General features: G+C 42.7%; 3 protein-coding genes and 1 long non-coding RNA gene across 6 annotated transcripts in view; 2 read left to right on the top strand and 2 right to left on the bottom strand.

Moving 5' to 3' along the window:
- The window catches only part of aatf (apoptosis antagonizing transcription factor), a 2,420-nt gene extending 220 nt beyond the window's left edge, over positions 1–2,200 (top strand). Inside the window, exons 1-2 of one of the 2 annotated variants that reach the window (XM_034180322.1) lie at positions 1–130; positions 176–2,200. The exon at positions 1–130 is cut by the window's left edge and continues 220 nt beyond it. In XM_034180322.1, coding sequence (XP_034036213.1) covers positions 1–130; positions 176–1,447 — 1,402 coding nt within the window. In that variant the 3' untranslated portion in view covers positions 1,448–2,200. The other variant, XM_034180324.1, reaches the window with a different exon arrangement.
- Positions 2,201–4,902: 2,702 nt separating this feature from the next.
- On the bottom strand, positions 4,903–12,487 carry uck2a (uridine-cytidine kinase 2a). 2 transcript variants are annotated; one of them, XM_034180850.1, is made up of 7 exons: positions 12,283–12,487; positions 9,530–9,689; positions 7,194–7,290; positions 6,188–6,333; positions 6,009–6,106; positions 5,862–5,910; positions 4,903–5,158 (listed from the first exon to the last, which is right to left on the bottom strand). In XM_034180850.1, the coding sequence occupies exons 1-7, from the start codon at positions 12,382–12,384 to the stop codon at positions 5,025–5,027; spliced, it is 786 nt and encodes a 261-aa protein (XP_034036741.1). In that variant the 5' UTR covers positions 12,385–12,487; the 3' UTR covers positions 4,903–5,024. The 2 variants fall into 2 exon arrangements, with proteins under 2 accessions (XP_034036741.1, XP_034036742.1); XM_034180851.1 differs by having other exon boundaries at positions 4,905–5,158; positions 6,188–6,330.
- Positions 12,488–26,592: 14,105 nt separating this feature from the next.
- LOC117519022 (cystinosin-like) lies at positions 26,593–131,964 on the bottom strand. The gene is given in 11 exon segments (XM_034180320.1): positions 26,593–26,688; positions 26,690–26,792; positions 40,530–40,647; positions 40,867–41,037; positions 94,469–94,588; positions 101,929–102,028; positions 110,395–110,529; positions 124,754–124,857; positions 125,066–125,153; positions 130,080–130,158; positions 131,868–131,964. Coding segments are annotated over 11 exon segments (1,134 nt in total). The 5' UTR covers positions 131,941–131,964; the 3' UTR covers positions 26,593–26,645.
- On the top strand, positions 29,936–37,886 carry LOC117519023. The gene is made up of 3 exons (XR_004563141.1): positions 29,936–30,690; positions 37,477–37,557; positions 37,783–37,886. It is a non-coding gene; the product is annotated as an uncharacterized LOC117519023 (long non-coding RNA).
- Positions 131,965–144,179: the final 12,215 nt, after the last annotated feature.

Raw genomic sequence — 144,179 nt, 5'->3', positions numbered from 1 at the left:
GAGCAGCATGCTGCTGCTGTCTGACACCGACCACGTGTACGCTGGCAAGACTGTCTCCAGAAAACAGCTGAGGGTGGAAGCTGAAGGGTCTGGTGAGGAGGAAGAAGATGATGATGAGGAGGAGGAAGAAGAAGATGATGATGGTGGTGGTGAGGAGCAGGGAGTGGAAGAAGATGATGGTGGTGAGGAGGAGGATGATTCTGGAGCTGATGAAGAGTCAGATGAAGAGCTGCTGTCTGAAGCAAAGCGCGCTGATGTTCCCGTTACTGAGTCGGTGGACTTCCGAGAGCTGGCAGAGGGCATGGACGATTTGGGAGTGAGTGAAGATGAAGACAGCGAGGACAGTGATGAAGATGAGGACTTGGAGAGTGAGGAGATGGAAGACGGTGACGAGGATGACGGCGGCGTGCGCACATTTTCTCAAGACAAAGTGGACGAGGAGGTTGAGAGAGGGAAGGCCGTCAGGAACCAGCTGGCATTGTGGGATGAGCTGCTTGAAGGACGTATTAAAGTCCAAAAGGCTGTGGTGATGGCCAACCAGCTGCCACAGCCGGCAACTTTCCCAGAGTTCAAGAGGAGAGGCGGGGCAGAGCTGGCGGGAGCTTTGAAAAACAGCCACAAGGCTTTGAAGGCGCTTCAAAGGTCCCTGCTGGAGCTGCACGACCAACTGCTTTATCGGCACGCCGACACAAGGCGAGTCGCCACCGGGAAAACAGCTGCAGAGATTGAAGACGAGGAGATAAACAGCGATGAGGACGACGTGCCTATGACGACGAGTGGTGCACCCAAAAGGAAACTAGACATGGCAGAGTACCCGGAATTTATGGGGAAGCGCTTCGCTGCTTTCCAGCCTTATCGTGACGCCACCTTGCAGAAATGGCACGACAAAACCAGACTGACCACGGGGAAGAGCGGGAAGGGCTTCGGGGCGTTCGACAGGAGCATCCTGACCCAGGTGGAGCAGGTGCTGATGGACCCCCAGAGGCTGGTGCGGCGCACGCAGAACCGACGGTCAGAGTACAGAGTCCTGGGGAGGCAAGAGGACGCCACTGAGGTCATCTCTGCGGAGGGCGAGGATGCAGAGCCGCGGCTGAAAGCAAACGCTCATCTGAAGGATCTGGACGAGGACATATTTGACGATGACGACTTCTATCACCAGCTCCTGAGGGAGCTCATCGAGCGCAAGACGAGCGCAGCCGATCCCAATGACCAGGTGGCGATGGGGCGTCAGTGGCTGGCCATCCAGAAATTGCGCAGCAAGATCAAAAAGAAGGTGGATACCAAAGCGAGCAAAGGACGCAAAGTCCGCTTCCACGTCCACAGCAAGCTGGTCAACTTCATGGCACCCGTAGATCACAACTCCATGAGCGATGAGGCCATGAGCGAGCTTTATCGAGGCCTCTTCGGGGAAAAGCTCAGCCTGTCAGTGACGCCCCAAAATAAGTGACAAGAAACAAACGGTGAGGACTGAGGTGGAAGCAGCATGTCTTTGTGTCCCTGTCTGCCACAAGGACGAACGTGGACTCGGACCGAGCTTCGTTTGCAACTTTTAATGTTCACAGTTTGTGTAATGATAAGTCTGTCGTTCACGTATAAAATAATTTTCACCACCGTGTCACTGACTGGAGGGGAAGATGTCGTTTATCTACTGTTGTATGGTGTTAATTTAATAATAATTAACAGTCACCGTCTTTAACCAGGATCTGTGGTTGGTCATCGCAGAGCGGAAAGCAGAATCAGAGCTGAGGAGAACCTCATGGAACTGGGATTTTTATTTTTTAAATTGGGCATTTGTTGTCAGAATGAATTTAAGTTTATTGCATTCCAGATCTTGTTACTTTTTCATCATAGCTGCGAAGTAGTTACTCTAATCTTTAGAGTCTAAAGATTAGATGCTCAGATTGTTCCAAGTAAAGGCCGTATAATCTGTATTTATTTCGTGTTTTTGTTACCTCCACCAATTCGCCAATGAAGTTGGAGGTTATGTTTTTGTCCCTGTTTGTGGACACCCTGTAGCTCACAATTTTTCATATCATTATGAAATTTATACTGAAGATTCATATCCTGATAGGCAAGAAGTGATTCAGTTTTCAAGGTCAAAGGACAAAGTCAGGAAATCTCTTGGAAAAAATTCCTATCATTAATATTGAATGAATTTTCAAAAAGTCACAACTGTCAAAAAAGATGAAATTTCTTTTGTATTTGAGAGCGTTATGTAGGATAGTATCCTTTATCGACTGACGGTTTGATCCGGATCTGATCCAGGTCACAGATTTTGTGGCCATTTAACATTGAAAACATCACTTAATGTATATTTTACATTATATCTTAAACAAACCTGCCACAATCACACTTGAAAGTGAGATGCAGACTGGCACTCACTATCACCTGACAGTTTGTTCCAGATGCGATCCGAATTGTGGATTTTGTGGACATTTGAATTTAATATTGAAAAGCTCATTTGATGTACATTTTGCATTATATCTCAAACAGAAGTGCCTCAGTCTCTCTAATTTGTTACAATGAGGTGCAAACTGGCACTCACTGAATAGACTGTTTGATCCGTATTGCAGATTGTGGACTTTGTAGCCATTTAAATTGAACATAGAAAACCCCATTTACTGTATATTTTGCATTAAATCTTAATCAAGCGTGCCCCAATCACTTTCATTTGAAAGTGAGGTGCAGACTGGCACTCACTATCGTCTGATAAAGTTTGATCTGGATCTGATCCGGACTGGATTTTGTGGCTATTTAACATTGAAAATCCCTCTTAATGTTTGTTTTTTGCATTATATTTAATCAAAAGAGCCTCAGTCACTCATTTCTGACAATGATGTTCAAACTGCCACTCTCAATGAGTAGACTAAGTTTGACCTGTATTGTGGATTTAGTGGATATTTGATTTTAACATTGAAAATCCCTTTTATTTTGTTTTTTTGCATTATATTTTAATCAAAACAGCCTCAATCACTCATTTGTGACAATGATGTGCAAACTGCCACTCTCAATGAATAGACTAAGTTTGACCTGTATTGTGGATTTAGTGGATATTTGATTTTAACATTGAAAATCCCTTTTGTTTTTTTTGTTTGTTTTTTGCATTATATTTTAATCAAAACAGCCTCAATCACTCATTTGTGACAGTGATGTGCAAACTGCCACTCTCAATGAGTAGACTAAGTTTGACCTGTATTGTGGATTTAGTGGATATTTGATTTTAACATTGAAAAGCCCTTTTGTTCTATATTTTTATAATATTTTAGCTTATGAAAGTCACATCTAACAAGCTTTTTAATTATGGAATTTTTTTCCAAGGTAAAAATTTGTGAAATTGGAAATTCAGTGCTCTGGTTAAGTTACATTTGTGGTGTCCAGCAGCTGCATCAAAAGGGGGAAAAAAAAAGCATCATCAATACAGACACACAAACATGCACACAGGTGTGTGTGTGTGTGCGTGTTATAGCTGATCGAGTGCAACTAATGTAGTTAATGGAAACTGCTACTAATTAGCCATAGTGGCGAACAGTTTTAAACCCCAGAGATCCCTGCACCACCACCATAGGGCTGATATGAAAAAGTGCTCATAGTGTTGATTTTTATCTTTACTTCAAGGCCTTTCAAAATATGACAAAAGTCCAAATATGCAGTTTCTCCAGTCACAGCCATGTAAGCCTATAAATCATTAAAAATTGCCTTGGTGGCTTCCCTCACTTGTTTCCTTCTTGCATGGTAACTCAGGTTTCGAGAAATCTTCAGCACTGACCGATTTACTCTGGTGTTTGTATTTCTCCATGATGGAAATTGAGACACATTTGTCTAGCATCCCCGGACATCTCTAAAGAAAACTGGATGTAAGAGATTTGCATTTAAAATAAACCTTATATATCTCTTATCAAGTGACTTTTGAAATGGGAAGGACTGTTTCATAATGGCAGTAATTCCTAACTGACTCAAGTTTTTGGTAAACCCCTGAATTAAAACCGAAAGCCTACAATACAAGCACATTGTGTCATGTACAGAAGTAAAATTAGGAAAACTGTCTTCAGCCTTGAGCCTGACCCAGAAAACGTAGGGCGTGTTCCCCAGATTATGCATTCTGAGAATCCAACATTTCTCAAGAATGTAAAGTTTTGACTCACTGAGTGCAATGTTGGTTTGTCAGAATGCAAAAGATGGAGAACCATGCCCAAATTTTTCTGGGTCAGGCCTAAAACTTCTCAATAAACCCCTCGTACATATGGATCCCTCTGTGTGACGGCACACTGCATTAAAAAAGGCAACAGACATAACGGCAGCAATACTTTTTTCATGACATGAGTATTTACAAATGACACATAAGATGAAGATTACCTGAGAACTTTATCCAATGTACAGAAGGTACCAAAAGACATTTACAGAATGTACATAGTGACATTTTACAGTCAACTGCATTTAGCAACTTTTAAATCAAACTTGCATAAATGTGTGTCTTGAGTAATAATATCTCCGTTCAGGCTGAAGACAAATCAAATACTCTGCAGTAATTTCATAAATACTGGGTTATTGTTTTTCCATCAAGCTGTCCTTGTATGTTACAGTAATGCCAATACTTAGTTTGGCCACTGAACGGGACAGAAATGTCTTTGGTGATGTTACAGCTGATCTGATTTGGAAATCAGACATTTAATTTCACCACTTGCGGTTTAAATTTACAGAAGAGAAGTGAATTCTGCTTGGGGGTAACGTGTGCAGGAGAGTCCAAGTCCTTACTACTGTAATATCAATATACATTATACTGGCTGGAAAGAAAAATAACAGCAAATTTAGTAGTTTGTCTATTTCAGCTTTGTGAGAGAAGAAAAACAAGTAGCAGGTTTGAGTCGATTAAAAATGAGTAATTTTGCATTTCTTCTGCATTTGTTCTTAAAAAAAAAAATGCTTTAATCCAGCTCCACAAACAGATTATTTTCTTCAACAGAATCTCATCTGGAGTTGATGATGTCTTATCGATGATGCCTCCTCTCCTTGGGGAAGCATTACGCTCAGTGAGGCTGACTGCTGGACTCCACACTTTGCTTCTTGGTTGTTCCACAACCATTAAAACACCCGCTGGGCCATTTGGTTAAACCGCCGCTGAGGATATCCTGGATGTGTTGAACGATGAGATTTATGGCAACTATAATAACAAAGATGATGTGGTCAGTATCTTCACTGAAGATGTTCAGAGTCAACATTTTGGAAGAAGTTCATGTTTTTAACCTACAACCTTTTTCAGGATTAAAAACTAATGAACTGTTTATGTTTATATATATTTTCTTAAGAATTCACACCCTTGGGACTTTACATATTTTAATTTCTTTGTAATTCAGGCTTGTATGTATTAAAAATCCTAAAAAGGTGTCCTTAAATTCACAATGAAACATCTCCACAACTTGATATACATTAAATATTAGGCAAAATGATGAGATGGCACTTCACTTTTTCCACATTACGTTACAGCCTTATTCCAAAATAGATTACATTCATTTTTTCCTCAAAATTCTACACACAACACCCCATAATGACAATGTGACAAAGATTTGAGGGGCTTTTTTTAGATTCAAGAGAAATTCATGCAATTTCTTGCATAACTGGCACTTGATGCAGGTGTTCTCTGTGAGTGCTGCTCTACTTATGGCGTCCGATGATTTCAGGTCTTTTTCCCTCAGTTTGTCTTCCCACTTCTAGAAGGTTTTAGTCCTTTAGTTTTGAGAGAATAATTCTCAGCTCAGAGTGCAAAGCAAACACATCTGTGTCCTTCATGATAACAGTGCTGAGACTGATTGTCTCTTGGGTTGTTTTCGTGAAGAACCTCTGAGGCCAAAAAAGTAAATACTCACCAAGGTTATCAGCTCCCCTGGGAATGATCACATCAGCATATTTCTTTGTCTAAATAGCATTAATAAAAGAAAGTGTTTGACTGTGAATACATGTCAGGGGGACACTATAACAATAAACCGTATTACTGCATGTGAAACAGCACTCACTGGAAGGCAGAACTCCTCAAACGCAGGCTTGACAAAATTGATGTACTGGACCAGAACACTTTCCAAATCCCGTCCACGTTCATTTATGTCACGGAGCACTGAAAGACAAGTTACCTTTGTTTTGGAATCTCTCATCAACTGTGTGATTGGAATTTACCGATTCTGGAGGCACATCTCACTTCTACGCGACAGCCGAGTGTCTGCATCGGTGTCCACAAACAGTTTCATTTGGAAGAAGTCTCGAATCTCCTGAGAGTAGAACATCAGGATTCCCTCGAACAGCACCACATCAGCAGGGTACACCGTCACAGTCTCTTCCTTCCTGCTATTCATCAGACCCACATTAAATATCACCAAACCCAAAAAAAAAAAGACAGTTTAATATTTAAATCAGTCAAAGTGCAATGAGATGATTGCATTTTAGGGCCACATTTTTTTTAGACTTTGAGAATAAAGTTGTATTTATACGAGAAGCGATAACACTGCAGATTGCCAGTTCCATCTCCTCCTCCATGAAAGAGGTGATTTCGGGAGCTAGTAATCGCCGGAACTACAGGTGAAGTCCGTATGGTTCCTCCTCCGAAATAGACATTTTCTTGCATATTCTTTTCAAAGTTCTGATACTAATGATAATGTGGTGCAGATGGGCCAAAAGATGAATTATTTCCTTATTTGTAAAACCTATACTGAAGTTCAACTTGAAGAGCTCCACAGATCTCATTTTGAGATGCAGAGTTTTTCTCTTGTAAAATTACATCCTTATTCTCAAAGTCTGAAAAAAAAAACAAAAAAAAAAACAAAACCTCAATGCAGCCCTAAAACACCATTGTACAATGACGTATATGGAGAAAGACAAAAAAAAGAAGTTTTAACCAGATGATCATACCGGTGTGTTTGTATGTAAAAAATAAATTGCATTATATAGCATGTGGTATCTGTTTTTCCAACACATTGAAGTTGTTCATTTTGCAGATATATTTCCTTCAGGCTCTGGTTCCTAAAAGTTCCTTTACAAAATACAATACACTGAGGTGGTATCAAATAAATAATCCATCAGTGTTTTTACTGTTAAACCTGCTGCACACTAATGTATTATAGGCAATATTATTCCCTATTAAAGGGGCTTAAACATGCAGACACACCACTGGGGCCTTTAGGTATTTTCTCTGGTGTGGATGTTTGTACCTGGAATGTGTAACAAAGTCATAAACTGGGATCTGCACCGTTTTGCCCTTCTTGATCTCCCACAGCGTAGCAAACACGAGGTCATTGTCAAATGCATCTAAAATACACAGAACAGCAAAAGAGAGATAAACATCTCATCTCTAAATATTTAACAAGCTTAACCAATCTTCCTGGTTGGAGGTGACATTTCCAACACTTCTTCCTCATGTTGGACACATTAAGCAGCCTTCTGTCCTTTGACTTTGTAGACCTCAATCACTCATCTCCATTTCTGAGTGAACATATTACATCGTGTTCACACCAAACGCCACGCGAGCGACAGCGGCGAGAGGTTGCCATGTAATCCCTATGGAAGGGCATGTTGTGGCGCCACAAAAGTCAAGCCACGCAATGCAACACAATGGAGACGAATAAAGCGATTTTGAGTGATTGGCGCGATATCGCATTGCATCGTGTCGCCCTCTTCCCCAAGTTGAAAAATCTGAACTTTTTCGTCTTGTCGCGCCGCGATGACCAATCAGGCATTGGATATGTAGTGACGTGGAGATGTCTGGAGTTTATACTTGATGTCAACATGTCCTGTCTCTGGCAATCAGCCTGTGAGCAGGACTTATGTCCCTTTTGTCCTTTATTTAACAATTATGACAGAGTTGGAGAGGAGAGTGATGAACTGCAGCAGCAGCCATTTTTTTTTTTCACATATGCATGCGTGAACAAATCATCCGTTAAGATAATTAATTAACTACACAGATGTATAATAAAAACAAATGGTGACTGGTTTATAACACAATTATGACAGAGTTGAAGGGGAGCGCGATGAACTGCAGCAGCAGCCAGTTTTTTTTGTTGTTGTTTGTTCACATGTGCACACGCGAACGGGACAGGAGGTCCTCAAATAAGGCGGCTGTCATCCAGATGCAGCTCCTGCAGCAAATGATGAATTTGTGGCGTCTGGTGTGAACACAGCTCAAGCAGGGCACTAGAGCTCAGGGACCCCAAACACTGCACAATTTCCACCACTGCTCACAGCTAAATTAATTAGCTCTGCCATGAAGGTCATTTTTCCACTTGCAATAACTGGTTTCTTCATTTGATGTGAGGCGGTTTACTTAAAATGTTCCAGCCAGACGCCATGGAATGACCAGCCTGATCAGTTATCAAGAGGAAGAACATGGTTTTGGTGTTGACTGGGATCAACATGTGGATTCTGCAACTATTCATTACAATAACACTGGCATTCCAGTCAATTTCTCAAACATTTTGAAGAAACATCTCACTAATACACATTATACCATGACACATAATCCATTGGTGTCAACCTGACTCCAGAAAGGGCAAAGAGGGTGCAGGTTTCTGTGTAACCACCAACTCCACCAGGTGATTTCACTGATGAACTCGTCCTGTCTGCCCTTTCTGACACCTGTGCATAAAATCAAGTGACAAAGCACATTTGGATATATCTTTTTCTCTTACCCCGTCAGGGTTTTTTGGAAACACTGGAGCCCAGTTCAGTTGATATTTATAGTGGACACCAGTATATCCCACAGCTAAGACCAACAACCAGTCTCACATTCACACAATGAGCCCCGTCTTACACCTGGCTCAAAGCAGCACACAGCGCGGCACAAGTGCCATTGCTCATTTCCAACAGATACAACTGTAGTTTTCACACCCAGCATCCACAATGTTTAAATATCAGGGACGCTTGTGTTCATGGGTGAGCTGGTCGTAAATGGAGTTGTAGTCAGGTACAGAGTTGGTGAAAATTCCCATCATTAGGCAGCTGGAAGCAAGGGTGCCACAGACGACCAAAAACCTGGTCCGAGTTTGAGGTTTTTTCTGTGTAATACATCTACCTCATGTAGGCATTTTCTTGGCACCCCTACACACAAGAATGCACATTAGACATCATACTACAATTAAAATTTTTTAAATGAAATAAAAGTGAAGACTAATAGACAAAAAGTATAACAAAAAAAACATTAATATCTGTAGCATGTACCTAAGCCCCAAACTCTTGCCATCTGAAACGAGGCAAAAATCAGAAATGGATCCAGAATACACAAGATAAAATACTTTATTAATCCCTCAGAGGGAATCTGAATGGTACCAGCAGTACAGGTGGGTGAAAAGTACTACAGTGTATTAAAACAGAACATCAACGTAGTAATTAAATGCTGACATTTCCACATCACTCACTCATCTTCAACCGCTTACTTAAGGGTCTCGGGGGGGAGTTTTGTGATGAACTGGTTTCTGTTTAAAGTTAAAAATGAGTAAATGTTTATAAATACGAGGCAAAAGCATAATATCATTAGTGGCAAGTGTCTACGTACCTGGGTGGTCAAAGTTGAACTGCCCCTTGAGGGCCTTGTCCTTCTGTTCCGGTGTGAGAACCCTGTAGAAGCTGTCCTGGCTGAGGATGGCCACCTGCCGCTGGTGGTGGTCGATCTCATTCTGCCCCAGCAGCTCCAAGATCTTACTGCACACAGATGACTAGCCAGAAGACAGGCCCAGGAGAGCAAATTCAGCTGATTATCGACTGCTGCACTGACGCAATAATCATGAAATACTTTGAGAGATGGCAAATGAGACACATCAAGGTCTCCATCCCTGCTGATCTGGACTGGAATCCCAACTCCTCCGTGAGGATACCTTATGTACTATACTGCCATCCTTAACACTGGCACCCCCCAGGGTTGTGTTCTCAGTCCACTCTTATACTCACTTTTCACACAAGGCTGTTCCATTCATAGCACAAATTACATTTTCATGTTTGCAGATGACACAGCCGTAGTGGGGATATTAACCAACAACAACGAGACAGCCTACAGAGAGGTTTTTTTTTTTTTTTTTTGACACACGCAAGGGGTGCAAATTTCATTGGGTTATTTTTGTTGTTCAGACAATTAAAAAAAACACACACACAATCCTAGCCACATGGGGTGCACAGCTACTGCATCCTGAAGGGTGGTCTGCTGTAGTGACCCCTAATGGAGCAGCTGAAGGAAGAAAAAGAACTTCAAAAATCAAAGTAGCCCATAGATTCCTGAAAATGGGCATTTTGTAGGATGAACCAGCTCAGTCTTTTTGAAACATTTGTGCTAGCAAATCATAGTTTAAGACACCTGGTGAGGTATTGCTTGCAAATGAATAGTATAATATCACTCACTCATCTTCAACCGCTTGATCCTACCCCAATTAAGGGCCATGGGGGGGTGGAGCCCATCCAGCAGTCTGAAGATTATAATATGATCCATTTAAATTATAAATCAGCCACCATTTATGGGCTGCACGGTGACTTAGTGGTTAGCAGGGTTGCCTCCAGGCAAGATGGTTGTGGGTTCGCTCCCCACCTGGGGCCTTTCTGTGTGGAGTTTGCATGTTCTCCTTGTGTTCCCGTGAGTTCCCTCTGGGTGTTCTGGCTCCCCCCCCCCCACATCCAAAAGCCATCCAAGTTAGGTGAACTGGAAACTTTAAATTGACCGACCCTGGGTGTGAATGTATTTGTCTACATGTGGCCCTGTGATAGACTGGCGTCCTGTCCAGGGTGAACCCTGCCTCATGCCCCGTGATTGCTGAGGTTCCAGCCTCTCTCAGAATGCACACATGCCAACTTGTATTTAAAATTCATGTCTGTCTGCCCAACAAACAAGTTCAGATTACATTTTTCCTCAAAAAAAAAAAAAAAAAAATTATATATATATATATATATATATATATATATATATATATATATATATATATATATATATATATATATATATATATATATATATATATATATATATATATACACACACACACACACATTTCCAATCAAAACTTTGTGTATCTGGGTCAGGATGGTGTTTGGAATCACCAGTATCAGTCAAACCCTACCTAGAATGTCAACAACCAGCCTGGCACAAATACAGTCCCACACAGAAACACAAAACACAAGACTGCATTCACACGAGACACGTGTAGAAGAACAGGTGGCTCTATGAGCAGTTACCAAGAGGAAAGAAAAAAGTGGCATAAATATCAGGAAGTCAAACCCACAAACTGCTGAACCACAACACGTGGAATTCAATCAGCAACCGTTATTGCATTTATAATGACATAAAAGACCAAGAAAGACTGATAACTTGATCCATAGCACACCAACCAAAACATAATGGGATCTTTTACTCATTGAACCTACGTAATTCATTTTTCTAATTGGTTCACAACTTTGTGTCATCAGGCCAAAACAAATAAGATTTTTTTTTTTTGGGGGGGGGGGGGGGGTAGACACAGCTGCACTGAACTATATATCCAATTCAGTTTGACAGCAGCATTTCAAAAAGTACAAATGGGGTGCATTTTGTGACGGGGGAACTGGGGGAGTTATTTATGGTTAGGGTAGACACACTATGGTTAGGAGAAGTGGAAGGATTATAAATAGGAAATTTTTTTAAAAAGTGTGAGAACTTGTGCATTAGGTTTGAGTTCTGAAGTTTGTATGTTTTTTTTTTTTTTTTTTTATAAATAATAACAAAAAAGTGGACATGCATTTTAACAGTCAACAAGACTTACCCATGTGCCTAAAAATACTTTTTAAAAAATGATCAATCTTGCTCTAAAATTGCATGGAATTTTAAATAACTACATAGTTGCCCCCAGGTGTCCTTAGTGGGTCAGTCAGGGTCATATCAGCCGATTCAGCCCAAAGAAAGTCTGGGACCAAATAAATAAACCATGAAAGATATTTCCCATGAAGGTGTCTGATTCTGTTGTTTACAACTTGGTGGGTTTGACAAATCACCATGTGTTGGATTCTGACCGCACAGCTGATGCAACTGAATCATCTTTGTACTCTTTAAACATTTTGGTTTAAATTATGAAACCATTCACAAAATGCCGTTTCTAAATAATTAACCATTTGGATCTGTCTAAAACACCGACGCTTAGTGAATAAAATGAAGACAGACACTGTTTTATAAAACACATGTAGGTATCCACCAAACCCTTTGTGACGTTCTCACACAGGTCGTTTAAAACGAGTGTTAAAATGTGTCCAAAAAAATAATAATAATACCGAGACTTCTGTGGTTTAAATGCCGACCTTGCCGCTTGCAGTTCCTCCAGCGACGCCAATGAGGAAAGGCTGCCGGTGTCGCTCCTGTTCGGCTCGGTCAGCCGTCTTTGTCTCTCTGTCTCCTGCCATCCTTCAGCTGCAGCGCGATGCGGCCTTCTGACGCACGGGGGAGCCACTGCACACAGCGCCCCGCCCACTTTACGGAGCAACTGTCTCACACACACACACACATACACACACACACACACACACACACACACACACACACACACACACACACACACACACACACACACACACCGAACAACTTATTCTTGTTTATTTGTTCAAAAGCCTGGAGCTCGTGCTGCGTTCAGGACCAAACTGGAGGTGGGAATTTCTCCACTCCAAATTTGTATCTATTGGGTACATCATTATCTATTCTAGACACCATCACAAGTAAATAAATCTAATGTCAGACTGAAGTTCTTGTGTAGGCAGAACAGAATTTAATTTGGATGTGTTTCAACTTTAATTCAGTTTCATTGCGATTACGCCAGTGCTGTTTGGTATTCTGGGTTTATCAAGAGAAATCAAAATCATCTGCAGTCAACCCACCACACAGTAGTAAGGTTTCTTTTAATTGTCCCTCCTCGGACTCACTTATGTTCTGAAGAATTTGGACAGGTTAGGATGTTACCACCAGTGGGCGTCCAAGTTAAACAACTTCTGCAACCTAGTTGTTGTTGGCCTTTCAGCTGCTCTTCCTGACAACTCCAGTTTGACCAGAGGATGAGGAAACACACTCAGCCACTTGTCTATGGAAGAGTTCTGGTGTACTAACCAGGACCCACTCTGTAGAATCAGGCTTACACACAGCAGACTGTCTACGTAACTCCAATTCAGTCATACGCAAATAATTTGTGGCAATGCTCCCCAGTACTTAACTTCATTTTTATTAAATCCATCTCAATGGAATACTCACTCAGGTCCACTTAGCCGTGTCCTCTCTTCTGTTATGCAGTTGTATGTAAAAGTTTGGGCACCTCTGATGATTTCCATAATTTTCCTTTATAAATCATTGGTTGTTTGGATCAGCAATTTCAGTTAAATATATCATATAGCAGACAAACAGTGATATTTGAGAAGTGAAATGAAGTTTATAGGTTTTACAGAAAGTGTGCAATAATTCTTTAAACTAAATTAGGCAGGTGCATAAATTTGGGCACCCCCCCAAAAAAATGTTTAGTAGATCATCCTTTTGCAGAAATAACAGCCTCTAAATGCTTCATATAGCTTCCAGTGAGAGTCTGGATTCTGATTGAAGGTATTTTGGACCATTCTTCTTATCTCAGGTTTGTTGGTTTCCAAGCATGGACAGCCCACTAAAAAAAAGAAAAAAAAAGAAAAAAAAAGACACCACAGATTTTCAAGAATATCCAGGTCTGGGGACTGAGATGGCCATTCCAGAATGTTGTACTTGTTTCTCTGCATGAATGCCTTAGTAGATTTTGAGCAGTGTTTAGGGTCGTCTTGTTGAAAGATCCAGCCTCAATGCAACTTCAACTTTGTCACTGATTCATGGACATTGTTCTCAAGAATCTGCTGATATTGACTGGAATCCATGTGACCCTCAACTTTAACAAGATTCCCAGTACCTGCACTGGCCACACAGCCCCACAGCATGATGGAACCACCTCCAAATTTTACTGTAGATACAACCCCTGGCAAAAATTATGGAATCATCGGCCTCTGAGGATGTTCATTCAGTTGTTTAATTTTGTAGAAAAAAAGCAGATCACAGACATGACACAAAACTAAAGTCATTTCAAATGACAACTTTCTGGCTTTAAGAAACACTATAAGAAATCAAGAAAAAAAGATTGTGGCAGTCAGTAATGGTTACTTTTTTAGACCAAGCAGAGGGAAAAAATATGGACTCACTCAATTCTGAGGAATAAATTATGGAATCACCCTGTAAATTTTCATCCCCAAAACTAACACCTGCATCAAATCAGATCTGCTCGTTAGTCTGCATCTAAAAAGGAGTGATCACACCTTGGAGAGCTGTTGCACCAAGTGGACTGACATGAATCATGGCTCCAACACGAGAGATGTCAATTGAAACAAAGGAGAGGATTGTCAAACTCTTAAAAGAGGGTAAATCATCACGCAATGTTGCAAAAGATGTTGGTTGTTCACAGTCAGCTGTGTCTAAACTGTGGACCAAATACAAACAACATGGGAAGGTTGTTAAAGGCAAACATACTGGTAGACCAAGGAAGACATCAAAGCGTCAAGACAGAAAACTTAAAGCAATATATCTCAAAAATCGAAAATGCACAACAAAACAAATGAGGAACGAATGGGAGGAAACTGGAGTCAAGGTCTGTGACCGAACTGTAAGAAAACGCCTAAAGGAAATGGGATTTACATACAGAAAAGCTAAACGAAAGCCATCATTAACACCTAAACAGAAAAAAACAAGGTTACAGTGGGCTAAGGAAAAGCAATCGTGGACTGTGGATGACTGGATGAAAGTCATATTCAGTGATGAATCTCTGATCTGCATTGGGCAAGGTGATGATGCTGGAACTTTTGTTTGGTGCCGTTCCAATGAGATTTATAAAGATGATTGCCTGAAGAGAACATGTAAATTTCCACAGTCATTGATGATATGGGGCTGCATGTCAGGTAAAGGCACTGGGGAGATGGCTGTCATTACATCATCAATAAATGCACAAGTTTACGTTGATATTTTGGACACTTTTCTTATCCCATCAATTGAAAGGATGTTTGGGGATGATGAAATCATTTTTCAAGATGATAATGCATCTTGCCATAGAGCAAAAACTGTGAAAACATTCCTTGCAAAAAGACACACGTGCCATTAATCGTAACGTGTGGTAACAGGTTGCAGCAGTTCCTGAGGACACCTGACACCTGAGAATTGTGTTGTTGCGCGCTGTTGAGTGAGCTGCAGCAGATCTTAACCGCCTTCACGGCTCGGTTAGATTTAGTGACCGAGCAGAATGTTCTCCTTAACCGGAGGGTGGAGGCTCTCACCGCCAGGGTGGAAGCGCGCGATCAGGGTGCTGCTGCAGCCACTCCTCTGGCTGGTCCTGGGCCTGTAACAGACGTTCCACTGGTCGTTCAACGACCCCCCCCACCGTCCCCTGAAGCATACATAAGCCCTCCGGAACCGTACGGGGGCTGTGTTGAGACGTACGCAGACTTCCTCATGCAGTGTTCGCTCGTCTTTTCACAGCGCCCTGTCATGTACGCGTCAGACGCCAGCCGGGTGGCTTATGTTATTAATCTGCTTCGAGGAGAGGCACGCGCCTGGGCTACGGCGCTTTGGGAGCAGAATTCACGGCTCCTAACGTCTTATACTGGGTTTGTACGGGGAGTTCAAACAAGTGTTTGACCATCCCAACAGAGGCGAGACCGCTTCGAGCGTGCTGCTGTCAATGAGACAGGGGCGCCGTAGCGCAGCCGAGTATGCAGTCGACTTCCGCATCGCGGCAGCGAGGTCCGGCTGGAATAACGTTGCGCTCCGCGCCGCCTTCGTAAATGGACTGTCTCCGGTCCTGAAGGAGCACCTACTGGCTAAGGAGGAACCGCGGGATTTTGACGGGCTTGTCGATTTAGTTATACGCTTAGACAACCATTTAAACGAGCATCGTCGGGAGCAGGCCGGGGGGCGTGACCGGGCACGAGCCGTCCCTCCCCCTTCCGGTTCCGAAAAGGTGACGTCGTCCCCACGCTTCACTGCCAGAGAGCTCCGTGTGGCTACAGCTCCCCCTGCTGAGGAGGCTATGGACACGAGCAGGGCCAAAGTGAAAACAAACATCAGACAAAGGAGGCTGGCCCGCGGGGAGTGTTTTATCTGCGGCTCTTGTGAGCACCGGCAGAAGGACTGCCCCAAACGGTCAAACTACAAAGCCCGTCCATAGAAACTGGGCTAAGGGTGGGCCATAACACGCACGCGGGGAAACCCCGCAAATCTGCACGAATCCCAGTAATGATCCTTTGTGGGGATTTAACCCTTCACGCCCCAGCACTGGTAGACACGGGGTCGGAAGGGAATCTGCTGGATAGCAGATGGGCAAAGGAAGTAGGGCTCCCCCTGGTGGCTCTGCCGGCACCATTGCAGGTGCGAGCACTAGATGGCACCCTGCTTCCATTAATCACACATCAGACACAGCCAGTGACCTTGGTTGTGTCTGGGAATCACAGCGAGGAGATCGTGTTCCATGTAACACCTTCTACCTCCCGAGTGATTTTGGGATTTCCATGGATGGTGAAGCACAATCCCCGGATAGATTGGCCATCCGGGGTTGTGACGCAGTGGAGCAAAACCTGCCACCGGGAGTGTTTAGGATCCTCGGTTCCTCCCGGCACGACGGCTAATGAGGAGGTTAAAGCCCCCCCCAGTCTATCGGCGGTGCGAAAGGAGTACCATGATCTTGTGGACGTTTTCAGCAAAGATCTGGTGCTCACTCTTCCCCCGCACCGACCGTACGATTGTGCCATCGATTTGGTCCCGGGCGCTGAGTACCCGTCCAGTAGGTTGTACAACCTCTCACGTCCGGAACGCGAATCAATGGAGACCTACATCCGGGACTCTTTAGCTGCCGGGCTGATCCGGAACTCCACCTCCCCGATGGGTGCTGGTTTCTTTTTTGTGGGCAAAAAGGACGGCGGACTCCGTCCATGCATTGATTACAGAGGGCTGAACGAGATCACGGTTCGCAACCGATACCCGTTACCTCTGTTGGATTCAGTGTTCACGCCCCTGCATGGAGCCCAAATTTTCACTAAATTGGATCTTAGAAACGCGTACCACCTGGTTCGGATCCGGAAGGGAGACGAATGGAAGACGGCATTCAACACCCCGTTAGGTCACTTTGAGTACCTGGTCATGCCGTTCGGCCTCACTAACGCCCCCGCGACGTTCCAAGCTTTGGTAAATGACGTCTTGCGGGACTTCCTGCATCGGTTCGTCTTCATATATCTGGACGATATACTCATCTTTTCCCCGGACCCTGAGACCCATGTCCAGCATGTACGTCAGGTCCTACAGCGGTTGTTGGAGAACCGGCTGTTTGTGAAGGGCGAGAAGTGCGAGTTCCACCACACTTCTTTGTCCTTCCTGGGGTTCATCATCTCCTCCAACTCCGTCGCCCCTGATCCGGCCAAGGTTGCGGCGGTGAGAGATTGGCCCCAACCAACAAGCCGCAGGAAATTGCAGCAGTTCCTCGGCTTTGCAAATTTCTACAGGAGGTTCATTAAAGGTTACAGTCAGGTTGTTAGCCCCCTGACTGCCCTGACCTCCACCAAGGTCCCCTTCACCTGGTCGGATCGGTGCGAAGCCGCGTTCCAGGAGTTGAAACGCCGGTTCTCGACTGCACCAGTTCTGGTGCAGCCTGATCCTGATCGCCAGTACATAGTGGAAGTTGACGCCTCTGACTCAGGGATAGGAGCCGTGCTGTCCCAGAGCGTGGAGGCTGATAAGGTTCTCCATCCTTGTGCCTATTTTTCCCGCAGGTTGACCCCAGCTGAACGGAACTATGACGTCGGCAATCGGGAGCTCCTCGCGGTGAAGGAGGCTCTTGAAGAGTGGAGACACCTGCTGGAGGGGGCATCGTTGCCTTTCACGGTTTTCACGGACCATCGGAACCTGGAGTACATCCGGACCGCCAAGCGGCTGAACCCCAGGCAAGCCCACTGGTCTCTGTTCTTCGGGCGCTTTGACTTCCGGATCACGTACCGCCCCGGGACCAAAACCAAAAATCAGATGCATTGTCCCGGGTGCACGAAGAAGAAGCCAAAGCGGGGCTGTCGAACCCCACCGAGACCATCATCCCCGAGTCCACTGTCGTGGCCTCCCTCACCTGGGACGTGGAGAAGACCGTCCGGGAGGCCTTGGCAAGGAGCCCGGACCCGGGGGACCGGCCCCAAGAACAGAATGTACGTCCCACCAGAGGCAAGAGCTGCCGTATTGGACTTCTGTCACGGGTCCAAACTGTCCTGTCATCCCAGAGTGCGTAGGACCGTGGCAGTAGTCCAGCAGCGCTTCTGGTGGGCGTCCCTGGAAACCGACGTCCGGGACTACGTCCAGGCCTGTACCATCTGCGCCAGGGGCAAGGCAGACCATCGGAGGACCTCGGGACTCCTCCAACCCCTGCCGGTGCCTCATCGCCCCTGGTCTCACATCGGCCTGGACTTCATCACGGGCCTCCCGCCGTCCCAGGGCAACACCGTTATTCTCACGATAGTGGACCGGTTCTCCAAGGCGGCCCACTTCGTGGCCCTCCCGAAGCTCCCGACGGCCCAGGAGACGGCAGACCTCCTGGTCCACCACGTCATGCGGCTGCATGGGATACCATCGGACATTGTTTCAGATCGTGGTCCCCAGTTCTCTTCGCAGGTGTGGAAGAGTTTCTGTAAGGAGCTGGGGGCCACCGTGAGTCTCTCGTCCGGGTACCACCCCCAGACAAACGGCCAGGCAGAGAGGGCTAACCAGGAGCTGGAGCAGGCCCTTCGCTGCGTCACCTCCGCGCACCCGGCGGCCTGGAGTCACCATCTGGCCTGGATCGAGTATGCCCATAACAGCCAAGTCTCGTCTGCTACCGGCCTCTCCCCTTTTGAGGCATGTTTGGGGTACCAGCCCCCATTGTTCCTGCTGGTGGAGGGAGAGGTCGGTGTGCCCTCGGTCCAGGCCCGCCGGGTGTGGCGGACCGCCCGCTCTGCCCTGTTAAAGGCCCGGACGAGGGCCAAGGCCCATGCGGACCGCCGGCGTTCCCCGGCCCCCACATACCAGCCCGGGCAGGAGGTGTGGCTCTCGACCAAGGACATCCCTCTTTGTGTTGACTCCCCGAAACTGAAAGACAGGTTCATTGGTCCGTTTCGTGTCCTCAAGATCATCAACCCGGCCGCAGTGAAGCTCCAACTCCCGGCTTCACTGCGGATTCACCCTGTTTTTCATGTTTCCCGTCTGAAGCCACACCACACCTCGCCCCTCTGTGCTCCGGGACCTACGCCGCCTCCTGCCCGGCTCATTGACGGGGAGCCTGCCTGGACAGTCCGCAGGCTCCTGGACGTCCGTCGTAAGGGCGGGGGTTCCAATATCTGGTGGACTGGGAGGGGTATGGACCTGAAGAACGCTCCTGGGTGAAGAGGAGCTTCATCCTGGACCCGGCCCTCCTGGCCGATTTCTACACGAGACATCCGGACAAGCCTGGTCGGACGCCAGGAGGCGCCCATTGAGGGGGGGGGGTCCTGTTATGTGGGCCGCTGAAGAGGAGGTACTGCTGGCCCACCACCACCAGAGGGCGCCCTGTTTGGAGTGTGGGCTCCAAGCACGAGAGGGTGCCAGACCCAGAAGAAGTGACAGCTGTCATTCATCCTCTGCACCAGCTGTCACTCGTTCATCATCATCATCATCACCATAAAGGCCGGACTGCAACTCCACCTCCTCGCCGAGAAATCGCGACTACTGAAGAGGTAATTTCTCTGCTGACACATACGTTGTGTAATAATCTGAACTTCTGTTGCAGCCGTTTTCCTGGTGGTTTTCCTTGTCTGTGGGATTGGCGTTTGGTGTGACAGCGACGGCTTCGCCTCACACTCCAAACCAGATAAGTGGTTAACCAGGAGTTGCACGAGTGTGTGATTGGAGGTGGAGGTGGTCCCTCCTAACTGTGTACAGACTGTGGATTACTGAGTGTGCGGACTCACACTCATTCATCTTGTCTCTGCTTTCTGCCAGCAGTACCAGGGTCGACAGCCGAAGACAGAGGCCACCTGGGGACTCGGGACTTGGCGGCTCCGGTGTTCTTCAGACCGTTGGTGGTGGAAGCCGTGTGGGACGCGGCTTCTCTCTCGTCGGGGTCTCTATCTTCGAGCCTGCCCACACGTCACCTGGTGTCAACTGACTTTGCTATTTCTGAGTATTTAGTTGTGTATTATCACAACATTAAATTGTTACTTTTTGGCTTATTCATTGTCCGTTCTTTAGCGCCCCCTGTTGTGGATCCGTGCTACGACACCTTCCCAACATTTTTTCTACAAAATTAAACAACTGAATGAACATCCTCCGAGGCCGGTGATTCCATAATTTTTGCCAGGGGTTGTATTGCCTGAACACACCATTTATGTCTTTTGCTGAGGTCACCAGAGAGTTACCTTGTTTAATGGCAGGAATAGTATTTGAAAAATCCTCCTTTTTAACTTGTCTTGCCAATACGTTCCCCGTTTTTTCCCCTCCCTCATAAAATGTAGTTTTCTTGTCCCCTGAAAAACCTAATATGTGAGTGCACCCAGCCAAAATAAAGCAAAACAAATAGAAAAAGGAACATTTCCATTATATAAACCGTCCAAACAGTTTTAACAAAAGATCTACCTTAGAGCTGCCTAATGCAGCCTAGGAAAAAAAAGGCAAACCTAAAAACAACCTTATCAGGTCCGTAGGATGCTGCTCCTCTTCTCTCCCTCCAGAATGACAGGTGGCGAGGTCCACCCCCTCTCCGACAATCAAACACCAGGTGTCTCCTGCAGGCTCCTTACAGTGACGTCATTCAGTCGTATTAGAGATCCCCTCTCACTGCTGCTCGAGCTCCTCCTGCTCATCATAATCAATGAAAAACGTTTCCGCTGCCTTTGGCGAGTCGAAGCTTACGTTTTTCCCTTTCCACTTAACGCGCAGTGTAGCCGGGAAAGCCAGGGTGTATTTGACGTTGCACTCCTGTAGCTTTCGCTTCATGGCTGCGAAAGCCTTCCTTTTCTCCGCCAGCTCTTTAGTGATATCAGGAAACGCAGACAATCGGCATCCTCCACAATCAAACCCGCATTTCTCCTTAGCTGCCATAAAAACTTTATCCCTCGCTGACTGCCTCAGGAAGCATATGAGCACTGGCCTCGGGGGTCGGTTTGGATCTGGAAGCGGGGTGGGGGCACGGTGCTCAATCTCAAACTCGGCATCATCATGCACGCCAAGCCCCTCAACCAACATCTTTCAAACACAGCTCAACAGTGTCCCGTCAGCACCAACCGTCTCTTTTAACCCAATAACTCTCACATTGTTCCTCTTACTGTGATTTTCGAGGGCCTGGATGAGGTTCCACATATCGTCCACCTGTTTCCTCCTCTCACCGTCTGCAGTGTGTAGCCGCTCCGGGGTGTCCTCTAGGCAGGAAATGTGCGTCTCAGTCTCCATTAACCTCTCCTGCATCACCACCACTGTTGTATTTCAGTTCATTTGTCGTCTGCTTTATTGTAGAAACATCAGTAGCGACACTCTGCAGCGTATTACTCATTTTGACAACTTCAGCAAACAACTTAGCCAAGTTAGGAGGAGAGGACGCTTCATCACCTTCTTCCTCATGTGGAGGACTGTTGCGGGTGGCCACGCGGCCCGAACTCTTAAGTTGCTTCGAGGCGGCCATTGCGGGATTAAATATCTTAATTTTCTTTAAAAGAACGACAACTGCTCTTACACAGCACAGCAGAGGAAGAGTGGCATTAGGTGGAAGACTGGACCACAAAAGAATCACTCAAAAAACAAGCCGGAGAGCGGAGGGTTTCTAACCAGCTGCAATCTTGTTCGCCGTGCCCACGTGACTCCCCCCGCCCTTTCACTTTTAATTTCATGCAGCCATCACGGAATGTATTAGAATGAATTCGTGCTGCCGTGACAAAAATGAAGCGCTTGTCGTCACAATATCACGAACAAATAGATTAATGTATACGAGGTCTGTTAGAAAAGTATCTGACCTTTTCATTTTTTTCAAAAACCTGATGGATTTGAGCCAAGATTTAGACGGCTTTCGGTGGCTTTTCAGTTGTGTGACTATCCGAGAAATTGTGAAAGAGCTGGGCATGTTACAGCATGTCCTGTGAGGCTTCAACACGGTGGCACTTTTGCTGCACCATCAGCTTCGTGCCAAAGCCATCGGCATGAATTTCGCTGCAACTCTTTTCATGGCAAAATCTTCTGTCGCAATGGAATGTGCCAAAAAAGTGCTGATGACCACCTCTTCCACAATTTCTCAGATAGTCACACGACGGTCCCGCATCACCACAGAGTTCACTTTGGAAATGATCCGGTCATTTCAGCATGTTGATGGCCGCCCAGAGCGCGGCTCTCTCTCCACCATTGTGCGGCCGTCTTTAAACCAGTTGTACCGCTCCTTAATCTGTGTGATGCCCATAGGATCGTCACCGAAAGCCATCTGAATAATCCGAATGGTTTCCACCTGGCTGTCGCCCAGTTTCTGGCAAAATTTGATGCAGTCACGCTGCTCCAGTCGTTCTGCCATTTCCTTGCAAAGAAAAAACGATGAGAGACTCCACCCATCCTCACACAAAGGCTGCTTACAAGCGACGCAATCGACAGGCGTGAAAAAACTCACGCATGCGCACGAAAGTTCAAGGTTGGCTCATGCAAGCACACGTGATTCAAATCCATCAGGTTTTTGAAAAAATAAAAAGGTCGGATACTTTTCTAACAGACCTCGTATTTCGTGCTGCTGAATCACGACTTGCCGTGAGACCAGGTTGACCTAGATGGTATCATACAACTTTCACTGAAGTTGTACAGTGTGCGCAGTAAGACGAAGAAAGACGAATATTACAGCACAGATGTGGAAATGGGGTTATGCATACACCATATTGGGGTAAATGCTGGTCCCTGCAAACATCAGGCTACAGTAGTCAAGAGGTTCAAGGTAGCAACTCTGAACATTATACCAGTCAGTTCACCTGGACATAGGCATTCACTGTACAAAATGGCCACTGGCAAAGATTGAGAAATAATACTAGCAGTGTCACTGTGGCTCACGTTGGGCAGAATGATGACTCCCTTATTTCTGAAGAATTTCTATCAGCAGTAATGCCCCCAGTCACTTCACCTGGTGCTGTCTCTTCAGCAACCACATCAACAACAGCCACTCATCTCAACAATCTCCAACTCACAAAAAGCAGCCTTGAACTTCAACAGAAACTGCAAAACCAGTTTGATGGTTCCTCAGCAGTACACAGAGATGGGAGACCATACCTAGTTATCATACCCTTGATTCTGGCTCTGAGGTTCAAGAGGTCAAAGTAAATTTGATGGCATTCAGCAACTTATTGATGAGTAAAGTTCAAAATGATCCAGAGACATCACAGCAACTGAAGACAGACTCAGCTCTGATTTCAGCATTCCACACATTCTGCAAATATTCTTTTGCAGCCAGTGCCACTAGCAGGAACAGCAAATCCAGGTTGTCCAGTTTGAAAAGAACAGGTGTACGATGTCTGTTAGAAAAGGACCTTTTTATTTTTTGCAAAAACTATATGGATTTGAATCATGTGCGCTTGCATCAGCCAAGCTTGAACATTCGTGCGCATGCGTGAGTTTTTTCATGCCTGTCGGTTGCGTCATTCGCCTGTGGGCAGGCTTTGAGTGAGCACTGATCCACCCCTCTCATCAGATTTTCATTGTCAGGAAAATGTCTGAACGGCTGGAGCAGCGCTGCATCAAATTTTTCAAGAACCTGTGTGAGATAGCCAGGTGGAAACCATTCGTAAAATTCAGATGGCTTTCGGTGAAAATCCTATGGGCATCACACAGATTAAGGAGCATTAACGACGGCCCACAGCGGCTGAGGGTGTGCCGCGCTTCGAGCGGCCATCGACAGGCTGAAATGGCCCGATCATTTCCAAAGTGAAGGCTGTGTTGATCCAGGACATCGTGTGACTACCAGAGAAATGGCAGAAAAAGCCATTTTTTGTCAGATTCCACTGTTACAGGAGATTTTGTAATGAAAGACATGCGGAGGCATTCGCCCGTCGTGACGAAGCCGCAATAGCGTTAGGTCTTCCACCATTCAGAAGATTCAGATGGCTTTCGGTGGCTTTTTAGTCGAGTGAGTATCCGAGAAATTGTGGAGAGCTGGGCATGTCACAACATGTCCCATGAGACTTCCAACACAGACTTGCTTTTGTTCTCCGCCATTGCGGCTTCGTCCCGATGCGCGAATGCCTCCGCACGTCTTTCATTACAAATTCTTCTGTAACAGTAGAATCTGACAAAAAATGGCTGATGTCCACCTTTTCTGCCATTTCTCTGGTAGTCACACGACATCCCGGATCAACACAGCCTTCACTTTGGAAATGATCTCGTCATTTCAGCCTGTCGATGGCCGCTCAAAGCGCGGTGCACCCTCAGCCACTATGGGCCGTCTTTAATTCATTTGTAATGCTCCTTAATCTGTGTGATGCCCATAGGATTTTCACCGAAAGCCATCTGAATTTTCCGAATGGTTTCCACCTGGCTGTCTCACACAGTTTCTTGAAAAATTTGATGCAGCGCTGCTCCAGCCGTTCAGACATTTTCCTGACAATGAAAATCCGACGAGAGGGGTGGACCAGTGCTCACTCAAAGCCTGCCCACAGGCAAATGATGCAACCGACAGGCTTGAAAAAATCACGCATGCGCACGAAGGTTCAAGCTTGGCTGATGCAAGCGCACATGATTCAAATATAGTTTTTGCAAAAAATAAAAAGGTCCAATACTTTTCTAACAGACCTCGTACAATTAACTGCTGTAGCACGCCAAAAGAAGGCTGCACTCAGAGGTCGTAAGTGCCTGTCCAGTGGAAAGCGGGCAAAAGCATCCTTGGTAGAGGATCACAGCTACCACAAGGCAACTCTCTTAAGGATACCTAAACAACCTAAACAACAGGTTACACAGTATTTCCACCTGAAGGACTCTCAGACCATGAGAAACAAAATTCTCTGGTCTGATGAGACAAAGAATGAACTCTTTGGTGTGAATGCCAGGCGTCGTGTTTGGAGGAAACCAGGCACCATCCGTACAGCGAAGCATGGTGGTGGCTGCATCATGCTGTGGGGATGTTTTTCAGCAGCAGGAACTGGGAGACTAGTCAGGATTGAGGGAAAGATGAATGCAGCGATGTACAGAGACATCCTGGATAAAAACCTGCTCCAGAGCACTCTTGATCTCAGACTGGGGCGACAGTTCATCTTTCAGCAAGATAATGATCCTAAGCACACAGCCAAGATATCAATGGAGTGGCATCAGGACAACTCTGTGAATGTCCTTGAGTGGCCCAGCCAGAGCCCAGACCTGAATCTGACTTTACATCTCTGGAGAGATCTGAAAATGGCTGTGCACCGACACTCCCCATCCAACCTGATGGAGCTTGAGAGGTGCTGCAAAGAGGAATGTACAAAACAAGCTTGTGGCATCATATTCAAAAAGACTTGAGGCTGTAATTGCTGCCAAAGGTGCATCAACAAAGTATTGAGCAAAGAGTGAAATACTTATGTACAAGTGATTTCTTAGCTTTTTATTTGTAATAAATATGCAAAAAAAAAAATTGTCATTATGGGGTGTTGAGAGTGGAATTTTGAGGGAAAAAATAAATTTACTCCATTTTGGAATAAGGCTGTAACACACACTGGAAAAAAAAAAAACATAAACACAACACTTTTGCTTTTACTCCCATTTTTTCATGAGCTAAACACAAAGATCTAAAACATTTTCTATATACACAAAAGACATTTCTCTCAAATATTGTTCACAAATCTGTCTAAATCTGTGTTAGTGAGCACTTCTCCTTTGCTGAGATAAGCCTAAGGCACACCTGTGCAATAATCATGCTGTCTAATCAGCATCTCGATATGCCACACCTGTGAGGTGGGATGGAGTGCTCACCAACACTGAAAATACAATATTTCTTTAGTATTTTACATTAACACTTAACCTTATTTATGGTTGAGGTGCTTATTATATCATTTTATTCATTTAATGTGTGCACTGCTAAGGAGATGCATTAAATTTCAGAGTACAGCTGTGCAATAACAAATGCATTCCATTGTATTTCAGTAAACATACTGCATTGCAACATGCTTGTAACAGCCAAATGTTCTGCTTAAGTATGTCCCCAAACAGTTGTCACACAGTCCCAAGCTTTTTCTTACAGTTAGACGGCACTAAAGACTGGAATTGAACACCAAGATGAAAGTAGCCAAAACACAAGAGGCAAGGGTGAAAAATAATAGTTATTTAATAGTTCCAAAACTGACAATGAAACAAGAATACAAAAGTGTCCAAAATCCAAAAAACACAGCCAGGGTGATGAACAGCAATAACCAAAACCAACTGTCAAAAAGTGAGAGTGAGATGTAAAACAAAATTCTTCTAAGAGGCAAATCCAACATACAGTAAAAACTGGAAAGGTGAAAATCACAAATTACCAAAAACAACAGTCAAAAAGTGACAGTGAGACAAAATCTTCAAATGATAAAATCTCAAAACAGTGCACAGGTAGACAATGTGAGAAAAACAGCCCTGATGGTTGTGTGTTTTTAGATTTTGTCCACACCATACTGTGTTGACATTAGTTGTCCTCTTGGTCTGAAATTGTCTTATAAACCTGTTTGTCTGTAGAGACAGTAGTGCTGAGTTATGAAGAGAAGGTCAAACACCACAGACAACAAACCCAAACCAAACTTTGTAGGGTTCCCAAATATCAACCTCCACTCATCTGAAGAGAAAAACAGACACCAACAATAAATCACAGTTTAGTCATCACATACACAATATACTGCTGTTTGTATGATGGTAAATGTTAATTTATTTCAATGACTCCAATGAGGAAAATACTTTTCACGACATTTGACTAATAACCACCTCCAGTGATTCGGATTGAAGCTGCACTTCAGTTTTAAAGGATGCAACATACTTTAGACAGCTGGCCATACTGCAGAAGGTCTGCCTCAATGCCAAATTTGGAAGTTCAATCTTCAAAAGATGAGACAGAAGCATCACGTAGGAGTAGTAGTAGAAGATCATGTTAAGTGATTTGTTTTGTGGGAAAAATTACTGTCATCCCACCCTCGAGTACAGACATTAAACATGTACACGCCTTTCCAACCTGGACTGATGTGCCATCACCACCTACTGAAGCATGCTGTAGAATTTAAAACTTCAACAGTAGAGTGTTTCTGATATAAACTCTTTCAGTAGCTCCAGTTAAAGTCATTCAGATTCTGGGCTCTTTTTGTATTTCCCCCAAACAGAAATGGGCCTTTAGTGTGCCGCGGCCTCCAACGGCAGTCTGCCACCTGCCGTCTCCTGCCCTGCTTTTAATGCAACACTTAATCTTTGCTCACTTAGGGGGTCACACACAGCAAGGGAAATGAATTATAATACTACTGTGGGGTTGGTAGGTAGCGTGAGTGTGGCATGTGGGGTTGGCCCCGAATGGCTGTGGCTGTCTGGGGCTCTGGGGTGGGGGTCTACCTTGCCGGTTTTGCTGTGGTCCCCGGGCCATACTCTGGGGCTGTGGGGCCCAGTGTCCCACGGGCCGTGGGGAAGTGGGTGGTGATGGGGCGTGGGGGATGTGCTGGAGGAGCAAGGGTTCCTGGGGCGTTGGGAGCCGTGGTCTCCGTGGGATGGTGCCCTGCTCTCACTCAGACAGTCTCCTGGTCTTGAGCTTTGGTGTTTGGGGTGGGTGGCACCAGTTTTAAACAGAGGAATTACTTTGGCTATTTTCATTTGAGAAGGAAATTTACCAGTACTTAGTGACATATTGTCACTAAGTACTGGTAAATAACTACAGAGTATAAAACTACAGAGTCTGACAAACAATGTCGGACTCTGTAGTTTTCTCTGGGCCCCTCCCCAATCGGACCGGGAGTGACATGTTTAGCCGCATGTTCTTCTTGAATTGCTGGCTGTCTGAGTGGTGTCCAAAAAATGAGGTGGGCTTCATAGATAATTGGCAAAGCTTCTGGGAAAAACCTGGTCTTGTTAGGAGATACGGCGTCCATCCCACTTTGGATGGAGCAGCTCTCATTTCTAGAAATCTGGCCAATTTTATTAAATCCATCCCCTCATTACCCCATCCCCGTAGAGACGGTGCCTGCTCCCAGACCACCAATAACCAGCAAAAATCTATTTAAGCATAAAAATTCAAAAAGAAAAAATAATATAGCACCTTCAACTGCACCACAGACTAAAACAGTTAAATGTGGTCTATTAAACATTAGGTCTCTCTCTTCTAAGTCCCTGTTAGTAAATTATATAATAATTGATCAACATATTGATTGATTCTGCCTTACAGAGGCCTGGTTACAGCAGGATGAATATGTTAGTTTAAATGAGTCAACACCCCCGAGTCACACTAACTGCCAGAACGCTCGTAGCACGGGCCGAGGCGGAGGATTAGCAGCAATCTTCCATTCCAGCTTATTAATTAATCAAAAACCCAGACAGAGCTTTAATTCATTTGAAAGCTTGACTCTTAGTCTTGTCCATCCAAATTGGAAGTCCCAAAAACCAGTTTTATTTGTTATCTATCGTCCACCTGGTCGTTACTGTGAGTTTCTCTTAACAGACTTAACAGTATTCCCTGAAAACTCCCTTCTGTCTGATCATTTCTTAATAACATTTACATTTACTCTAATGGACTACCCAGCAGTGGGGAATAAGTTTCATTACACTAGAAGTCTTTCAGAAAGCGCTGTAACTAGGTTTAAGGATATGATTCCTTCTTTATGTTCTCTAATGCCATATACCAACACAGGGCAGAGTAGCTACCTAAACTCTGTAAGTGAGATAGAGTATCTCGTCAATAGTTTTACATCCTCATTGAAGACAACTTTGGATGCTGTAGCTCCTCTGAAAAAGAGAGCTTTAAATCAGAAGTGCCTGACTCCGTGGTATAACTCACAAACTCGCAGCTTAAAGCAGATAACCCGTAAGTTGGAGAGGAAATAGCGTCTCACTAATTTATAAGAGCTTCTCTTAGCCTGGAAAAAGAGTCTGTTGCTCTATAAAAAAAAGCCTTCCGTAAAGCTAGGACATCTTACTACTCATTACTAATTGAAGAAAATAAGAACAACCCCAGGTTTCTTTTCAGCACTGTAGCCAGGCTGACAAAGAGTCAGAGCTCTATTGAGCCGAGTATTCCTTTAACTTTAACTAGTAATGACTTCATGACTTTCTTTGCTAATAAAATTTTAACTATTAGAGAAAAAATTACTCATAACCATCCCAAAGACATATCGTTATCTTTGGATGCTTTCAGTGATGCCGGTATTTGGTTAGACTCTTTCTCTCCGATTGTTCTGTCTGAGTTATTTTCATTAGTTACTTCCTCCAAACCATCAACATGTCTATTAGACCCCATTCCTACCAGGCTGCTCAAGGAAGCCCTACCATTAATTAATGCTTCGATCTTAAATATAATCAATCTATCTTTATTAGTTGGCTATGTACCACAGGCTTTTAAGGTGGCAGTAATTAAACCATTACTTAAAAAGCCATCACTTGACCCAGCTATCTTAGCTAATTATAGGCCAATCTCCAACCTTCCTTTTCTCTCAAAAATTCTTGAAAGGGTAGTTGTAAAACAGCTAACTGATCATCTGCAGAGGAATGGTGTATTTGAAGAGTTTCAGTCAGGTTTTAGAATTAATCATAGTACAGAAACAGCATTAGTGAAGGTTACAAATGATCTTCTTATGGCCTCAGACAGTGGACTCATCTCTGTGCTTGTTCTGTTAGACCTCAGTGCTGCTTTTGATACTGTAAATGGCGGTTAATTTCGTTTATGGCGAATGATGAAGTTCTGACACGCTACAGCTTGGTGCTTTATTTTGAAGACCATCGTTTTCTTCTTCTTCTACTTCCTGTGCTGCCGACGTTAGACATTACGCTCCTGTCTTGTCGCAACGACATGTTCACGTCACGCACGAGCTGGTAAAACGTGTACAAATTAATTACTTATCGTGTTATGTATTAAAACCTAAGAAAGGTATTTATTGTTGTTTGCTCTGTGTTCTGCATCGTTTATGTTGCATGTAAGGACTGTCCCTGTGAGATGTGTGTGGAAGATAGGCTGCTAGCAAACGGAGCTCAAACTTAGCGCCCTTGGAAGCAGAAGGAGGTAGGAGGGGATGATTTATCCATAAAAATGAGGGATTTGTTTTATTTATTGTTCTTATTTCAACAAGAGCTGTAACTCTGGTTTGAAGGGTTAATTTCTTGTGAAATGCATTATTTCAGTTTATTAAAGGACTGGTGTTAAGGCTAAAATGTGAATATAATTCTATGCAATATTTGTGAAATATGGTGCTATGAAAATTTAGGTATTTTTGTGTCCATTTCATAGTTTTCACGGTGTCAAATGTCAGTCAGTCAAAAGGGGAGGAGAGAAATTAAAGCTGCACCAGTCGAAGCTCTCTGCATCTTGCTTTATTATTCCAAGCGGGTCGCTACAGTGAAAACTCCTTTCCGGCTACGAGAGACCTGCCATCCCTGCAGAGAAGCTGATGCCACCTCACCTGAGATCCAGCTACCAAACGGATACCAGCCTGCTGATTCCGCTCACGTCGATATCCTGCACAGGCAAAATCAAAAAGGACGGCACACTGAAGGTACAACTACGGATGCTAAAGGGACTTTGAGTGCCAAGGAGCAAAGAGGATGATTTACATACGCACGCACAAGCTTAAAGCATAACTGAAATGCCTTATATCGTTTCGAGGTCGAAATTAATTTGAGAGTTGATTTCTAAGATATAACAGTGCTGAGGTGATGAATATTTCAGGACAAATGGAATGTGTTTAGGGATAATAATTCATGATATTTCTGTTTATGAGTGAAGCTCTTTGCTATTAATACCAGCAACACTCATTTACAACACTTGTTACTGTTTCATGCTAAGAATCCCTTTGAATGTCCATCATCTGTGAATGCTTGATTATAGATATTACTCTGTGGTAAAGGATAGCTACAGCTCATAGGTGTGAATTCAGGCATAGGACAATCAAAGCCACGTCAGACTTGAAACAGTCGCACAAACAAACAAGATGTCACTCCCACCAGAAGAAACAGACAATCCCACAGACACACCATTCAGGTCTAGCTCACGTGAGAGGAAGCTAACAGAGAAAGGCCAAGAAATGCGTAACCAAGACTCCTAAAAACGTGAGAAAATATTCAACAAGGCCTATGACTCTTGGAAGCTAGTAGCAAGAGAAACTAGGACAAGATTAAAAACCCTCTGCTCATTAGGAGACCTCAATAAGCTACAGGACGATATTCAAGCAAAGTACAATGCTGTAAAACTACAGTATGAACCTATTCTGCGTAACAGTAGCACCACGCCAGAAGTTGTCAAAAAAATGGATGCGTGTGTTATGTTGACAAAGGAAATTTGTGATCTCATAAGCAACCGTCAAGAGACTATTGATGAAGATTATAACGATCAACTTGAAAAGGAAAGAGTAAGAGAAACATTAAACAAAATTGAATATGGATCTGTCTTTGGCTTATCTAAAACTGAAACTGTAAGTTCATCAGAGTCGTCAGAGAAATCAAGCAAACGCTCCGGCTCAGTCAGTGCCTACGGCAACAGAGTAGATGCAGAAGCAGAGCTTGCTGCTAAGCTGGAGCAATTAAAAGCCAGAGAAGAAATTCAAGCACAACGAGCACATCTTCACAAGTTAGAAAGTGAATGGAGACTTAATGAGGCAAAAATGTTGTCAGAAATGAAGCAAAGAGAGGTGGAGATGCAACGACAGTTGGAACAAGAGAGAGCAAAACTGCAGCAGTTACAAGCAACAAAGGAAGTTGCTATAGCAGCAGCTCGTGTGAGAGCATACGATAGTTTTGAAGGTTTTGAGAACCAAAATGAAATTAACGACACAACTAGCTCAGCTCACTATAAGATAAAAACAGAGCCTCTGCTGAATCCAGACGCTGCTTCGTTCCAACCTCGCCAAGCAATTCCTGAAATGACAGTGACCCAGGAGTCTGTCAGTTTAGCACAAGCAATTGCTAGCTCATTGAGTATGAACCGCTTGCCAGTCCCTGAACCCACCACATTTAGTGGTGACCCTTTACAGTTTACAGATTGGAAGATGTCATTCATGACTCTGATTGACAGAAAACCACTTCCAGCGAGCGAGAAAATGTTTTATCTCAAAAATTATCTTGTTGGAGAGGCGCGTAAAGCTGTTGAAGGTTTCTTTTATCGAAATTCAGAGAATGCATACAATGGAGCATGGAAAGTTTTACAGGACAGATATGGGAACCCATTCATCATACAGAAAGCTTTCCGCGAAAAGCTCATGAAATGGCCAAGGATCAGCACAAATGACGCACTAGCACTACGGGAGTTTGCTGACTTCCTACAAAGCTGCAAGGAGGCAATTCCACATATAAAAGGATTAGCTATCCTTAATGACTGTGAAGAAAACCACAAGTTGCTCAAAAAACTGCCGGAATGGATCGTACGAAAGTGGAGTCGAATTGTTGTGGATGAACTTGACACATCTGACAGCTATCCAGATTTTGCATGCTTCACAGAGTTCCTCAGCAGAGAGGCACGGATAGCTTGCAACCCAATTGCTTCTCCACTCTCGATAAATTTCAAACCTGTAGATGACAGGATCCCAAAGAGAGCCAGAGCTTTCAACACAAGCACACAATCAAAGAGTGTAGTTCAAGAGAAAGAAAAAACGAACAACAGTAAAACGAAATTACCTTGCTCTGTCTGTAAAAGTGAAACTCATGGCATCCCTAGGTGTCCCACTTTCACAACAAAAAGTGCTGAAGATAAAAAGGCATTCATTCATGAAAATCGACTCTGCTTTGGATGCTTAAGAAAGGGTCACATGACTAAAGATTGTAAGAGACGACACACATGCGACATATGCATCCGTCGTCACCCAACCTGCTTGCACGAAGACAGGAACCAAAGACCTGTGGAAGCAATACTGAACGGCTCCACTTCCACAGAAGAAGGTGCAAGCCAAGAAGTGCAGAAGGTCATATCCCATACATCAACACAACGCGCTTCTGCTACTTCAAGTATTGTCCCAGTCTTTGTTTCTTCATTGCGAGAGCCACACAGAGAAATACTTACGTATGCAATATTAGACACACAGAGTGACTCAACATTTGTCTTAGAAGATGTACTTGATAAGCTGAATGTGAATGCACAGTCAGTAAAGCTGAAACTCAGTACCATGACAGCCATCGACACAATCGTATCGAGCAAGAGTGTTCGTGGTCTACAAGTCCGTGGACTTGACTCTGAGAGTCGCATTCAACTACAACAGGCCTACAGCCGTGACTTCATCCCAGTGGATAAGTCTTACATTCCAACAAAGGAAACAGCATTACTGTGGCCTCATCTCAGAAACTTGGCAGACAAGTTGCCACCCCTTCAGGACTGTGATGTAGGACTCCTGATAGGATATGACTGTCCTTCAGCGCTGGCTCCTCTTGAAGTTATCTTAGGTGACAAAAATCAACCGTTCGCACAGAGATCAGAACTAGGATGGAGTATAATAGGCTTGTCAAACCCCCACCTAGACAGGCAAGGAAGTCAAAGCTTCGTACATCGGCTAACAGTAAGAGAACTGCCAGTTCCATCAGCAACAGATGTTCTGAAGACTTTGGAATCAGACTTCATTGAGAGAACTTATGAGGATAAATATGTCTCACAAGATGATGTTCATTTCATTCAGTTCCTCAGTGACCACATCACACAGAAGGAGGACGGGCATTATGAGATGCCTCTCCCTTTCAAAGGCAACAGTCCACCCAACTTACCAAACAACAAGAGGCTAGCCACAGTTCGCCTACAGTGTCTTAAGAAAAAATTAAAGGCCAACAAACAATACTACGAGCAGTACAAAACATTCATGGAGGCAACCATTAACAAGGGTGATGCAGAGCTTGCCCCTGCAACATCTGAGAGAGCGACAGAGTGGTACATTCCACATCACGGTGTCTACCACCCCAAAAAACCAAATAAGCTAAGAGTCGTTTTTGACTGTTCAGCCAAATTCCATGGTATTTCTCTAAACGACACCCTGCTAACTGGACCTGATCTGATCAATCCTCTGGTAGGAGTGCTTTGTCGATTTAGAAAAGAAGCTGTAGCCATTATCTGTGATGTTGAACAAATGTTTTATCAGTTTTCTGTCACTCCTGAATCCAGGAATTATCTGAAGTTCCTCTGGTGGAAAGGCGGAGATCTGGAGAAGGAACCACAGGAGTACAGGATGGCCGTTCATCTATTCGGAGCTGCTTCGTCTCCAGGATGTGCCAATTTTGGCTTAAAGCATCTAGCAAGACAACACAAAGCTAACTACCCCCTGGCATCAGCATTTGTGGAGAGAAATTTTTATGTTGATGACGGATTAGTCAGCATCCCGTCAGTTGACGAAGCTAAAAAACTGATCACTGAATCACAAGAGTTGTGCAAAAGAGGAGGCCTGCGCCTCCACAAATTCAACTCAAATAAAGAAGCTGCATTGTCTTGCTTAGACCCATCTGAAAGAGCAGCAAGCGTCAAGCCTCTAGAGTTTGATCCAACGCCATCAGAACGTGCTCTCGGCATCCAGTGGCTGATAAAGGATGACATGTTCAGCTTTAACATCAGCTTGAAGGATCAGCCTTCAACCCGTCGTGGTTGTTTGTCTGTCATCGCCTCTCTTTACGATCCACTCGGGTTCATTGCTCCATTCAGCCTAAGTGGAAAACGTATCCTTCAAGAGCTTTGTCACAGAGGCATCGGATGGGATGATCCACTTCCGGAAGATATAAAGCTACGGTGGGATGAATGGACTTCTTAAGCTGAAAGAGGTCTCGATCCCAAGATGTTACCACCCACATGACTTTCATAACATTGTCAGAGTAGAATTACACCATTTTTCAGATGCCAGCTGCGTAGGATATGGTGCATGTTCTTACCTCAGGTACAAAAATGACAAGGATGAAGTCCATTGCAGTCTCGTAATGGCAAAAGCAAGGGTAGCTCCCTCGAAGGTCACAAGTATTCCAAGGCTGGAACTTGCAGCAGCAGTGGTTTCTGCAAAAGTCAGCGTCATGTTAAAGGGTGAGCTTAACATGAAAATCGATCAAGAATTTTTCTGGACGGATTCGCAAATTGTGCTTGGGTACATCAGCAATGATGCCCGTAGGTTCCACATATTTGTCGCAAACCGTGTTCAACTGATTAGAGACAATAGTGATCCTGATCAGTGGCATTATGTGGATTCCTCAGAAAACCCGGCCGATCACGCATCCCGAGGTCTCCATGTTTCAGACATTCACTCAACGAACTGGCTGCAAGGTCCGAAATTTCTCTGGGAGCGTGAATTGCATCTAACACCCAGCAGTCCAGCAGACTTACTCGTCGGTGATCCCGAAGTCAAGACAATTCAAGTACTTGCAACCGAAACCAATAACTGCAATGACATCCTCAAGCGTCTGAGTCAGTTTTCCTCATGGACAACACTTGTAAAGGTGGTTGCAAGGATCAAGAGACTGAGGTCTACACAAAAACAACATAGTGAACATGTGACTGTTGAAGAGAGGGAGAAGGCCGCTGAGACAGTGATCAAGATTGTACAGCAGCAAGCCTTTCCCCATGAGATAAAGCTGCTTCAAGGTGGAAAAGACCTTCCAAAATCTAGTTCCCTCTTTAGTCTTGATCCCATCTGGTCTGAAGAACTTCTCTGTGTTGGTGGGAGATTAGAACAGTCATCTCTCTGTCACAAAGTCAAGCACCCAATTATCTTACCGAACGATAGTCATGTAACTAAGCTTATAGTGTCTCACTACCACGCTAAGACATGCCACCAGGGTCGAAGCCAGACACAAATGGAGCTTAGAGTCAATGGATTCTGGGTCATTGGTGGAAGCAAGCTGGTCGCTAAGTTGATACACACCTGTGTGCTTTGTAGGAAACTTCGACGGCCGACAGAGAACCAACGAATGGCTGAACTCCCTAAAGAACGTCTTGAAGCCTCAGCACCTTTCACGTATAGTGGCATGGATTGTTTTGGACCATTTATTGTAAAGAAAGCTCGTAAAGAGTACAAAAGGTATGGACTCATTTTCACATGTCTGTATTCCAGAGCTGTTCATATCGAGATGCTCGAAGATTTGTCGACAGACTCGTTCATCAATGCATTAAGATGCTTCATCAGTCTCAGAGGAGCTGTCCGACAACTTTATTGTGACCAGGGCTCTAATTTTGTTGGAGCCAAAAATGAGTTTAAGGAAGCACTTAAACAATGTGACACCAAACCATTGGAAATCTTCCTGACTGAAAGGCAGTGCGAATTTGTCTTCAATGCCCCCTCTGCTAGCCATGCAGGCGGTGTCTGGGAACGGCAAATCAGAACTATAAGAAATGTGCTAAATGCTACCTTCGCACAGTGCCCAGGTCGATTGGATGACGCTTCTCTCAGAACACTGTTATATGAGGCCATGGCTATCGTTAATAGTCGCCCATTGACAGTGGATGGAATAAATGATCCTCAAGCGATGGAACCTTTAACACCGAACCACCTCATCATGATGAAATCTAAGGTTGCTCTTCCTCCCCCTGGAGTATTTGGGAAAGAGGATTTGTATGCTACAAAGAGATGGAGGAGAGTTCAGTATCTCATTGAACAATTCTGGGGTCGTTGGAAAAGAGAGTATCTACTCAACATATCCACAAGACAGAAATGGCACCTACCTCAGCGCAACCTCAGAGTCAATGACATTGTCATTATTAAAGATGACAACCTTCCTAGAAATCATTGGCAATTAGGACGAGTGGTGGAGACTGTTCAGGACAGTGATGGTTTGGTCCGTCGAGTCAAAGTCCAAGTAGGAGAGCGAAAGCCTCATAGAAAACAAGATTCCCCCTCTAAGCCTTCAGTTATTGAGAGGCCAGTCCAAAAATTAGTACTTCTTCTTGAGAATTAATTGGAACAAACAGGCTGTTTGTGTACATGCTATTTTATTGTGTATGATGTTGTACAGTTCAACTGTATAACTCTGATAGTTAAAGGTTATAGGTCAAGAAATCCTGTACAATTCATTTAGCTTTTGTATATTTGTTCATTCATTGTAGCAGGATTTGGTGGGAGTGTAAATGGCGGTTAATTTCGTTTATGGCGAATGATGAAGTTCTGACACGCTACAGCTTGGTGCTTTATTTTGAAGACCACCGTTTTCTTCTTCTTCTACTTCCTGTGCTGCCGATGTTAGACATTACGCTCCTGTCTTGTCGCAACGACATGGTCACGTCACGCACGAGCTGGTAAAACGTGTACAAATTAATTACTTATCGTGTTATGTATTAAAACCTAAGAAAGGTATTTATTGTTGTTTGCTCTGTGTTCTGCATCGTTTATGTTGCATGTAAGGACTGTCCCTGTGAGATGTGTGTGGAAGATAGGCTGCTAGCAAACGGAGCTCAAACTTAGCGCCCTTGGAAGCAGAAGGAGGTAGGAGGGGATGATTTATCCATAAAAATGAGGGATTTGTTTTATTTATTGTTCTTATTTCAACAAGAGCTGTAACTCTGGTTTGAAGGGTTAATTTCTTGTGAAATGCATTATTTCAGTTTATTAAAGGACTGGTGTTAAGGCTAAAATGTGAATATAATTCTATGCAATATTTGTGAAATATGGTGCTATGAAAATTTAGGTATTTTTGTGTCCATTTCATAGTTTTCACGGTGTCAAATGTCAGTCAGTCAAAAGGGGAGGAGAGAAATTAAAGCTGCACCAGTCGAAGCTCTCTGCATCTTGCTTTATTATTCCAAGCGGGTCGCTACAAATACTGTTGACCATAAAATTTTATTACAGAGATTAGAGCATGCCATAGGTATTAAAGGCACTGCGCTGCGGTGGTTTGAATCATATTTATCTAATAGATTACAATTTGTTCATGTAAATGGGGAATCTTATTCACAGACTAAGGTTAATTATGGAGTTCCACAAGGTTCTGTGCTAGGAACAATTTTATTCACTTTATACATGTTTCCCTTAGGCAGTATTATTAGACGGCATTGCTTAAATTTTCATTGTTACGCAGATGATACCCAGCTTTATCTATCCATGAAGCCAGAGGACACACACCAATTAGCTAAACTGCAGGATTGTCTTACAGACATAAAGACATGGATGACCTCTATTTTCCTGCTTTTAACTCAGATAAAACTGAAGTTATTGTACTTGGCCCCACAAATCTTAGAAACATGGTGTCTAACCAGATCCTTACTCTGGATGGCATTACCTGACCTCCAGTAATACTGTGAGAAATCTTGGAGTCATTTTTGATTAGGATATGTCATTCAATGTGTATATTAAACAAATATGTAGGACTGCTTTTTTGCATTTGCGCAATATCTCTAAAATTAGAAAGGTCTTGTCTCAGAGTGATGCTGAAAAACTAATTCATGCTTTTATTTCCTCTAGGCTGGACTATTGTAATTCATTATTATCAGGTTGTCCTAAAAGTTCCCTGAAAAGCCTTCAGTTAATTCAAAATGCTGCAGCTAGAGTACTAACAGGGACTAGAAGGAGAGAGCATATCTCACCCATATTGGCCTCTCTTCATTGGCTTCCTGTTAATTCTAGAATAGAATTTAAAATTCTTCTTCTTACTTATAAGGTTTTGAATAATCAGGTCCCATCTTATCTTAGGGACCTCATAGTACCATATCACCCCAATAGAGCGCTTCGCTCTCAGACTGCAGGCTTACTTGTAGTTCCTAGGGTTTGTAAGAGTAGAATGGGAGGCAGAGCCTTCAGCTTTCAGGCTCCTCTCCTGTGGAACCAGCTCCCAATTCAGATCAGGGAGACAGACACCCTCTCTACTTTTAAGATTAGGCTTAAAACGTTCCTTTTTGCTAAAGCTTATAGTTAGGGCTGGATCAGGTGACCCTGAACCATCCCTTAGTTATGCTGCTATAGACTTAGACTGCTGGGGGGTTCCCATGATGCACTGAGTGTTTCTTTCTCTTTTTGCTCTGTATGCACCACTCTGCATTTAATCATTAGTGATTGATCTCTGCTCCCAACCACAGCATGTCTTTTTCCTGGTTCTCTCCCTCAGCCCCAACCAGTCCCAACAGAAGACTGCCCCTCCCTGAGCCTGGTTCTGCTGGAGGTTTCTTCCTGTTAAAAGGGAGTTTTTCCTTCCCACTGTCGTCAAGTGCTTGCTCACAGGGGGTCGTTTTGACCGTTGGGGTTTTTCCGTAATTATTGTATGGCCTTGCCTTACAATATAAAGCGCCTTGGGGCAACTGTTTGTTGTGATCTGGCGCTATATAAATAAAATTGATTTGATTTGATTTAATCAGCAACAAGTCCAAAGGTCATGGTATGGGTTTGTGTGAGTGCACTTGGAAAAAGTAATTAACACTTCTGTGATGCAGCATTAATGCAGAAATCTACACTGTGATTTTAGTGTAACATATGCTGCTTTCAAGATGACATCTCTTCCAGGGGAATCTATGCATTTTTAGGGCCCCTTCACACATAACATTAAAGACGCAGAAACCGGATTCAGTTAGCGGATTATAGGTTATCAAAGCTAACCTTTTGGTTAGCTGTGCCCACCACTGATTAACACTGTCTGCAATTAAAAACAACTCATTGTAAAAAATCCCTGGTTTTTTTTTTTGTTTGTTTGTTTGTTTGTTTTCATTCTCCACACCATTCTGAATTCTGAATGGTGAAAGCCATCAAAAGCCAACTGGATTTTAACAAATGGTTATCAACACGGAGGTGTTTTTCCTGTGCTGCGAGCCGACGCTGCAATCCACCCGCACGTCTTTCATTAAAAAAATCTCCTTTAACAGTGGAATATCCGGATAAAATGCTGAAACCGACTTCTTCTGAAACTTCTCTGTTCTCTCACAACGTCCTGGATCAACAGAGCCTGAAATGTGGAGGTTTTAAGCTTGAAACAGGCTGATGACGCTGCCTGAGAGCGCTGCGCGACGTCTCGCACCGTGAAAAGTCCTTAAAGCGACAGAATCACCTCAAAATCTCTCATCAGCTGTTAAAATTTTCACTGAAAACCAGCTTAATTTTTCGAACCATGTCCACTTCGATGTGTCTCACAGGTTTAGAAAAAATTTGATCAAACAAAGCGCCAGTCTCTCAGCAACTTCTCAGACAAAGGAATTCCGACGATGGGCTGGACGACTCCTCCCACAAGGAGTGCTCACAGGCGAATGACGTCACCGACAGGCATGGAAAAACTCACGCATGCGCACGAGGGTTCAAGCATGTCTGACGTAAAAACATATGAATGAAATCCATATAGTTTTTGAAAAAAATAAAAAGGACCTATACTTTACGGACAGCCCTCGTATATGTGCATTAGTGACTTTTTGTGTGTTCTTTTTTTTAAGTGTAATAATACCTTTAAGCATTACAAATGAGGAATGGTACTGTGTGGTTACCATTATTATGAGACTCTAAGACCATCTGTAGACTACTGAGAATTCCACCAATTAAGTCCAGTAACACGGTGCCAATACTCCATCCTTTAGTACTCTGTCTTTGGTAGTTCATATATGCCTGGAAATGCACACACGCGCACACACAGACACACAAAACAACTTTAAAATGCTTGAGTAAAGCAGTAAATACTAAGTTTTGTTGAACAGCATTTAAAAATATACAAATAAAATACAATATGATACAAATAAATACAAAATGAAGCTGCTTTTACGTGATGTTGCTCAGATTTTTGTTTTTTTTTCTTCTGGCCCCTCGCTCCGTTTATGTCTCACTTACCTGGGGCACATACTTCACAAGAGTGACTCCAAGTTTAATGTAGGAGAAATAGTAAAGGTAGTCCAACCAGGTAATCTGTTTGGCAACAGCTACAAACAAGGTGACCAAAGCAAAAAGCCAGCCAACAAGCAACAAGAACCGGGCTGTCCAGGACACACTCTGACCCCCTCTCTGCAAGAGAAGATGGAGCAAGAGTTCACACATTTTCAATAACTTCAGTAATTTAAAAATGTAAATGTAGATTGCTGCATCTTTTTCGGCTGTTCTGTTGGGGGTCGGCACAGCAGATCATCAGTTTCAACCAGAACCTGTCCTCAGCAACTTCTTCTGTCACACCAGCCACCTGCATGTCCTCCTTCAACACATCCATAAACCTCTTCTTTGGCCTCCCTTCTCCTGCATTCACTCTCTCTCATTTTCTTCATTGTTCAGCGCCTCAAAATATTCTCTCCACCTTCTCAGCACTCTCTCCTCGCTTCTCAGCACATTACCATCTGCGTTCTTTATCACTCTAACCTGGTGCACAATCTTTTCAGCTCAATCTCTTTGTCTGGCCATTTGATACATGTGTTTTTATGCTTGTTAAGTGTTAAACTTCATGTACATCTTGCTATACGCCCTTGACACCCAGTACCTTCCTGGCTGCCTCTCTCACCACATCTGCATTATGTTTCCACTTGTCCAAAATCACTTAACATCTACCCAGTGCCTGTGTCACCTCCTCCCTGAATTTCACACAAGTCTTCCTCCGTCAGCTTCCACCATCTGATCCTTAGTTCAGCTCTCACTTTCTTCCTCTTCTTCACCTCAAGTCATCCTATAAATCACCATCTGATGCTGTCTGGCTTTCATATATGTAACTCTATGAGCTACACTTTCCCTTGCCACCACCTTACAGAGTTACTTTAGATAGATACCAATACACTCATATACTCATAGCTTCTGTTTCTATAATAAAATACCAGATTTATAGCTTAGACTACTAACTATATTTAATTTTACTACTAGTCTACATAACAGCTGTTAAATCTATCATTATCTTCTCCTGTGATGTCTTATGTTTCTTATGTCTTATTACTTATTATATTATATATACTTTTTTTTCTTGAGCCGCTTGGGTGGGTAGGGACAGTTCCCATGGGATAAAAAAGCTTTTCAACCTACCATCCCTGGTTCTCAAGACCAGGCACCTAAGTGGCTCTACTCTACTCTTTTCTACTCTCCTATTTTACTCTTCCTTTTTAGATATTTAGATATACTTTTATATACTAGCATAGTTCCACCTTAGAATTGGAATATAATATATAAGCTATGCTATACCTTACTGAATTTTCATGTAGCTACTTAACTTCCAGTTCTGTGCTTGGTGGTTTCATTACCCCGGCAGACTGGTTTAGGTTGTTTTGATATGACACATTTATTCGTGCCTGGTAATCTTCATATATGTTCCATATACTGTTTGTATATTATATACTTATTCCTAGCTATTCTTACTTTTTTTTTTTAGCTATTAAGAATTTTCTATTCTTTTCTGATATTATGATAACTACGTATAATAATAGTCCTACATAATAATACAATATAGTTTTACCCTGTCCCTAATACATAAGTTACTATATATGATAGCTACTTTTAATATAGGGCGGTCACCTGCCCTAAATACCAAGGTGATGGACTCTTACCCTAGTCCCTTAAACAAGGGTTTAAATATCATGATGGCTACGTATAAGAGGGGGCGGTCACTAGCCCGGCAAACCAAGGTGATGGACTCATACCCTAGTCCCTTAAAGAAGGGTATACCTCCTATTTCCAACTTGTCCTGTAATTATGATGTTACATCCCCAAACCCTGCCTTGGTAGGAAGAGATGTGATTGATGCTATACAGGACACTAGAGTTAGTAAATGTGGTAGTAGTAAATGTAAAACTTGCAAATACATAGTAGAAGGAAATAACTTCAGGAGTAACACCACAGGTAGACAATACAAGGTTAGCTCACATGAAACAAAAATGACATGCAACACAAAAAATATAATTTACTTGATTAGCTGTAAAAAATGTGGTATCCAATACGTAGGAGAAACTAGCCAAACCCTTAGGAGTAGAATGAATAACCATAGACAGAGGCTGAATAAAATGTGTAATTTATTTTTATACCAACACTTTTGCTCATATGGTCATAATGTAGATGACATAGAGGTTATGCCTATAGAGGAAGTATTTTTGGAAGAGGGTGAATGCTTTAGTTTAGTTTCTAAACAATTACAAATTACAAATTACACCTGAATACCCGTTCCAAATAATCCATATGGATTTTATTGAATTGAACCAATGTGAAGGGAAAAAATATTGCCTAGTATTGATTGATGCATAGAGCAAATGGGTAGAGGTGTTCCCTGTTAAACATGCAGATGCTCTAACAGTTGCAAAGATACTTTGTAGAGACATAATTCCAAGACATGGACTTCCTGAAACAATGTACAGTGATAATGGTACATTTTGTAAATAAAATCATCCAACATTTAATAGAACATTTGAAAATAAATGCAAAAACACATTGTGCTTATCATCCTCAAAGTGCAGGTTTAGCGGAAAGAACAAATGGAACAATTAAAAGTAAGCTCAGAAAATGTATGGAAGAAACAGGAAAAAACTGGGTTTATTGTTTGGATTTAGTGAAACTGTACATGCATATAACACCCAACTCAGAAACTGGCCTTACACCATTCGAAATTTTGTATGGCAAGCCCTATAGAATACCAGATTTACAGAAAATAGCTGAGCCTGATAGTGAGGATGAGGGATTAGTTGATTATATGAGACGTGTATTATCCCATAAGAATGTCATACACGCTAACAAGATACCAGACTCTCCTATTTCTGTGCAGGACCCTGAGAATCAGATTCAGATTGGTGACTGGGTGCTGATAAAGACCATTAAGAGAAAGAACTGGTCATCTCCGAGGTGGGAAGGTCCATTCCAAGTGCTGCTAACCACCCCCACTGCAGTGAAAATTGCAGAGAGGTCATCTTGGGTGCATCTATCCCACTGCAAAAGCCAAAGATACCTGAAAGATCCCAAACAAGATAAGGGGAGCAACGTGCAAAGGTGTCGGCTGATGGCCTACAGGCCCAGCAACGGCTAGAAACGCATCATAACAGAGACAGAGAGTGACCAGGAGTGAACAAAGACACAGACCAAAGGTTGAAGCAGATACCAGAGTCCTGAAGCAGACGAGTAACCAGCTGTGACAAAGGAGAGGCCTGTCAACTTGAACCAGGATCAGAAGCAGACGTACTACATCTTTGAGAATGGGAGACCAGACAATCCTGTTCTATTCCTGTGCACCTGTGTTTAAAGAAAACATCAAAACCAGTGCTTAATTTGTAAAGTGGGAGGTCCCGGAGCCCAGAGGACGGGTGGCTCCGGTGCAGAAAAAAAAAGAAGGGGGGGGACGGGGCTTGCACACAACTCTGTGCGCCACACCGAAAATAAACTGTGCATGTATTGTAGGCCTAATGCCGCGTTCACACCGGGGCGAGCGACTGCAGCCACAGGTTGCCATGTAATCCCTATGTAATAAGGACGCATTTTGGTGCCAAACCGCACAGCGCGACGCGAGTGAAGAGATTTTGAGCGTTTTGCGCGTTTGTGGCATGATATTGCGTCGCGTCACGTCGTGTTGCCCTCCTCCCCAAGTTGAAAAAAATTAACTTTTTCCTCTCGTCACCCCACAATGAGCAATCAGGGACTGAATATGTAGTGACGTGGAGATGTCTGGAGTTTGACTGAAGATGTGAACACGTCCTGTCTCTGGTAGCAGCCTGTGAGCAGGACTTATGTCTCTTTTGTCCTTTATTTCACAATCATGACAGAGTTTTTGGAGCGAGCAGCAGCCCCACAGCAGCGGGAGCGGAGTTTCTTTTTTTTTTTACATGCGCACGCGAGGGAATCACCATGGAGATTATTTTACTTATTAACTACACAGATGTATAATAAAGCAAATGGTGACTGGTTTATAAACACAATTATGACAGAGTTTTTTTGGGAAAGAGCGAGGAGCAGCAAGCAGCGGAGTTTCGTTCTTTCTTTTTTTTGTTTGTTATGTGCGCGCGCAAGCGAATCGTCTGTGTGGAGACTATTTTATTAATTAACTACACAGATGTATAATAAAACAAATGGTGACTGGTTTGGAGGCGCGTCCGTCGCCACACGACCCTCGCGAATTTGTAGCGTCTGATCGCGCCTGGTGTGAACGTGGCGGAAATCCGCGAAGCAGCGCTATTTTTTACACTTATTATAGATGTTTTAAGGCTGTAAAACCCCTCACTACACACTTTTGTCAAACAGGCATTAACATTTTCTCACTTTTCTCTCCTGTGTAAACACTCTCTTTTTTCTTCTGTGTGAGAAGATTATAAACAGACACATGCAGAACACAATGCGTGGCTCTCCCTTCACTCACTGCCTCCGGGGGTACGGATGTGGGACCTGCAAAGAATCCAAGTCCTCTCTCGGTGGCCACGGAGCTCTGCGGCTACGGTCAACATCCGGATCAAAACAGCGAGCGTAGCCTCTGGACCTGTTGCCAGATTTGGCGCAATTCTGCACAGCAGACAGGAAGGCGGCGGTGTGATTGGCAGTGAGAGCAATCACGGTGATTTTTTTTTGTTGTTTATATTTTGTTAGTCAAGAGAGGTGGCAGATCACGGATCCAGTATAAATAGCTGGCGGAGCCAACGTCAGAGGTTCCGGAGCGCGCTCCGGCTTGCTCCCCCTCAAATTAAGCCCTGGTCAAAACACAGAGAAAAGTAACATTTGTTGGTGAATGAATTTGCAGATTGTTTTGCTAAAGCTATGTTTTTGTCAAGCACAGATTAATATTTCGGCCTTGAGCAGAGAATAACACAGCCTATACACTAGTTTGAGGCGCTGTAATGTTTCAATTTGAAGAACAATTACTATCTGTCTGAGCAAGACTGCAGGGTGCCTTCCAGGTGCGAAGTGATACAAAATGAATTGACTGAAGAAACACAGCTGTGCCTTGTATATTGTTCTATAATATGTCTGTGTGTTAATAAATTCAGGAGCAAAGTGGGCAGGCCCTTCAGAGCTGACTGACGGACAGTGACGAGGGGTCACGCTGGCTCTCCCTGATCAGGAAATGAAATTCAGTCTCTGGCGTGATCATTCTTTGTATTTAGTGAACTGAGTTGCTTTTTACAGATTTCAACTCTGACATCTTGGTCCTTCGAGGCGGATGCCAACAGACCGGAATGGTGGTCAGCCTGTGGCGGAGGAGCCCGTCGGAAGACCGTGGCCATGGCCGGGACTAGTTCCCACAGACCCTTTTCCGGGGGGACGGGTCTCCTCCCTAGCAGGTCGGCGCCTAACGGGGTGAAGGCATACGGACTTCAGCGGTGGTGACAGAGTGTGATCACGGGTGAGACTGCTTTTTTTATGTGCACGTGTGTGCGTGTGGCCGGGACCACCGCAAGAAAAACCCCGTAATGTCTTTTTGATTTGTCTCTTGGCTTAAACACCGTAAGGTGTGAGGCTAAAGCCTTGGTCCCACCGAGTGAAGAAGGAGCCACGCACCCTGTTTTTTTTTGTTTCGTGAGCTATCGTGGCATTATAGTGGCTCTGAGTGGCTCTTAGAGGCATTATCTTCAGTTCACGAGGCTCCTCTCTGAGCGTGGCACTAATTTCAAGATGTTCAAAATTTAGCAACAACAGCGTGGTGCAGTTTGTGTTCGAGTTACTGCAACGGCTTAGAGGCATTTGCGTGGTGCTTACGAGTCTACTAAAAGTCCATTATCCGTGCGCCTGGCACCTTCGCAGGACCTGAGAGACTATTTTTGGAGCGGCTCCTCCTCTTGCGCACACAATTGCACCTGCTCTGTGCGCTGGACTCTATATATTTTGTAGTGGATTAATCATTTTCTGCCAAACCTTGGATGTTGAAAACACTTCTAATCACTTCTGGCATCACAGAGGCCTGTTTCATCTGGACACTTTTTTTCCTCTCTTTCCTGCTCCATGTGGGATGTATTTTGAGCAGCTTAAGGTAATTATTTTTAATGTTTTTTATAGCTTGATAAAACAGTTCCTTGCTATAAAAGTATGTTTGTATGTTGATGTCTGTTGTATGTAAAAGTATGTTGTTACGCCTGGCTGTAAAGCATTAAATTTTACTCTCTGAGAGAAAAAGAGAAAAGTCAGGTGGCGCAGTGGTTAAAGACCATCTGTTACAGAGCCCCGTGCACGCGCTGCATTTCCCGCTGTGTCAGACACCTGATGTGGCTGTTGGCTCCAGACTGAGCCGGCAGTGGTTACAATTGGCAATTAAAAGACGCAAGAGACAATTAAAAGACCACTTTCGGGTCCGGAACAGTGCGTAAAAAACTGTACAGTGTTAGGTCGGTGAAACCTTCGGTGGGCGAGCCGTAAAATTCTGATATAATATAGAAATATATTATATAAATTCTGATATAAAGACCGGTTGGAGCAGAAGCGTGATAACAGCGGAGCTAAAACGTGATAACAGCTGAAGCGCAGCGGTGTGAATGTGTTTGTGTTTTTATGACTGAGAACGTACACAACTGAATCGCAGGGGGCCTGTCACCAGTTTTAACCCACTGGCAGAAATGAAGCCCTGTCTGTGAAGTAGGTTGTAAGCGTTCTATACACACCACACCTGTTTGTGAACCTACGAGTCTGGAAAGAAGCCATAATCAAGGTCACCCACCTCTCAGAGGTCGAAGTGGTGACACTTTTCAGACTGATCGGTGACCAAACAGTGAAAAAAGAACAACAGCCTGTTCGTTTAGATCTCCCTATGAGATAACCCCACGAACAGCCAAAATGGGTAACTGCTGTTGTTCTCACAGTAAACATGACACACAACCACAGTCTAATGATTTTAGGTATATGGAGGTTAAATTTCCCGTGTCACCTAAACATTTAAGCATGTGGCAAAAACAGTTCAATTTCTCAGGGAAATTACAAAAACAGTTCAATTTCTCAGGGAAATTACAGCCAGAAACAACAACAGAATTAGTGGATAATATAAAGAGGAAAGTTAAGGACTCTGCAAAAAAGCAAAAAAAAAAAGAAAAAAAAGTGCGGGTTAGAAAATGCACTAAAGTGGAAAAGTGAAGCCTACAGGCGGCATGATGCTGAGAATAAAGTCAAAACAAACTGAAGCAGGGACAAGACAATCTTAAGAGTGTCTTTTATAATAAAAATGAAATTGATAACAAGACACCAGGAGGGAGCCAGAGGCCCCCTCCGCAGAATGTAGGCGCAGCCCTTTACCCAGCTACAGATAATACTGAAGCTACAGCAAGTGCACCTCCTCCACCTCCCTACACTCACCAGACCACAGACGATGACCAAAGATCCAGCATCACCTGAACACTTAAAAATGTGGCGAGAGACAGTTAACTTCTTGGGAAAATTACAGTTAAACTCCACAACAAATCAATTGATACCATAAAAGAGAACACCAGTGATTTTACAAAAAGGCAAGAGAGATGTGGAGTGAAAAATACTAGACCATGCTTTTGCACCAAAACAGCAGTTTTTAAACCTGCCGGAGCAGTCATAATGATGTGTGAGGAAGAAGTGTATTTTCTAGGAAAGGGCAAAGGTCAGCACCGCAGAGGTAAAGCCCGTGGGCGTGAGATAAAGAGGAAATTGACATGTTGGAAGTGTGGGAAGAATGGACACTTTGCTGCGAGTGAATGTACACACTCGCAAAGATAAGGAGTTCTCTGTTTTCAACATGAATTTTATGTACATATAAGGTTGTAGTTCTTTCTTTTCTAGAAGATTATACTTGTTATCAATGTTTCCTTACTTTTATTCTGCTGTCGCTATATAGACAGATTGTGTGTAATTATTGTGAATTGTTTTAGATAAAACTGTCAAGGTCACAGTTGCTGGCTCCTCAAACTTTTTAAAGTGTGGAGATACTGAGAAATAAGTGCACATTAATCAATTTTGTACGTGTATATGAGTGTGAGTTGTTGTCCAGGGTAAAAGATAGAGTATTTTGAGGGAGAATTCTGAAATAGATCTGTTGATGAAATAAAACTTTTCAGCTTGTTAAGATGATAACTCAAAGACAATAAATACTATCATCTTCCTACTTTCCATATTGAATGATCATATAACTGGAATGAAGTGGTTAAAATATAGTTGATTTTTGTACACTGGATAAGGTGTAAAAGTTGGTTAGTTTCAGATTGTTAGTTAAGATGGTTAGTTAAGATTATATTTCAGTAGAGTGATTAATGATTGGATTTATTGTTGTGTGATATATTTTTGTGTGGTGCTGGTTTGAAATTTGTGTGGGTTGATTCTTTTCTGTTTGGGGGAAAAGAAGAAAATTCAGATTGACTGCTTCAATTGAACATTGCAGCATTTGGCCAATCTTGCCTCAGTAATCATGAATGAGCTACTGTGGAACGGACCACTTAGGTGTGGAATGGGGTGTGAAATGTTTAGTTATTCCTCGGCCTCTTTTAGCAGTAATGGTACTTGTAATAAGTGTAGCTTATTCGTAGCTTTGGAGGCCAGGCTGGGTGAACTGGAGACTCGGCTCCGCACCTTGGAAAATCCTACAGCTAGCCAGGCCCCTGTAGTCGGTGCGGACCAAGGTAGATTAGCTGCCGTTAGTTCCCCTCCGGCAGATCCCGAGCAGTCGGGAAAGCAGGCCGACTGGGTGACTGTGAGGAGGAAGCGTAGTTCTAAACAGAAGCCCCGTGTACACCGCCAACCTGTTCACATCTCTAACCGTTTTTCCCCACTCTGCGACACTCCCGCCGAGGAATAAACTCTGGTTATTGGCGACTCTGTTTTGAGAAATGTGAAGTTAGCGACACCAGCAACCATAGTCAATTGTCTTCCCGGGGACCAGAGCAGGCGACTTTGAAGGAAATTTGGAACTGCTGGCTAAGGCTAAGCGTAAATTCGGTAAGACTGTAATTCACGTCGGCAGTAATGACACCCGGTTACGCCAATTGGAGGTCACTAAAATTAACATTGAATCGTGTGTAACTTTGCAAAAACAATGTCGGACTCTGTAGTTTTCTCTGGGCCCCTCCCCAATCGGACCGGGAGTGACATGTTTAGCCGCATGTTCTCCTTGAATTGCTGGCTGTCTGAGTGGTGTCCAAAAAATGAGGTGGGCTTCATAGATAATTGGCAAAGTTTCTGGGGAAAACCTGGTCTTGTTAGGAGAGACGGCATCCACCCCACTTTGGATGGAGCAGCTCTCATTTCTAGAAATCTGGCCAATTTTATTAAACCCTCCAAACCATGACTATCCAGGGTTGGGACCAGGAAGCAGAGTTGTAGTCTTACACACCTCTCTGCAGCTTCTCTCCCCCTGCCATCCCCTCATTACCCCATCCCCGTAGAGACGGTGCCTGCTCCCCAGACCACCAATAACCAGCAAAAATCTATTTAAGCAAAAAAATTCAAAAAGAAAAAATAATATAGCACCTTCAACTGCACCACAGACTAAAACAGTTAAATGTGGTCTATTAAACATTAGATCTCTCTCTTCTAAGTCCCTGTTAGTAAATGATATAATAATTGATCAACATATTGATTTATTCTGCCTTACAGAAACCTGGTTACAGCAGGATGAATATGTTAGTTTAAATGAGTCAACACCCCCGAGTCACACTAACTGCCAGAATGCTCGTAGCACGGGCCGAGGCGGAGGATTAGCAGCAATCTTCCACTCCAGCTTATTAATTAATCAAAAACCCAGACAGAGCTTTAATTCATTTGAAAGCTTGTCTCTTAGTCTTGTCCATCCAAATTGGAAGTCCCAAAAACCAGTTTTATTTGTTGTTATCTATCGTCCACCTGGTCGTTACTGTGAGTTTCTCTGAATTTTCAGACCTTTTGTCTGACTTAGTGCTTAGCTCAGATAAGATAATTATAGTGGGCGATTTTAACATCCACACAGATGCTGAGAATGACAGCCTCAACACTGCATTTAATCTATTGTTAGACTCGATTGGCTTTGCTCAAAATGTAAATGAGTCCACCCACCACTTTAATCATACCTTAGTTCTTGTTCTGACTTATGGTATGAAACTGAAGACTTAACAGTATTCCCTGAAAACTCCCTTCTGTCTGATCATTTCTTAATAACATTTACATTTACTCTGATGGACTACCCAGCAGTGGGGAATAAGTTTCATTACAGTAGAAGTCTTTCAGAAAGCGCTGTAACTAGGTTTAAGGATATGATTCCTTCTTTATGTTCTCCAATGCCATATAACAACACAGGGCAGAGTAGCTACCTAAACTCTGTGAGTGAGATAGATTATCTCGTCAATAGTTTTATATCCTCATTGAGGACAACTTTGGATGCTGTAGCTCCTCTGAAAAAGAGAGCCTTAAATCAGAAGTGCCTGACTCCGTGGTATAACTCACAAACTCACATCTTAAAGCAGATAACCCGTAAGATGGAGAGGAAATGGCGTCTCACTAATTTAGATCTTCACTTAGCCTGGAAAAAGAGTCTGTTGCTCTATAAAAAAGCCCTCCGTAAAGCTAGGACATCTTACTACTCATCACTAATTGAAGAAAATAAGAACAACCCCAGGTTTCTTTCAGCACTGTAGCCAGGCTGACAAAGAGTCAGAGCTCTATTGAGCCGAGTATTCCTTTAACTTTAACTAGTAATGACTTCATGACTTTCTTTGCTAATAAAATTTTAACTATTAGAGAAAAAATTACTCATAACCATCCCAAAGACATATCGTTATCTTTGGCTGCTTTCAGTGATGCCGGTATTTGGTTAGACTCTTTCTCTCCGATTGTTCTGTCTGAGTTATTTTTGTTAGTTATTTCCTCCAAACCATAAACATGTCTATTAGACCCCATTCCTACGAGGCTGCTCAAGGAAGCCCTACCATTAATTAATGCTTCGATCTTAAATATGATCAATCTGTCTTTATTAGTTGGCTATGTACCACAGGCTTTTAAGGTGGCAGTAATTAAACCATTACTTAAAAAGCCATCACTTGACCCAGCTATCCTAGCTAATTATAGGCCAATCTCCAACCTTCCTTTTCTCTCAAAAATTCTTGAAAGGGTAGTTGTAAACAGCTAACTGATCATCTGCAGAGGAATGGTCTATTTGAAGAGTTTCAGTCAGGGTTTAGAATTCATCATAGTACAGAAACAGGCATTAGTGAAGGTTACAAATGATCTTCTTATGTCCTCGGACAGTGGACTCATCTCTGTGCTTGTTCTGTTAGACCTCAGTGCTGCTTTTGATACTGTTGACCATAAAATTTTATTACAGAGATTAGAGCATGCCATAGGTATTAAAGGCACTGCGCTGCGGTGGTTTGAATCATATTTGTCTAATAGATTACAATTTGTTCATGTAAATGGGGAATCTTCTTCACAGACTAAGGTTAATTATGGAGTTCCACAAAGTTCTGTAAAGACATGGATGACTTCTAATTTCCTGCTTTTAAACTCAGATAAAACCGAAGTTATTGTACTTGGCCCCACAAATCTTAGAAACATGGTGTCTAACCAGATCCTTACTCTGGATGGCATTACCCTGACCTCTAGTAATACTGTGAGAAATCTTGGAGTCATTTTTGATCAGGATATGTCATTCAATGCGCATATTAAACAAATATGTAGGACTGCTTTTTGCATTTGCACAATATCTCTAAAATTAGAAAGGTCTTGCCTCAGAGTGATGCTGAAAAATTAATTCATGCATTTATTTCCTCTAGGCTGGACTATTGTAATTCATTATTATCAGGTTGTCCTAAAAGTTCCCTGAAAAGCCTTCAGTTAATTCAAAATGCTGCAGCTAGAGTACTGACAGGGACTAGAAGGGGAGAGCATATCTCACCCATATTGGCCTCTCTTCATTGGCTTCCTGTTAATTCTAGAATAGAATTTAAAATTATTCTTCTTACTTATAAGGTTTTGAATAATCAGGTCCCATCTTATCTTAGGGACCTCATAGTACCATATCACCCCAATAGAGCGCTTCGCTCTCAGACTGCAGGCTTACTTGTAGTTCCTAGGGTTTGTAAGAGTAGAATGTGAGGCAGAGCCTTCAGCTTTCAGGCTCCTCTCCTGTGGAACCAGCTCCCAATTCGGATCAGGGAGACAGACACCCTCTCTACTTTTAAGATTAGGCTTAAAACTTTCCTTTTTGCTAAAGCTTATAGTTAGGGCTGGATCAGGTGGCCCTGAACCATCCCTTAGTTATGCTGCTATAGACTTAGACTGCTGGGGGTTCCCATGATGCACTGAGTGTTTCCTTCTCTTTTTGCTCTGTATGCACCACTCTGCATTTAATCATTAGTGATTGATCTCTGCTCCCAACCACAGCATGTATTTTTCCTGGTTCTCTCCCTCAGCCCCAACCAGTCCCAGCAGAAGACTGCCCCTCCCTGAGCCTGGTTCTGCTGGAGGTTTCTTCCTGTAAAAGGGAGTTTTTCCTTCCCACTGTCGCCAAGTGCTTGCTCACAGGGGTTCGTTTTGACCATTGGGGTTTTTCGTAATTATTGTATGGCTTTGCCTTACAATATAAAGCGCCTTGGGCAACTGTTTGTTGTGATTTGGCGCTATATAAATAAAATTGATTTGATTTGAATTGATTTGATTTAGATCAATGAGTTCCAGCGGGTATTCATGAACTTGCTGGAAACAGGCTCATCTAGGCAATGAAGACTTTGGGTTATAAAACATTTCTATGAATCAGTTCCCCAGTATACATATAAATATTGCTAAAAGATTGAAAAATTGTCGATTGACTGATCCACTAATTATTTTTGATGACATAATAGACAGAAGGCAGCAGTGGTCGTGGTAGATTCTCTGAGGACTATTTTTTTTAAAAAAGGGCTTTTGACACAATCAATCACAACATATTATTTCAAAGGATGGAGCTTTATGCGATCAGAGAAGTGGCTTTGAATTGGATTAAAAGCTATTTACAAAACCGGAAACAGTTTGTTAACTTTGGGACTGCTGTTCTTCATATCTGGACATCGTTTGTGGAGTTCCTCCAGGGTTCTGTGTTGGCACCGAAGTTATTCATATTGTATATCAATGATTTATGTAAAGTCTCGGATCTGTTTACAGCAGTCCTCTTTGCAGATGTTACAAACTTATTTTGTTCAGGTGATAATTTGCAACAATTACTAGATGATCTGGGATCAGAAATGATAAAGTTGAAAAGATGGATCGATATGAACAAACTGTCACTAATTGGTCTAAAAACTAAAATAATGTTATTGGAAACCATAAAAAAGATGTACGAATACAGATAAACATACAGGGGGTAATATGGAACCTGTCAAAGAGAACAAGTCGCAGGTGTGGTCATCGATGTCAGGATCAACTGGACTGGAAAGTACATATTCAACATAGTCAAACGAAAGTATCAAAAGGTATGGCAATATTAAGCAGGGCAAAGCACATTCTTGATGATAAATCACTACATACTCTGTATTGCACACTGATTGCACCTTACTTGACTTGGTGTAAGTATGGGGCAATACCTACAAAACTACAGTACAACCATTATTCAACCTTCACAAAAGGGCATTAAGATAATTCATAATGCGGTTATCAGGATCATACCAATCCCTGTTTATCACATCACAGATTTTAAAACTTCATGACATGATTTCATTTAAGACTGTTTGACTGACGTATAAAAGAAAAAAAAAATTAAGCAAGTACCTCTCAGAATTCAAGGATATTGTTATGCAACAAGAAGGAATATATAAGGGGTTATATCGTTTTAAAAAATTTGGGTGCAAGGATGACCAGGAAATGCTTCTGTGTCTCTATTTGTGGCCAAAAAAATTGGAATAAGCTACCTGAGAAGCTCCAACGATGTCCAAATATCAATCAGTTTAAATATTTATACAATAAATGGTGTTCGACGAATGTGTATATGGATGGAAAACGTTGAATTGTGTTGTATGATGAATGTGCTTCCTTTAAATTCTTACTATTGAATGTTCTGGGTAACTAAATTACAAGTATTGTGATTTGTCCTCTTGCGTAATCAGTGGCTCACGGATGATTTCCACCACAGTTACTGGCTTATTACTGGCCTGTTACTATAGTGCGTTATTGCGAGTGGTGCTGAAATCATGTCACCCCATCTAAACGGGGCAAAATGATGGTTAAGTACACTGTTTGTAAGTTTATTTATCAGGGTGGAAAGGCAGGACAGGTCGGACAAATGCACGACGCAGGTTCACAGCTCTGTGGAGGAAAACCGTTTACTGAATTAGCAGGCTTAGGTCCGGTACACGATAGGCAGTCCAACAAAACACAGGATCCATAACATCAGGCAAAAAACATGTCTAGGGCAACAGGTAGTCATAAACCAAAGAGGCACAATAAGCAAGGCAGGAACACAGAACAAGCTGGTAAGAAGGCACAAGGCACATCGAACTGCCAAAGGACAGATTCAAACCGAGCGGCTAATAAAGCACCCAAGTGATTAAATGAAACACAGAACATGTTGTGTAGGGTGACACCAGAACCGGGGCGGTGGCCAGACAAGCGGAGACACCCACCACCAAGACTGAGAGAAAAAGACAAGAGATAACAGGAACAGGTAAACCCAAGCAGAAAAGGAGACAGACCAAGCCCCAAAACCAGACCCCACGACCCTGACAGACCCCCCAAGGGCCGCCCGCGAGGCCCCGAGCAGAAGGGTGAGAAGCATGAAAGGCGCGAACAAGACCGGGATCCAAAATAAGTGGGAGGGAACCCAAGACTGCTCCTCGGGGCCATAACCCTCCCAGTCCACCAAATACTGCAGACCACGACCGCGCCACCGGCAACCCAGAAGGCGATGCACAGAGAAGACGGGACCCCCACCCACAAACCGGGCGGCCGGGGGGAACGGCCGGTGGGAACACAGCGGACTGGATCAAATTGGTTTGACCTGGCTGGCGTGAAACGTGGGATGGACCCTCATAGACCGGGGAAGCGACAGACGAACAGAGACAGGATTGATGACCTTAGCAATCGAAAGGGACCAATGAACCTGGGAGCCAACTTACGAGGAACACCCCGTATGGGCAGATGACGCGTGGACAACCAAACCCATTGACCAGGAGAGTAAGGAGGCGCAACGGACCATTTGCGGTCCGCCGCTGCTTTATAGCGGACGGAGGACCGCAACAGGGCCCTCCGGACCCGGTTCCAGGTTCGCTGGCACCGCATCACCAGACTGAGTGCAGAAGGAACAGGAGAACGGAAATCCGTGGAAGAAAAAAGAGAAGGTTGATGACCATAGATAACATGAAATGGAGAGAAGCCGGAGGAGGCCGACGGCAAACAGTTGTGAGCGAGTTCAATCCAGGGCAGCTGGGTGGACCAGGAGGCGGGAAATTGAGATGACAAGATCCGCAGGCCCTTCTCCAATTCCTGATTAAGGCGCTCTGCCTGACCATTGGCCTGGGGGTGGTAACCAGAAGTGAGACTTGACGTGACCCCGAGGAGCCGACAGAATTCCCTCCAGAAATGAGATACAAACTGAGGGCCCCGGTCTGAGACTATATCATGAGGCAACCCATGCAACTTGAACACATACTGTAACAAGACCTCAGCCGTTTCCTTGGCAGATGGACATTTGGGCAGTGGCACAAAGTGAACCATTTAGACAACCGATCAACAACTGTCATGATTACGGTATGGCGCTTAGAGGGGACCCAGTTACAAAGTCCACAAAATATGAGTCCAAGGCTTAACCGAATTGACAAAGGCAACAGAGTGCCTGCAGGTGGACGTGTTGAGGTCTTGGCATGGCACAAACAGAACAGGCATTTACATACTCCTTGATGTCAGCTAACATCTTTGGCCACCAGAACCGCTGTGAAAGCAAATACCTTGTTCTCATAGCACTAGGGTGACACGAAAAACGGCTATCATGCCCCCACTGAATGACCTCCCCCTGTAGCGTGGCCAGAACAAACAACTTGCCGGTAGGACACTCTGGGGGGACAGGAGTATTACCAAGGGCAGACCTAACCTTAGCTTCGATGCTCCAAGTCAGTGCCGACACAAAACATTTGCCCGGCGGAATCGGCTCGGGGGTAGAAGTAGAGGTGACCAGGAGAGCGCGTCAGGTTTGCTGTTTTTAGATCCAGGACGTACGATAAAACAAAATTGAAATGGCTGAAAAAGATGGCCCACCTAGCCTGGCGCGCATTTAGACGTTTAGCGGAGCGGAGATATGCTAGATTCTTATGATCTGTCCAGACTAAAAAAGGCAACTGTGCCCCCTCCAACCAGTGTCGCCACTCCTCCAAGGCCACTTTTACCGCCAGCAGTTTGCGATCGCCGTGCCGTAATTGCACTCAGCGGCAGTGAGTTTCTTTGACAAGAAGGCGCATGGGTGTAACCTATTATCTTGGGGCCCTGTTTGAAAAAGTACTGCTCCGATGCCGGCATCTGACGCATCGACCTCAACCACAAACTGCCGGGCGGGGTCAGGGAGGAGTAACACGGGGGCCATTGTGAAACGATTCTTAAGGGTCCGGAACGCCTTGTCGCACTCCGGAGTCCATACAAACGGACGAAGCGAGGAGGTGACGTTATGTAAGGAGCTGCGATTGCACTGAAATTACGAATAAACTTACAATAAAAGTTAGCAAAGCCCAAAAACCATTGAACAGCCTTACGATCTGTTGGGACCAACCAATCGTGAACTGCGGCAACCTTCGGGTCCATCTGTATGAGCCCTTCTGAAATCACAAAACCGAGAATGACACAGTGGTGCAATGGAATTCACATTTCTCTGCCTTGACGTAGAGGTTATTCTGTAACAAGGTCGATAGGACGGACCTTACTTGTCGGACATGCGTTTCTAGATCCGGGGAATAAATTAATATATCGTCAAGATAAACAAAGACGCACCTATTTAGGAATTCACGTAATACGTCATTCACCAAACTTTGAAATACCGCAGGAGCATTAGTGAGACCAAAGGGCATGACAAGATACTCATAGTGACCCGTGGGAGTGTTGAAGGCAGTTTTCCATTCATCCCCGGCACGAATGCAAACTAAATGATATGCATTCCGCAAGTCCAACTTTGTGAAGATTTTGGCTCCCTCCAGGAGCTCGAAGGCTGTTGAGATCAGCGGTAAGGGGTATCAGTTCTTGACAGTGATCATTAAGGCCTCGATAGTCAATACATGGACGGAGTGTTTTGTCCTTCTTTTCTACAAAGAAGAATCCAGCCCCAGCAGGCGAAGACGACGGACATATTAGGCCTGCAGCTAGTGATTCTTGGATATAAGTGTTCATGGCCTCGCGTTCGGGAGCTGAGAGTGAAAATAACTTTCCCCGGGGGGGTATAGCCCCTGGGAGAAGATCTATCGCACAATCGTACGTACGATGAGGAGGTAATGATTTAGCTTTTGACTTGCTAAACACCTCAGTGAGATCATGGTAACATGTAGGAACTCCCGCCAAATCAGAGTTATGTACAACAGAGGTTTTAACAGGTTTGGATAAACAGACATTAGTACAAGCTGGTCCCCAGGACTCTATCCTCCCGAGCAACCAGTCCAGGCGGGGTTTGTGGCGCTGCAGCCAGGGATGCCCCAGGATCACCGGGTGAGTCATTTTATCGAAGATGCTTTCGGAATGGTTATTTGGTATGGTCATATGAACTGACTGTGTCCGGAAAATTATTTGGCCCGCGAGCTGCCATCCACAGCATGGACCATCAAAGGCCGTGAGAGCCTGTACCACTTAAGATGTAGGGACCTGGCAAGAGAAGATTGCATGAGATTAGAATCAGCACCAGAATCGATAAATACAAGGCAGATTAAGGAGGACGAATCAGACTTAAATTCAGCATTTAACATGTTCTGAAATGAGGGGAGAATTGAGCTCTGACTCACCCACACTACCATTCTTGGCCGCACCGGGGCACCCCTGACTGGGCAATGAACAAGTAAATGACCGGGTTGACCACAGTAATAGCACAGTCCCTCCATGCGGCGGCGCTCCTTCTCTTCGCTGGTGAGTCGGGCTCTTCCCACCTGCATGGGTTCTTCAGCGGAAGTGGAAGGGAGGGCACTCGAGAGACCGGAAGTGGACGGCCGGTCCGTCATGGTCCCGAGATGATGGGGGTCTCTGTGAGGTTGTTCCGACAGACGGCGATCGGTGCAGATGGCTAAGGCAATTAGGTTGTCCAAGTCCTCCGGCAAGTCTGTTGTGATGAGCTGGCTCCTGATGTTATCATTTAACCCCTGGAAAAACACATCTTGGAGAGCGGCGGGGTTCCACTCGCTCTTTGCGGCCAGAATGCGGTCGATTGCATAGTCAGCCGCACGGCGATGGCCTTGCTTCAGCCTCAACAGTTCCCGTGCTGCCTCGCGTCCTGGAGAGGAGCGCTGAAAAACCTGCTGCAGGGATGTGATAAAGGCTGCCAAGGAGGAGCAGGATGGCGAGTCCCAGCTCCATTCAGCCGTAGCCCACGCTGCTGCCCAACCAGTGAGGTGAGTGATGACGAATGCTATCTTCGACCGATCAGTCGGAAACATTGGTGCCATCAACTCAAAGTGTAATTCACATTGTGTGATAAAGGGTTTTACATCCCCTGACTCACCAGAAAAAACGTTCCGGTCGCGACAGTTGATTGCAGACCTCTGGTACAGAAACAGGAGCCGGTGGGACAGCTGTCGCTGCGGGAGTTGTTCGGGTTGTTGCCTGATGTTTTACAGCAATTAGCAGCTGCTCCATCTGAGCACTTACTGAGTCCATGAATGTATCTTGTCTCTTCGCTAATGCAGTGAGACCAGAATTCAAAGCAGCGAGTTGATCCTCCTGTTGTGCTAATTGTTGGCTGTGGTGATGTACCGCCCGCTGGAACGGATCTGCGTCTGCTGTGTCCATCGATGGCCAGTTCGATCTATCGGGGTGGAAAGGCAGGACAGGCCAGACACAAATGCACGACGCAGGTACACAGCTCTGTGGAGGAAAACCGTTTAGTGAATTAGCAGGCTTAGGTCGGTACACGGATAGGCAGTCCAAACAAAACAACAGGATCCAGAACATCAGGCAAAAAATGTGGTCGTAGGGCAAGCAGGTAGTCATAAACTGAAGAGGCACAATAAGCAAGGCAAGGAAACAAGAACAGAGCTGGTAAGAAGGCACAAGGCACATCGAACTGCCAAAGGACAGATTTAAACCGAGCGGCTAATAAAGCACCCAAGTGATTAAACGAAACACAGAACAGGTGTGTAGGGTGACACCAGAACCGGGGAAGAGCCAGAAAGCGGAGACACCCACCACCAAGAACTAAGAGAAAAAGACAAGAGATAACAGGACAGAGTAAACCCAAGCAGAAAGGAGACAGACCAAGCCCCAAAACCAACCCCACGACCCTGACATTATTGATGTTTCTACAGTGATAATGTTGAGAATGTAGACATTAAATTTGATAAACAGGGGGGAATAATGATAGAGTTTTCTATATATTGTCAATATTATTATCAAATATTAATGTCTTTGTCTTTACTTTGATGCCTTTACTTTGATGAACTGTCTTTCATCTTGTTTTGATTCTGTTCTGTTTTCCATATATACATATATGCATGTGTAAGAGTTCATGCACCATTATTCTTCTAAATAATCACTCATTGTTAAAACAGTAATACAAACTGAACTGTTGAAGTAACATTTGTTCTTTTGCTTAATGAATACGCAGATTGTTTTGCTAAAGCTATGTTTTTGCTGAACACAGAGAAAAGTAACATTTGTTGGTGAATGAATTTGCAGATTGTTTTGCTAAAGCTATGTTTTTGTCGAGCACAGATTAATATTTCGGCCTTGAGCAGAGAATAACACAGCCTATACACTAGTTCGAGGCTGGCGCTGTAATGTTTCAATTTGAAGAACAATTACTATCTGTCTGAGCAAGACTGCAGGGCGCCTTCCAGGTGCGAAGTGATACAAAATGAATTGACTGAAGAAACACAGCTGTGCCTTTTATATTGTTCTGTAATATGTCTGTGTGTTAATAAATTCAGGCGCAAAGTGGTCGGGCCCTTCAGAGCTGACTGACGGACAGTGACGAAGGGTCATGCTGGCTCTCCCTGATCAGGAAATGAAATTCAGTCTATGGTGTGATCATTCTTTGTGTTTAGTTAACTGAGTTGCTTTTTACAGATTTCAACTCTGACACATAGAGGTTATGCCTATAGAGGAAGTATTTTGGAAGAGGGTGAATGCTTTAGTTTAGTTTCTAAACAATTACAAAGGGAGGAATACTGGTACAAAGAACTAGCCACAATTTATCCGTATGGGCTTAATGACAATGTCAAAAAACTAGGTAATGTTTATAAAACGATATGGAAAATATTGTCATATGGACATATTTTAACAAAAAACATAAGTTCAAAAAATGATCAGGTAAGTGCAACAGACAACATGCAACTACAAAGATAGATTTAGAACTTAGATTAAAATAACTAGTTAACAATTACAATAGACCTGGGTTAGTACTTGGACTTATCACATTATTTTTTTCGGTTCTACAACAAAAACTTGGCATCCTAATAGCTTTAGCAAATATTATACTTTCAGAACAAAAATTACCTAATTATATTCCACTTGTCATAAAAGATTTAGCTAAGTTTAAAAAACTACAATAACCAAAGATAATAATAAATCTTTCTTGAAAATTCCTTTTCACAACAAAGGCACTGAATTGATCAAGCTATCACAGATTCTACCTAGCAAACCAATCCAAAAAACTCTACCAAATTTCATCAGTGATACACCCCCCCAACCACCTGTTATTAGCTATTCATATACTAAATCTATAGCTGCTAAAGTTTTTAATTTCAAACAAAGCATAAAAAATTTAGACTTTGAATTAGGTACTACAAACCTTAGCTGTGATTGCGACTCGTCTAATTTCAAATACGAGCCAACAGGCCATATAATAACTGGTAATCTCAGAATAATTGAGAACAGGAAGCTTAGAAAATTACTTAGTAAAGGACCATCATTTAGAGAACAAATTAATATTAACTGGGACACAACCTCATAATAGTTAAAAAAAAAAAAAAGCCATTAAGGATTACAAAAATGTTGGGCTAAAAAAAAAAAGATACTAGAACACTGGACGAATGGAAAGGTCGAGTATTAGAAACAGTTCAAATTAAGATAGACAGACTTAGGAAAAAAGGAAAAATCCATATAAAAAAAAAACGTACTGTCAGACAAGGTTTGCCTAGAATACCTAAATAACTTTCAAAGACATTTTGTTTTGGTACCAGCAGATAAAGCCAGCAACAATATCCTAATAGTTTGCAAAAAATATTACTTAGATGTAGTTTTAAAGGAACTCAACACTAGTGATGGGACTAACCCACAAACATATATGTCTTATAATAGTCACATAGAAATATTGTTACAAAACACCAACAATTTATGACTAAATATAACATTAAAATGACTAACGATATGAAACAATTACCATCCTTCTACTGGCTTCTAAAATGCATAAAAATCCAATAGGTAGTAGATTTATAGCAACCTCTAATGCATGTACTACTAAACCATTATCCCAACTACTAACCTCTAGCCTTAAATTAGTTACAAAACATTTCAAATACTCCTTAAATTAGTTACATTTCAAACAATACTGCGAAGGCATAGCTCGTAACACTGGAGTTAATTGTTTTGGATTATCGATAATGCTACAGAGGTTTTAAATAAACTAAAAAAGTTAAACAAAACTAAAGTAGCTACACATTTTGATAGTTTTGATTTTTCCACCCTGTATACTAACATCCGACATGACCAACTTATATATAGTATCAGTGAACTAGTCAGGGAAGCTTTTAGAATTAGAGGTTCTAAATATATCGTTATTACAAATGACACAACATATTGGTCTAACACTACATCAACACGTTATCATAATATAACTAAGGAAAATATGATTGAGCAAATAGAATTCCTTCTAGACAATATCTATATAGAGGTTGGCAATAGAATTTTCAAACAAACAATAGGGATACCTGTGGGAACAGATTGTGCTCCACTTTTAGCTAACCTTTTCCTTTTTATTATGAATATAAATTTATGAAAGATAAACTTAAAACTAATAGCAAGTCAGCAAAAACCTTTAATAATACCTTCCGTTACATTGATGACCTACTTAAGCCTATTAGCTATTAATTATCTAATAACCTGCCTCACATATATATACATATCTACATATACATATATTACATACATATACATATACATACAATCATACTCAACAAAAAATAAACGCAACACTTTTGGTTTTGCTCCCATTTTGTATGAGATGAACTCAAAGATCTAAAACTTTTTCCACATACACAATATCACCATTTCCCTCAAATATTGTTCACAAACCAGTGGAAATCTGTGATAGTGAGCACTTCTCCTTTGCTGAGATAATCCATCCCACCTCACAGGTGTGCCATACCAAGATGCTGATTAGACACCATGATTAGTGCACAGGTGTGCCTTAGACTGCCCACAATAAAAGGCCACTCTGAAAGGTGCAGTTTTGTTTTATTGGGGGGGGATACCAGTCAGTATCTGTGTGACCACCATTTGCCTCATGCAGTGCAACACATCTCCTTCGCATCATCCGTGAAGAGAACACCTCACCAACGTGCCAAACGGCAGCGAATGTGAGCATTTGCCCACTCAAATCGGTTACGACGACGAACTGGAGTCAGGTCGAGACCCCGATGAGGACGACGAGCATGCAGATGAGCTTCCCTGAGACGGTTTCTGACAGTTTGTGCAGAAATTCTTTGGTTATGCAAACCCATTGTTTTAGCAGCTGTCCGAGTGGCTGGTCTGAGACGATCTTGGAGGTGAACATGCTGGATGTGGAGGTCCTGGGCTGGTGTGGTTACACGTGGTCTGCGGTTGTGAGGCTGGTTGATGTAGTGCCAAATTCTCTGAAACGCCTTTGGAGATGGCTTATGGTAGAGAAATGAACATTCAATACACGAGCAACAGCTCTGGTTGACATTCCTGCTGTCAGCATGCCAATTGCACGCTCCCTCAAATCTTGCGACATCTGTGGCATTGTGCTGTGTGATAAAACTGCATCTTTCAGAGTGGCCTTTTATTGTGGACAGTCTAAGGCACACTTGTGCACTAATCATGGTGTCTAATCAGCACTGATATGGCACACCTGTGAGGTGGGATGGATTATCTCAGCAAAGGAGAAGTGCTCACTATCACAGATTTAGACTGGTTTGTGAACAATATTTGAGAGAAATGGTGATATTGTGTATGTGGAAAAAGTTTTAGATCTTTGAGTTCATCGCATACAAAATGGGAGCAAAACCAAAAGTGTTGCGTTTATATTTTGTTGAGTGTATATATACATATATATATATATATATTATATATATATATATATATATATATGCCAGTTTAATGTTTAACTCTTTAAGTGGTTACTGGGAAGATCACCTGTAATTACATGTGTTCCTGCACGTTTGGTGATTAAAACAGCCGCCGTTTTTCTCTTTTGCAAATATATGTACTTATGTCTCCATATACATTTCTACACGCTTTATTTTTTCTTGGTCCCCCCCCCCCCTTTTTAGTATTATTATATTTAAGTAAATATTGGAGGAGTGGGGCACAATTACTGTAGTTATATCTAACAGCTAACGTTAGCTTATCTAGCCGCTTGTAGCAACATTCATTGTAGCTTACAAAATAGTTGGTTCTTTTGTGTTTGATAACCCACATTAATTCATACTTTTGTCCACATTTATTTCATATGTATTTGTTAATACCGTTACTGTAGATTTAACTGCGCTATTATACTTTATACACTAATTACCGTTTTTGTTTATCGTGTTAGCTTGCTGGGTACGGTTGGCTTATTAACGGCTAATTTAGCTCTTCTACTATAACTAGCTTATTTTCATTATTTACAATTTCATTTTACATGGTGTAGATTTTTAATAATTCATCAGTTTATGTGTTCTTTTAAAGATATCAACATATAGTACCTAGGTTCTTAGGTTTCCATTTGATAGCATAATGATTATACCCTTTATTTTCCTATAGTATGCTAACAGAGTTACTTTATATAGATACCAATACACTCATAGCTTCTGTTTCTATAATAAAATACCAGATTTATAGCTTAGCCTACTAACTATATTTAATTTTACTACTAGTCTACATACCAGCTGTTAAATCTATCATAATCTTCTCCTGTGATGTCTTATCTTTCTTATGTCTTATTACTTATTTTTTATTTTTATTTTTATTTTTCTTGAGCCGCTTGGGTGGGTTGGGAGAGTTCCCATGGGATAAAAAAGCTTTTCAACCTATCATCCCTGGTTCTCAAGACCAAGCACCTAAGTGGCTCTACTCTACTCTTTTCTACTCTCCTATTTTACTCTTCCTTTTTAGATATTTAGATGTATCTTTATATACTAGCATAGTTCCACCTTAGAATTGTTCTATAGTTTGTTTGTGAAAAAAAAAAAAATGAAATGTTGGGGATGGAATTGACCAGGGGTCACATTCTGGTAGTTATGTGACCAAGAGGGAATATCACTGTATGTCTTGCAATTTTCTCAATGTTTCAAATAAAACCCTTAATTTTCAAACAATTTTGAAGAAAATAAATATTGAATTAAATCCTACATAATAGGGAAAATGATGATAATTTGGGTTTTAAAGGGGGGTAAATTTTCATGACTCAGAGCCTGATGACCCAGAGATGAACTCTTCAAGTGTGGTGATTTACCATGAAGTGGTCTCATCACACCTGTATCAATGATGTCATTAATAATTGTTTTGATTGGTGTAAGATTTGTTAAAGTTTGGAAAGGCCACCCACTTTGGGTGGAGACAATGACACCTGAAATATATAAAAATGATTGTCACCAATTGTCCTTCGAGGCTGTGCAGGGTGATTCTGAAGACTGTGGAACGCTTCCTTTGATGGCAAATAAACTGCTGTTCTGACACTCCGAAGTTTCTCTGACTCTTTGAAAAATTTTAAGGTGAAGTTCTGAACATTTGAGAGCATCTAAAATACTCAGACAGTTTACCTGGTGTCCAAAGGCACTGTCTGACAATTTTCTGCAACAGAGCTTATACACTCACTCAGTAAGTAAAACTGACATATGGCAAAAATGCAACAAGCACCCCAAGAAAGCATGACGAGCAGCAAGTCAAGATTGAGTAAATGTATTACTTAGATTTAAATAAGTTCCCTTGTGTAGTTTGTTTTTTATTTTCTTATTTATTTAATACTTTCTGTACTGTGAACAATCAATGCTGAATGCAAACTGCTGTTTAATTTCATTAACTTATTTAATTCTTTATGTACAACTACGCAAAACTTTAATCAGGATCAAAAGAAACAAGATCAAGGGGCAGCTACTGACCTTTTATATTATCACTGAACTTAGATCCTGATTGATTTGATTCTGTAAACAGGATTTAGATCAAAGGAATATAGACCAAAGATCAAAGGCAGGATATGACCAATGATAAGGATAAAATGATACAAAATTTAATCAGTCTTCACTGACCTAAAGCCAATCGATCCCTCAAATTTTCTTGAAATCTCCTTTTGAGATATCTTGCTAACTATGAATTAGACAAACATACAGGCAAGCAGACCTTCCTTACTGCACTAAAAGCCAAGATGGACACCTCTCTTGTCTGAATATGGTCCAAATTTTTAGATTTTTTTTCCTAGAATGACCCAATGTTCCAAATACATACCTCATATATAGCAACCTGGATAGCATAGAGCAAACTGATCACAAACGCATGGAGACTGAAGAAGATGTCATTAGCACTGACAGGGATAATTCCATTTGGGTATTTCTTCAAAAACTCCTCCTGCAAGGAAGAAACACAACACCAAGATAGGAAAACACTAAAAATGAAACACTTGAGAAAATTTCAAATGTAAACACAAACCCATACACAAAACACAGTTCAATATTTTTTATCAGATATTCCAGAAAGCAAACTTTTAAGCCTCGGATCAACCAAGTAATAAGCCATGAATAATGAGCCACGCATAGGTGTGTCAGCGGATATTTGAAAAATGTCCACATTTTAAGCTATCACATATCCGCTACTAAGGCGCCTCTAAGTACCTCACATGTGCCAGGTGTCAGCCTCTAGTGAGCCACGACCAACCTGTCATTTGAGCCCTGTCGAGCCTCGAATGGCTCTAGTCGCCGCATAGGATCCACCTCAAGCCACATATGATCCATGTAACGCACCATGTAATGCGCCATGTAATGCGATGTTGGTGCACATTTAGGCATGGGTTTGGTCCAAACCTCCACCCTCCCACACCTGGTCCCTTTAAAGTGTGGGTTTTCAATTCACAGCATCCATTCAAGATGTCACATTTTTTAAATGCAGTCCAAAAAAAAAAAAAAAAAAAAAGGCGCTGTGCTGAGTGAGTGTACACGCCCACGCCAGAGGATACAAATTCTGATGGGGATAAGGAGTTGGCACAACACCAGCTGGTGTGCGCCAGGCTGCTGTTCACCTGTGTTCCAGAGTCAGTAAATGCAGCAGTTCTGTGTGTACACGCAGCTCTCTGTAACCCAAACAAAACCACACCACAGAGTGGCCGCTTTAATTATATACATCCGTTGCTGCAACTGTGTGGATCACTTCCAAAAAAAAAAACATCCATAACCAGACCAGCTAGAACCGAACCATGCGTTCCTGGACAGTAGCCTCTGTGCTTCTTGTCACTGGCTTTATTTCTTCCACTGCTTAGTCACCGCAATCCAACTTTTAACTTTGTGTTCGTCCGTTACTGACTGCAGAATCACTTTTGCGAGCTGGTGCTTTGTGTAAATGCTCATCTTGAGTGCACACAGCAGAGCTCCTCACACAGCGGAACTCCTCTGATCCATTAACAAGATGTTAAATCTATCATAAACATACTTTTACAGCTTGGAATGAACATGCAACTGTTTTACCAAGGTATTAAAACATAAATGTTACCTTTAAGCTGTTCCAAATAAGTTCAGAAGAAACAGTCTTCTGTGATTCCAGCAGTGGTGGGCACACTTCCGATAATCCAATAACAGATAATTGTCGAAGATAATGTTTTCATTATCAGATTATCTTTTTAGATAACTTTAAAAACCATTATCGGACTAATTATCTTCCGATAACTTTTAGACTGATAATGTAGTAAACCAAGCTGAAAAGCAGCAAACATTTTTAAATTTTAAAATCAGTTGAGCACCTACCTGTTGAAAGTTTCCTAAGAGATGTATAGTTCTACCCTCTGCAAACAGAAGCAAGCTAGTTTCAAGAGAAACCACTCTACCCTCAGGCAAAGAAGAAATGGTCACAAAAAAAATAATTTTCTTTAACACCATAGTGATACACTGGCAATATCACCCAAGTCATCCAGAGGCATACATTTTTAACTTATGGTTCAAATTTTAACCAAACTAATTTTGGACAAGTTATTTAAAATTACTGTCACATCTGAAGTTTTCTAAAGTGAAAATATCATATATACGTTTTAGTTTTAAAGTAATGTGCTAATTTTTTTTAAGGTTTTGTGAGCACATGCTGTGCCCAGCAGTGCATTATGGGTAATCTCAATACGTTCACGACAGGACAAATGCATTTCAGACACTCTGTTCAGGCTCCATGGACAGCAGCATTAAACTCTAGTGCCTAAAACTCTCGTGAATATATTCTCTGGGTTTATAGACATTGTATTTGTTTGTTAAATTCCACGCATCTTAAATGTAGCAGACACGGATTATCTGGAATTTTGTTTTGGCAAGTTTTCAATGCCTCTACTGCCATCTACTGGCCAGTAGTGTTCATGGCAGTATTCGCCCTAAGTACTAAGCATCTGGGCACCAGAAGATGGCAGTGTTTATTATTTATTTGGACCCCGGTTATATCAGATGGTTGTCAAATCAACTTTTTGGCTTTGCAAATGGCTTTTTTTTTTTTTTTTACAAATTAAGTTTAAAAAAAAAAAACAACAACAACAAAAAAAAACATTACAAGACAGCTCTGCGGTGTTTGCACATGCACAGTGTGAGCGGTTGGACGCTTGTAGCCCCTCAGCAGCAGGATAACCTCACGACGGCCAACCACAATAATATCAAACAGGTTTGATTTTCATTCAACCATACGATCAGCGATCAGGAGGTGGTCGTGAAAATTTAAACGCAGCTTGTTACTCCATGTACACTACATGATGCAGGACTCGCGATTAACCTGAAACTTGGTCCAAAAATTTCTCACATGAATGAAAAATCATCTGAAAAAGGGCCAAAACTCGCACAGTGTAAAGCCAACATTTATGTGTCAACACAATATTGAGTGCACATTTTACAACAGCATAAAACATGTGCACATCATAAAACGTGCACACGGCACTAATAAATGTGCGCACATTCTCTCCACATGCAAAACAATTTGCGATGACACTTCCAGCTCCATAAAAATGTCTGTTTTTACAAATTAAAAATGGAATATTTTACAAAAAAAGCACATTTATCTGTAAACACCAACACACGACACACGTCACATTAACGTGTTGGTTTACATAATGAATGACTGAACCAATCAGTGTTTAGCAGAGACAGTTTTAAACAGAATCCTTTGCGATCTGTCTGTGTTTGTTACAAAACCTCAGAATTAGTGCATTATTCAACATTAAAAGATATGTTATATCTTAACTTTGAACAAATGACATAATTGACATTAATGGAGTTATTCTATCAGTATTCACACAAAACCATAAGTCAGGATGCCTTTATTTTTCAAGACATCCACCTGACCGGAGCATTGTGATTGGTAGAGAGCTGGCTTTGTGGCTGCTCTCACAGTGCTTCAGTGCTATAGCCTCATTGTTGGGTCTTTGTCTCTTTTTATGCTTCCAAAAGCGATTGTGGTGTTTAAACTCAAATTCAGCTTGTTAGCAGTTGTAAATGTACCAGAGACAATACTGGAATTTATCAGTTATCTGTAACTTCCAATACATTTTTGGGTGGTTCATCGGTTTATCTTTATCGAAGATAACTTTTCACTTATCTGATTATCTGTTATCGAAGTTAATTTTTGGTTATCTGTGCACACCACTGGATTCCAGAAGCGATTAGAGGTGTTTTCAACATCCAAGCTCTGACAGAAAATGATTTAATCCCCTACAAAATAATTATTTTATTACAGCGTCCGGCGCACACAGGTGGGATTCTAGTGCGCAAGAGGGCTGAGCCGCTCCAAAAAAGCCTCTCCAGTCCTAGTAGCCGCCAGGTGCTCGGATAATGGGCTTTTAACAGCCTCGTCCTCACTACAGACATGACTCTAAAATCCTCGTTTGTCCTCGTAGAAACTCGTACACAAAGTGCCCCACACTGTTGCTGCTAAATTTTGAATTTCTTGAAATTAGCGCTACGCTCAGAGATGAGCATCGCTATCCGAATATATTGCCTCTAAGAGCCTCTCAGAGCCACTATTCTCCCACGATTGTTGAATACCCCCAAACCCTGCCTTGGTAGGAAGAGATGTGATTGATGCTATACAGGACACTAGAGTTAGTAAATGTAGTAGTAAATGTAAAACTTGCAAATACATAGAAGGAAATAACTTCAGGAGTAACACCACAGGTAGACAATACAAGGTTAGCTCACATGAAACAAAAATGACATGCAACACAAAAAATATAATTTACTTGATTAGCTGTAAAAAATGTGGTATCCAATACGTAGGAGAAACTAGCCAAACCCTTAGGAGTAGAATGAATAACCATAGACAGAGGCTGAATAAAATGTGTAATTTATTTTTATACCAACACTTTTGCTCATATGGTCATAATGTAGATGACATAGAGGTTATGCCTATAGAGGAAGTATTTTTGGAAGAGGGTGAATGCTTTAGTTTAGTTTCTAAACAATTACAAATTACAAATTACACCTGAATACCCGTTCCAAATAATCCATATGGATTTTATTGAATTGAACCAATGTGAAGGGAAAAAATATTGCCTAGTATTGATTGATGCATAGAGCAAATGGGTAGAGGTGTTCCCTGTTAAACATGCAGATGCTCTAACAGTTGCAAAGATACTTTGTAGAGACATAATTCCAAGACATGGACTTCCTGAAACAATGTACAGTGATAATGGTACATTTTGTAAATAAAATCATCCAACATTTAATAGAACATTTGAAAATAAATGCAAAAACACATTGTGCTTATCATCCTCAAAGTGCAGGTTTAGCGGAAAGAACAAATGGAACAATTAAAAGTAAGCTCAGAAAATGTATGGAAGAAACAGGAAAAACTGGGTTTATTGTTTGGATTTAGTGAAACTGTACATGCATATAACACCCAACTCAGAAACTGGCCTTACACCATTCGAAATTTTGTATGGCAAGCCCTATAGAATACCAGATTTACAGAAAATAGCTGAGCCTGATAGTGAGGATGAGGGATTAGTTGATTATATGAGACGTGTATTATCCCATAAGAATGTCATACACGCTAACAAGATACCAGACTCTCCTATTTCTGTGCAGGACCCTGAGAATCAGATTCAGATTGGTGACTGGGTGCTGATAAAGACCATTAAGAGAAAGAACTGGTCATCTCCGAGGTGGGAAGGTCCATTCCAAGTGCTGCTAACCACCCCACTGCAGTGAAAATTGCAGAGAGGTCATCTTGGGTGCATCTATCCCACTGCAAAAGCCAAAGATACCTGAAAGATCCCAAACAAGATAAGGGGAGCAACGTGCAAAGGTGTCGGCTGATGGCCTACAGGCCCAGCAACGGCTGGAAACGCATCATAACAGAGACAGAGAGTGACCAGGAGTGAACAAAGACACAGACCAAAGGTTGAAGCAGATACCAGAGTCCTGAAGCAGACGAGTAACCAGCTGTGACAAAGGAGAGGCCTGTCAACTTGAACCAGGATCAGAAGCAGACGTACTACATCTTTGAGAATGGGAGACAGACAATCCTGTTCTATTCCTGTGCACCTGTGTTTAAAGAAAACGTCAAAACCAGTGCTTTTTGTAAAGTGGGAGGTCCCGGAGCCCAGAGGACGGGTGGCTCCGGTGCAGAAAAAAAAAGAAGGGGGGGACGGGGCTTGCACACGACACCGAAAATAAACTGTGCATGTATTGTAGGCCTAATGCCGCGTTCACACCGGGGCGAGCGACTGCAGCCACAGGTTGCCATGTAATCCCTATGTAATAAGGACGCATTTTGGTGCCAAACCGCACAGCGCGACGCGAGTGAAGAGATTTTGAGCGTTTTGCGCGTTTGTGGCATGATATTGCGTCGCGTCACGTCGTGTTGCCCTCCTCCCCAAGTTGAAAAAAATTAACTTTTTCCTCTCGTCACCCCACAATGAGCAATCAGGGACTGAATATGTAGTGACGTGGAGATGTCTGGAGTTTGACTGAAGATGTGAACACGTCCTGTCTCTGGTAGCAGCCTGTGAGCAGGACTTATGTCTCTTTTGTCCTTTATTTCACAATCATGACAGAGTTTTTGGAGCGAGCAGCAGCCCCACAGCAGCGGGAGCGGAGTTTCTTTTTTTTTTTACATGCGCACGCGAGGGAATCACCATGGAGATTATTTTACTTATTAACTACACAGATGTATAATAAAGCAAATGGTGACTGGTTTATAAACACAATTATGACAGAGTTTTTTTGGGAAAGAGCGAGGAGCAGCAAGCAGCGGAGTTTCGTTCTTTCTTTTTTTTGTTTGTTATGTGCGCGCGCAAGCGAATCGTCTGTGTGGAGACTATTTTATTAATTAACTACACAGATGTATAATAAAACAAATGGTGACTGGTTTGGAGGCGCGTCCGTCGCCACACGACCCTCGCGAATTTGTAGCGTCTGATCGCGCCTGGTGTGAACGTGGCGGAAATCCGCGAAGCAGCGCTATTTTTTACACTTATTATAGATGTTTTAAGGCTGTAAAACCCCTCACTACACACTTTTTCAAACAGGCATTAACATTTTCTCACTTTTCTCTCCTGTGTAAACACTCTCTTTTTTCTTCTGTGTGAGAAGATTATAAACAGACACATGCAGAACACAATGCGTGGCTCTCCCTTCACTCACTGCCTCCGGGGGTACGGATGTGGGACCTGCAAAGAATCCAAGTCCTCTCTCGTGGCCACGGAGCTCTGCGGCTACGGTCAACATCCGGATCAAAAGCGAGCGTAGCCTCTGGACCTGTTGCCAGATTTGGCGCAATTCTGCACAGCAGACAGGAAGGCGGCGGTGTGATTGGCAGTGAGAGCAATCACGGTGATTTTTTTTGTTGTTTATATTTTGTTAGTCAAGAAGGTGGCAGATCACGGATCCAGTATAAATAGCTGGCGGAGCCAACGTCAGAGTTCCGGAGCGCGCTCCGGCTTGCTCCCCCTCAAATTAAGCCCTGGTCAAAACACAGAGAAAAGTAACATTTGTTGGTGAATGAATTTGCAGATTGTTTTGCTAAAGCTATGTTTTTGTCAAGCACAGATTAATATTTCGGCCTTGAGCAGAGAATAACACAGCCTATACACTAGTTTGAGGCGCTGTAATGTTTCAATTTGAAGAACAATTACTATCTGTCTGAGCACGACTGCAGGGTGCCTTCCAGGTGCGAAGTGATACAAAATGAATTGACTGAAGAAACACAGCTGTGCCGTGTATATTGTTTCTATAATATGTCTATGTGTTAATAAATTCAGGAGCAAAGTGGCATGCCCTTCAGAGCTGACTGACGGACAGTGCGAGGGGCACGCTGGCTCTCCCTGATCAGGAAATGAAATTCAGTCTCTGGCGTGATCATTCTTTGTATTAGTGAACTGAGTTGCTGTTTTACAGATTTCAACTCTGACATCTTGGTCCTTCGAGGCGGATGCCAACAGACCGGAATGGTGGTCAGCCTGTGTCGGAGGAGCCCGATCGGAAAGAACGTGGCCATGGCCGGGACTAGTTTCCCACAGACCCTTTTCCGGGGGGACGGGTCTCCTCCCTAGCAGGTCGGCGCCTAACGGGGTGAAGGCATACGGACTTCAGCGGTGGTGACAGAGTGTGATCACGGGTGAGAGCTAGCTTTTTTATATGTGCACGTGTGTGCGTGTGGCCGGGACCACCGCAAGAAAAACCCCGTAATGTCTTTTTGATTTGTCCCTCTTGGCTTAACACCGTAAGGTGTGAGGCTAAAGCCTTGGTCCCACCGAGTGAAGAGGAGCCACGCACCCTGTTTTTTTTTGTTTCGTGAGCTATCAGTGGCATTATAGTGGCTCTGAGTGGCTCTTAGAGGCATTATCTTCAGTTCACGAGGCTCCTCTCTGAGCGTGGCAACTAATTTCAAGATGTTCAAAATTAGCAACAACAGCGTGGATGCAGTTTGTGTTCGAGTTACTGCAACGCTTAGAGGCATTTGCGTGGTGCTTACGAGTCTACTAAAAGTCCATTATCCGTGCGCCTGGCACCTTCGCAGGACCTGAGAGACTATTTTTGGAGCGGCTCCTCCTCTTGCGCACACAATTGCACCTGCTCTGTGCGCTGGACTCTATATATTTTGTAGTGGATTAATCATTTTCTGCCAAACCTTGGATGTTGAAAACACTTCTAATCACTTCTGGCATCACAGAGGCCTGTTTCATCTGGCACTTTTTTTCCTCTCTTTCCTGCTCCATGTGGGATGTATTTTGAGCAGCTTAAGGTAATTATTTTAATGTTTTTTATAGCTTGATAAACAGTTCCTTGCTATAAAAGTATGTTTGTATGTTGATGTCTGTTGTATGTAAAAGTATGTTGTTACGCCTGGCTGTAAAGCATTAAATTTTACTCTCTGAGAGAAAAAGAGAAAAGTCAGGTGGCCGCAGTGGTTAAAGACCATCTGTTACAGAGGCCCCGTGCACGCGCTGCATTTCCCGCTGTGTCAGGACACCTGATGTGGCTGTTGGCTCCAGACTGAGCCGGCAGTGGTTACAATTGGCAATTAAAAGACGCAAGAGACAATTAAAAGACCACTTTCGGGTCCGGAACAGTGCGTAAAAAACTGTACAGTGTTAGGTCGGTGAAACCTTCGGTGGGCGAGCCGTAAATTCTGATATAATATAGAAATATATTATATAAATTCTGATATAAAGACCGGTTGGAGCAGAAGCGTGATAACAGCGGAGCTAAAAACGTGATAACAGCTGAAGCGCAGCGGTGTGAATGTGTTTGTGTTTTTATGACTGAGAACGTACACAACTGAATCGCAGGGGGCCTGTCACCAGTTTTAACCCACTGGCAGAAATGAAGCCCTGTCTGTGAAGTAGGTTGTAAGCGTTCTATACACACCACACCTGTTTGTGAACCTACGAGTCTGGAAAGAAGCCATAATCAAGGTCACCCACCTCTCAGAGGTCGAAGTGGTGACACTTTTCAGACTGATCGGTGACCAAACAGTGAAAAAAGAACAACAGCCTGTTCGTTTAGATCTCCCTATGAGATAACCCCACGAACAGCCAAAATGGGTAACTGCTGTTGTTCTCACAGTAAACATGACACACAACCACAGTCTAATGATTTTAGGTATATGGAGGTTAAATTTCCCGTGTCACCTAAACATTTAAGCATGTGGCAAAAACAGTTCAATTTCTCAGGGAAATTACAAAAACAGTTTCAATTTCTCAGGGAAATTACAGCCAGAAACAACAACAGAATTAGTGGATAATATAAAGAGGAAAGTTAAGGACTCTGCAAAAAAAGCAAAAAAAAAAGAAAAAAAAGTGCGGGTTAGAAAATGCACTAAAGTGGAAAAGTGAAGCCTACAGGCGGCATGATGCTGAGAATAAAGTCAAAACAAACTGAAGCAGGGACAAGACAATCTTAAGAGTGTCTTTTATAATAAAAATGAAATTGATAACAAGACACCAGGAGGGAGCCAGAGGCCCCCTCCGCAGAATGTAGGCGCAGCCCTTTACCCAGCTACAGATAATACTGAAGCTACAGCAAGTGCACCTCCTCCACCTCCCTACACTCACCCAGACCACAGACGATGACCAAGATCCAGCATCACCTGAACACTTAAAAATGTGGCGAGAGACAGTTAACTTCTTGGGAAAATTACAGTTAAACTCCACAACAAATCAATTGATACCATAAAAGAGAACACCAGTGATTTTACAAAAAGGCAAGAGAGATGTGGAGTGAAAAATACTAGACCATGCTTTTGCACCAAAAACAGCAGTTTTTAAACCTGCCGGAGCAGTCATAATGATGTGTGAGGAAGAAGTGTATTTTCTAGGAAAGGGCAAAGGTCAGCACCGCAGAGGTAAAGCCCGTGGGCGTGAGATAAAGAGGAAATTGACATGTTGGAAGTGTGGGGAAGAATGGACACTTTGCTGCGAGTGAATGTACACACTCGCAAAGATAAGGAGTTCTCTGTTTTCAACATGAATTTATGTACATATAAGGTTGTAGTTCTTTCTTTTCTAGAAGATTATACTTGTTATCAATGTTTCCTTACTTTTATTCTGCTGTCGCTATATAGACAGATTGTGTGTAATTATTGTGAATTGTTTTAGATAAAACTGTCAAGGTCACAGTTGCTGGCTCCTCAAACTTTTTAAAGTGTGGAGATACTGAGAAATAAGTGCACATTAATCAATTTTGTACGTGTATATGAGTGTGAGTTGTTGTCCAGGGTAAAAAGATAGAGTATTTTGAGGGAGAATTCTGAAATAGATCTGTTTGATGAAATAAAACTTTTCAGCTTGTTAAGATGATAACCTCAAAGACAATAAATACTATCATCTTCCTACTTTCCATATTGAATGATCATATAACTGAATGAAGTGGTTAAAATATAGTTGATTTTTGTACACTGGATAAGGTGTAAAAGTTGGTTAGTTTCAGATTGTTAGTTAAGATGGTTAGTTAAGATTATATTTCAGTAGAGTGATTAATGATTGGATTTATTGTTGTGTGATATATTTTTGTGTGGTGCTGGTTTGAAATTTGTGTGGGTTGATTCTTTTCTGTTTGGGGGAAAAGAGAAATTCAGATTGACTGCTTCAATTGAACATTGCAGCATTTGGCCAATCTTGCCTCAGTAATCATGAATGAGCTACTGTGGAACGGACCACTTAGGTGTGGAATGGGGTGGAAATGTTTAGTTATTCCTCGGCCTCTTTTAGCAGTAATGGTACTTGTAATAAGTGTAGCTTATTCGTAGCTTTGGAGGCCAGGCTGGGTGAACTGGAGACTCGGCTCCGCACCTTGGAAAATCCTACAGCTAGCCAGGCCCCTGTAGTCGGTGCGGACCAAGGTAGATTAGCTGCCGTTAGTTCCCCTCCGGCAGATCCCGAGCAGTCGGGAAAGCAGGCCGACTGGGTGACTGTGAGGAGGAAGCGTAGTTCTAAACAGAAGCCCCGTGTACACCGCCAACCTGTTCACATCTCTAACCGTTTTTCCCCACTCTGCGACACTCCCGCCGAGGAATAAACTCTGGTTATTGGCGACTCTGTTTTGAGAAATGTGAAGTTAGCGACACCAGCAACCATAGTCAATTGTCTTCCCGGGGACCAGAGCAGGCGACTTGAAGGAAATTTGGAACTGCTGGCTAAGGCTAAGCGTAAATTCGGTTAAGACTGTAATTCACGTCGGCAGTAATGACACCCGGTTTACGCCAATTGGAGGTCACTAAAATTAACATTGAATCGTGTGTAACTTTGCAAAAACATGTCGGACTCTGTAGTTTTCTCTGGGCCCCCTCCCCAATCGGACCGGGAGGGTGACATGTTTAGCCGCATGTTTTCCTTGAATTGCTGGCTGTCTGAGTGGTGTCCAAAAAATGAGGTGGGCTTCATAGATAATTGGCAAAGTTTCTGGGGAAAACCTGGTCTTGTTAGGAGAGACGGCATCCACCCCACTTTGATGGAGCAGCTCTCATTTCTAGAAATCTGGCCATTTTATTAAAACCTCCAAACCATGACTATCCAGGGTTGGGACCAGGAAGCAGAGTTGTAGTCTTACACACCTCTCTGCAGCTTCTCTCCCCTGCCATCCCCTCATTACCCCATCCCCGTAGAGACGGTGCCTGCTCCCCAGACCACCAAAAACCAGCAAAAATCTATTTAAGCAAAAAAATTCAAAAGAAAAAATAATATAGGCACCTTCAACTGCACCACAGACTAAAACAGTTAAATGTGGTCTATTAAACATTAGATCTCTCTCTTCTAAGTCCCTGTTAGTAAATGATATAATAATTGATCAACATATTGATTATTCTGCTTACAGAAACCTGGTTACAGCAGGATGAATATGTTAGTTTAAATGAGTCAACACCCCCGAAGTCACACTAACTGCCAGAATGCTCGTAGCACGGGCCGAGGCGGAGGATTAGCAGCAATCTTCCACTCCAGCTTATTAATTAATCAAAAACCCAGACAGAGCTTTAATTCATTTGAAAGCTGTCTCTTAGTCTTGTCCATCCAAATTGGAAGTCCCAAAAACCAGTTTTATTTGTTGTTATCTATCGTCCACCTGGTCGTTACTGTGAGTTTCTCGAATTTTCAGACCTTTGTCTGGACTTAGTGCTTAGCTCAGATAAGATAATTATAGTGGGCGATTTTAACATCCACACAGATGCTTGAGAATGACAGCCTCAACACTGCATTTAATCTATTGTTAGACTCGATTGGCTTTGCTCAAATGTAAATGAGTCCACCCACCACTTTAATCATACCTTAGTTCTTGTTCTGACTTATGGTATGAAACTGAAGACTTAACAGTATTCCCTGAAAACTCCCTTCTGTCTGATCATTTCTTAATAACATTTACATTTACTCTGATGGACTACCCAGCAGTGGGGAATAAGTTTCATTACAGTAGAAGTCTTTCAGAAAGCGCTGTCACTAGGTTTAAGGATATGATTCCTTCTTTATGTTCTCCCAATGCCATATAACAACACAGGGCAGAGTAGCTACCTAAACTCTGGAGTGAGATAGATTATCTCGTCAATAGTTTTATATCCTCATTGAGGACAACTTTGGATGCTGTAGCTCCTCTGAAAAAGAGAGCCTTAAATCAGAAGTGCCTGACTCCGTGGTATAACTCACAAACTCACATCTTAAAGCAGATAACCCGTAAGATGGAGAGGAAATGGCGTCTCACTAATTTAGATCTTCACTTAGCCTGGAAAAAGAGTCTGTTGCTCTATAAAAAAGCCCTCCGTAAAGCTAGGACATCTACTACTCATCACTAATTGAAGAAATAAGAACAACCCCAGGTTTCTTTTCAGCACTGTAGCCAGGCTGACAAAGAGTCAGAGCTCTATTGAGCGAGTATTCCTTTAACTTTAACTAGTAATGACTTCATGACTTTCTTTGCTAATAAAATTTTAACTATTAGAGAAAAAAATTACTCATAACCATCCCAAAGACATATCGTTTATCTTTGGCTGCTTTCAGTGATGCCGGTATTTGGTTAGACTCTTTCTCTCCGATTGTTTCTGTCTGAGTTATTTTTGTAGTTATTTCCTCCAAACCTAAACATGTCTATTAGACCCCATTCCTACGAGGCTGCTCAAGGAAGCCCTACCATTAATTAATGCTTCGATCTTAAATATGATCAATCTGTCTTTATTAGTTGGCTATGTACCACAGGCTTTTAAGGTGGCAGTAATTAAACCATTACTTAAAAAGCCATCACTGACCCAGCTATCCTAGCTAATTATAGGCCAATCTCCAACCTTCCTTTTCTCTCAAAAATTCTTGAAAGGGTAGTTGTAAAACAGCTAACTGATCATCTGCAGAGGAATGGTCTATTTGAAGAGTTTCAGTCAGGGTTTAGAATTCATCATAGTACAGAAACAGCATTAGTGAAGGTTACAAATGATCTTCTTATGTCCTCGGACAGTGGACTCATCTCTGTGCTTGTTCTGTTAGACCTCAGTGCTGCTTTTGATACTGCTGACCATAAAATTTTATTACAGAGATTAGAGCATGCCATAGGTATTAAAGGCACTGCGCTGCGGTGGTTTGAATCATATTTGTCTAATAGATTACAATTTGTTCATGTAAATGGGGAATCTTCTTCACAGACTAAGGTTAATTATGGAGTTCCACAAAGTTCTGTAAAGACATGGATGACTTCTAATTTCCTGCTTTTAAACTCAGATAAAACCGAAGTTATTGTACTTGGCCCCACAAATCTTAGAAACATGGTGTCTAACCAGATCCTTACTCTGGATGGCATTACCCTGACCTCTAGTAATACTGTGAGAAATCTTGGAGTCATTTTTGATCAGGATATGTCATTCAATGCGCATATTAAACAAATATGTAGGACTGCTTTTTTGCATTTGCACAATATCTCTAAAATTAGAAAGGTCTTGCCTCAGAGTGATGCTGAAAAATTAATTCATGCATTTATTTCCTCTAGGCTGGACTATTGTAATTCATTATTATCAGGTTGTCCTAAAAGTTCCCTGAAAGCCTTCAGTTAATTCAAAATGCTGCAGCTAGAGTACTGACAGGGACTAGAAGGGGAGAGCATATCTCACCCATATTGGCCTCTCTTCATTGGCTTCCTGTTAATTCTAGAATAGAATTTAAAATTATTCTTCTTACTTATAAGGTTTTGAATAATCAGGTCCCATCTTATCTTAGGGACCTCATAGTACCATATCACCCCAATAGAGCGCTTCGCTCTCAGACTGCAGGCTTACTTGTAGTTCCTAGGGTTTGTAAGAGTAGAATGTGAGGCAGAGCCTTCAGCTTTCAGGCTCCTCTCCTGTGGAACCAGCTCCCAATTCGGATCAGGGAGACAGACACCCTCTCTACTTTTAAGATTAGGCTTAAAACTTTCCTTTTTGCTAAAGCTTATAGTTAGGGCTGGATCAGGTGGCCCTGAACCATCCCTTAGTTATGCTGCTATAGACTTAGACTGCTGGGGGGTTCCCATGATGCACTGAGTGTTTCCTTCTCTTTTTGCTCTGTATGCACCACTCTGCATTTAATCATTAGTGATTGATCTCTGCTCCCAACCACAGCATGTATTTTTCCTGGTTCTCTCCCTCAGCCCCAACCAGTCCCAGCAGAAGACTGCCCCTCCCTGAGCCTGGTTCTGCTGGAGGTTTCTTCCTGTTAAAAGGGAGTTTTTCCTTCCCACTGTCGCCAAGTGCTTGCTCACAGGGGTTCGTTTTGACCATTGGGGTTTTTCTGTAATTATTGTATGGCTTTGCCTTACAATATAAAGCGCCTTGGGGCAACTGTTTGTTGTGATTTGGCGCTATATAAATAAAATTGATTTGATTTGAATTGATTTGATTTAGATCAATGAGTTCCAGCGGGTATTCATGAACTTGCTGGAAACAGGCTCATCTAGGCAATGAAGACTTTGGGTTATAAAACATTTCTATGAATCAGTTCCCCAGTATACATATTAAATATTGCTAAAAGATTGAAAAATTGTCGATTGACTGATCCACTAATTATTTTTGATGACATAATAGACAGAAGGCAGCAGTGGTCGTGGTAGATTCTCTGAGGACTATTTTTTTTAAAAAAGGGCTTTTGACACAATCAATCACAACATATTATTTCAAAGGATGGAGCTTTATGCGATCAGAGAAGTGGCTTTGAATTGGATTAAAAGCTATTTACAAAACCGGAAACAGTTTGTTAAACTTTGGGACTGCTGTTCTTCATATCTGGACATCGTTTGTGGAGTTCCTCCAGGGTTCTGTGTTGGCACCGAAGTTATTCATATTGTATATCAATGATTTATGTAAAGTCTCGGATCTGTTTACAGCAGTCCTCTTTGCAGATGTTACAAACTTATTTTGTTCAGGTGATAATTTGCAACAATTACTAGATGATCTGGGATCAGAAATGATAAAGTTGAAAAGATGGATCGATATGAACAAACTGTCACTAAATTGGTCTAAAAACTAAAATAATGTTATTTGGAAACCATAAAAAAGATGTACGAATACAGATAAACATACAGGGGGTAAATATGGAACCTGTCAAAGAGAACAAGTCATCAGGTGTGGTCATCGATGTCAGGATCAACTGGACTGGAAAGTACATATTCAACATAGTCAAACGAAAGTATCAAAAGGTATGGCAATATTAAGCAGGGCAAAGCACATTCTTGATGATAAATCACTACATACTCTGTATTGCACACTGATTGCACCTTACTTGACTTGGTGTAAGTATGGGGCAATACCTACAAAACTACAGTACAACCATTATTCAACCTTCACAAAAGGGCATTAAGAATAATTCATAATGCAGGTTATCAGGATCATACCAATCCACTGTTTATCACATCACAGATTTTAAAACTTCATGACATGATTTCATTTAAGACTGTTTGACTGACGTATAAAGAAAAAAAAAATTAAGCAAGTACCTCTCAGAATTCAAGGATATTTTATGCAACAAGAAGGAATATATAAGGGGTTTATATCGTTTTAAAAATTTTGGGTGCAAGGATGACCAGGAAATGCTTCTGTGTCTCTATTTGTGGCCAAAAAAATTGGAATAAGCTACCTGAGAAGCTCCAACGATGTCCAAATATCAATCAGTTTAAATATTTATACAAATAAATGGTGTTCGACGAATGTGTATATGATGGAAAACGTTGAATTGTGTTGTATGATGAATGTGCTTCCTTTAAATTCTTACTATTGAATGTTCTGGGGTAACTAAATTACAAGTATTGTGATTTGTCCTCTTGCTTAATCAGTGGCTCAACGGATGATTTCCACCACAGTTACTGGCTTATTACTGGCCTGTTACTATATTGCGTTATTGCTATTGGATGCTGAATCATGTCACCCCATCTAAACGGGGCAAAATGATGGTTAAGTACACTGTTTGTAAGTTTATTTATCAGGGTGGAAAGGCAGGACAGGTCGGACAAAATGCACGACGCAGGTTCACAGCTCTGTGGAGGAAAACCGTTTACTGAATTAGCAGGCTTAGGTCGGTACACGGATAGGCAGTCCAAACAAAACAACAGGATCCAGAACATCAGGCAAAAAACATGGTCGTAGGGCAAGCAGGTAGTCATAAACCAAAGAGGCACAATAAGCAAGGCAAGGAAACAAGAACAGAGCTGGTAAGAAGGCACAAGGCACATCGAACTGCCAAAGGACAGATTCAAACCGAGCGGCTAATAAAGCACCCAAGTGATTAAATGAAACACAGAACATGTGTGTAGGGTGACACCAGAACCGGGGCGGGGCCAGACAAGCGGAGACACCCACCACCAAGAACTGAGAGAAAAAGACAAGAGATAACAGGACAGAGTAAACCCAAGCAGAAAGGAGACAGACCAAGCCCCAAAACCAACCCCACGACCCTGACAGTACCCCCCCAAGGGCCGGCCCTCGAAGGCCCCGGAGCAGAAGGGTGAGAAGCATGAAAGGCGCGAACAAGACCGGGATCCAAAATAAAGTGGGAGGGAACCCAAGACTGCTCCTCGGGGCCATAACCCTCCCAGTCCACCAAATACTGCAGACCACGACCGCGCCACCGGCAACCCAGAAGGCGATGCACAGAGAAGACGGGACCCCCACCCACAAACCGGGCGGCCGGCGGGGGAACGGCCGGTGGGAACACAGCGGACTGGATCAAATTGGTTTGACCTGGCTGGCGTGAAACGTGGGATGGACCCTCATAGACCGGGGAAGCGACAGACGAACAGAGACAGGATTGATGACCTTAGCAATCGGAAAGGGACCAATGAACCTGGGAGCCAACTTACGAGGAACACCCCGTATGGGCAGATGACGCGTGGACAACCAAACCCATTGACCAGGAGAGTAAGGAGGCGCAACGGACCATTTGCGGTCCGCCGCTGCTTTATAGCGGACGGAGGACCGCAACAGGGCCCTCCGGACCCGGTTCCAGGTTCGCTGGCACCGCATCACCAGACTGAGTGCAGAAGGAACAGGAGAACGGAAATCCGTGGAAGAAAAAAGAGAAGGTTGATGACCATAGATAACATGAAATGGAGAGAAGCCGGAGGAGGCCGACGGCAACAGTTGTGAGCGAGTTCACTCCAGGGCAGCTGGGTGGACCAGGAGGCGGGAAATTGAGATGACAAGATCCGCAGGCCCTTCTCCAATTCCTGATTAAGGCGCTCTGCCTGACCATTGGCCTGGGGGTGGTAACCAGAAGTGAGACTTGACGTGACCCCGAGGAGCCGACAGAATTCCCTCCAGAAATGAGATACAAACTGAGGGCCCCGGTCTGAGACTATATCATGAGGCAACCCATGCAACTTGAACACATACTGTAACAGACCTCAGCCGTTTCCTTGGCAGATGGACATTTGGGCAGTGGCACAAAGTGAACCATTTAGACAACCGATCAACAACTGTCATGATTACGGTATGGCGCTTAGAGGGGACCCAGTTACAAAGTCCACAAAAATATGAGTCCAAGGCTTAACCGAAATTGACAAAGGCAACAGAGTGCCTGCAGGTGGACGTGTTGAGGTCTTGGGCATGGCACAAACAGAACAGGCATTTACATACTCCTTGATGTCAGCTAACATCTTTGGCCACCAGAACTGCTGTGAAAGCAAATACCTTGTTCTCATAGCACTAGGGTGACACGAAAAACGGCTATCATGCCCCCACTGAATGACCTCCCCCTGTAGCGTGGCCAGAACAAACAACTTGCCGGTAGGACACTCTGGGGGGACAGGAGTATTACCAAGGGCAGACCTAACCTTAGCTTCGATGCTCCAAGTCAGTGCCGACACAAAACATTTGCCCGGCGGAATCGGCTCGGGGTAGAAGTAGAGGTGACCAGGAGAGCGCGTCAGGTTTGCTGTTTTTAGATCCAGGACAGTACGATAAAACAAAATTGAAATGGCTGAAAAAGATGGCCCACCTAGCCTGGCGCGCATTTAGACGTTTAGCGGAGCGGAGATATGCTAGATTCTTATGATCTGTCCAGACTAAAAAAGGCAACTGTGCCCCCTCCAACCAGTGTCGCCACTCCTCCAAGGCCACTTTTACCGCCAGCAGTTTGCGATCGCCAGTGCCGTAATTGCACTCAGCGGCAGTGAGTTTCTTTGACAAGAAGGCGCATGGGTGTAACCTATTATCTTGGGGCCCTGTTTGAAAAAGTACTGCTCCGATGCCGGCATCTGACGCATCGACCTCAACCACAAACTGCCGGGCGGGGTCAGGGAGGAGTAACACGGGGGCCATTGTGAAACGATTCTTAAGGGTCCGGAACGCCTTGTCGCACTCCGGAGTCCATACAAACGGACGAAGCGAGGAGGTGACGTTATGTAGAGGAGCTGCGATTGCACTGAAATTACGAATAAACTTACAATAAAAGTTAGCAAAGCCCAAAAACCATTGAACAGCCTTACGATCTGTTGGGACCAACCAATCGTGAACTGCGGCAACCTTCACTGGGTCCATCTGTATGAGCCCTTCTGAAATCACAAAACCGAGGAATGACACAGTGGTGCAATGGAATTCACATTTCTCTGCCTTGACGTAGAGGTTATTCTGTAACAAGGTCGATAGGACGGACCTTACTTGTCGGACATGCGTTTCTAGATCCGGGGAATAAATTAATATATCGTCAAGATAAACAAAGACGCACCTATTTAGGAATTCACGTAATACGTCATTCACCAAACTTTGAAATACCGCAGGAGCATTAGTGAGACCAAAGGGCATGACAAGATACTCATAGTGACCCGTGGGAGTGTTGAAGGCAGTTTTCCATTCATCCCCGGCACGAATGCAAACTAAATGATATGCATTCCGCAAGTCCAACTTTGTGAAGATTTTGGCTCCCTCCAGGAGCTCGAAGGCTGTTGAGATCAGCGGTAAGGGGTATCAGTTCTTGACAGTGATGTCATTAAGGCCTCGATAGTCAATACATGGACGGAGTGTTTTGTCCTTCTTTTCTACAAAGAAGAATCCAGCCCCAGCAGGCGAAGACGACGGACATATTAGGCCTGCAGCTAGTGATTCTTGGATATAAGTGTTCATGGCCTCGCGTTCGGGAGCTGAGAGTGAAAATAACTTTCCCCGGGGGGGTATAGCCCCTGGGAGAAGATCTATCGCACAATCGTACGTACGATGAGGAGGTAATGATTTAGCTTTTGACTTGCTAAACACCTCAGTGAGATCATGGTAACATGTAGGAACTCCCGCCAAATCAGAGTTATGTACAACAGAGGTTTTAACAGGTTTGGATAAACAGACATTAGTACAAGCTGGTCCCCAGGACTCTATCCTCCCGAGCAACCAGTCCAGGCGGGGTTTGTGGCGCTGCAGCCAGGGATGCCCCAGGATCACCGGGTGAGTCATTTTATCGAAGATGCTTTCGGAATGGTTATTTGGTATGGTCATATGAACTGACTGTGTCCGGAAAATTATTTGGCCCAGCGAGCTGCCATCCACAGCATGGACCATCAAAGGCCGTGAGAGCCTGTACCACTTAAGATGTAGGGACCTGGCAAGAGAAGATTGCATGAGATTAGAATCAGCACCAGAATCGATAAATACAAGGCAGATTAAGGAGGACGAATCAGACTTAAATTCAGCATTTAACATGTTCTGAAATGAGGGGAGAATTGAGCTCTGACTCACCCACACTACCATTCTTGGCCGCACCGGGGCACCCCTGACTGGGCAATGAACAAGTAAATGACCGGGTTGACCACAGTAATAGCACAGTCCCTCCATGCGGCGGCGCTCCTTCTCTTCGCTGGTGAGTCGGGCTCTTCCCACCTGCATGGGTTCTTCAGCGGAAGTGGAAGGGAGGGCACTCGAGAGACCGGAAGTGGACGGCCGGTCCGTCATGGTCCCGAGATGATGGGGGTCTCTGTGAGGGTTGTTCCGACAGACGGCGATCGGTGCAGATGGCTAAGGCAATTAGGTTGTCCAAGTCCTCCGGCAAGTCTGTTGTGATGAGCTGGCTCCTGATGTTATCATTTAACCCCTGGAAAAACACATCTTGGAGAGCGGCGGGGTTCCACTCGCTCTTTGCGGCCAGAATGCGGAAGTCGATTGCATAGTCAGCCGCACGGCGATGGCCTTGCTTCAGCCTCAACAGTTCCCGTGCTGCCTCGCGTCCTGGAGAGGAGCGCTGAAAAACCTGCTGCAGGGATGTGATAAAGGCTGCCAAGGAGGAGCAGGATGGCGAGTCCCAGCTCCATTCAGCCGTAGCCCACGCTGCTGCCCAACCAGTGAGGTGAGTGATGACGAATGCTATCTTCGACCGATCAGTCGGAAACATTGGTGCCATCAACTCAAAGTGTAATTCACATTGTGTGATAAAGGGTTTTACATCCCCTGACTCACCAGAAAAAACGTTCCGGTCGCGACAGTTGATTGCAGACCTCTGGTACAGAAACAGGAGCCGGTGGGACAGCTGTCGCTGCGGGAGTTGTTCGGGTTGTTGCCTGATGTTTTACAGCAATTAGCAGCTGCTCCATCTGAGCACTTACTGAGTCCATGAATGTATCTTGTCTCTTCGCTAATGCAGTGAGACCAGAATTCAAAGCAGCGAGTTGATCCTCCTGTTGTGCTAATTGTTGGCTGTGGTGATGTACCGCCCGCTGGAACGGATCTGCGTCTGCTGTGTCCATCGATGGCCAGTTCGATCTATCGGGGTGGAAAGGCAGGACAGGCCAGACACAAATGCACGACGCAGGTACACAGCTCTGTGGAGGAAAACCGTTTAGTGAATTAGCAGGCTTAGGTCGGTACACGGATAGGCAGTCCAAACAAAACAACAGGATCCAGAACATCAGGCAAAAATGTGGTCGTAGGGCAAGCAGGTAGTCATAAACTGAAGAGGCACAATAAGCAAGGCAAGGAACAAGAACAGAGCTGGTAAGAAGGCACAAGGCACATCGAACTGCCAAAGGACAGATTTAAACCGAGCGGCTAATAAAGCACCCAAGTGATTAAACGAAACACAGAACAGGTGTGTAGGGTGACACCAGAACCGGGGAAGAGCCAGAAAGCGGAGACACCCACCACCAAGAACTAAGAGAAAAAGACAAGAGATAACAGGACAGAGTAAACCCAAGCAGAAAGGAGACAGACCAAGCCCCAAAACCAACCCCACGACCCTGACATTATGATGTTTCTACAGTGATAATGTTGAGAATGTAGACATTAAATTGATAAACAGGGGGGAATAATGATAGAGTTTTCTATATATTGTCAATATTATTATCAAATATTAATGTCTTTGTCTTTACTTTGATGCCTTTACTTTGATGAACTGTCTTTCATCTTGTTTTGATTCTGTTCTGTTTTCCATATATACATATATGCATGTGTAAGAGTTCATGCACCATTATTCTTCTAAATAATCACTCATTGTTAAAACAGTAATACAAACTGAACTGTTGAAGTAACATTTGTTCTTTTGCTTAATGAATACGCAGATTGTTTTGCTAAAGCTATGTTTTTGCTGAACACAGAGAAAAGTAACATTTGTTGGTGAATGAATTTGCAGATTGTTTTGCTAAAGCTATGTTTTTGTCGAGCACAGATTAATATTTCGGCCTTGAGCAGAGAATAACACAGCCTATACACTAGTTCGAGGCTGGCGCTGTAATGTTTCAATTTGAAGAACAATTACTATCTGTCTGAGCAAGACTGCAGGGCGCCTTCCAGGTGCGAAGTGATACAAAATGAATTGACTGAAGAAACACAGCTGTGCCTTTTATATTGTTCTGTAATATGTCTGTGTGTTAATAAATTCAGGCGCAAAGTGGTCGGGCCCTTCAGAGCTGACTGACGGACAGTGACGAAGGGTCATGCTGGCTCTCCCTGATCAGGAAATGAAATTCAGTCTATGGTGTGATCATTCTTTGTGTTTAGTTAACTGAGTTGCTTTTTACAGATTTCAACTCTGACACATAGAGGTTATGCCTATAGAGGAAGTATTTTTGGAAGAGGGTGAATGCTTTAGTTTAGTTTCTAAACAATTACAAAGGGAGGAATACTGGTACAAAGAACTAGCCACAATTTATCCGTATGGGCTTAATGACAATGTCAAAAAACTAGGTAATGTTTATAAAAACGATATGGAAAATATTGTCATATGGACATATTTTAACAAAAAACATAAGTTCAAAAAATGATCAGGTAAGTGCAACAGACAACATGCAACTACAAAGATAGATTTAGAACTTAGATTAAAATAACTAGTTAACAATTACAATAGACCTGGGTTAGTACTTGGACTTATCACATTATTTTTTTCGGTTCTACAACAAAAACTTGGCATCTTAATAGCTTTAGCAAATATTATACTTTCAGAACAAAAATTACCTAATTATATTCCACTTGTCATAAAAGATTTAGCTAAGTTTAAAAAACTACAATAACCAAAGATAATAATAAATCTTTCTTGAAAATTCCTTTTCACAACAAAGGCACTGAATTGATCAAGCTATCACAGATTCTACCTAGCAAACCAATCCAAAAAACTCTACCAAATTTCATCAGTGATACACCCCCCCAACCACCTGTTATTAGCTATTCATATACTAAATCTATAGCTGCTAAAGTTTTTAATTTCAAACAAAGCATAAAAATTTAGACTTTGAATTAGGTACTACAAACCTTAGCTGTGATTGCGACTCGTCTAATTTCAAATACGAGCCAACAGGCCATATAATAACTGGTAATCTCAGAATAATTGAGAACAGGAAGCTTAGAAAATTACTTAGTAAAGGACCATCATTTAGAGAACAAATTAATATTAACTGGGACACAACCTCATAATAGTTAAAAAAAAAAAAGCCATTAAGGATTACAAAAAATGTTGGGCTAAAAAAGAAAAAGATACTAGACACTGGACGAATGGAAAGGTCGAGTATTAGAAACAGTTCAAATTAAGATAGACAGACTTAGGAAAAAAGGAAAAATCCATATAAAAAAAAAACGTACTGTCAGACAAGGTTTGCCTAGAATACCTAAATAACTTTCAAAGACATTTTGTTTTGGTACCAGCAGATAAAGCCAGCAACAATATCCTAATAGTTTGCAAAAAATATTACTTAGATGTAGTTTTAAAGGAACTCAACACTAGTGATGGGACTAACCCACAAACATATATGTCTTATAATAGTCACATAGAAAATATTGTTACAAAACACCAACAATTTATGACTAAATATAACATTAAAATGACTAACGATATGAAACAATTACCATCCTTCTACTGGCTTCTAAAAATGCATAAAAATCCAATAGGTAGTAGATTTATAGCAACCTCTAATGCATGTACTACTAAACCATTATCCCAACTACTAACCTCTAGCCTTAAATTAGTTACAAAACATTTCAAATACTCCTTAAATTAGTTACATTTCAAACAATACTGCGAAGGCATAGCTCGTAACACTGGAGTTAATTGTTTTTGGATTATCGATAATGCTACAGAGGTTTTAAATAAACTAAAAAAGTTAAACAAAACTAAAGTAGCTACACATTTTGATAGTTTTGATTTTTCCACCCTGTATACTAACATCCGACATGACCAACTTATATATAGTATCAGTGAACTAGTCAGGGAAGCTTTTAGAATTAGAGGTTCTAAATATATCGTTATTACAAATGATAGCACAACATATTGGTCTAACACTACATCAACACGTTATCATAATATAACTAAGGAAAATATGATTGAGCAAATAGAATTCCTTCTAGACAATATCTATATAGAGGTTGGCAATAGAATTTTCAAACAAACAATAGGGATACCTGTGGGAACAGATTGTGCTCCACTTTTAGCTAACCTTTTCCTTTTTTATTATGAATATAAATTTATGAAAGATAAACTTAAAACTAATAGCAAGTCAGCAAAAACCTTTAATAATACCTTCCGTTACATTGATGACCTACTTAAGCCTATTAGCTATTAATTATCTAATAACCTGCCTCACATATATATACATACATATACATACATATACATATATATACATACATATACATACATATACATACATATACATACTCAACAAAAATATAAACGCAACACTTTTGGTTTTGCTCCCATTTTGTATGAGATGAACTCAAAGATCTAAAACTTTTTCCACATACACAATATCACCATTTCCCTCAAATATTGTTCACAAACCAGTGGAAATCTGTGATAGTGAGCACTTCTCCTTTGCTGAGATAATCCATCCCACCTCACAGGTGTGCCATACCAAGATGCTGATTAGACACCATGATTAGTGCACAGGTGTGCCTTAGACTGCCCACAATAAAAGGCCACTCTGAAAGGTGCAGTTTTGTTTTATTGGGGGGGGATACCAGTCAGTATCTGGTGTGACCACCATTTGCCTCATGCAGTGCAACACATCTCCTTCGCATCATCCGTGAAGAGAACACCTCACCAACGTGCCAAACGGCAGCGAATGTGAGCATTTGCCCACTCAAATCGGTTACGACGACGAACTGGAGTCAGGTCGAGACCCCGATGAGGACGACGAGCATGCAGATGAGCTTCCCTGAGACGGTTTCTGACAGTTTGTGCAGAAATTCTTTGGTTATGCAAACCCATTGTTTTAGCAGCTGTCCGAGTGGCTGGTCTCAGACGATCTTGGAGGTGAACATGCTGGATGTGGAGGTCCTGGGCTGGTGTGGTTACACGTGGTCTGCGGTTGTGAGGCTGGTTGGATGTAGTGCCAAATTCTCTGAAACGCCTTTGGAGATGGCTTATGGTAGAGAAATGAACATTCAATACACGAGCAACAGCTCTGGTTGACATTCCTGCTGTCAGCATGCCAATTGCACGCTCCCTCAAATCTTGCGACATCTGTGGCATTGTGCTGTGTGATAAAACTGCATCTTTCAGAGTGGCCTTTTATTGTGGACAGTCTAAGGCACACTTGTGCACTAATCATGGTGTCTAATCAGCATCTTGATATGGCACACCTGTGAGGTGGGATGGATTATCTCAGCAAAGGAGAAGTGCTCACTATCACAGATTTAGACTGGTTTGTGAACAATATTTGAGAGAAATGGTGATATTGTGTATGTGGAAAAAGTTTTAGATCTTTGAGTTCATCGCATACAAAATGGGAGCAAAACCAAAAGTGTTGCGTTTATATTTTTGTTGAGTGTATATATACATATATACATATATATATATATATATATATATATATATATATGCCAGTTTAATGTTTAACTCTTTAAGTGGTTACTGGGAAGATCACCTGTAATTACATGTGTTCCTGCACGTTTGGTGATTAAAACAGCCGCCGTTTTTCTCTTTTCTGCAAATATATGTACTTATGTCTCCATATACATTTCTACACGCTTTATTTTTTCTTGGTCCCCCCACCCCCCTTTTTAGTATTATTATATTTAAGTAAATATTGGAGGAGTGGGGCACAATTACTGTAGTTATATCTAACAGCTAACGTTAGCTTATCTAGCCGCTTGTAGCAACATTCATTGTAGCTTACAAAATAGTTGGTTCTTTTGTGTTTGATAACCCACATTAATTCATACTTTTGTCCACATTTATTTCATATGTATTTGTTAATACCGTTACTGTAGATTTAACTGCGCTATTATACTTTATACACTAATTACCGTTTTTGTTTATCGTGTTAGCTTGCTGGGTACGGTTGGCTTATTAACGGCTAATTTAGCTCTTCTACTATAACTAGCTTATTTTCATTATTTACAATTTCATTTTACATGGTGTAGATTTTTAATAATTCATCAGTTTATGTGTTCTTTTAAAGATATCAACATATAGTACCTAGGTTCTTAGGTTTCCATTTGATAGCATAATGATTATACCCTTTATTTTCCTATAGTATGCTAACAGAGTTACTTTATATAGATACCAATACACTCATAGCTTCTGTTTCTATAATAAAATACCAGATTTATAGCTTAGCCTACTAACTATATTTAATTTTACTACTAGTCTACATACCAGCTGTTAAATCTATCATAATCTTCTCCTGTGATGTCTTATCTTTCTTATGTCTTATTACTTATTTTTTATTTTTATTTTTATTTTTCTTGAGCCGCTTGGGTGGGTTGGGAGAGTTCCCATGGGATAAAAAAGCTTTTCAACCTATCATCCCTGGTTCTCAAGACCAAGCACCTAAGTGGCTCTACTCTACTCTTTTCTACTCTCCTATTTTACTCTTCCTTTTTAGATATTTAGATGTATCTTTATATACTAGCATAGTTCCACCTTAGAATTGTTCTATAGTTTGTTTTGTGAAAAAAAAAAAAATGAAATGTTGGGGATGGAATTGACCAGGGGTCACATTCTGGTAGTTATGTGACCAAGAGGGAATATCACTGTATGTCTTGCAATTTTCTCAATGTTTCAAATAAAACCCTTAATTTTCAAACAATTTTTGAAGAAAATAAATATTGAATTAAATCCTACATAATAGGGAAAATGATGATAATTTGGGTTTTAAAGGGGGGTAAATTTTCATGACTCAGAGCCTGATGACCCAGAGATGAACTCTTCAAGTGTGGTGATTTACCATGAAGTGGTCTCATCACACCTGTATCAATGATGTCATTAATAATTGTTTTGATTGGTGTAAGATTTGTTAAAGTTTGGAAAGGCCACCCACTTTGGGTGGAGACAATGACACCTGAAATATATAAAATGATTGTCACCAATTGTCCTTCGAGGCTGTGCAGGGTGATTCTGAAGACTGTGGAACGCTTCCTTTGATGGCAAATAAACTGCTGTTCTGACACTCCGAAGTTTCTCTGACTCTTTGAAAAATTTTAAGGTGAAGTTCTGAACATTTGAGAGCATCTAAAATACTCAGACAGTTTACCTGGTGTCCAAAGGCACTGTCTGACAATTTTCTGCAACAGAGCTTATACACTCACTCAGTAAGTAAAACTGACATATGGCAAAAATGCAACAAGCACCCCAAGAAAGCATGACGAGCAGCAAGTCAAGATTGAGTAAATGTATTACTTAGATTTAAATAAGTTCCCTTGTGTAGTTTTGTTTTTTATTTTCTTATTTATTTAATACTTTCTGTACTGTGAACAATCAATGCTGAATGCAAACTGCTGTTTAATTTCATTAACTTATTTAATTCTTTATGTACAACTACGCAAAACTTTAATCAGGATCAAAAGAAACAAGATCAAGGGGCAGCTACTGACCTTTTATATTATCACTGAACTTAGATCCTGATTGATTTGATTCTGTAAACAGGATTTAGATCAAAGGAATATAGACCAAAGATCAAAGGCAGGATATGACCAATGATAAGGATAAAATGATACAAAATTTAATCAGTCTTCACTGACCTAAAGCCAATCGATCCCTCAAATTTTCTTGAAATCTCCTTTTGAGATATCTTGCTAACTATGAATTAGACAAACATACAGGCAAGCAGACCTTCCTTACTGCACTAAAAGCCAAGATGGACACCTCTCTTGTCTGAATATGGTCCAAATTTTTAGATTTTTTTTCCTAGAATGACCCAATGTTCCAAATACATACCTCATATATAGCAACCTGGATAGCATAGAGCAAACTGATCACAAACGCATGGAGACTGAAGAAGATGTCATTAGCACTGACAGGGATAATTCCATTTGGGTATTTCTTCAAAAACTCCTCCTGCAAGGAAGAAACACAACACCAAGATAGGAAAACACTAAAAATGAAACACTTGAGAAAATTTCAAATGTAAACACAAACCCATACACAAAACACAGTTCAATATTTTTTATCAGATATTCCAGAAAGCAAACTTTTTAAGCCTCGGATCAACCAAGTAATAAGCCATGAATAATGAGCCACGCATAGGTGTGTCAGCGGATATTTGAAAAATGTCCACATTTTAAGCTATCACATATCCGCTACTAAGGCGCCTCTAAGTACCTCACATGTGCCAGGTGTCAGCCTCTAGTGAGCCACGACCAACCTGTCATTTGAGCCCTGTCGAGCCTCGAATGGCTCTAGTCGCCGCATAGGATCCACCTCAAGCCACATATGATCCATGTAACGCACCATGTAATGCGCCATGTAATGCGATGTTGGTGCACATTTAGGCATGGGTTTGGTCCAAACCTCCACCCTCCCACACCTGGTCCCTTTAAAGTGTGGGTTTTCAATTCACAGCATCCATTCAAGATGTCACATTTTTTAAATGCAGTCCAAAAAAAAAAAAAAAAAAAAAGGCGCTGTGCTGAGTGAGTGTACACGCCCACGCCAGAGGATACAAATTCTGATGGGGATAAGGAGTTTGGCACAACACCAGCTGGTGTGCGCCAGGCTGCTGTTCACCTGTGTTCCAGAGTCAGTAAATGCAGCAGTTCTGTGTGTACACGCAGCTCTCTGTAACCACAAAAAAAAACCCAGACACCACAATGAGTGGCCGCTTTAATTATATACATCCGTTGCTGCAACTGTGTGGATCACTTCCAAAAAAAAAAAACATCCATAACCAGACCAGCTAGAACCGAACCATGCGTTCCTGGACAGTAGCCTCTGTGCTTCTTGTCACTGGCTTTATTTCTTCCACTGCTTAGTCACCGCAATCCAACTTTTAACTTTGTGTTCGTCCGTTACTGACTGCAGAATCACTTTTGCGAGCTGGTGCTTTGTGTAAATGCTCATCTTGAGTGCACACAGCAGAGCTCCTCACACAGCGGAACTCCTCTGATCCATTAACAAGATGTTAAATCTATCATAAACATACTTTTACAGCTTGGAATGAACATGCAACTGTTTTACCAAGGTATTAAAACATAAATGTTACCTTTAAGCTGTTCCAAATAAGTTCAGAAGAAACAGTCTTCTGTGATTCCAGCAGTGGTGGGCACACTTCCGATAATCCAATAACAGATAATTGTCGAAGATAATGTTTTCATTATCAGATTATCTTTTTAGATAACTTTAAAAACCATTATCGGACTAATTATCTTCCGATAACTTTTAGACTGATAATGTAGTAAACCAAGCTGAAAGCAGCAAACATTTTTAAATTTTAAAATCAGTTGAGCACCTACCTGTTGAAAGTTTCCTAAGAGATGTATAGTTCTACCCTCTGCAAACAGAAGCAAGCTAGTTTCAAGAGAAACCACTCTACCCTCTGCAGGCAAAGAAGAAATGGTCACAAAAAAAATAATTTTCTTTAACACCATAGTGATACACTGGCAATATCACCCAAGTCATCCAGAGGCATACATTTTTAACTTATGGTTCAAATTTTAACCAAACTAATTTTGGACAAGTTATTTAAAATTACTGTCACATCTGAAGTTTTCTAAAGTGAAAATATCATATATACGTTTTAGTTTTAAAGTAATGTGCTAATTTTTTTTAAGGTTTTGTGAGCACATGCTGTGCCCAGCAGTGCATTATGGGTAATCTCAATACGTTCACGACAGGACAAATGCATTTCAGACACTCTGTTCAGGCTCCATGGACAGCAGCATTAAACTCTAGTGCCTAAAACTCTCGTGAATATATTCTCTGGGTTTATAGACATTGTATTTGTGTTTGTTAAATTCCACGCATCTTAAATGTAGCAGACACGGATTATCTGGAATTTTGTTTTGGCAAGTTTTCAATGCCTCTACTGCCATCTACTGGCCAGTAGTGTTCATGGCAGTATTCGCCCTAAGTACTAAGCATCTGGGCACCAGAAGATGGCAGTGTTTATTATTTATTTGGACCCCGGTTATATCAGATGGTTGTCAAATCAACTTTTTGGCTTTGCAAATGGCTTTTTTTTTTTTTTTTTACAAATTAAGTTTAAAAAAACAAAACAACAACAACAAAAAAAAAACATTACAAGACAGCTCTGCGGTGTTTGCACATGCACAGTGTGAGCGGTTGGACGCTTGTAGCCCCTCAGCAGCAGGATAACCTCACGACGGCCAACCACAATAATATCAAACAGGTTTGATTTTCATTCAACCATACGATCAGCGATCAGGAGGTGGTCGTGAAAATTTAAACGCAGCTTGTTACTCCATGTACACTACATGATGCAGGACTCGCGATTAACCTGAAACTTGGTCCAAAAATTTCTCACATGAATGAAAAATCATCTGAAAAAGGGCCAAAACTCGCACAGTGTAAAGCCAACATTTATGTGTCAACACAATATTGAGTGCACATTTTACAACAGCATAAAACATGTGCACATCATAAAACGTGCACACGGCACTAATAAAATGTGCGCACATTCTCTCCACATGCAAAACAATTTGCGATGACACTTCCAGAGCTCCATAAAAATGTCTGTTTTTACAAATTAAAAATGGAATATTTTACAAAAAAAGCACATTTATCTGTAAACACCAACACACGACACACGTCACATTAACGTGTTGGTTTACATAATGAATGACTGAACCAATCAGTGTTTAGCAGAGACAGTTTTAAACAGAATCCTTTGCGATCTGTCTGTGTTTGTTACAAAACCTCAGAATTAGTGCATTATTCAACATTAAAAGATATATGTTATATCTTAACTTTGAACAAATGACATAATTGACATTAATGGAGTTATTCTATCAGTATTCACACAAAACCATAAGTCAGGATGCCTTTATTTTTCAAGACATCCACCTGACCGGAGCATTGTGATTGGTAGAGAGCTGGCTTTGTGGCTGCTCTCACAGTGCTTCAGTGCTATAGCCTCATTGTTTGGGTCTTTTGTCTCTTTTTATGCTTCCAAAAGCGATTGTGGTGTTTAAACTCAAATTCAGCTTGTTAGCAGTTGTAAATGTACCAGAGACAATACTGGAATTTATCAGTTATCTGTAACTTCCAATACATTTTTGGGTGGTTCATCGGTTTATCTTTATCGAAGATAACTTTTCACTTATCTGATTATCTGTTATCGAAGTTAATTTTTTGGTTATCTGTGCACACCACTGGATTCCAGAAGCGATTAGAGGTGTTTTCAACATCCAAGCTCTGACAGAAAATGATTTAATCCCCTACAAAATAATTATTTTATATACAGCGTCCGGCGCACAAGGCAGGTGGGATTCTAGTGCGCAAGAGGGCTGAGCCGCTCCAAAAATAGCCTCTCCAGTCCTAGTAGCCGCCAGGTGCTCGGATAATGGGCTTTTAACAGCCTCGTCCTCACTACAGACATGACTCTAAAATCCTCGTTTGTCCTCGTAGAAACTCGTACACAAAGTGCCCCACACTGTTGCTGCTAAATTTTGAATTTCTTGAAATTAGCGCTACGCTCAGAGATGAGCATCGCTATCCGAATATATTGCCTCTAAGAGCCTCTCAGAGCCACTATTCTCCCACGATTGTTGAATACTTCCTCTCATACCCCCCCCCCAAAAAAAAAACATGCTGCGTGGCTTATTATTCACTGTTCATTATTTGGTGGGACCAGGGCTTTAGAGTCTAGACTCATAGCAAATATTTCAAACTTTTATTTATTTATTTTAGAAAATTTCATGAAAGCAGTCAAAAAAAAAAAAACAAACAAACAAAAAAACAAGCATTGCATTTAGAAATGTTGAAATTCTTAAAAGTATGTTAATTTGTGCACTCAATGGGCCTCATGTATCAGTGTTGCACACTTGTGGCATACATTTACAGCGTAAACTTGAAATACACCAAAGTCGCCATGACATGTATCAAGCAGTGCGCACCTGCCCATTTCCGGCGTACGCCTGACGTGATCTTGATAAATGCGGCCGGTGGAAACGATCGTAATTATAATTAACACGCCCATAAATATTCAGACTCTGCTTCAGACACACCCTCATTTTACGACATGGAAGCCGGGAGACGGCAATGAAAAAGAACTCCACCAATCACAACGCGTGCCAATAGAGCGTCAAAAGCGGCCGTCGTATCAATTGTTTTGTAGTATATAATCAATAAAGTGTTACAGTGGTCCCTCATTAATCGCTGGAGTTATGTTCTAAAAAATAGCACATAATACGCAAAACCCTGACGTAGTCAGCGTTATTTCTTACAATTATTATAGACGTTTCAAAGCTGTAAAACCCCTCACTACACAGTTTATACACTTTCTCAATCATGAACATTTTCTCACTTTTCTCTCGTGTGCAAACACTCTCAAAGTTCAAACCTTAGTAGAAAAATAAGACCAAACTGTTTTCAGGCCCAAACATTTGTTTGAGAAATAAAAATAGAACGTTTTCCTATAAATAATTATGACGGCATTTAGAACTAACAAATTAATTTTAACGATCAACGACCGAGGTCGGACACATAAGAAATTATTAATAGTGACTGACCAGTATTTCACAGATCGCGCCTCTGCGTCCTGACGCTGCGCCTTTTCCCACTCACATCTCGCTGTAGCCAGTGTTTGTTTCCGTGTGACAAACACAGTTATGAGTTGTTGGCGCTCTTTTCTCTTCTGGGCAACAAGATTCTTATAAACAGATACGCAGAACACAGAACACTGTAAAAAAAAAAAAAAGGCATGCAAAATTGGACTAAATACTCCGCGAGACTCCGAGGCCACGACAGGTGAACGGCGTTATAGCGAGGGACCACTGTATTCTCTTTTCACATGTCAATAATTCTTGACGTGGATATTTGCTCGCTCAATTAATAAGACACGCCTAATCTGTCGGATTTATTTATTTTTTAAATGTATTTCTGTATTTATTTTATTGTGACAACCGAATGGAGACGACAAAACCTGGTTGCAGCACGGGCGAATTAAGGGAATGACGAAACTACAGTTGTTATTATCAATTTCATTGTCTAAAACGATCACACCACATGAAGTTAAGGTCAGCGCTGCTCTGGCTCCAGGCTCGAAGTCTGGAGAAAAAGGCGAGCAGTGCTTTCTTTGCAGTCAGCGCTGTGGCCACGGATCGTGCTCGATAGACCAACAATCCCGCAAAGGCGGGATTTGTATTGATTATTATGTAGTATAATCAGGAAAGTGTTATTTATGTAACATATGCATTGATTTGTATAATGGCACTGTTTATCATGTTGATCATCTTCATTTTTATGTGGATTCCAGCGCTGGTTCATTTTGGTGTATAATTTACGGCACCTCTCGACCTGGTGTATATTTTCAGCGCAGCGTACGCCAACGGCCACATTGATAAATGCCAAGTAGCGCAGCCGTTTTGACGTACACCTTATATACGCTCAAATATCGCCGTACGCACGTTGATACATGAGGCCCAATATCTGTTTAGGGCTCCTTTTAAATGAATTACTGACTCTGGAGAGAGATTCACAATTTATATACTGTGTAAACAGGAAGTTACATAAACATGAAATGAAATATTGTAATATTTTGGGATATGCATTTTATAATTTTGCAACTATAAGTCGTAATTAACAAAATTAACAAAAAAAATGCTTACATTTTTTTGTATGTAATGAGCTGAGAATTAACTTGCTGAAATACCTGACTTTTTTTTTTTTTTACTTTTTCATATTCTTTTTTTAGATGCACCTGTACAGTATTGTAATAATTGCTGCATAGTGAAATATCCTAAAAATAAATATGAAAGAAAAACTCAATATATAATTTTATAAATTGATTTATAATATTTTATACAATACAGTCCTGCATTTACTGTCATAGAAGTGGGCAGGTTTCAGGTAAAGAAAACGATGAAAACATTGAGAGAACGAAACTCATTACTGCCAGCATTAAATGGCTCTGTCCATTTGCATCACAAGGTATGGAGCTCAACTTAAGAAACTGGACTACTGCTGTTCGGCTCAGTGCAGCAGATGGCGCCCACCAACAACAACAAAAAATGGGTGATTTCTTGTTTTGTTGGGTGATTACAACAGAATAGTCTTTATTGTGCATTGCACAATGAAATTGGGGGTCCTCCCGCAGAGCTATTGTACACCACAAAACAAATGAAACCCCTTATGCACCACAAAAATGGTTTAAATATGAAATATGTACTGTATACTTATATATACTTATATATATATATATATATATATATATATATATATATATATACTTATATATATATATATATATATATATACTTATATATATATATATATATATATATATACACACATACACACACACACACACAGTGAGGCAAATAAGTATTTGATCCACTGTCAATTTTGCAAGTTTTCCCACCTACAAAGAATGGAGAGGTCTGTAACTTTTATCACTTCAATTGTAAGAGACAGAATCTAAACAAACAAACAAACCATAAATTTAAAAAAAAATCCCATTGTATGATTTTTAAATAATTAATTTGTATTTTACTGCATGACAAAAGTATTTCTACAATAGAAAAACAGACCTTAATATTTGGTACAGAAACCTTTGTTTGCAGTTACAGAGGTCAGATGTTTCCTGTAGTTCTTGACCAAGTTTGCACACTGCAGCAGGGATTTTGGTCGACTCCTCCATACTGATCCTGGTCTGTACACAGTAAATTCACCAATGTAAAACTAACACTGGTGATTTTGCTGTATACAATCACAAACTGCTGTGAAAACATTTGAGCCTTTACACATTTTAATTTGACATTTTTTTTAATAACATCACATTCTAAAATAATTCAGGCTTCTTTGAATTAAAATATCTAAAATTGTGCCTCTTACTGGAGTTGCGGCAGGAAGGGCATCCAGCTTAAAAAACTTGTGCCAAATATCAATGCTCTGGCGATCCCAAACAAAACGGGAGCAGCCGAATGGACAACAACAACAACAACAATAACAACAAAGTCATAGTGAGAACACAGTACAGTAACTGGAATTCACTGCATTTATCACCACATGTTCAGGGGGGAAAAAAAATAAATTAACACCACATAATGACAACACGTACTGTATCTGCACAAATTTAGACTGAGATGGTGACAGAAGCTTTGCTAAAACAGCACTGCCATTAAAAACACCAGGTCAGTGGGAAAAACATGATTTCAGTGTGAGAAATGTCAGCTTGTGATCTCTAAGTCTGACCCGTGACTGTAAATTATAAAACTTACCTTGATATACGGCACCCAGAACAGACCAATATTGAAGACACTGTAGGCGAAGAAGCCAGTCAAGTTGAGACTCAGGAAGTCAAAGTTGAGACCTACAACACTGAAAGGACATTTTCAACATCATTTGTGAGTTCAATTACAAACGTACAGATAGTTTTGTCTTCTTTAGTGTGTGTTGAGCTGAATGTCTCATATCAAAGCAGAGTTCTCTCATCATCACACAGAGAAGACATTTGGTACAAAAACAGATCAAATCTAGGCTCCACACTTCCATTTGTCAAACTGTGGCTAAAACTTCCCATTTTTCTTTTAAGAAAATGCTTCTCTGTTCCAATCCACTGTGACACTGAGTAAGTGATGATACAACAGACTGAAGTTGCTCTTTCCACATCGTCTCTAATCATATGAAGGCTATGTCTTGGGGGCAAAACTCATAACTGCCTGTTCTTGGAAGATTTACTGTTTGTATTTCTTAATGAATTCTGAGATGTATTAATTGACTTATAAATGTCTGTTTCTATCACCTGACTTGTCTGAAGAAAACAGGCTGGAAAAAGTGACGACTTAAAGAGTACCATGACTTATGCAACTCAATATTTTGACTGATTTTTTTTATTTTTGGTATGTTGTAGAGTTTATTTTCAGTGTGAGGTTACAGAGCATCATATAAGAAATTTTCAAATAGAAAAGCCTAAATTCTGTTTTTAAATATGGCATACAGAAACTAAAATTTGTAAAAGTACAAGGTTATACTTATCGCCTAAAGCAGTCTGCAAACAGTAATCATTTTGTCAATAAAGTAGTTTGCTACCCAACCTGTTTAGTCCCTTGTAACCCACGGCACCCTGGAAAACATTGTTAAGCTTATTGTTGATAAGTGGCACTTTTCTGTAAAAGGCTTTTACAATATATACTTGCGTGTTGCCTGTGGGGATCCATGGCCTCTAGATTGGGTCGTGTTTATAAAATAGGTAGCTGACATTTTTCAAGGATGGCAATTGTACAACATTTCTATAATGAGTTGCAATGGTGTGTAAGTCCAGAATGTTTTTTATAACCTTAGACCTCAAAAGTTTTTTGAAGAAGTCAAACCTTTTATTTCCTGTTAATTATATAATTTAATATTAATTTACTGTCTTAATGTATTGATAAATTGGGTAGGTTGTTGTTATCATATACACACTATTATTATTATTATTATTATTTTTATTTTTTTTTACTTCTGTTTTGTTATTTGATTCTTAAATGGACCACAATGGAAATAAGTGTTTTCACTTTCTTGTGTCATCCATGTATTTTAATGTATTTACCATATTATGTACTTAGATTGAACTTAGTAAATAAAATCATGCACGCACGCACACACACACACACACACACACGTGCACGCGCTTTAAATATAGAGATTATTTACCGCCTGCTGGATTGGCGTGTAACTCCAGAACAGTGGCAGCTGCTGGTCTGTCAAAGAGGGGAAGCTCATTGTCGGCTTACATCATAAAATTTGTCAATTTATTTATATGTAAAGTCAAATATGTAAAATGGTCATAACAGTCCCTAGTTGCACAAGCATTTCACAATTTATATCTCTATTACATACAGTATTTTATGATGGCACAATTACCACGTGGTTAGTGCTCTTGGTTTCAGTGCTGCAGGTTCCCGGTTCAAACCCCACCCCTGCCACATTTCTCCATGTTATGTGGACTTGCGTCAGGAAGGGCATCCTGACACAAAACTTGTGCCAGAATCAACATGCAGGCCCCCCTTGGATCTGCTATGGTGACCGCGAGTGAAAACAAGGGAGCAGCCGAAGGGACTTACTTTTACAAGCATATGATTAATGTTTTTAAACAAAAATATCATTAAAAATTTCAAGAAGCACATAGAACCTTTATTATTAAACATACATAACAAAGTCTGTTTCATGACATCGTTCCATGCAAATGTTACTTTAAAGATTGGCCAGTAGATGTCACCATATCTAATTGTACCAAAAGGTTCAAAACACTGAACCATTGCATCATATTGATTCAATGGTTCAAATGCTTGGTTTCTCCTTCACTAATTTTCATGAATAAAATACATCAGCAACCACTAATTATTACCACATAGGCCCAGATAGACTTATAATTATGAATACTTTGATGGAGTAAGAGGCGAAGAACGTCGCACTCCCACTATCCGCCAATCCAGCTTCAGACTCAATCTACAGGAATGTGGCTGCACACAGAACAATGTTAGATCCACAATTATCACAGCAGAGAAGATTACCTTCAACGGTAGTTGATTTCTCGGCGAGGAGGTGGAGTAATGATCCGGCTTTTGTAGAGCTGGTGGTGATTGGTGACAGCTGGTGTAAACGAGTGACAGCTGTCACTCTCTGTCTCGGCGCCCTCTCATGCTTGAAGCCCGCACTCCAAGCAAGGCGCCGACTGGTGGTGGTGGGCCAGCAGTACCTCCTCTTCAGCGGCCCACACAACAGGACCCCCCCTCAACGGGCGCCTCCTGGCGCCCGACCAGGCTTGTCCGGGTGTCGGCGGTAGAAATCGGCCAGGAGGGCCGGGTCCAGGATGAAGCTCCTCTTCACCCAGGAGCGTTCTTCGGGTCCGTACCCCTCCCAGTCCACCAGATATTGAAAACCCCGGCCCTTCCGAACTGTCCATGCCGGCTCCCCGTCGATGATACGGGCAGGAGGTGGTACGGGTCCAGGAGTGCAGAGAGGTGAGGCGTGGTATGGTTTTATCCTTGAGACATGAAACACTGGGTGAGGATCTTGAGTATTGAGAACGGTCCGATGAACCGGTCTTTGAGCTTTTGTGATTCAACCTGCAGTGGGATGTCTTTGGTTGATAACCACACCTCCTGCCCAGGCTGGTATGCAGGGGCTGGGGAACGCCGGCGATCTGCATGGGCCTTAGCCCTCGTCCGGGCCTGCAACAGGGCAGAACGGGCGGTCCGCCACACCCGGCGGCACCTTCGCAGGTGGGCCTGGACCGAGGGGACCCCGACCTCTCCCTCCACAAGTGGAAACAATGGGGGCTGATACCCCAAACACGCCTCGAAAGGGGAGAGGCCGGTAGCAGATGAGACCTGGCTATTGTGGGCGTACTCGATCCAGGCCAGATGGTCACTCCAAGCCGCTGGATGCGCGGAGGTTACGCAGCGGAGAGCCTGTTCCAACTCCTGGTTCGCCCGCTCTGCCTGGCCGTTCGTCTGTGGGTGATACCCGGACGAGAGACTCACGGTGGCCCCCAGTTCCTTACAAAAATTCCTCCAGACCTGCGAGGAGAACTGGGGACCACGATCGGAAACGATGTCCGATGGTATCCCATGCAGACGCACGACGTGGTGGACCAGGAGGTCTGCTGTCTCCTGGGCCGTCGGGAGCTTCGGGAGGGCCACGAAGTGGGCTGCCTTGGAGAACTGGTCCACTATCGTGAGGATGACGGTGTTACCCTGGGACGGTGGGAGGCCCGTGACGAAGTCCAGGCCGATGTGAGACCAGGGGCGATGTGGCACAGGCAGGGGCTGGAGGAGGCCCCTGATCTTGTGATGATCTGCCTTGCCCCTAGCACAGGTGGTGCAGGCCTGGACATAGTCCCGGACGTCGGCTTCCAGTGACGCCCACCAGAAGCGCTGCTGGACTACTGCCACGGTCCTACGCACTCCGGGATGACAGGAGAGCTTGGATCCGTGGCAGAAGTCCAAGACGGCAGCCCTGGCTTCTGGTGGGACGTAAAGTCTGTTCTTAGGACCATTTTCCGGGTCCAGGTTCCAGGTCAGGGCCTCCCGGACGGTCTTCTCCACGTCCCATGTGAGAGTGGACTCGGGAACGATGGTCTCGATGGGGTCTGACAACTCAGCCTTGGCTTCCTCTTTGTGCACCCAGGACAGTGCGTCGGATCGTTGGTTTCTAGTCCCGGGACGGTAGGTGATCCGGAAGTCAAAGCGTCCAAAGAACAGGGACCAGCGGGCTTGCCTGGGGTTCAGCCGCTTGGCGGTCCGGATGTACTCCAGGTTCCGATGGTCCGTGAAAACCGTGAAAGGCACCGTAGCTCCCTCCAACAGGTGTCTCCACTCTTCAAGAGCCTCCTTAACCGCGAGGAGTTCCCGATTGCCCACATCATAGTTGCGTTCAGCGGGGGTCAACCTGCGGGAAAAGTAGGCACATGGATGGAGAACCTTGTTGGACTCCCCGCTCTGGGACAGAACAGCTCCTATCCCTGAGTCAGAGGCGCCCACCTCCACTATGAACTGGCGAGTAGGATCAGGCTGCACCAGAACTGGTGCAGACGAAAACCGGTGTTTCAACTCCCTAAACGCGGCTTCGCACCAATCCGACCAAGTGAAGGGGACTTTAGGGGAGGTCACGGCAGTCAGGGGGCTAACAACCTGACTGTAACCTTTAATGAACCTCCGGTAGAAATTTGCAAAGCCGAGGAACTGTTGCAGCTTCCTACGGCTTGTTGGTTGGGGCCAATCTCTCACCGCCGCAACCTTGGCCGGATCCGGGGCGACGGAGTTGGAGGAGATGATGAACCCCAGGAAGGACAAAGAAGTGCAGTGGAACTCACACTTCTCGCCCTTCACAAACAACCGGTTTTCTAGTAACCGCTGCAGGACCTGACGTACATGCTGGACATGAGACTCAGGGTCCGGAGAAAAGATGAGTATATCATCCAGATATACGAAGACAAACCGGTGCAGGAAGTCCCGCAAGACGTCATTAACCAATGCTTGGAACGTCGCGGGGGCATTAGTGAGGCCGAACGGCATGACCAGGTACTCAAAGTGACCTAACGGGGTGTTAAATGCCGTCTTCCATTCGTCTCCCTTCCGGATCCGAACCAGGTGGTACGCATTCCTAAGATCAAGTTTGGTGAACATTTTGGCTCCATGCAGGGGCATGAACACCGAATCTAACAGGGGCAACGGGTATCGATTGCGAACCGTAATCTCGTTCAGCCCTCTGTAGTCAATGCATGGACGGAGTCCGCCGTCTTTTTTACCCACAAAAAAGAAACCCGCACCCATCGGGGAGGTGGAGTTCCAAATCAACCCGGCGGCTAAGGAGTCCCGGATGTAGGTCTCCATCGATTCGCGTTCCGGACGTGAGAGGTTGTACAATCTGCTGGACGGGTACTCAGCGCCCGGAATCAAATCGATGGCACAATCGTACGGTCGGTGTGGGGGAAGAGTGAGTGCCAGATCTTTGCTGAAGACGTCAGCAAGATCGTGGTACACCTCGGGCACCGCCGTCAGATTGGGGGGGACTTTGACCTCCTCTTTAGCTGTAATTCCGGGTGGAACCGAGGATCCAAGACACTCCCGGTGGCAGGTTTCGCTCCACTGCGTCACCACCCCAGACGGCCAATCAATCCGGGGATTGTGCTTCACCATCCATGGAAATCCCAGAATCACTCGGGATTCTGGGATTTCCTAAGGATGGGCGTTGGAGTTTGATCGTTTGGGGCAGTCTATTAACATGTGCTCACAAGAGCCACAGAAAAAACACTCCCCGCGGGCCAGCCTCCTTTGTCTGATATTTGATTTTAATTTGGCCCTGCTCGTGTCCATAGCTTCGTCAGCAGGGGGAGCTGTTGCCACATGGAGCCCTCTGGCAGTGGAACGTGGGGAAGACGACACCCTTTCGGACACGGAGGAGAGAGGGACGGCTTGTGCCCGACCACGCCCCCCGGCCTGCTCCCGACGGTGTTCATTCAACCGGTTGTCTAAACGTATAACCAAACTGACAAGCCCATCGAAGTCTGGCGGTTCGTCCTTAGCCAGTAAATGCTCCTTCAGAACTGGAGACAGTCCATTTATGAAGGCGGCGCGGAGCGCAACATTATTCCAGCCGGACCTCGCAGCCGCGATGCGGAAGTCGACTGCATAATCAGCTGTGCTTCGGCACCCCTGTCTCATTGACAGCAGCACGCTCGAGGCGGTCTCGCCTCTGTTGGGATGATCAAACACCTGTTTGAATTCCCGTACAAACCCAGCGTATGACGTCAGGAGCCACGAATTCTGTTCCCAAAGCGCCGTAGCCCAAGCGCGTGCCTCACCTCGAAGCAAATTAATCACATAAGCCACCCAGCTGGCATCTGATGCGTACATAACTGGACGCTGTGAAAAAACGAGCGAACACTGTATTAAGAAGTCTGCGCACGTTTCGACACAGCCTCCGTACGGTTCTGGAGGGCTTATGCAAGCTTCAGGGGATGGTGGGGGGGTTTGTTGAACGGCCAGTGGAACATCTATCTGTGGCCCAGAGCCAGCAGGAGGAGTCACTGCAGCAGCGCTCGAGTCGCGCGCTTCCACTCTGGCGGTGAGAGCCTCCACTCTCCGATTGAGGACTGCATTCTGCTCGGTTACCAGATTTAACTGAGTGGTGAAAGCGGTAAGGATTTGCTGCAGATCACTTACCACGCCTCCTGCTGACACCTGCGCTCCTTGTTCTCCCATTGGCTGTTCAAGCTGTGGTTGACGCCCCTCGGGATCCATGACGAATGGCCGAGAAATCCTGTTGGGAAAGGGTCGTAACACGGACCCGCAACAGGGGGCGCAAATGAACGGACAATGGATAAGACAAAGAGCAACAATTTAATGTTGTGAATCGCACAACTAAATACAGACACAGATAATGCCAATTGTACACAAGGTGACGTGCGGGCAGGCTCGAAGATAGGAGACCTCTGGCGATCGGAGAGCCGGGACCCACACAGCTTCCACCACCAACGGCCTGAAGAACACCGGAGCCGCCAAGTCCTGAGTCCCCAGGTGGTCACCGTCTTCGGTTGCAGACCCTGGTACTGCTGGCAGAAGATGACAAAACAGTTATGGTGAGTGTGTATCCACACACCCAGTAATCCTTTTTCTGCAGGTCTTCAAGGAGGGAAAACCTCCACCTCCAGACACAATTTCACCAGTGCAGCTCCTGCTAGTCTCCTCCCTGGATGGAGTAAGAGGCGAAGAACGTCGCACTCCCACTATCCGCCAATCCAGCTTCAGACTCAATCTACAGGAATGCGGCTGCACACAGAACAATGTAAGATCCACAATTATCACAGCAGAGAAGATTACCTTCAACGGTAGTTGATTTCTCGGCGAGGAGGTGGAATAATGATCCGGCTTTTGTAGAGCTGGTGGTGATTGGTGACAGCTGGTGTAAACGAGTGACAGCTGTGAAGCCCGCACTCCAAGCAGGGCGCCGACTGGTGGTGGTGGGCCAGCAGTACCTCCTCTTCAGCGGCCCACACAACAGAAATAACAGAATATGACGTGGAAGTAGGACCTCGAATGATTTTCCTTTTAATTGTAAACCAAATTATGCATTAATTCAGAACAATTAAACCACATGAACTTCACGAAGACTGAAAAAAAGAAAAGTTATAGCATTTCAAAAACCACAGCTAAAGCTTGTAGAATATTTTGAAAATCAGGGTAAAATATCAATAACATACCTTATAGTAAAAAAGCCACATATTCTTGTGTAAATTCCTGTAAATCCACTCAAAACCACATTGTCTTTTTCCCATAAAAAGTCTACATTAATAAAAACTCATTTACATTCGTGAGTAAATTCATGTAAATCCATTCAAAGCCAGTCTTTTTTCCAATGAAAGAAAGTCCAGATTAATAAAAAAAAGTCACATAATCTTGTCTAAAATCCTGTTTGAACAGCACAATGTTTATTTTCCAGAGAGAGAAAAATTCTTAGTGTTTCTTGATGGCACAGTTCGCTTTTCCCACTTCTTTTATCATTCAGGTGTGTTGATGAAGTCAGTGACAATTCCATGGATTCTTGTCCTTATCAGACTTTTTCAAACAGTCTTTCTCGCCATCTTCTCTCTGTCCAACTTCGGTCCATGACAGAGACATGCTGCACAATTCTTCTTTTAAAAACTTTAGAGCTCCAAAGGTTTCCGATGTCCACATCTTACGTTTAGCTTAAGCTTCACGCAGGAGCCACACAGCGTCACCGCAGCAACCAAACAGTCCTGCTTTACGAAAACTGTCGCAACAGCCAGGCTTTTTGAGAGAGGGATTTTTCTCCTCGAAATTCTGCGGATCCAAGGACACTGATTTGTATCTGTAACACACAGGTCAGTGTCCGCGAACTGCCGCAGACTTATAAAACTTGCACGATGTCGTAAAAAAAGAACACTTTGCGATAGATATTTTAAAAACTCAGTGACGATCATAAAACACTAACACAGGCTTCTTGATCACTGAGGTTACACCAACTGCAGCAAATAAGGTTAAACCAGTTGGGACCTGAAACAGTGCCACAACAGAGTGGATGTGCCAACTGTGCAAAGGCTTCATAGTCTCCTAAAACTGACTGAATATTTATTTTTACACTTCTGTATGCACTCGTAGGATGGACTGGATTTGTTTGTTTCTTTTTTGTAGTCTCACAAATACTAATGCAGTCCAGTGTAAGATGAGACATACACCTACCTTTTCCTCCTCCAGTTCTCCCACAACTGTGGATAGCAGGACACTGACCAGGCCAGAAAGTAAAGCCACCCAATCACCTGGCTAATGACTGACAGGATGCTGCTGTGAACCACCATGAAGTGGATTCTAGTCAGACTGTGGAAAGAAAAGACAGTTTATGGAAAAAGGCCACAACATTAACAATGCTAATTTCTAATTTAAAGGCAACTACAGACATCACACTGTCCAAAGTATCTGTTTGGTTGATAGACTGTGTGTCTGTATACCCATGAAAACTTTCTATAGAGGCTCTACAAATGTGCTGTAACTTTGCAACACCCCCAAAGGAGAGAGATATTTCACATCTTATTGGCTTTATGACGAAGACATAAATGTTATACACAACAACTTCTCAATTAAAGGCTTTCAAGAAAATAAAACAGAAACCAAACTACTCTTTGGAATTTGAGGACTTCTGGGACGGGGGAATACATTTTTTCATTAGTTTTTTTTTTGGGGGGGGGGGGGGGGGGGGGTGTGGCAAGAATGTGTCACAGTAAAAACATGCAGCAGACTAATCGTAAAGTTCTTCACAAAATGTTTGTAACAGCCGTTTGTTCTTAATCACACTGTTCTTGCAAACACACCATCAGCTAACGGTCCTGCTGAGCGTAACTGGGCGTGGACTCCCTAGCAAGCATCACTGTCCAAAATTACTAAACGGACATGTTACATAACAGCAGACACGCAAATCCAAGATGGCGATTGTCCTGCTTGTTCACAGGACCCTCGAAAAGCCAGATAGTGACGGACAAGTCTCCGCCCCTTCTGCGCTGATGCCGTGTCCAACGTGTTCAACACCAGCGAATCCGTCAAAATGATCGTCCAACGCGTTCTGTGTGAAAGGCCCTTAACTCTGCGCTGACACAATCACATATAATTCACACTTAAAGAGCAATGAGTTGGAAGAGAGAGTTAAGATCACAGATAGTGATCATGAAACATTTTATTCATCATTTTAAATCACTTTCAGAAAAATTTTCAAATGATTTAAACATGACATTTGACTTCACTTGTTCAGTATACATCATTACATGAATATTTCAGCTCTTTGGCCTAAAAGAAGAAGCAGCGGCTAGCAATTTTGAAGACAGGAGTTTGAACTCTCTGAAAGTACGTAAAAGGTTGTAGTAATGACTATATGAGTTGCAGTAATGAAAATATAACAGCAATTAATACGCAACCCTGCTCTTTATTTTTGTGATACAGTTTTTTGTGTAAAACATGAAAACTGTCAAAGGCAGGATGTTTTTTACAGGCAGTACAGCTGTTGATTATAAAGTGATGAGGCACTGTGAGCAGAAGGTTCAGTCTTCACAACAAATCAATTACAGCAAATTATACGGTGCATCTGGAAAGTACTCACAGTGCTTCACTTTTCCACATTTTGTTATGTTACAGGCTGATTCCAAAATGGAGTAAATTCATTTTTCCCCTCAAAATTCAACTCACAACACCCCATAATGACAACATGAAAAAAAGTTTTTTTTTTGTTTTTTTTTGTTTTGGTTTTTTTTTTGGGGGGGGGGGGGGGTGCAAATTTATTAAAAACTAAAAAAAAAAAAAACAAACAAACAAAAAAAAAACTAAGAAATCACATGTACATAAGTATTCACACCCTTTGCTCAACACTGTTGATGCATCTTTGGAAGCAATTACAGCCTCATGTCTTCTTGAATATGATGCCACAAGCTTGGTGCACCTATCTTTGGGCAGTTGTGTCCATTTCGCTTTCTCATCTCTGAAAGATGAACCATCGTCCCAGTCTGAGGTCATTCAAGAGCGCTCTGGAGTAGGTTTTCATCCAGGGTATCTCTGTACATTGCTTCATTCATCTTTCCATCAATCCTGACTAGTCTCACAGTTCTTGCTGCTGAAAAACATCCCCACTGCATGATGCTGCCACCATCATGCTTCACTGTAGGGGTGGTGCCTGTTTCCTCCAAACATGAAGCCTGGCATTCACACCAAAGAGTTATAATAATAATAATAATAATAATAATAATAATTTATTAATTTATATAGCACCAAATCACGAGTAATCGCCTCAAGGCGTTTCACAAGCATAATTTAAAAGCAGAATAAAATGAAATAAGATTAAAACACAATAAAAAAAATTAACCATAAAAAGGTAAAAGAAGTAAAATAAACAAAAAGAATAAAAAAGACACACAATCATATAAAATACGAATGATAAAACAGGGAGAACAAATGTGTCTTCAGCCTGGCTTTAAAAGTCTCCACAGAGTCCGACTGTCATATCAGCTCAGGCAGATCATTCCACAGAGCTGGGGCACAGTGATAGAAAGCTCTGTAACCCGCTGACTTTTTCTTCACCCTCGGTCATACAATAGTCCTGCACCCTGTGAACGCAGAGCCCTTGCTGGCACATAGGACTCAACCAGGCCAGCCAGAAAGGGGGGTGCCAGTCCATGAACAATTTTATAGACCAATAGTAATACTTTAAAATCCGATGTCAAAGAGACCGGAAGCCAGTGAAGGGATGCCAGAACCGGCATAATATGGTCAAACCTTCTGCTTCATGTCAGAAGTCTAGCAGCAGCATTTTGAACCAGTTGAAGACCCCTGATGCTGGACTGTGGTAAACCAGAAAATAAAGCATTACAATAGTCCAATCTAGAAGAAACAAAAGCATGAATCAGAGTCTCAGCATCATCAGTTTAATGTTTAACCCTTTAAGTGGTTACTGGGAAGATCAGCTGTAATTACATGTGTTCTCATACAAGGGCGAAGCTACTGAATACTATATATATATATATATATATATATAGTTGGAATTGTTGGAATATGAGCGACTATCACAATATCCCCTGAGTGTAAGATTTAATGCATCTATAAAAATGATCAAAACTACTGAAAATCTGGAAGGAAGTGATAGTAGTGTGACTGTGCGACTTTAGACATTATAATTGATAAACAGGGGGAATATGCCTTATTTTGTTATCACTTAAATGTCTAAAGGAATTGTTTTCTTTAAATTGAAGTAGAAGTAACCCTGTTTTCCATACACAGTGTTCAGATACATAAGATATCTGAGATCCTTGTCTTGCTTAGTCAGAGCAACAAGAAGTCTCTCATGGCGTGATTAATGCAAAGTGTCTGTTTTTCAATACGCAGTGTTCAGATACATGAGGATATCTGAGTTTTGTTTTGTTTAGTCAGAGCAAGTAGAAAAATAAGCTGTTGCCACACATTCGCACGTGGTATTTGTCATCTTATTTTGCTGATGTTGACACTTAACTAAAGATTGAAACTGTCCTTGTTCCCGGGAGAAACTGTGCTGATCGTTTCTGCTTTGTAACCATGGTGACAGCATCCTTGTTTGCTTGAATGAATAAAAGCGAGGTAGAGTGTCACTTGGGAGAGATAGGAAAGGAGAGAAGGAATGAATGAAGCTGTTGCTCGAGCGGTATACTCTCTCTCTCTCCTCGCGACCCAACACTCTGACATTTAAATCGTCCTTCAAGCCTGGCGTCAACAAACCTGAGGAACGTCGGCCCGTGAAGGAAGGATTCTGTGGCCACAGCACAGGAACAAATCCCATTGAAGACCCTTTCCGGGGCGGACTCCTCCCTGACGGGTCGACGGTCATCAGGGTGAAGACGTCCGAACTTTAGTGAAAGAAATTCACCAGGGGTGAGTACTGTTGTCTCTGTAAAAGGTACGGGTGACAGAAGGTTACCGCGTACAAAAACCCTATTAAAGTTTTCAGTAAAAGACCAGGAAAACCTCTGATGGGTAGAGAAAAGCTCTATAAAGTTCTCACTTCAAGGTGGAGGACCTCTAATAGGCACAAAAGCACTAAAAAGTAATATTACAGTAAATGGGTCGGTAAAACCTTCAGTGGGTGGATCATAAAATTCTGGGATGATTAGTCCCTCAGTGTTGTCCACTGGAAACACTGAAAATAATAATTGTAAATTATTGTTGTGTGAATGTTACATGTGTGTATGACACCTGATTAACAGACAGTGAAACTGAAAAGAGGCTCCAGGCAAGATTCACCCACCTCCTGAGGTTGAAGTGGTGACAACTTTTCAGTTTGATCGATCTTTAAGGTGCGTTTACACATAAGCAAGACGCGTTACGAATGTGATTTTTCTGTCATTCGTGACACATTCCTGACATTTGTAATGTGATTTAATGCATCTCTTAATAGTGCGTGTTGGTGCGTGATATTCTTGATATTCGTGGAGCATGTTTTTGCCTGTCAAAAAAATCTTCCACGAAAAATAAAATAGGAAATAGGAAAATAGGAAATAGGAAAATAAAAGGGGAAAATTCTGAGATAAACCTGTTAATGAAATAAATTTATTCAGCTTGCTAAGATGATAACTCAAAAACAATAAATACTATCACCTTCCTACTTTCCATATCGAATGATCATATTACTTGGATAAAGTGGTTAGAATATGGGTAATTTTTGCGCATCACATAAAGTGGAAAAGCTGGTTAGTTTTGCCTATTTAATATATTTCAAGCAAAAGGTAATCAAGATTACATACCGGTAAAGCATTTAATGATTGGATTTATTATTGTGAATGTTTTCATGTGGTGTTGGATTGTGTATTTGTCCGCTGTAATATATCTGTAGGATATTGAAATTTGTGTGGGCTGGTTCTTTTCTGTCCGGTAAAGCCCCGGGATAAACTGAAGAGTTCCAGTGATTAAAGGGTTTGGACAGAACTGTTTGAGGGTAAATACATTGGATGGTTGTGGTAGATTCTCTATGGACTATTTAAAACTGATTGTGAGACTGTGAATTAACACTCAGTTCCTGTCCTCCGGGCCCCAAAAATCCTGGGAGAAGGTGGGCAGGCGAGTCTCCTATCAGGGTACTGTAATTAATAGTTCCTTTTGAGTTCTACATGTATGCATTTGTATATAATATGTAATATGTATATAATATGTATATGAGTGTAATGGGACACAGGTCTTTTTTGGACCTGTGGACGTTTTTCTAATTTTTATTTGAGGAAAATTGGTTTATTTTGCTTATTTGATATACTTTAAGTAATCGTGAAATTCTTGGGGTGAAGCGTGCACGCGCACATGCACGAAAGCTGAAGGAAGCTTCAAATGCCCCCCCATCCCCACCCCCCCAGCCACTTCACACCCCCACAATTGTTTAGGGAGAAAAACAAGAGAGAAAAAAACTGCTGTGAAGTGTTATCAGTTTGTTTGGGAACAGAGTGTGATTAAACACTCAAGTCAGAGAGATAAACAGAGAGCCAACCGTAATAAATTGGAGCTTTTGTAACTGTCAAAAATCCCAGGACTGGGAAAGGCAGGAGAAAGGTGTGCATTACAGTCAACAGATGAGCGCATACCGCTACTGGATTTATTGCTTAGATCTAGTGAAACTGTACATGCTTATAACGACCAGCTTAGTAACTGGTAAAGGCTGACACCTGGGGGTAAAAAGTGATACTGCAGGATTAACAATATAATATCTCAGATGTTATATATCATTTGTATATATTTCAATCCATTATTGAAATATTAAACTTTTATTACTTTGGATTTCTGATGGCTTTGCTTTTATTTTGTTGCATTTGTTCTGTATTTATCTTTCTTTTGTCCTATGGGCTGTTGTTTTTTTGTGTCCTGAATAAAATATTTCAGTAGAATTGAATCTTAGAAATTATAGATGAATCTGATTGATTGAATGATTGATGAATCTGAAAAGTGGCATTGACTCAAGCATGCAAATTAATGACAGGAAAAGAGGGTTACTACTCCAGGTTACATACCAAATCATAAGCGAAGATGTCCTTAGAGACATGCATAATAATGCTCCTGAAACTGAAAAAGCATTATGGGAAAAAACAGAGTGCTACACTTAGAGATCAAATTTACATGTGACCTTTGCAGAAACCAATCTTGCCACGAAGTTTGTTTAGATGGGCTGCAGTACTGAGCCATGGTCCTTGCCATGTCTCAACAGGGGGGATGGTTGGACTAGTAACTCAATATTTCACAACCTATGGATTTAATTCCTATTCCAAGAATTTCTGCAGAGCATGATTGATTTGTGCAACACATAACTCTCAAGGCAATGAGTGACCACAAAGAGGGAAATTCCCAGTGCCACAATATCCATTCCAAACAATACATATGGATTTTATTGAATTAAATCAATCAATCAATTCAATCAATCAATTTTTTATATAGCGCCAAATCACAACAAACAGTTGCCCCAAAATCAGTGTCAAAACAAGAAGTATTGTTTGGTAATAATTGATGCATATGCTAAATGAGTGTAAGTATTTCCAACAAAACAGGCAGATGCCCTGACAGTTGCAAAAATCTTACGAAGAGACATGATCCCACGACATGGCTTACCAAAAATAATGTACAGTGATAATGGCACAATTAAAAGCAGACTGAAGAAATGCATGGAAGAAACAGGAAAAATTGGGTTTACTGCTTAGATTTAGTCAAACTCTCTATGCACATAGCTCCAGGGGCAGAAAGTGGTTTAACACCTTTTGAGATATTGTATGGTAGACCATACAGACTGCTGCACCTACAATTTGTTAAAGGACCAGATGCAGAAGAGCAGAACCTGGTGGATTATATGAGGTGTTTTCTCAATCATAAGGATGTGATACACTCTAACAAAATGCCAGAATCCTCTCTGCCTATACAGAAACAGGAGACCTCCATCCAGGTAGGAGATTGGGTGCTGATAAAGGCCATTAAGAGAAAGAACTGGTCATCTCCGAAGTGGAGGGTCCATTCCAAGTGCTGCTAACCACCCCCACTACAGTGAAAATTGCAGAGAGGTCATCTTGGGTGCATCTATCCCACTGCAAAAGACAAAGATATTTGAAAGATACTGAACTGGACAAGGAAGATGACGTGTAACACTGTCAGATGACGGCCTATATGGGTCCAGCAACGGCTAGAAGCGCGTCTGACAACCAAGAGAGGGTGACCAGAGTGTGATCAGAGAACAAAGATAAAGATAAAGTTGAACTAGACAAGACACCCAAGCCCATCCAGGTTCCTGAAGCAGACGAGAAACCAGCTAAAACTGAGGAGAATCTAAAATAGGTGGTACAAAAATGCTGAATTCCTAGCCAATGAAACTTACTTGACCAATTGCTATGCATGTTCCTTAATGCCTGCCTATGCCGCAGGAGATGACACAAAACAAATGATGATAATCTGTCAGGATGAGGCAACCAGCACCACCTTTAGGAGACCAGTAGGGGCCCACAATAGAGTCAAAGTATTAGTATTTAATTCCACAGACCTGGAAGTTGATTATCTGTTTGACATTGAGACTGGGATTAGAGGTAAACATAATAATTGGCTTCTAATGGCAGAACAAGCAGCCAACCAAATAAAAGGGGATTGTTTAATTTGTTCTGGTCCCAGACCAATTCTGAGAGTAGTACCCACACCATTGGAAGTGAAATATACCCATTGCATTCTGAGTTTGATGAAAGAGACAAATCCATCAGGTGACTGTGGCCAATTCGATAAACCGTTCCCAATTACATTGAGAAATGCAACACCACCTACCCTTTAACAAAGATGTCTATGGCAATTATACTTGCTTTACTCGAAATCTTGAACCAATGAAACCTTTGAAAGTGGGAGATATCTCTCCCGATCTGTGCTCTGAGAGGCATGATTTGACGACCAACAACACCGCTACCCAACTGGTGATAGCTAGGGCCGATGTATGGTGGTATTGTGAAACACCACGTTTGCAAGGTTGGCTGCCACCACAATGGACGGGGATGTGTGCCCTAGTCTTACTAATGATGCCAATCTCTGCAGTACCCATTCCAAGAGACCAGTTGCTGGGGTGCCATGTGGCCATAAAGGATCACAACAAGCAACATAAGAGGTCCTTGCAGTGTACCAGATGAATACAAATTGATGGATCCAGTAGCTGCAGGATTTGAATCCTTCCCAATTTTTAGTGCGGTCTTCCCTGTGACAATCAATAAAAATATTGACAGAAATAATTATATCCATTATAATGTGCAGCGCTTGACCAGATGGGTTCAAGGCTGTACATGAACAATTGGTAGCTACATCTCTAATGGCTTTCCAAAACCGAATTGCCGTGGACATGCTCTTGGCTGAAAAAAGGAGGTGTGTGAACAATGTTTGGTAGATCATATTTGTCCAAATAACACAGCACCAGATGGATCTCTAACCAAAGCATTGACAAAATTGAAGACCATGTCGGAAGAACTAAAAGAGCAGTCAGGAATAGAAAATGAATTCTACAACAAAGCCTTTGGCTTTTTAGGGAAATGGAAAGGTTTGATTGTATCTGCTTTGTTTACAATAGCAGTATTTACTGCAATTTTGGTACTGTGGGAATGCTGTTGCATTCTATGTATAAGATCACTGTGTACTAGGCTGATTGTAACTGCAATAGAAGGAAAATCAGAAGAAATGAGACCCTTATTGATGAAACAAGAAACAGCAGAAGAGAGTGATGAGCTGGTTACAAGTTATGAAGATCTGTTTTCCACTGATGGCAGCAAATATTCAGTCTGCCTGCCTGACGAAGCCTATGATGATGCTGCTGAACATCTTGATCAACTATATGACGAAGCAAAAATGTAGAGCGACTATCACAATATCCCCTGATTTTAAGATTTAATGCATCTATAAAAATAATCAAAACTACTGAAAATCCGGAAGGAAGTGGTAGTAGTGTGACTATGCAACTTTAGACATTATAATTGATAAACAGGGGGAATATGCCTTATTTTGTTATCACTTAAATGTCTAAAGGAATTGTTTTCTTTAAATTGAAGTAGAAGTAACCCTGTTTTCCATATGCAGTGTTCAGATACATAAAATATCTGAGATCCTTGTTTTGCTTAGTCAGAGCAACAAGAAGTCTCTCATGACGTGATTAATGCAAAGTGTCTGTTTTTCAATACGCAGTGTTCAGATACATGAGAATATCTGAGTTTTGTTTTGTTTAGTCAGAGCAAGTAGAAAAATAAGCTGTTGCCACACATTCGCACGTGGCATTTGTCATCTCATTTTGCTGATGTTGACACTTAACTAAAGATTGAAACTGTCCTTGTTCCCGGGAGAGACTGTGCTGATCGTTTCTGCTTTGTAACCATGGTGACGGCATCCTTGTTTGCTTGAATGAATAAAAAGGGAGGTAGAGTGTCACTCGGGAAAGAGAGGGAAGGAGAGAAGGAATGAATGAATCTGTTGCTCGAGCGGTATACTCTCTCTCTCCTCATGACCCAATACTCTGCTCATGAGCAAAAGATAAACAGTGACTTCTGGTGTGTTTCTTTGATATCAGGTTGTCTGTGATTTCTATTACAGGGTGAACCTGACATATATATATATATATATATATATATATATATATATATATATATATATATATATATATATATATATATATATATATATATATATATATCTTCAATTTCTTTTTTACAGAGTGCAATGGGCCCAAACCTGGGGTCTACAGTTGCATCCTACTCATTAATCATTACTGGCATTGTATCCAAGGGCTCTCTTCAAGATGGTAACTGTTCCTTTAACTGCGGATATCTGCACCTCATGGGCACTTGGATGACCAGGGATTGCCTCAAGATATTTCTTGAGGTTCTTCTTCATAAGACCTGTTGCTCCCACCACAACTGGTATGATATCAATTTCTTTCAATGATCACGTTATTCGTAGATCATTTTTAAGGTCTTGGTATTTTGTGATTTTCTCCCTTTCAGCTCTATTCAGGCCATGGTCATTGGGGACTGTCACATCAATAATTTTTGCTGTCTTCTCTTGTTTGTTCCACATGACAGTATCAGGTTTTACTGCACCTCCTTCGATATGTCTTCCTGCTGGGATCTCTTTGTCATAAAAGACAGTCACTTTTCCATTGGATGAGACTGGTGCTGGCTCATACTCCCAAACGTGTCCCTCTACTTCCACCTCCAGTTCCTTGCATACTTTCCAATGTAGATATTTACAGCTCTTGTTATGCCGGCTTGTGTAATGTCCGTCTGCCATGAGGATCTGACATGCTGATACTAAGTGGTTTACACTCTCAACAGCTGCATGACAGAATCGGCATTGATCATTCTGTGAAATTCCTGCCATTTTTTTGAAGCCATTTGTTAGTAGTCCTTGATCTTGCGCTCCAACTATAATTCTTTCTCCATCAAAACCAAGTTCTCCATTTGTAAGCCACCGCATAGATCCTTCTTTGTCTATGTATTCCTTTTCGAGTTCTTCTTGGAATCGACCAGCCATTTTGTGCTGTTTCCATCTGTTCATTCGATGTTTTTGTTCTCTTTTGCTGTATTTTTCCCTGGCCTGTCTTGCTAGTGTCATTGCAGGTGTCAGCTCATTGCTTTCTCTCTCTTGCAAAAGATCTCTGCCAAAGTTTTCTGCCAATTTTATAATAGAGGTCTGTTGTGGCATGGTCTTAATATGGTGTTGCGTAACCTTTTCCATAACTTCTTCTTGAGAACTCTTTAAGTACTGCCCAATACTTATTATAGATGTTCCATAAGCCTGGTTGATTTCCATAAAACCTAAGCCGCCTTCTCAACGGGGGAGAAATATTCTATCCATGCATTCGTTTCTGTATGTAATTTTATGTAGGGTGAGCATCTTCCTAGTTTTAGTATCTAACTTGTTAAGCTCACCCTGTTGCCAGTCTACTATGCCAAAGCCATAGCTCACCACAGGCAATGCAAACTGGTTTATGGCTGTGATCTTGTTCTTTGGTGTCAGTTCTGATTTACAGATTTTCTTTAAGCGGTTTAAGTATTCTTGTGTTACTTTCTCTCTCATTTTTTTATGCTCTATTGTAGTATTTTCTTCAATTCCCAAATATTTGTATGTGGAATCCTCAGTCAAATCTTCAATAGTGTTCCCCTCATCCAACTGTATATTTTCTGTGACCTGCTTCTTACCACCTCTGATTGTACATTTAGAGCATTTATCCAGCCCAAATTCCATACCAGTTTCTTTAGAAAACATATGGACTGCCTCCACTAATCTCCTGAGTCCCCTCTCTGAATCTGCAAATATCTTTAAGTCATCCGATGTCAAATCCCTTGAGAATCTTGCTTAATGGATCAATACTAAGACAAAAAAGGAGTGGGGAGAGACTATCTCCCTGGAATATCCCTCGCTTCACTTTTATGTCTGGGATTGTGTATGTGTGTGTGTGTGTGTGTGTGTGTGTGTGTGTGTGTGTGTGTGTGTGTGTGTGTGTGTGTGTGTGTGTGTGTGTGTGTGTGTACTGTTGTGGTTTACCCCGGTCCTGCTTTGTCTGCTGGTTTTTCGTTGTCTGTGTGTTTCCAGGTAAAGCTGAGGTGGAGCTGCTGGGTGAAGTGGTTGGGTGCATCTGCTGTGTGTTACGTCAGGGCTCTGCTCCCGGCTGTCAAGCTGCACTTGAGCCCCCCCACCCCATCTGTCAAGTCAGCACGTGGAATTGACAGAGCAGCGTCTCACAGTTGATCTGCATTCCCGTTGAGTGAGAGTCCACAGCATCTCATCACGGTTCCTGATTTAACCCTGGACCTGTCATGGATTTGGGGCCAGAATCTACTGCTACACTGCTACTGCTATGACAGCTACAACTGCTGCTCACCTCCAGCTGAACCTCTGTGTTCCTGTGGGTCAGAACCGGGTTGCCTCGAGTTCCCAGCTGTGCTCTTCCATCTCACCCAGCCGTCCCAGCAGCTCCGCAGGCTTGCTCCCCTGGTTCCTGTCCTTGTCTCATGGCCCTGTCTGTCGTGTTCTCATGGTCCATCCTCCTTTTGTCCCTCCACTGCGCAGTTCTTTAATAAACTCTTGTTTAAACCTTTTGGTCTGCCTTACTGCTCCTGTATTTGGGTCAATCATCCAAACCTGGTTTCCCAACTGTAACAGAAGATTCTGGCCTTAACTATGACCCAGCAGAAGCAGTAATGGTTTTAGTCCCTAGTCTGTTCTGTGTCCAGCCTGTCCTAGTCATAGAGTCTCGTCTGTTCTTAGTCTAGTGTGCCCATAGTCCCTTGTCCATTCCTAGTCTGTTTTTGGTCTCGTGTGTTTAGTTTTCCAGTAATTTTTTTTCTAGTTTGTCCCTAGTCTGGTCTGTTCCGTTCCCTAATCCCATTCCTGGTTATGTTGTAGCCACATGCCTCTTCCCTGGTTCCCTGTCTGGTCTTGTGCTTTAGTTCCTTGATTTTTTTTTCCACTCCCCTTTTCAGGACAGTTTATTTGCTCCTTTCCCATAGGTGACGTGGAACTCGTCATCCTGGGTCGTGGAGGTGCTTCCCAGGGTTTGATTGTAAATGTCCCCTGGGAATCGTTAATTGCCCCCACAGGTGACCTTGGCCTCATTTTCCATGGTCGTGGGAGTGCGCCCGAGAGTTTGATTGTGAAAGTCCTCTGGGGTAGCGGGGGGGGGGGGGGGGGGGGGGGGGGGGGGGGTTGTTGTCCTAGGCCTAGCCAGTTTTTCCTGGTCCCCTGGTTTTATGTCTCCTGGTTCCCAGACCAGTCCTAGTTCTATGCCTCCTGGTTCCCAGACCAGTTACGGGATATTGTTCCTGGTTCCCAGACGAGTCCTAGTTTCATGTCTCCTTGTTCCCAGACCAGTCCTAGTTTTGTCTCCTGGTTCCCAGACGAACCCCGGTTTGTTCTCCATGTAGGTCTCCTCCTGCAGCATTAGCTCCAGTCCTTATTGTTTCCTAAGTTCTGAGTTTTTTCAGTGTGTTGGGTCCCTAGTCCCATTTTTGTCTTGGTTAGGTTCCCATGCCTTAAGTTCCATGTCAACTCTCTGTCTTGTCTGTTCTCCTCATTGGGTTCCACTCCTCCTCCTCTGTGTGGGGTTAGTCTAGTCCTGTTCCACTCCATCTTCTCAGGGTGGGGGTTGTTTAATTCCTGTTCACGTTCCACTCCACCCCCTTAGGGGAGTTCTTCCTTGCCAGTCAGACCTCGTCGGCCTCCAAACCTCGCTCCCTGTCTCCGCCTCAGGCCCAGGAGGGTCGTACGGCACCTGTTCTCCGTTGTGGGCCCTGGAGGGTCGTGAGGTTCCTGTACTGTGTTCGCCTCTGGCCCAGAAGGGTCACATGGCACCTGTTCTCCGTCGTGGGCCCTGGAGGGTCATGAGGTTCCTGTCCTGTGTCCGCCTCAGGCCCAGGAGGGTTGCACGGCACCTGTCTCTGTCATGGGCCCTGGAGGGTCGCACAGCACGTGTCTCTGTCGTGGGCCCTGGAGGGTAGTGAGGCTCCTGTTCTGTGTCTGCCTTGGGTCCTGAGGGTCACACAGCACCTGTCTCTGTTGTGGGCCCTGGAGGGTCATGAGGCTCCTACTCCTCCGTTGACCCTAGAGGGTCGCATGGCAACTTCTCTGCCGTGGGCTCTGGAAGGGATCACATGGTTCCCACCCTGTCTGCGTCTCCTGCCCTGTGTTCGTCATGGTTTGGGGGTTTTGTCTGGCTCTGCCTTCCTCCTCTGGGGTTTCTGCCTCTGGCTTGGCCTGGTGAGTCACCCGGGGGTCTCCCTTTGGGGGGGGCTGTTGTGGTTTGCCCCTGGTCCTGCTTGGTCTGCTGGTTTTTCATTGTCTCTGTGTTTCCAGGTGAAAGTGAGGTGGAGATGCTGGGTGAAGTGGTTGGGTACATCACAGCTGATCTGCATTCCCGTTGACAGAGAGTCCACAGCTGTTAGTCATCTCATCTTATCACGGTTCCTGATTTAACCCTGGACCTGTCATGGGTTCGGGGCCAGAATCTACTGCTACACAACTACTGCTACGACAGCTACTATTGCTGCTCACCTTCAGTGGGTCGGAACCGGGTTGCCTCGAGTTCCCAGCTGTGCTCTTCCATCGCACACAGTCATCCCAGCAGCTCCGCAGGCTCACTCCCCTGGTTCCTGTCCTTATCTCGTGGCCCTGTCTGTCGTGTTCTCATGCTCCATCCTCCTTTTGTCCCTCCACTGCACAGTTCATTGTTTAATAAACTCTTGTTTAAACCTTTTGTCTGCCTTACTGCTCCTGCACTTGGGTCAACCATCCAAACCTGGTTTCCCAACCATAACATGTACAATGACAATAAAGGCACTTTACTTTACTCACAAAATGTGAAAAAAGTGAAGCACTGTAAATACTTTCCGAATGCACTGAAACTGTTGTTGTTGCTGTCAATGGAAAAACACAATATTCAAATAAAATAACTTCTGTTCATTGGTTCTCCATGTTTTTCTGTGTCACACCAAATGTTCACTTAATAAAACCAAAGACATGAAAACAGAGTTCCTGCAGCCTCATGCTGTTTCAGTGAGACACCCACCTCCTGAAATCTGTGGTGTTGCTCGACAGGTAAGTGGTTACCTGACCCACATCATGGGTTGTTACAGCAAAAATCGTGGAGGTTGCCTCTGCAGGCAGAACAACCTACAAACACCAATACAGAGTCAAGATGTACTATAAATTAATGACAAGTTGGTGATCAATTGGATTGTTTGACCCTGCTAGCCAGTAAAGCCAGAATGGTGATAAAGAACTGCACGCATTCTGTGTGTTCACTGGTCAGACTTGCACTTTAAGCAATTAACTGATGAAACATAAAGCAGGAATATAGTTATTTTAATTTCATGCATACCTGTTCAGGTAGAGTGATGATCAATGAATAGTTCTTGGAGCTGTAGGTCACTTTTAATGTAATTACATATGACACATTAGTTGGGGAACTGCAGAAACACATGAAATTACATTTACCATTTACAACAGTACTGCCAACAGTTGGTTTTCTAAAAAAAAAAAAAATGGGCCTCATTCACCAATATCTCCTTATGAATCTTCTTAGATTCCTTCTTAAGCTGTCCATAAAGGCCCCCTGACACTTGCATGACTTTGATCCGTGCACTTGCACACACACATGGTTGTGACGATCCCACCTACTATGTTCCCAGCAGGATGCTGTGCTGTTCCACTGGATGCCACGTGCTGTGCACTGGATGCTGCGTATATAAAACAATTATTTCATAGCAGATTAATCATTTTCTCTGCGAGTTGGCTGTTGAAAACGCCTCTAATTGCTTGCGGAATCACAGAGGACCACTCTAGCTGCAGTTTATCTCATGCGCACTTGCTTAATGAGATGGAGAACGTATTTGCAGCCATCTACAAAGGTAATTATTTGTCATGTTTACATTGTAATGGCTTGGTAAGACAGTTGTGTGTTCTTTCCTTGTTGTGAGCAGCTGTAAAAGTATGTTTATGATAAATTTAACATCTCGTTATAATAGTTCAGACGAGCTGTGCTTTGATGCGGTGCATTGACGCAATCACTCACACTCACACGAAGTGTTTTTGAATTGTTTGAAGTTCATGTAATTAATGTGTGATGGAGATTTTTAACATTTCAAAACTTTCTTTGCTCACTTGCATGAAGCGTTACACAGTTTACACCAGTTTACAATGAGTTTGAGATGAGTTTACTGTCATGCACGGCAGAGTGCATGCAAGTGCGCAGATCAAAGTCGTGCAAGTGTGAGAGGGCCTTGAGAAAACTCTACGTCATATTTATCAACCCGCTCTTAAAACCACAGAATTGTTTGCAGCTGTGTTCTTAACTTGATAAATTCCATCTCCTTGTAAACAGAAGTGCATGTCTGGTGAGCCTAATTAACTTATGATTAGCATAGGTAACAGCTCATCAGTGCCCATAAAAAGGGCATGAGACTGCATAGCCATGAGCAAATGCAGATCTCATAAAACAAAATGCCGAAAACAAAAAGCAAATCAATTTCAGCGCAGCAGGTGAACAGGAAAAAAAAAACCCTTTGGCAGTTCAGACGTGGAGGTACTGCTGCAGGGAACCAACCACAAGAAAAAAACTCTATTCAGTAGCCTCAGGGCAGGTTACACTTTAAAAACTGAAATTCACCAGCTGCCTTGAAGATGTGACTTAATTCAACTGAATATCAGTTAACTCACCTTAAAGATAAGCTTCGTTTCAACTCACAATTAGTGAAGAAAATGGATAGCTTTAAGTTCAGATTTTGAAAACATATAAACTTGTGTTCAATATCCTAAACTTGTCATTACAAGTGGAGTACATGAAAAGAAATAAGTTCACTTTACTTAATGGGGCTATCATTTTTACCCGAAGCCATCAAATAAGGCCATCAGGCAGTTTGATGAGCAGAGGGTGGGACAATAAATGTTTACAATGCTGTAAGTGTGACTGAGACAACATCATCCGTCTGTTCGTCTGTCTGTCAGTGCTCAGCATAAGTCTTTAAATTCACAGGGAACATTCTTGGGACCTTGGACTCAATGGACTGCATTTACGAGGTCTGTTAGACAATAAACCGACCCTTTTATTTATTTTTTTAACTATATGGATTTGAATGACGTGCGATTCCACCAATCATGCTTGAACCCTCGTGCGCATGCGTGAGTTTTTTCACGCGTGTCGGTGACGTCATTTCCCTGTGGGCAGGCCTTGAGTGAGATGTGGTCCTGCCCTCTCGGCTGAATTCCTTTGTTTCACACACTGCTCGAGACAGCGCGTGTTGCTTTATCAAAAACTTTTATGGACCTGTGAGGAATATCCGAGTGGATACTATTCGAGAAATTAAGCTGGTTTTCGGTGAAAAGTTTAACGGCTGATGAGAGATTATGGGGTGTTTCTGTCGGTGTAAGGACTTCCCACGGAGCCGGACGTCCTGCAACGCTTCCAGGCGCCGTCGTCGGCCTGTTTCGACCTGAAAACATCCTAATTTAAGGCTTAATTCACCCAGGACGTCATGAGAGAACAGAGAAGATTCAGAAGAGGCCAGCATAAGGACTTTATGCGGACATTCCACTGTTTAAGGACATTTTTTAATGAAAGACGTGCGCACAAATTCGCCGAGTCGTTTCTGTGATGACTCGGCAAATCTGTGTGCGCCGCGACAGGAAAAACACCTCCGTGTTGAAAACCATTTGTAAAATTCAGGCGGCTTTTGATGGCTTTCAACAAGTGAGTAACTGAGAAATTGTTTAACAGCTTGGGCATGTTCCAACTTGCCCGTTAAGGTTTCCAACGGAGGTGTTTTTCCTGTCGCGACCCCCCGCGGTCAGGTCCGGCCCGACATGCGACTCTGCCCGCACATTCTTTCATTACAAAATGTCCGTTAACAATGGAATGTCCGAATAAACTCCTCATGCCGACTTCTTCTGAAAGTTCTCTGTTCTCTGACGACTTACTGGGTCAACAGAGTCTGAAATGTGGAAGTTTTCAACTTGAAACGGCGAGACGCTGCTGCCTCGAAGTGCAGATCGCCCTCAGGTGCTGTGGGCCGTCCTTACGGCGACACTACCAGACCAAAATCTCTCATCAGCCGTTAAAACTTTTACCGAAAACCAGCTGAATTTATCGAATGGTGTCCACTCAGTTGTGCCTTACAGTTTTTGAAAAAAATTTTATCAAACAAAGCAGCAGTCTCTGAGCCATTCCTAAACAATGAAAAAACGACGAGAGGGTGGGCGACTCCTCACTCAAAGACTGCCCACAGGCGAATGACGTAACCGACAGGCGTGAAAAAACTCTCACATGCCCACGAGGGTTCAAGCATGTCTGATGTAATCACACGTGATTCAAATCCATATGGTTTATGAAAAAAATAATAAGGTCGGATACTTTTCTAATAGATCTCGTATATAGCACTTTTCCATCTGCATCAGACGCTCATTTTTACAAATAATGCTTCACATTCACCCCGATGTGAGGCTGCTGCCATACAAGGTTCTCACTATACACCGGGAGCCCACCACCAGAGGGCGCCCTGCCTGAAGTGCGGGCTTCAGGCACGAGAGGGCGCTGCCGCCACGGACACAGCCGGGGGTGACAGCTGTCACTCATTATCTCTTGACAGCTGTCACCCATCTACTCTACAGCATCTCACTCCATAAAGACCAGACGTCATCTCCACCTCGTTGCCGAGATATCGTACTTCTATGGAGGTAACTTTCTCTGCCTGTATTAATTGATTCCAAGAGCTATTGTTTTGCAGCTGTCAACCAGAGGACCGGCGTGGGTCGCGACTGTTTCGTCCTACGTCCGTCAGATAAGTGGTTAAACAGACGCTGCACGAGTGTGTGTTAGAGGTGGAGGTGGCATTCCCACCGTTGTTGTTACGGGGTGTACACACACCCACACTTTACTGTCTTTGTTCTTCGCCAGCAGTACCAGATCCGACAGTCGGGGACGGTGATCACCTGGGAATTCGGGACTTGGTGGCTCCAGTATTCACCAGGTTCGGTGGCGGCGGAAATCGTGTGGTTCCGGCTCTTCTCAGGACAGACGTCTTCTATCCTCGAGCCTGCCCACACGTCACCTTTGTGGATTGACTGTTATCAGATTCTGAGATTGTCTGTGTATTCGTTGTGCACCTTCACAACATTAAATTGTTACTTTTTGGCTCATCTATTGACCGTTCATTTGCACCCCCTGTTGTGGGTCCATGTCACTACACTTTCACAACAAGGGCTGTCAATAAAGTATAGGTCCTTTTTATTTTTTTCAAAAACTATATGGATTTCATTCATATGTTTTTACGTCAGACATGCTTGAACCCTCGTGCGCATGCGTGAGTTTTTCCATGCCTGTCGGTGACGTCATTCGCCTGTGAGCACTCCTTGTGGGAGGAGTCGTCCAGCCCCTCGTCGGAATTCCTTTGTCTGAGAAGTTGCTGAGAGACTGGCGCTTTGTTTGATCAAAATTTGTTCTAAACCTGTGAGGCACATCGAAGTGGACACGGTTCGAAAAATTAAGCTGGTTTTCGGTGAAAATTTTAACGGCTGATGAGAGATTTTGAGGTGATACTGTCGCTTTAAGGACTTCCCATGGAGCGGGACGTCGCGCAGCGCTCCCAGGCGCCATCGTCAGCCTGTTTCAAGCTGAAAACCTCCACATTTCAGGCTCTATTGATCCAGGACGTCGTGAGAGAACAGAGAAGTTTCAGAAGAAGTCGGTTTCAGCATTTTATCCGGATATTCCACTGTTAAAGGAGATTTTTTTAATGAAAGATGTGCGGACGGGTCCGTGCGGACGGGTCCGTGCGGACGGGTCCGTGCGGACGGGTCCGTGCGTCGGGACGCAGCCGGCGCGGTGCGGCGGCACAGGAAAAACACCTCCGTGTTGATAACCATTTGTAAAATCCAGGTGGCTTTTGATGGCTTTCGGTGGAGTGAGTATCTGAGAAATTGTTTAACAGCTGGGCATGTTCCAACTTGTCCTTAAGGCTTCCAACAGAGGTGTTTTTCCTGTGGCGGACGCTGCAATCCGTCCGCATATGTAAAAACATATGAATGAAATCCATATAGTTTTTAAAAAAAATAAAAAGGACCGTTACTTTATTGACAGACCTCGTATATTATGTAAAAGCTACGCAGACATAAACACTTCTAAAACAGAAAACGCTGTTTTTGTAACCTGATAACACCTCTGGAATGATTTACAAGACATTTCACAGACGTCAACATACATGCTAACCCCTCAGCCCCAATTCAACACTAATTCTGTTTCATTTAGATTAAAAATTAAAGCATAAGGACTAATGTCAGCTATGATTGTACTGTAGTTTTCACGAGGCTCGCTTTGGACTTTAATATTTTTATATTATTACCTGGATGTAATTGTGACGTTGGCTTGAGAGTATTGCTGCAAAGTTATAGCTTCAGGAACAGTTAAATACACAGTGGACTCTGGAGGGCAGACAGACAAAAACAAATGTAACCTCGATCAGTTCATAATGCACACAGCAACATAATGTATGACATCAGAGGGTGTTACAGCTTTGCATCAGACATGTACTTATCTGCGGCGTATCTCTAAATCCTCAACAAGTTGTTACAAACTGCATATCTGTTTATGAGCTTATCATCTGAAATAACAGCCAGTTTTCAGACATCATTCAGAATGCAACAAATGTGGAAATGTTTTAAGCTCATTTACCATGCTCCCAAATTTTGAAAAGCAATGAAAAGTCCTATCAGAGCTCAGAAGCTAAACAAGGTGGGTCCTAGTTAGAACTTGGATGGGGACCTCTTAGGTAGAGTTAATTCAGAGAGTAACGACATAATGAGTCGAGAAAAAACTGGGGACCAAAACAGCGTTCGCTGTTAATCTGTCTGCATGTAAATCCAGCTACTTTATTAATTTAATAGCCAAATTACATTAAAATACCTCTTCTGCCAAAGGTATTTGATCCATGTTTGAAATGTAATCGGCGGGCACACTGCAAAAACTATTAAAATATGATGGCAGAGGAAAAAGTGAAACTGGAAAAGTGACAACACTCAGCCCTTGCAGTCTCTGTTGTTAACAGGTGTGCGTCAGGCTATGGGGAGGGTTCACAGCCATACAGAGGGCTCTGATCTAAACCGGTTGTCTTTGGTTCATCACACACCATATTACAGAGCAGGCAGCAAGCAGCATTTTGAATTACAGCCTGCCTCGTTTAAGCGCCAGGACTGAGCAGTGTTTGAAAAAAATAAATAAATGCCTGGGCTTAGTCAAAGAAATACGGTACATGTGCGGGGTTTTTATTGGGAACACACTGCGATGAGGACGGACGCTTTATCCAATGTAAGCAAAAAAATCTGGTATATACGGTGTTTATTACATATAAAACTACAAAAACACTGGAACTTTTGCTTTTATCCAGTGAGTGAGAGTATCCGATTGAAACAATGACGATTTAGGCGAGTTTTACTGTATTTATAATTACGCTATGTAAAACTTGAAAACAAGTTCAGCTTTCACCAAAATGGCTGTGCACATACACCACAGTAAGTCCTTTAGGCTTCTCCCTTTTGCATTTGGGGTCGCCACAGTGGAAAGTCAAGCTTGTAATCCTGTCCAGGAGTGTAAACCCAGATACCCAACAGAGGAATCTCATTTCCACTGCTTGTATCTGCAACCTTGTTATTTAGTCAATTAGCCAAAGTTCGTGCCCATAGGTGATGATAGCAACGTAAATTGAGTCTGACCTTCTGGCTCAGATCTTTCTTTACCACGACAGTCTAATACAGTGTCCATAAAACATCATCAGATGAAGCTTCAGTTCGTCTCACGATCTCACATGCCAACTTATCCCCACTCGTGAACAAGGCCTCGAGACACTTAAACTCCTCCACTTGAGGCAAAAACTCTCCACTAACCCACACAGGACATTCCACCCTTTTCCAAGAGAGCACCATGTTAAGGGTAAATTAACATCTAGAAATTAGAATTAAATTATTGCAATAAAACAGATCATCCCAAGTATCTGCTTGTAGCTCCTATTTGAGATGTTTCAACCAAAAAAAGAGGCGTCAAAACAGTTAATTTTTCTTCTCTTCTTTTGATCAGATAATAAGTGAATCAATTCTTTCAGATCTATACTGCACAGGTAGACATTAGTGTCAGTCACCACAGAAATTAGTGAGCATCCAAAGCAGCAGCACAGCTGGTACTCTCCTCTGTGTCAGTTCCCCACCAGCCATCTTCACAGAACGGCACTGCCAGCCTGCAGCATGAACACAGAGCACCTCCATAATTAGAAAAATATTTATTCACATTAATACTGTGCAAAATAACTGTTGGATTTGGGAATAAATTTCAATAGAGTTTTTCCATTTGAAGCAGATGTTCAAAGCATTTACATTAATGCTGTCAAACACACTCACACACCGATGTCAGTGTTCTCCATGCAAGGTGCGCCAATGCACCCCGGTGTCGCTGACCGAACGGTCCCCTCTAAAAAATTGGTCCGCCCTGCCTTCACTGTGCCTTCGCTGCACATGCGTGCGTCTGAGACTGACTGAGTCTGATTCTCTACACCCAAAGTGATCAAAGGGAATAATGTGATTATTAACCATCAGACGACAAATTAAAACCTCTGACATCATTCTAAACTCAGTTTTAAGCAGAAACGAGGCGATAATCAGTGAATCGCTACTGACACTCCGAAACAACGTAGGCGCAGCAGCACGTCAGACTCAGACGTGCTGCTGTGGCTCTCTGATCGGACCCCGTCTTTTGTTATGAAATAATGCTGAATTTATGTGTTTTTGCTTGATTGTGTTATCCTCGTCAAAGACAAATTCATGAACATTTTATTGTTTTAGCCAAAATATATTAAAATCGACTCTTTCTCCTGCTGCCTGATGGGAATTAAGTCAAGCTGGTAAGATATACAAAGATTCACTTTTCTGGAATCAATAATTTCAAAGCGAATCGCTGTTTTAAATCACATGATACTTCCTTCCAATGTTGTAATACAGCCAACAAACTACAACAGACTAAAACCATTTTTGTTTTCTCTTAAAATGAGACATCCTCCGTTCTGTATGAATTATACTGATCCTGATGTGCAGCCAGCTGCAAGACCACAGCTCAGGGACAGTCAACAAATTAACATGGTGAAAGTAAATGCTTTGATTAAAAACTCAATAACATCACATTTATAGTTTGCAGGTGTAACTAAACTCACACAAGCTCCCTCTGGTTGTACTACAGCACTAAAATTGGAAAAAATGTATGACTATAGAATTTTGAAGATTTTTTTTGAAATTGTAATAAATTTTAAATAAAAACTCAGTAACATTTTATTTAAAGCTTGCAGTGCCACCAAACTCACATCACACATCAATGAGCTCCCTCTGGTTGTACTACAGAACTGACATTGGAAAAATGTACTATTATATAATTTCAGAGATTTTTTTCTAACAAATTTGAATAAAATATCAGTCTCACGAGAGGAGAATTCGACCGATAGTCGAACCTCGGATTCAGGAGGAGCAGTGTGGTTTTCGTCCTGATCGCGGCACACTGGACCAGCTCTACACCCTCCATCGGGTGCTCGAGGATTCATGGGAGTTTGCCCAACCAGTCCACATGTGCTTTGTGGATCTGGAGAAGGTGTTCGACCATGTCCCTCGGGGCACCCTGTGGGGGGTGCTCCGGGAGTACGAGGTCCGGGGTCCTTTGTTAAGGGCTGTCCGGTCCCTGTGCAACCGCGGCAGAAGCTTGGTTCGCATTGCTGGTAGTGAGTCAAACCTGTTTCCGGTGCATGTTGGCCTCCGCCAGGGCTGCCCTTTGTCACCGGTTCTGTTCATTACCTTTATGTACAGAATTTCTGGGCGCGGCCAGATAATTAGTCCGTTGATGGTCTTTATCTTAAAAGATAATCCGATAATGAAAACGTTATCTTCGATAATTATCTATTATTGGATTATCGGAACTGTGCCCACCACTGGAGGGTTTTTTTTTTATATATTATTACATTGTAATCTATAATTATTTTTCCAACATGGTCTGTTGCACTTTACCCCTTCAAAAATGTAGTATGAGAAATTAGATTACCTGCTAATAATAATTTTTCATCAAATACGAGGTCTGTCCAAAAAGTATCGGACCTTTTTATTTTTTGCAAAAATCATATGGATTTGAATCACGTGTGATTGCATCAGCCAAGCTTGAACCTTCGTGCGCATGCGTGAGTTTTTTCACGCCTGTCGGTTGCGTCATTCACCTGTGAGCAGGCTTTGAGTGAGCACTGGTCCACCCCTCTTGTCGGATTTTTATTGCGAATAAATGTCTGAACGATTTGGAGCTTTGCTGCATCAAATTTTTCTAGAAACTTTGAGAGAGTGCTCCAGCCGGTTTAAAGACCACCCACAGCGTCTGAGAGCTCGGCGCACTCCGACAGGCTCACACCCCGCTGAAACAACCAGATCATTTCCAACGTGAAGGCTTTGTTGATCCGGGACATCGTCTGACTTCCACAAAAAAGGCATAAGGCGTGGACATGAGCACTTTTTTGGCACATTCCACTGTTACAGGAATTTTTTTCATGGAAAAAGAAGTGGACGGATGCGCCACCGTGCCGCTCATTGCGCGGGACGAAACCACCTCCGTGTTGGTCTCACAGGACGGCTTTGAGATGGATTTCAGACAGCTGTCGGTGGCTTTTTAGTCGTGTGACTATCCGAGAAATTGTGCATGAGCTGGACATGCCCCAACGTGTCCTGTGAGGCTTCATCACGGTGTTGCTTTGCACCATGCGGCTCCGCCGCGACTCGCGGAATTCCTCTGCATGTCTGTCTCAATGTGCCGAAAAAGTGCTGATGTCCACATCTTCCGCAATTCCTGTGCTAGTCAGAAGACGTCCCAGATAAAACACAGCATCCAGTTTAGAAATGAACGGCACATTCCACTGTTACAGGAGTTTTTTTCATGGAAAAAGAAGCGGACGGATGCGCCACCGTGCTGCTCATTGCGCGGGACAAAACCACCTCCATGTTGGTACCTTTATGTGCAGAATTTCTGGGCGCGGCCAGGGTGTGGAGGGGTCCGGTTTGGGAACCACGGAATCTCATCTCTGCTGTTTGCGTACGATGTGGATCTGTTGGCTTTGTCAAATCAGGACCTTCAGCATGCACTGGGGCGATTTGCAGCCGCGGGTGAAGCGTCCGGGATGAAAATCAGCACCTCCAAATCCGAGGCCATGGTTCTCGACCGGAAAAAGGTGCCTTGCCCTCTTCAGGTCCGTGAAGTGTCCTTGCCTCAAGTGGAGGAGTTTAAGTATCTCGGGGTCTTGTTCACGAGCGAGGGACGGATGGAGCATGAGATCGACAGATGGATCGGTGCAGCGCCTGCAGTGATGCGGTTGCTGTATCGGACCGTCGTGGTGAAGAGAGAGCTGAGCAGGGGGGCAAAGCTCTCGATTTACTGATCGATCTACGTTCCGACCCTCACCTATGGTCATGAGTTTTGGCTCATGACCGAAAGAACGAGATCGCGAGTACAAGCGGCCAAGATGAGTTTCCTCCGCAAGGTGCCTGGGCGCTCCCTTAGAGATAGGGTGAGGAGCTCGGTCACTCGGGAGGAGCTCAGAGTCGAGCCGCTGCTCCTCCATGTCGAAAGGAGTCAGCTGAGGTGGCTCGGGCATCTTTCTCGAATGCCCCCTGGATGCCTCGCTGGAGAGGTGTTCCGGGCACGTTCCATTGGTAGGAGGCCCCGAGGAAGACCCAGGACATGGTGTTGGGACTACGTCTCTTGGCTGGTTCGGGAACGCCTCGGGGTTTCCCCGGAGGAGCTGAGGGAGGTGTGTGTGGATCAGGAGGTCTGGGCAGCTTTGCTTGAGCTGCTGCCCCTGCGACCCGATTCAGGATAAAGCGGAAGAAAATGGATGGATGGATGGATGGATGGATGGATGGATGGATGGATGGATGGATGGATGGATGGATGGATGGATGGATGGATGGATGGATCTTTATGTGCATTGTAAGATCTTGTTTAATCTGGGCTCTTATCCATTCCCTTGTGTCCTTGAGGAAGTGTCCTGGGATCTTGTCCTATCCTTGGGGTCTTGACACTTGTATCAAAGACAAGTCAAGTGATAATTTCAAGTAGGTAAAACGTAGATCAGTCTTGTCAAACATAATACTGCAAAATTTGTGGACTTCATCTTTCATACGATATATGACAATACCGACCCCACCCCAGCAACACTGGCTTTTTTAAAAGTTTTACCATTGAGGGTTTTTTTTAATATTATTACATTGTAATCTATAATTATTTTTCCAACATGGTCTGTTGCACTTTACCCCTTCAAAAATGTAATATGAGAAATTAGATTACCTGCTAATAATAATTTTTCATCAAATACGAGGTCTGTCCAAAAAGTATCGGACCTTTTTATTTTTTGCAAAAACCATATGGATTTGAATCACGTGTGATTGCGTCAGCCAAGCTTGAACCTTCATGCGCATGCGTGAGTTTTTTCACACCTGTCAGTTGTGTCATTCACCTGTGAGCAGGCTTTGAGTGAGCACTGGTCCACCCCTCTCGTCGGATTTTTATTGCGAATAAATGTCTGAACGATTTGGAGCTTTGCTGCATCAAATTTTTCCAGAAACTGTGAGAGACCTCCAGGTGGACACCATTCAGAAAATTCAGATGGCTTTCAGGGACGATTTCATGGGGATTACACAGATTAAGGAGTGCTCCAGCTGGTTTAAAGACTGCCCACAGCGTCTGAGAGCACGGCGCACTCCGACAGGCTCACACCCCACTGAAACAACCAGATCATTTCCAACGTGAAGGCTTTGTTGATCCGGGACGTCGTCTGACTTCCACAAAAAAGGCATAAGGCGTGGACATGAGCACTTTTTCGGCACATTCCAGTGTTACAGGAGTTTTTTTCATGGAAAAAGAAGTGGACAGATGCGCCACCGTGCCGTTCATTGCGCGGGACAAAACCACCTCCGTGTTGGTCTCACAGGACGGCTTTGAGATGGATTTCAGACGGCTGTCGGTGGCTTTTTAGTAGTGTGACTATCCAAGAAATTGTGCATGAGCTGGACATGCCCCAACATGTCCTGTGAGGCTTCATCACGGCCTTGCTTTGCGCCATGCGGCTCCGCCGCGACACGCGGAATTCCTCCGCATGTCTGTCTCAGTGTGCCGAAAAAGTGCTGATGTACACGTCTTCCGCAATTCCTGTGCTAGTCAGAGGACGTATCGGATAAAACACAGTGTCCAGTTTAGAAATGAATGGCACATTCCACTGTTACAGGAGTTTTTGTCATGGAAAGAGGAGCAGAGGAATTCCGCGCGTCGCGGCAGAGCCGCATGGCGCAAAGCAACGCCGTGATGAAACCTCACAGGACATGTTGGGGCATGTCCAGCTCATGCAAAATTTCTCGGATAGTCACACGACTAAAAAGTCACCGACAGCCGTGTGAAATCCATCTCAAAGCCGTCCTGTGAGACCAACACGGAGGTGGTTTTGTCCCGCGCAATGAGCGGCACGGTGGCGCATCTGTCCACTTCTTTTTCCATGAAAAAAACTCCTGTAACAGTGGAATGTGCCGAAAAAGTGCTCATGTCCACGCCTTATGCCTTTTTTGTGGAAGTCAGACGACATCCTGGATCAACAAAGCCTTCACGTTGGAAATGATCTGGTTGTTTCAGCGGGGTGTCAGCCTGTCGGAGTGCGCCACGCTCTCAGATGCTGTGGGCGGTCTTTAAACCGGCTGGAGCACTCCTTAATCTGTGTAATCCCCATAAAATGGTCTCTGAAAGCCATCTGAATTTTCCGAATGGTGTCCACCTGGAGGTCTCTCACAGTTTCTGGAAAAATTTGATGCAGCAAAGCTCCAAATCGTTCAGACGTTTATTCGCAATAAAAATCCGACAAGAGGGGTGGACCAGTGCTCACTCAAAGCCTGCTCACAGGCGAATGATGCAACCGACAGGCGTGAAAAAACTCACACATGCGCACGAAGGTTCAAGCTTGGCTGATGCAATCACACGTGATTCAAATCCATATGGTTTTTGCAAAAAATAAAAAGGTCCGATACTTTTTGGACAGACCTCGTACGTGATATAAATTTGCCCCCTTTTCCCACCCATGCAAGTAAAGACCTTGCAGTACTTCACAATAGTTTGGACAATGTTCTCAGTCAATTTTAATCATCAATCTAATGATCTGTAGAAAACATTAACCACAATACACTTGATATACAATAAAGAAAACACACATTTTCATTAACTGCAAGTCATAAATTCATGAGCACCCCCCCCCCAAGGTGTGTTAACTGATATACCCATCGATTTCTATTTACTCACTAGATGGAGGACCGCAGCGAACAGCATTGTGCAGGATTCAGCACCCCTGCTGTGAAATGCACCCCCTTTGCAGGAATGAGCATTTGAACCTCATCACCTTTAAACTCACATTTAATAGCACAGATACACAGTTATTCATTGACGTTATAAATGAATATGCAGCTTGAATCACTGTGGAACATTTGAGGACCCTGTTGAAATTAGCGTCCATTCCTATTGTCTGTATATGTATTATGTCTGTATATAATATATTAATTTATTCAGAGTATCCTAATCATCATCAGAATTATTATTATTATTATTATTATTATAAAAATATACACAAAACAATTTGTAATTTAATTTCCAAATACAACACAAAAGTGAAAAGAACATGTATTTTTGGAAGTGTGTGAAATATATTTTCTGTCTAATTAGTTACTTATGGAAATAGATTTATTGGCGGGGAAGGGGAGAGCAGTGGCGGTTCTTCAATTAATTACTCCCCAGGCGATTCCCCCTTCGAGCCCAACCCCCCAAAAAACCCACAACATTTTGCACAAACAACCATTTTTTTTATTATTTTAATATTATTATTACATTATATTATGCTTTATTAATCTGTCTTTCAGGGAGCAACAATTAGCTCTTTACTAATGTGTATATTTGTCTCAACATTTAGCAAAATATGTAACTTGATATTTGTAAATATTCGGCTAAATGTGTAAATACTTTGCATTGGTGTTTTTCTGTATCTGTTAGCTGTTTAATCTGCGCAGTTAGATTGATCTAGTTATCTAGATTACGATTTGTTTCCCAGTTTAATCTTTACGTGCCTTAACTAAAGCACTCCTTCTGCTGAATCACCTCTAAATTATTTACACATTATTCACTTTGCGTGTTTTTAGGAATCCGCTAGCTTAGCGTAGCTACTAGCTCTTAGCCGATTTAGCATGGCGGCTTCTCCTGTCTCTCCCGCACTTTTCTGCTCTGGGTGTGAAATGTTTAGTTATTCCTCGGCCTCCTTTAGCAGTAACGGTACTTGTAATAAGTGTAGCTTATTGTTAGCTTTGGAGGCCAGGCTGGGCGAATTGGAGACTCGGCTCCGCACCGTGGAAAATTCTACAGCTAGCCAGGCCCCTGTAGTCGGTGCGGACCAAGGTAGCTTAGCCGCCGTTAGTTACCCCCTGGCAGATCCCGAGCAGCCGGGAAAGCAGGCCGACTGGGTGACTGTGAGGAGGAAGCGTAGCCCTAAACAGAAGCCCCATGTACACCGCCAACCCGTTCACATCTCTAACCGTTTTTCCCCACTCGACGACACACCCGCCGAGGATCAAACTCTGGTTATTGGCGACTCTGTTTTGCGAAATGTGAAGTTAGCGACACCAGCAACCATAGTCAATTGTCTTCCGGGGGCCAGAGCAGGCGACATTGAAGGAAATTTGAAACTGCTGGCTAAGGCTAAGCGTAAATTTGGTAAGATTGTAATTCACGTCGGCAGTAATGACACCCGGTTACGCCAATCGGAGGTCACTAAAATTAACATTAAATCGGTGTGTAACTTTGCAAAAACAATGTCGGACTCTGTACTTTTCTCTGGGCCCCTCCCCAATCGGACCGGGAGTGACATGTTTAGCCGCATGTTCTCCTTGAATTGCTGGCTGTCTGAGTGGTGTCCAAAAAATGAGGTGGGCTTCATAGATAATTGGCAAAGCTTCTGGGGAAAACCTGGTCTTGTTAGGAGAGACGGCATCCATCCCACTTTGGATGGAGCAGCTCTCATTTCTAGAAATCTGGCCAATTTTCTTAAATCCTCCAAACCATGACTATCCAGGGTTGGGACCAGGAAGCAGAGTTGTAGTCTTACACACCTCTCTGCAGCTTCTCTCCCCCTGCCATCCCCTCATTACCCCATCCCCGTAGAGACGGTGCCTGCTCCTAGACCACCAATAACCAGCAAAAATCTATTTAAGCATAAAAATTCAAAAAGAAAAAATAATATAGCACCTTCAACTGCACCACAGACTAAAACAGTTAAATGTGGTCTATTAAACATTAGGTCTCTCTCTTCTAAGTCCCTGTTGGTAAATGATATAATAATTGATCAACATATTGATTTATTCTGCCTTACAGAAACCTGGTTACAGCAGGATGAATATGTTAGTTTAAATGAGTCAACACCCCCGAGTCACACTAACTGTCAGAATGCTCGTAGCACGGGCCGGGGCGGAGGATTAGGAGCAATCTTCCATTCCAGCTTATTAATTAATCAAAAACCCAGACAGAGCTTTAATTCATTTGAAAGCTTGACTCTTAGTCTTGTCCATCCAAATTGGAAGTCCCAAAAACCAGTTTTATTTGTTATTATCTATCGTCCACCTGGTCGTTACTGTGAGTTTCTCTGTGAATTTTCAGACCTTTTGTCTGACTTAGTTCTTACCTCAGATAAGATAATTATAGTGGGCGATTTTAACATCCACACAGATGCTGAGAATGACAGCCTCAACACTGCATTTAATCTATTATTAGACTCTATTGGCTTTGCTCAAAAAGTAAATGAGTCCACCCACCACTTTAATCATATCTTAGATCTTGTTCTGACTTATGGTATGGAAATAGAAGACTTAACAGTATTCCCTGAAAACTCCCTTCTGTCTGATCATTTCTTAATAACATTTACATTTACTCTGATGGACTACCCAGCAGTGGGGAATAAGTTTCATTACACTAGAAGTCTTTCAGAAAGCGCTGTAACTAGGTTTAAGGATATGATTCCTTCTTTATGTTCTCTAATGCCATATACCAACACAGTGCAGAGTAGCTACCTAAACTCTGTAAGTGAGATAGAGTATCTCGTCAATAGTTTTACATCCTCATTGAAGACAACTTTGGATGCTGTAGCTCCTCTAAAAAAGAGAGCTTTAAATCAGAAGTGCCTGACTCTGTGGTATAACTCACAAACTCGTAGCTTAAAGCAGATAACCCGTAAGTTGGAGAGGAAATGGCGTCTCACTAATTTAGAAGATCTTCACTTAGCCTGGAAAAAGAGTCTGTTGCTCTATAAAAAAGCCTCCGTAAAGCTAGGACATCTTTCTACTCATCACTAATTGAAGAAAATAAGAACAACCCCAGGTTTCTTTTCAGCACTGTAGCCAGGCTGACAAAGAGTCAGAGCTCTATTGAGCTGAGTATTCCATTAACTTTAACTAGTAATGACTTCATGACTTTCTTTGCTAACAAAATTTTAACTATTAGAGAAAAAATTACTCATAACCATCCCAAAGATGTATCGTTATCTTTGGCTGCTTTCAGTGATGCCGGTATTTGGTTAGACTCTTTCTCTCCGATTGTTCTGTCTGAGTCATTTTTATTAGTTACTTCATCCAAACCATCAACATGTTTATTAGACCCCATTCCTACCAGGCTGCTCAAGGAAGCCCTACCATTAATTAATGCTTCGATCTTAAATATGATCAATCTATCTTTGTTAGTTGGCTATGTACCACAGGCTTTTAAGGTGGCAGTAATTAAACCATTACTTAAAAAGCCATCACTTGACCCAGCTATCTTAGCTAATTATAGGCCAATCTCCAACCTTCCTTTTCTCTCAAAAATTCTTGAAAGGTTAGTTGTAAAACAGCTAACTGATCATCTGCAGAGGAATGGTCTATTTGAAGAGTTTCAGTCAGGTTTTAGAATTCATCATAGTACAGAAACAGCATTAGTGAAGGTTACAAATGATCTTCTTATGGCCTCGGACAGTGGACTCATCTCTGTGCTTGTTCTGTTAGACCTCAGTGCTGCTTTTGATACTGTTGACCATAAAATTTTATTACAGAGATTAGAGCATGCCATAGGTATTAAAGGCACTGCGCTGCGGTGGTTTGAATCATATTTGTCTAATAGATTACAATTTGTTCATGTAAATGGGGAATCTTCTTCACAGACTAAAGTTAATTATGGAGTTCCACAAGGTTCTGTGCTAGGACCAATTTTATTCACTTTATACATGCTTCCCTTAGGCAGTATTATTAGACGGTATTGCCTAAATTTTCATTGTTACGCAGATGATACCCAGCTTTATCTATCCATGAAGCCAGAGGACACACACCAATTAGCTAAACTGCAGGATTGTCTTACAGACATAAAGACATGGATGACCTCTAATTTCCTGCTTTTAAACTCAGATAAAACTGAAGTTATTGTACTTGGCCCCACAAATCTTAGAAACATGGTGTCTAACCAGATCCTTACTCTGGATGGCATTACCCTGACCTCTAGTAATACTGTGAGAAATCTTGGAGTCATTTTTGATCAGGATATGTCATTCAAAGCGCATATTAAACAAATATGTAGGACTGCTTTTTTGCATTTACGCAATATCTCTAAAATCAGAAAGGTCTTGTCTCAGAGTGATGCTGAAAAACTAATTCATGCATTTATTTCCTCTATGCTGGACTACTGTAATTCATTATTATCAGGTTGTCCTAAAAGTTCCCTAAAAAGCCTTCAGTTAATTCAAAATGGAACCAGCTCCCAATTCAGATCAGGGAGACAGACACCCTCTCTACTTTAAGATTAGGCTTAAAACTTTCCTTTTTGCTAAAGCTTATAGTTAGGGCTGGATCAGGTGACCCTGAACCATCCCTTAGTTATGCTGCTATAGACGTAGACTGCTGGGGGGTTCCCATGATGCACTGTTTCTTTCTCTTTTTGCTCTGTATGCACCACTCTGCATTTAATCATTAGTGATCGATCTCTGCTCCCCTCCACAGCATGTCTTTTTCCTGGTTCTCTCCCTCAGCCCCAACCAGTCCCAGCAGAAGACTGCCCCTCCCTGAGCCTGGTTCTGCTGGAGGTTTCTTCCTGTTAAAAGGGAGTTTTTCCTTCCCACTGTAGCCAAGTGCTTGTCGTTTTGACCGTTGGGGTTTTACATAATTATTGTATGGCCTTGCCTTACAATATAAAGTGCCTTGGGGCAACTGTTTGTTGTGATTTGGCGCTATATAAAAAAATTGATTGATTGATTGAAAGGTGTCACATTGATGAAATTTGCTGTGTCTATCAGTATCTGTGCTATGAATATACTCTTAAAAGTATTTCATGCTAAGACTAACAGAAGGATATTTTTTAGGGGGGTGCATTTTACAGCAAGCCAGTTTGCCACAAAATGCACCCCCTCCTATCTCCCCCCTAGAAGGTGTCACATTGATGAAATTTGCTGTATCTATCAGTATCTGTGCTATGAATGTACTCTTAAAAGCATTTCATGCTAAGACTAACAGAAGGATATTTTTTATGGTGGTGCATTTTACGGCAAGCCAATCTGGCACGAAATGCACCCCCTCCTATCTCCCCCCTGGAAGGTGTCACATTGATGAAATTTGCTGTATCTATCAGTATCTGTGCTATGAATGTACTTTTAAAAGGATTTCATGCTAAGACTAACAGAAGGATATTTTTATGGGGGTGCATTTTACGGCAAGCCAGTCTGCCACAAAATGCACCCCCTCCTATCTCCCCCCTGGAAGGTGTCACATTGATGAAATTTGCTGTATCTATCAGTATCTGTGCTATGAATGTACTCTTAAAAGGATTTCATGCTAAGACTAACAGAAGGATATTTTTATGGGGGTGCATTTTACGGCAAGCCAGTCTGCCACAAAATGCACCCCCTCCTATCTCCCCCCTGGAAGGTGTCACATTGATGAAATTTGCTGTATCTATCAGTATCTGTGCTATGAATGTACTCTTAAAAGGATTTCATGCTAAGACTAACAGAAGGATATTTTTATGGGGGTGCATTTTACGGCAAGCCAGTCTGCCACGAAATGCACCCCCTCCTATTTCCCCCCTGGAAGGTGTCAAGTTGATGAAATTTGCTGTATCTATCAGTATCTGTGCTATGAATGTACTTACACATGTGGTGATAATTTCACTCCAGGTGCAGTCAAAGAAATCACACCTGGTGCTGTGTACATTACAAGCACCCCAAAAATGGCAATTTTGTCCTTGTACCGCTGTAATTCAGCACCAGAAAGATGTCTGGTATGTTTGCTTACTCCACTATCATGATCAGACATGATGAGTTTATCTCAAAGCTTGTCCCACACTTTCCAGTACGTAC

This window comes from Thalassophryne amazonica, chromosome 10 (genome assembly GCF_902500255.1).
Source record: "Thalassophryne amazonica chromosome 10, fThaAma1.1, whole genome shotgun sequence".
Lineage (NCBI taxonomy): Eukaryota > Metazoa > Chordata > Actinopteri > Batrachoidiformes > Batrachoididae > Thalassophryne > Thalassophryne amazonica.
Note: the sequence above shows the minus strand (reverse complement) of the source record. Positions and strands in the feature narration are given on the sequence as shown.

Bases quoted from the DNA above. Each gene is read 5' to 3' on its own strand.
- uck2a (XM_034180850.1), bottom strand. From the start codon at position 12,384: ATGGCAGGAGACAGAGAGACAAAGACGGCTGACCGAGCCGAACAGGAG. The intron at 5,911-6,008 runs GTGAGTGCTGTT...AATGCTATTTAG, and splicing joins TTGAGGAGTTCTGCCTTCCA to ACAAAGAAATATGCTGATGT. The intron at 5,159-5,861 runs GTGAGTATTTAC...TTGTTATTATAG, and splicing joins CAGGGGAGCTGATAACCTTG to TTGCCATAAATCTCATCGTT.